Source organism: Pan paniscus, chromosome 4 (genome assembly GCF_029289425.2).
Source record: "Pan paniscus chromosome 4, NHGRI_mPanPan1-v2.0_pri, whole genome shotgun sequence".
In the NCBI taxonomy this organism is placed as follows: Eukaryota; Metazoa; Chordata; class Mammalia; order Primates; family Hominidae; genus Pan; species Pan paniscus.
Genome location: NC_073253.2, coordinates 19,397,760 through 19,529,496, shown reverse-complemented (window position 1 = coordinate 19,529,496; position 131,737 = coordinate 19,397,760). Strand labels below are relative to the sequence as shown.

The window sequence follows — 131,737 nt, the reverse complement described above, 5'->3', positions numbered from 1 at the left end:
CATCTGCCCATCCTTTTTTTTTTGTTTATTAGCTCTGGTCTTTGTTATATTTGTTGATAGGCCCAAGTAAATTAGTATGTGTAAAACTCACTTAAAACAGTGCTTAGCACATGGTAAGCATAATATGTGATAGCCCTTATGATCTAGTAACTCACCAGTATCTTGTGTGTATTAGAACAATGTGTCTCTGTAATATTTTAATTATATCTCTATAAGAGCATACATAAATGACAATATATAAATCTCAATAACAGAATGTTTCTAACCCAAGTTTTAAGTAATGATATGTGTTCAGGAATACTTCATCTGGCATCTAGGGGAATGGTTTGGGAAGATTTTGAGCTTCTCCAGTGGGAAAAGGCTGGCATATTCAGGTCTAACTTCAGAGTCAAAGTCTTTGAAGTTAATAAATAGTTTTTAATTTTGAATAAAATAAAAACTATTTTTTTTAGTTTGAAGAAAGACTGTTCATTCTCCAGCTTATGAACTTTTTTTTTTTTGAGACAGAGTCTCGCTCTGTCGCCCAGACTGGAGAAATGGCGCAATCTTGGCTCACTATAACCTCCACCTCCCGGGTTCAAGCAATTCTCCTGCCTCCACCTTCTGAGTAGCTAGGATTACAGGCACCGGCCAGCACGTCCAGCTGATTTTTGTATTTTTGTATAAACGGGGTTTCACCATGTTGGCCAGACTGGTCCTGAACTCCTGACCTCAGGTGATCCACCCACCTTGGCCTCCCAAAATGCTGAGATTACAGGCATGAGATACCATGCCCAGCCGAACTTAAGAACTTTTGAAAATTATAACTCTGAGCTTTTTAAGGACACAGGGTTAAAAGGTGGTTTGTTGGCAGATGGGCATCAGCAAAGCCTGTTTCGAAAGCTCAGCATGAGTGCACACATGCAATCAGCCTTGGCCTTGCACTGTAAATTTTTAGCAAAGTACACAAGTATGGGGTTTTGTTGCCAAGGAAATGGCTTTGTTTCTCTGAGGAAGGAGATATTGAGGACACTTCTCTGTAAGTGATCACCGAGCAAGGCCATATTGTTTCCCAGACCTGCTGTTCTGTACAACGTGAAGCTCTTCGGTCCTGTCTGTGCTTCTCTGGCCAGTCTTCATTACAGTGGCAGCAGGCAAGCCAGGCTTTTGCTGACATCTACCTTCCCTTTCTACTTGCCTAGGCAATTGTGGCTTGTGTTTGAACTGAACGATGAAGAAAGATCTCAGGCAGTTTTGAGTCAGCCTTCAGGTTCCTCAGAAACTTTAAACACAGGAATCAATGAGGTCACTGAGGTCAGGAACTCTAGGCGCCCCTGCCTCATGCTTGGAGCATCAACTTCTGGAGGTCAAGGGTAGGACTATCAGGGACTGCATGACGAAGATGATAGTAGTGAGAGGTGACAGCGTGCTGGCAGTCCTCACAGCCCTCGCTCGCTCTCAGCACCTCCTCTGCCTGGGCTCCCACTTTGGCGGCACTTGAGGAGCCCTTCAGCCCACCGCTGCACTGTGGGAGCCCCTTTCTGGGCTGACCAAGGCCGAAGCCGGCTCCCTCAGCTTGCAGGGAGGTGTGGAGGGAGAGGCGCGAGCGGGAACCGGGGCTTTGCAGGCGGCACTTGCGGGCCAGCTGGAGTTCCGGGTGGGCGTGGGCTTGGCGGGCCCTGCACTCCGAGCAGCCGAGTGGCCCTGCCGGCCCGGGCAATGAGGGGCTTAGCACCCGGGCCAGCGGCTGCGGAGAGTGTACTGGGTCCCCTAGCAGTGCCGGCCCACCGGCGCTGCGCTCGATTTCTCGCCAGGCCTTAGCTGCCTTCCCGCCGGGAAGGGCTCGGGACCTGCAGCCCGCCATGCCTGAGCCTCCCACCCCCTCCGTGGGCTCCTGTGCGGCTGAGCCTCCCCGACGAGCGCCGCCCCCTGCTCCAGGGCGCCCAGTCCCATCGACCACCCAAGGGCTGAGGAGTGCGGGTGCACGGTGTGGGACTGGCAGGCAGTTCCACCTGCAGCCCAGGTGCGGGATCCACTGGGTGAAGCCAGCTGGGCTCCTGAGTCTGGTGGGGACGTGGAGAACCTTTATGTCTAGCTCAGTGACTGTAAATACACCAATCTACACTCTGTATCTAGCTACTCTGGTGGGGCCTTGGAGAACCTTTATGTCTAGTTCAGGGACATACACCAATCAGCACTCTGTATCTAGCTCAAGGTTTGTAAACACACCAATCAGCACCCTATGTCTAGCTGAGGGTTTGTGAATGCACCAATCCACACTCTGTATCTAGCTACTCTGGTGGGGACTTGGAGAACCTTTGTGTGGACACTCTGCATCTAGCTAATCTGGTGGGGACGTGGAGAACCTTTGTGTCTAGCTCAGGGATTGTAAATGCACCAATCAGCGCCCTGTCAAAACAGACCACTGGGCTCTACCAATCAGCAGGATGTGGGTGGGGCCAGATAAGAGAATAAAAGCGGGCTGCCCCAACCATCACTGGCAACCCACTCCAGTCCCCTTCCACACTGTGGAAGCTTTGTTCTTTTGCTCTTTGCAATAAATCTTGCTACTGCTCACTCTTTGCGTCCACACTGCCTTTATGAGCTGTAACACTCACCGCGAAGGTCTGCAGCTTCACTCCTGAAGCCAGCCAGACTACGAGCCCACCGGGAGGAACGAACAACTCCAGATGCACCGCCTTAAGAGCTGTAACACTCACCGCGAAGGTCCCGCAGCTTCACTCCTGAGCCAGCAAGACCACAAACCCACCAGAAGGAAGAAACTCCGAACACATCTGAACATCAGAAGGAACAAACTCTGGACACACTGCCTTTAAGAACTGTAATACTCACTGTGAGGATCCGCGGCTTCATTCTTGAAGTCAGTGAGACCAAGAACCCACCAATTCCAGACACAGTGGGATCACAGAGAGAGCCAACAGTCCAGGCCATGACAAGCTGGGACCCAGCTCTGCTTCACAAGTAAGTTATTCCTCTTCTAATTGTCCCGCTAGGTGAAATTGATTAATCATTTATTCAGAATCTCCACTTCCTGCTAGTTGTCCAACTGGCGTGGCTGTAGCTCCTTCCTGCAAGGCAATGCTGAAGAAGCTATGGAAGCAAGAAGGAAGCATGGATTCTAAAAACTGACAACAAACCACTTACCCCTATTGCTCTTCTTCCTAAAGCTAAAGGTAAATCTTGGCTGGAGTTGCAAATGGGAATGTTAGCAAATGGGAATAGGAATGGTGGTTCTAATGCTTGGGGCTCACCACCTTCCCTCCCTTATACTCCTTTCCTGATGCAGAGTGCCAGAGTAGCCAATACCCCCTTTCAACAGGAGCTCACAGGACAGAAGAAGGTCAAAACTTAAGGAGGAAAATTACATTAAAAGAAAGATCAAAACTGTACAAGACAACAATACATACCACCCAAAGCAAAAATATTAGAGCAAACAGACCAAGGAATTTTTTTTTTTTTTTTTTTTTTTGAGACGGAATCTTGCTCTGTCATTTAGGCTGGAGTGCAGTGGTGTGATCTCGGCTCACTGCAACCCCTGCCTCCCAGGTTCAAGCGATTCTCACACCTCCCTAGTAGCTGGGACTATAGACTATGCCCAGCAGAACCCTAGGACCTTCAGGACACCATTTGAAAATTATTCATGGAGAACATGGCATCCTAGAATGAGAAATCCACATCTGGTACTGTCAGCCAGGGTTCCTAGCTTTCAGCAGAGAAAGAACTTATTAAAAATAGATAGGATAGCATAGCTCACCCCACCCCTAAGAGGGAGAGATGACAAGCTTGGAGATAGGAAGAACGGCCTGGATTCACAATGCAGTGAAGATCCTGCTGCTGCCAGGCACAGCAACTCTGGCTCATATCACTAGACGTGGGACCTGGCTGGGGGGCTCGTACCAGGAAGCCTGGACACAGGACCCTGCTGCTGGGGCTGTGGCTGCAGGGCTTCTGGAGGGTCTGTGTTGCTGAGACTCCAACTGCTGCCCCCACCCACTGGAATGGAGCTTGCCCCAGTTTCTGATTCACAGTCTGAGGCAGGAGTGTCTCACTGGAAGATCTTGCACCACGGGCCTGTACCTTAGTTTTAAAGAAGGCTGTGGAAAGGCATATATGGCATTTTTGTTTCTGTAATTTGAAGTAGCTCTACCTAATAAGACAGAAAATTCTCCAAAAGGAGAAGGAGGTTCAGATGCTAAGGGAGGAGGAAATGATGACAAATGCTTACTACAGGAAGTTTGGCAAGTTGCTTTATCTCTGAGCATTATTCCTCTAGGAAAAATAATGGCCCTTCTAAGTCATCCATCCATCCATCCACCCATCCATCTGTTTATCCATCCATAGCAAACATTTAGTAAGAGCTGTTCTAGCTATCTATTGTTTCATAATAAATGACCCCAGCTTCGTGGCTGAAACAATCATTTCAAGGTATCTCATGACTTTTGTTGGTAAGGAACTCACACAGGACTCAGCTGGGTGATTCTGCTCCCTGTAGAGTCAGCTGGAGTCCTTTGAGATATTCAAGTAGCAGCTGATCTGATCTGGACTTGTCAAAATGGCTTTGCCGACTTAGCTGATCCCTTGACCGGGATGGCTGGAAAGCTGGACTCCACTGGGCTCCACTCCCTCTCCATGTGGTCTTAGGCTTTTCCACATGGACTCATCAGCAGGGTAGCTGGGCTTCTTACATGAAAGCTCAGGGCTCCAAGAGACAAGGTTTGCCTTAAGGCTAGGCTTAGAGGTGTCATAATGTCACTTCCACCATACTCAGTTGGTCAAAGCAGTCACAGGTTAGCCCAGATTCAAAAGGGGAAATAAAATACATAGACATCACCTCTGGATGGGAGGCATCAGTGAATTTGTGGTAAGAGCCTTTAATCCACTATAAGAACCAACTATGTGCCAGACAGTGTTAAGAGGGGGAGATATGAAACCAAGACATGGCCCTGTCTTTAAGGAGCTTGCAGCCATACAAGGTTACAAATGAAGGCAGTTAATGAGATCAATGTCAAGAAGCATTGTAAATTGTAAAACAATTTTAATATGAAGGATTGCTTTATCTCTAAGCTTTATTCCTAAATAATCCTAAAACTAGGATTTAACAAATCCCTCTAATGCCCTGAAGTATCAGTTACTATTTGTTGACTGTTCACCAAGAATCAGGCACTCAGCTAAGAATTGTTTTGGTATAATTCTTCCCAATTCTCAAACCAATCTCACTGCATTAATTTCTTTTTATTCTTTTTTTGAGACGGAGTCTTGCTCTGTCAGCCAGGCTGGAGTGCAGTGGCTTGATCTCGGCTCACTGCAAGCTCCACCTCCCGGGTTCATGCCATTCTCCTGCCTCAGCCTCCCGAGTAGCTGGGGACTAAAGGCGCCCCCCACCATGCCTGGCTAATTTTTTATATTTTTAGTAGAAACGGGGTTTCACCACGTTGGCCAGGATGGTCTCGATCTCCTGACCTCAAGATCCGCCCGCCCCAGCCTCCCAAAGTGCTGGGATTACAGGCGTGAGCCACCACGCCCAGCCCATTGCAGCAATTTCTACATGCCAAAGCCTTGCCCATGCTTCTTGTTTGATGACATGATATCTTGGGTTTGGTCTTATATCAGCACCCACCACTCTACCCATTGATGCCACTTAATAGATGCTTCTTGACATGCCCACGCAGGCCTCTAGCCACTTAAGGAGAGATTTTCAATTTACAGTGACCCAACCAACCACTCGTTAGATGCTCTGATCTGTTCCTCTCACAATTATTACTTTAATTTGCTGTCCTCTCTCGGGCCGTGAGGCGACAAGCTTGTAGGCTGCAAGGCAGACAGAGTTGAAGATGTATTTAAAAGTGCTTATGCGCTATTAGCAAAACTTACTAAATTCCTGCTGTGTTTAGGGAACTAGACCACAGAGCACTGTGAGCCAACACAGTTCCTGCCTCAGAGAATAGTCACCCAGACAAGATTTTAAAACTTTTCATTAGTTTTACCTGATTGATAAAATTAGAATGCAGAAAATCAGAAAAGTAAAAAACGAAAAAGCAGCTAGTCATAGTCTCACTATCCAAAAACGGTGCTATTCATATTTTGATTTATTGCCTTCTGGTTATTTCTTTCTTTATTTTTAGTTTTAAGAAAATTAATACACTTCATTTTTTAGAACAGTTTAAAGTTTATAGTAAAATTGAGCAGCTAGGACAGCTGTTTCCCTCTGCCCTCCTTCCCTGAACATAGTTCCCCCTATTATTAACATCGTGTAACAAAGATCTTATATTAGTGCCATATATTTGTTACAATTAGTGAACCAATATTCATTTATTTATTATTAAATAAAATCTATCATTTACTTTAAGGTTTATTCTCTGTGTTGTACAGTTCTGTGGGTTTTGACGAATGCAGGTCAGTATCCATCATTTCAGTATCCTACAGAATAGTTTCAGCATTTATCTTTTGTACCATCAGCTCCTACCATCGTACACTCCTGCCTGCAGCTTTTTTTCTTGTTTCTTTATTTTTCATATGTGAGCCTAACACAAGCCTTCCTTTATGCTATTGTACCCTTCCGCCACATGTTTATAAACTCTCATAAACATCATGGGATACACCATTCTATACTTAACCATGCCCCTAATGTTGGACATTCATGTTGATGACAAGCGTTCAATTATCATATAGGATATTTTAAAATCATTTCATGGAAATAGATTTCCAGGATCTAGATAGCATTCAGGGGAAAAAAATAATTTAGAAAGAAACAGCATTGTGTGGTGTCCCCCAGCACCTCCCAGACAAAAGGCTTTTGTCTGAAGGTTGGAGGCCTGTGCTGTCTTGGCCTAGTGAGTGCCAGTTTCCGCATGGCTGCCCCTCACCCTTGGGAAGGCTATGGGGTGAGGGGGGGCGGCAGTGCTGGCCTGGGTCTTAGCTTCCCTGCTCCTGCAGGAAGGTCTGGGCGTCCTCATTCACTCCCTTCTACTCTCATCCATCAGCACCTTCAAACCGAAACCTGGAACTATGGTATTCTCTTTGGCTCTTAGGACGGGTTGGCTTAATGGGGGAAATATTAATAGCACTGGTGTCGGTGGAAGTGACCTTGAGCCATGTATGATTTTGATAAAACGTGTCACTCTTGTTACCTATCAGGATCAAACTGCATCACGGAAGCTGCACACGATGACACCCTGTCTGGAAAGTTTTTGCCAGAGGGCAAAAGACTGCAAGCAGAATATCCCTTTGCCATTTCTCATGTAAGTGCACACCAGAACTAATAAGAATAATATGAGAATAAGAGTACTTTCTTTTTTTTTTTTTTTTTTTTTTGCTGTGAAACTGATAACCATAAAATTTGGTATCTAGAGTCCTGGAGTGTAACAGCTCCTTCTCATACATTAGCTTCCATTCATTACCCCACAACAGTTCTGCATGCTAGCTGGCGTTATTGCCACGTTACAGTGAGGGGCCTTGGCGTCTTGGGTTCCTGAGAGATGACATTGCCATATGTGGCTGTTCACGACTGTCCCACAGGCCCTCAGCTGGAATGTGGCAGAACTGGGAGCTGAATCCAGGACAGTGGTTTCCTCATCTGCTCTAGCCAGGAGCAGGCCAGGCCACCCTTCTGGACACAGTCTATCCCACGTGGGGACAGATTGGCCAGCCCCAGCCCGTGGGTCTCAACGCGGCCAGAGCTGCTGTGAGAAATCTTGTTTGTTTTAGCCTTTGGAGTCCTGTCTGTTCTCTGACCTCTGACCCAGAACTGTGTGTTCCAACCACTTCCCAGTCTGTTGTCCTGGCTCAAAACAAAGTGAATGAAAGCTCTTTCCTCAAGCCCTGCTCTCATACTCCAGGGCTCTGTGAAAATGAGTGGTATGGGCACGTGGCTGGTGAGTCACTGTGGCCCTAAAACAAGCGAGAAAATAGAGGGCAGGTCCGGGCCTAGCAGGGCACTAATGGCAGGGAAGCAGGAGGGTCAGCATCAGGAGCCTGGCCTTTGGCCCGCAGAGACCTGAGTCCTCCCCTTACTCCTGAGCTGTGTAACCTTAGGCAGGGAACTTACCCCTCTGGGCCTCAGTTTCCTCATCGGGAAAGCAGGGCTGATCATAGTGCATGGCTTATAGAGCAGTTTTGAGGATTTCATGAACAAAAAAACAAAGGTAAAGCACTTAGCCTTCTGCCTGGCGTGAGTAAACCCTCAGGAAACTGTAGTTATTATTTAGTAGCCAGGAAAATACAGAACACTTAATCTGTTGGCTCCCTGGTGTTTCTAGAACTGTCAGCAAACACTTCCACATCACCAACCAGCAGGGCCATTCATCAAACACCTTTGCCTTTGTCTGTCAGGCCTCCCACTTCAACAAGTGTCCCTGGGTTTAAGTCAGTAACCTCCTAGGCACGGAAAGTTGCCTCACGCATGTGACATGCGAGCACGTCTCTAAAGGGGCAGAGGATCTGGCAAAAACATAGACTCGCAACTTGTCTGTTTCCTGAGACACCCACAATTGGCCTCGTGGAAGTGGTTGACTTCTTCCCATAGCTGCCTGTGTCTTACTTCATCGCCTCCTCCAAGCCCAGGGCCAGCCCTGCCTGGCTGGGGGATCATGACAGTCTTTGTTCCCATATGGGCAAAGTCTTTTGAAAAGAGGGAAAGATCATTAGTTAGCTGTCAGCCTCCAGCGTGGTTAGGTCATGAGTAATTCTTCTAGAGAGCCAGAGCACTGGCAATTCATTTGGTCGAGAACGTTTTATCTACTTGAACGGCGTAGCGAGGAAATAAATGGAACAAGTTATATCAAAATCTCTGTCAACTGAACAATTCCTTACCAATCCAACAAGGAGTATGACGACGATGCCACTTTTCCTACCTTTGAGAGGTCATGCACAGACACCGCACATGCACACACCACATTATACCCCCCCACCACAAATGGGTGTACCCCCTCTCCCCCCACATACTCACTGGTGCACATATACACGCCACACCACATTCTGTAGTGGGGAAAGGATCATGTGCAGCCTTAAGGGCTGGTTTGCGTAACGGGTGCATATTTCTGCTAGTGTTTTTGTTCTTGCAGTCAGGACTGGCCGTTGTCTGAAAGCAAACCTCAAGGACAGGACTTCTGGACTCCGCAGCCACTCCAGGCTGCTGCTCCATCGCATGAATTCCAGCAGGTGGCGCTGCACCCCGCGCGGACCCGGCTGCCTCTCTCGGCCCCAGGGAGGTCGGTTGATGAGCAGTCGGGAAGTGGGTCTGCGCGCACCCCGCTGCAGCTGTGGCAAACGCAAACGATGACACACAGGCTTGACGAGGGCCTTTGTCAGAAGCAATGGGGATCTGGCGTCACTGCACAATGGAAAACAAAGTGCTTCTGCCTGGCTGGCCAGAATGCACGTTTGCTCACTATTGATGCCGGGGCATTTACAGGCAGAATGAGTTCATGTGAAATTTCAGGATCTGCCATGACTCAGATTCACTTTCTGTAAACCAGAGTCAACATTACATTTCCCTTTACTCTGGGCCATTCCTTGAATTTTTAGGTCACCAGTTGTTTTTGTACTAACTGAAGGGATTTGAGTATTTCACAAGCACCTTATTTTTATTAGCATTTTTAGGGCATTACCAATTTGGGACGGATCTGTAGTGTGAGAGATTGTTGTCACTCTTAGCTCCAAACATAGGTTGACTTTATATATTATTTACATGTTCAGAATTATACTGTGTAGAAATTCAAATGAAACTTGCAAAATACTTTTCTGGCAGGAAGCCCTGGAGAGGATCGTTAATGGAAACAAGGATGACGACTGGGGTAAGAAATGCAGGTGACTCGTGAGTGGTCAGGGAGTGGAAGAGAAGACGGCTGGAAGGTTTTAGCATTCAGAAAAAAAATGGAGACAACTAGAGTTGATCTGAAGATTATGGCAGAATTCAATATTGGGGGAAAGAAACAAGATGGGGGTTAGAAATTAGAAACAGCAGAGCTCCACAGGTTGGAAAGGTTGGAAAGGATTTGAGCAAGAGAACAAGAAGGAGCCTGCTAATAGCACCCTGGGTTTACATCAAGAGAAGCACCTGGAGAGAATTAACTCGGGAGGAGGTGGGGGCATGGGAAACCTTTTCATCTCCAAGAGCGGGCAGGAACAGCAGCTGGCCTGAACTTGAAGGTACACCAGGTAGCTTGCCTGGGCCAGGAGAAGGTGATTCTCTTCTATGCCTCTCTCCAACGCCCTGCTTCTGATGCTGCTCCTCTACCTGTATTGAGGGGAAGATACATCCCTAAGAAGTTCCCTGAACCCCATTCTTTGTTGTGGCTAACTGGTCCCCTTGGAATTTTTCTACTAATTTCCAACTCCCCCTCTCACCTGGTGAAATCTTAAATCTTACTGTTCAATAAAAGTTCTTCTACCGAAATTTCTATACCACGTTGAATTTTTTGTGTTTCCTTTGTTTTTAGTTCTTTGGGAGTTTTATTTAGGAAAAAAACCTCTGGGGACTAGATAAGGAAGGAGACCTTCATGTGGACCCTCTTGAGCTCTGTTTTCTTTCTTGGCCTCACTGCTGTGGACTCTCTGGCTGCCCTGCTGATCTCTTGCTTTACTGGATTTGGGTGAGGACTGAGGAGAGGGACAGGAGTGTATTCACTGGATACTATTCAGACTAAAGGATTAGATGTCGCAGGTGAATAAGCAAGAAAGCAAACACATAAACAAAACATCTGAACGTTTTCAATCCAAGTGGAGCAGAATTTAGCTTTTCCAGCTAAACTGCCCCACCCCTGGCACCCAGAGAAAATGGTGCTTGTATTGTAATATGTTCTCCCATGGATGCATGCAATATTGTGAGTATTTTTTGCCTTGTGATGTAAATTCTCTTTCTTCCTCACTCAGAAAAACATATTGTAGTTGAAAGAAAAAAAAAGAATTCTGGCCGGGCGCGGTGGCTCATGCCTGTAATCCCAGCCCTTTGGGAGGCCCAGGCGGGTGAATCATCTGAGGTCAGGAGTTTGAGACCAGCCTGGCCAACATGGCGAAACCCCATCTCTACTAAAAATACAAAAATTAGCCGGGCATGGTGGCAGGTGCTTGTAATCCCAGCTACTCAGGAGGCTGAAACAGGAGAATCGCTTGAACCTGGGAGGCAAAAATTGCAGTGAGCCGAGATTGTACCACTGCACTCCAGCCTGGGCGAGACTCCGTCTCAAAAAAAAAAAAAAAGAAAAGAAAAAAGAATTCTGATCCTTTTTGAGTGTGTGTGAGAGGACACAAATTCAAACTGAAACTTTGCTAAGTAGTAGGTTTTAACTGATCTGGATACATCAGGGTAGTGAGAACAGTAAGTCTGGAAAAGAAAACAATAGTTATCAATACACATACACTCTCCCATACATAGAACAATGCCTAGGTCTACTGCATTTTAATATCCGCTGAATAGGTAGCATGAATTCACATCATTTCAGCGATGGGGAAATGGAAACTCTCAGAGAGCTTAACTGAATTTCCTGAGACCATGGGATGTCAGAAGGGCCACTAAATCTTTCAACTTCCAACTCATACTTTAAACTCCTGCCTCTTATCCTTTTTGAAGTGACCGGGGAAGACCAGGTACAGATCTGTAAAATGCTTCATTCCATTTTCAGAGGAGCTGAGGTCAGGTGCCTCCTACAGTCGAGGTCTCGCCAAGAAGACGGTGGCCACGTTCCTCAATTCTCAGGCGAGTGTTTTGATGCCTGGGTGCTTCTGCCCTGATGAGCCCAGCATTCATGAAGTACATGTGACAAGAGGACAGCTGGAATATTGCTCAATATTTTCAGGCCGACGGCACTGGCTGCATGTAATTTGAGAGGAGTGTAGAATGTCAGCCGGACTTTTATGACGCACCCCTCTCCTCTTCCTGAGAATTGTTTGCATGTGGAGATTTCCTGCCTATATTTTTAGCGTCAAATTTTTTTGTGGTTGCTCAAGTACCTTCGGCCATGTTTTAGTGACTTACACAGAAGCCCTGATGCCCCTGATAAAACTGATGACCATCGAATGGAAAGAAGTCAGTGTAGAAAGCCCAGGCATCGTCCCATAGCTGGCCCTGTGAGTTTGCACTGATTCCTCAGAATACGTTTGCAGATAGCTTAACTTCCAGAATTCCTGAGTTTCACTAGTCCCCCTTCTTTATGATGAATTGGGATAAAGCAAGAGGAAACCGGGTGCAGCAACGATCCCTTGACCATTTTTCCCAGTGGCCCATTGCTCCTGCTGCTTTTTTCATACCAGCTGAATCTCCCTAAACCCCACGTCTGCGGCAAAGTCTTCGTGGTGAAACAGGTGAGTCACACTTTTCTGCTTCTCTGCAATTACAAATGTTATCACCTCATCTGACACAGAGAGGGTGTTGGTTGGAAATACGCATTAGGAATAAGCTCTTTGGAAACAGCAAAACTGCCTTCATGAAATGAAGACTTTTTTTAGAAAGTCTGGAGCTAAAGTTATAAAAATAAAGAGGCGTCATCTCCCTTTCCTTCTCCTACAATAATGGAAATGAAATATCAAAGTAAACAGCACCACATCCATGTCCTCAGCACATGTGACTCGCTAACAGAACCATGCCAGCCACCCCATCCCTTCTCTCCCATATTCTCTGCAGTTCTCACTGTCTCTCAAGACCTGATTTAAAACCACCTTCACTAAGAAGTCTTCCTGTCCCCCTTCTGGTCCTTCACGGAATATTGTTTTGCTTCTGAAACTTAAAAAAACAATTTTGTTCTCAGGTCATTCTCTGTGTACATCCCATCTCATCCATCCTACAGATTAGATGTTCTTCCAGGGTAGAGGCGACCCCATCTCATGTCTTTTTATTCTCCCTCTGCTTTTTATTCCCACAGGCAGTCTTCAGTATAAGAAGCATCAATCTCAGATCTTACTCATTTCCAACCTGTACCAATCAAAGGCCCTCCCAGCCAAGATAAAAGCAAAGTCTCCCTCCTCCAGAGCACATGGGAATGGCCCCCCAGTAGCTGGGGCATGCAAGCTAATGAAGTTTCATCTTCCACCTCTACCCAAATATGACCTTGCTGATACCATCTCCTATTAGATGACAAATCCGGATGTTTCTATTGCATGGTTGTTATTTGCCACATGCTTCCTGGACAAGTTTCTAGGTAACCTTAATGTCTGTGCTTCTGGGGAAGGAGGAGTAGAAAATAACTCACCTCTTCAGTAAGTGGTTTTAAAAATATAACAGTGTTTAAAAGCTTTTAGAGAGCAGCTCTCCTTCCGGCTGCTCCAGCTCTGTTTGCTTTGTGATAGGAGCCCCCGTAACGCTTCGTGCTTGGCAACATCTGACGAGGACAGAAGGCAGGTTTAAAGCTGAGAAGATTGATTTTTCCTTTGTAGGGCTTTCCATGAGGGGCGTGGGAGAGAAGTCACTTGGGGAAGCAGTGGTCAGTGAGGTTTACTTCTCCATATGCTCTGCATTCGTGTGTAAGGCTAAACAAACGCGTTGTCTCCGCAAGCAAATGCCACACCACAGAGAGGAGCAGTTTGTCCTGCAGGTCCTAAGGAGGTGACCAGTGACCTGGAGGGTAAAAGGTTGGGGCTCCTGAGACCTTTCTTCCAACTCTCATTTCCATCCTAAACTGGCAGGGGAAATGTACCCAAATTGCCTGTGTTTCGATTTGATGTGGCCACACTGTGACCACTCAGGATCGCTCTGGTGCTGCTGAACTCCATGGTTCATATTAGGCCCGACTGTCTAGTTTTAGAAAGTGGGAGGAGATTTCCCCTCTGCCAGGGCTTGGGGTTTATGTTCCCCAGAGCATTGAGCAAGAGCCTCATGTTTACAGAAATCTCAGGCCCCATGATTTCTTCCTGTCGGGGTAGAAGGAGAAGGAGTAGGCACAGACTGTGGAGTAGATCTTGCCACTTCAGTCCCTTTGTTCTTGCCCAGCATGAGGTTACCAAGGAAAGGATACCTGGGGCGCTGGGGGTGAGGGTATGTATTGGTTGTTTGAACTCTGAAAATATAATTTTAAAATTGGCATTGTAAATCAAATCATTAGGTCTTCTGCATATAGTTTTATTTTTTCTAAAACTTCATAAAGCTGTCAAAAATACCTACACTATATTTTAAATGCTGTGGGCAATATAGTTTTTAAAATTTTATTGTGAAGTGCTGTTGTAATTCCTTTAAGAGATGTACACTGTCTACCTGGTTTATTTTTTGTGCAAATATGTATATATACACTGTATATATACATATACACATACACACAACTATATACATACATGTATATATACACACATATATATTTCAAAGTTTTTTGAAATCTAGTGCTCACACAGCATTTGGTAGTAACTAACAGCTGCTAAGTCAACCCCTAATCTTCTCAACCTCATCTGGTGTGACTTAGAGCAGAAATGGTCCAACCAGCGCAGCAACCATGTACCCACCCAAGTTGACTCCTATGGGCGTATTGTCCACAGGTGCTTCTGCCTTGGTGTGTCAACTCCATCTTACAATTTAGGAGAATTTGGTTACATAGCACCTACTAGGTCTTAAAAATAAAAATATCAATGCCCATTTTATATAGTGGGTCTATGTAGGATCTAGTGAAAATACGCACTTAAGTCTTTTAGAAGACAGGAGAGATTGGGGTCATACAATTTTTTTTTGCATATGTGAAGAGAGTAAATACTTAGTGTTCATCAACTCCATGAAAATGAAGATTCCAAACTACCACAAAACTAAGGAATAAAGCTTTATCATTTGGCTTTAAAGACTCTGAAAGTACTGGGTTCTATTATTGCCTTAATTGGGGTCATGCAAGGGTGGAACAATAGGAGCTAAATAGTTCATGTTAAGGCAGATCAAGGCTTGACAAGTTCCAGATTTCCAGCAGGATTTAACTCCTGAGTCACATCAACTTGGGGTACAAGATTCACTGGGAAGCAGGGAGGAGCAAAAATCAGTCTGTAGAACTCTAGAAAGCAGTACCTGATAAAGACCTTTAAAGTCTCCATGAATCAAAGATATTAAGATTCGTTTTCTGCTACCCCATCTTCAAAATGAAAGCTATTCAAAGCCACAACATAAATATAAAAATTTCTCCCATGGTAACCACCTGGTTGATTAAAATATGTTTAATTTTTCCTTTTCTTCTGTGAATTGCTGCTGCCCTAAGTATGTACGTGGTCTGCCTGTTAGCTTCCTAAGCACATCTGGCAAGGTGGGGTAGATGAAGAAGGGCAGCTATGGAGGTGGGCATTTGGGAGAATGTAAATGCAAGGCTGGGGACAGCTCTCACTGGAGGGTAGCATGACTGCCCAGCCAAGGGCCAAACTATAAAGGGACAGCCCCGGCAAGTGCTCCAGAATAGGTGGATTTCACAATGTATGGAACCACTCCTTTTAGGTCCGAAGTGCTACATACTTAGTTTATGATTTGCAAACATTCATCTTCTGGCTGGAAGGCTGGAGACAAACAGACAGCTCATTAGGAAAATAACCAAAGAGCTAAATAAAATGGAGGAAGTAGGCAGCAGATCCCAGGCAGACAAGTGTGGCTCACAGTCCTTCATGAGAGATCAGAGGCCAAGCCAAACCAATGCGTCCGTCCCTCAAAGGTCATTCGTCTAGGGCTTTGTCAAACCAGGAAGGGAAGGGAGTTTCAAAGGGCCTTTTGTGGAACACACACAGCTCTGGCCCCTGAGATTCAAATCAGGATCAGGAAACCTGTGTAGCAACTGGCTGCATGTACAATGCTTAGCGACCAGCCAGGGCCCTCCAGCCTCCTTTTCTTTTTATGAGCACGAAGTTTTCCCTGTAGATGGGAAAGAGATAATTAAAAAACAAAACAAAAATCTGTCCCAATTGCAATAAAAAACAACCAAGACCTGGAGTTACTTACTTATTTGTGAATAGAACCAAACATGTTAGATATTTTTTGTTGTATGTGATTCAACAAACTATATAGAAATTATATTTAAAAACCCAAGCCATTATTATTTGCATCATAGATCATACTATGTAGTGGCAGCATGAAAAATGCATCAAATATACATGCAGATATTATTTATATATTTATGTGTGTGTATATATATCAAAACAAAGCAAACGTATGAGTAGATCAGCAGTAAACTTGTTAAAAATTGAGATAGAACTTAAGGTAGATTCTCTGTTGTTTCTGATCTCCAGGTTCTTTTGCTGGATCCTACCTTTCATGTACATGATCATCTCTTTCTTTTCTTTAGAATGGCCAATGATCCTTCTCTGTCCTCTTCTCTCTTCTGTGAGTGTTATGAACATTAAGAGCTTTCCCAGAAAACTTGGGCATTGTGCCTATATTTAGTTTTTGTTGTTGTTGTTTTGAGACGGAGTTTCACTCTTGTTGCCCAGGCTGGAGTGCGATGGTGCTATCTCGGCTCACTACAACCTCTGCCTCCCGGGTTCAAGCGATTCTCCTGCCTCACCCTCCCACGTACCCGGGATTACAGGTGTGCACCACCATGTCTGGCTAATTTTTTGTATTTTTAGTAGAGATGGGATTTCACTATGTTGGCCAGGCTGGTCTTGAACTCCTGACTTCAGGTGATCCACCCGCGTCAGGCTCCCGAAGTGCTGGGATTACAGGTGTGAGCCACCATGCCCAGCCTATATTTAGTATTTTGCTACTCAATCTCATTCACTTTTCAGTCAGCACACAGTTCTTTGTTTTTGTTTATGTCATTTTATTTAGTTTCACCAAAGGGCTCTGGGTTCCTCAGATGTTGTGTTGTGAGAAGAAGACCAGGCCCAGAGAGCAGAAGAATCCCTGGCCTGGGTCAGGACTTGCTTTCCCGTCTGAGGCCTCCAGTTGGTCCTTTAGGTTCTCTGAGATTCAGCTTCTGCAACTGCTTACCTCACAGAGTTGCTATGGACATCAAACCAAATAATGACTATAAAAGCACTCATGTAAATTATGTGTTATTATTAGAAAAGTTTCCATTTTATACCAAGACAAAGGAACACTGTTATTCATTTGACATGTTTTCTTTTTATTCTTATTCATTTTACATGTTTTCCCCTTCTATTTCTGTCCATGGTTCTCTTCAAATTTTATAATTTAAAATGATATCATCATTATTGAGTCATAACTGAGTGAGCCATTGAGAATATGAATCAGCTGAAACTGAGGGAAAAATAATCTCAAGTCCAGTAGGACCTGACATTACAGAGTCAATTTCTGTTGGTGACAACCTTATTTCTTGTAAAGTTCTAAATGAAACCCTAAGTCAAAGTTACGTTAGAACTTCTAGGACAAGGAATCAGGGAACTCAATGGGCAATACATAGGGAGTCAGGGGAGTTCACAAAAGCTGCAGAGGGCAATTTTGAACCTGAAGGCCTAGTAACCTGTAATCATCCTTGAAGTCAAGAATATTGTAATCTCAACAAGCTGAATAAAGGTGGCCAACTAGTGAATCAAGCCTGTGGTTATGCAATGGTTTGCCTTGCAGTTCTGAAAGCTTGCTGATAGTAGGTTCTCTTTATCTCCACCCTTTCACTGAAGCGTCTTAGCCCAGGAGGGTTGAACCCGTATTAGAAGCCCATGCCTAAATTAAATTTCTTAAGCATTGGCCATTATCATCCACCATGTTTCTGTTGTGATTGATGTATCTATAACTGACAATTCAAGAATCCTAGTGCCGGGAGTGCCAATCTTTGATTTAAAAACATGGTGTCTTTTAGAAGTCTTGTAGAACCCTTGACTCTTTCTCACAATGCTGTTTTTAAAAGCATAAAACTAAATACATAGGATACCAAAGAAACCAATTATACTGAAGAATAGTTATCAAATACTTTTTAAAAATATGTGATATAGTTAGATGCTTCTTTATTAATACATTAAATAAGATCTACTGATGGATTTAAATAAGTATTGTATCTTCAAAATGGTGATGAACTTAAATGATGTTTCAAAGCATTAGCAACAACTGTTGGTGACTGAGTCACAGGTGTTGATTGTTGTTTGTTACTGCTACGGTTTGGATATGGTTTGTTTGGCTCCACTCAATCTCATTTTGAAATGTGACCCCCACTGTTGGGACTGGGGTCTGCTTGGGGGTATATGGGTCATGGGGGTGGATCCCTCATGAATGGCTTGGTGCCATTCTTGCAGAAGTGAGTTCTCATTCTTAGTTCTCAAGAGAACTGGTTGTTGAAAAGAGCCTCTCTGGCCAGGCGTGGTGGCTCATGCCTGTAATCCCAGCACTTTGGGAGACCGAAGCAGGTGGATCATTTGAAGTCAGGAGTTTGAGACCAGGCTGGTCAACATGGTGAAACCCTGTCTCTACTAAAAATACAGAAAAATTAGCCAGGTGTGGTGGCGGGAACCTGTAATCCCAGCTACTTGGAAGGCCGAGGCAGGACAATTGCTTGAATTCAGGAGGCGGAGATTGCAGTGAGCCGAGATCGCGCCACTGAACTCCAGCCTGGGAAACAGAGACTCAGTCTCAAAAAAAAATAGAGCCTCTCACCTCCCTCTTTCTTCCTTCTTGCTGCTTCTCTTGCCATGTGATCTCTGCACCTGTTGGTTCCCCACTGCCTTTTGCCTTCAGTGAAAGCAACCTGAGGCCCTCACAAGGAGCAGATGTTGGCACCATGCTTCTTATACAGCCCACAGAACCATGAGTCAATTAAACCTCTTTTCCTTATGAATTAGCCAGACTTAGATTTTTTTTATAGCAACACAAATGGACTAAGACAGTTACCTGCCTTCTTAATTGAAAAAATTGCTAAATTTTAGTTACAGGTTAGTGAAAACAAATAAGTGGGTCTTTCCCCATCCAAGTTTATAGAACCTTGGAATTCTATCCAAGAGCCCCTTGGGTGTCTGCAGACCTCAAAGTCAGCCCCTCTGCCAGGATGGCTTCTTTGCTACTGGCCCAAAGGACAATCACAAGAACTAAAAAGAACAGTATTACCTGTATCTTCCTGGTATATCTGCTTATAAAACCCAAATTTCGCAGCTTGTCCCCAACTGGCAGGCTTCTATAGTATAAGCTTAATGGCAAGAAATGATAAAATTCATGTGAGATCTACAGCCAATGTATATTTGCTTTGTGTTTTTGCTAAAGTGACCAGATATTTCTACAACAGATAGTCATGGCTTTAGACTATTTGTCAAAATAAACTTTTAGAGTTGTCTTGACTTTGATGCCTTCTAGGCCCCTTGAGGGAAGCTGAGAAGGCAAGTACAAAAGTGGGCTAACAGCTACATAAAAATAAGCTAAGGCCCACATCAAGATGTGGTGTGAGGCTGGGCATGGTGGCTCACGCCTGCAATCCCAACACTTTGGGAGGCTGAGGCCAGGAGTTCAAGACCAGCCTTGGCAACATAGCAAGACCTGCTCCCTCAAAAAAACAAAACAACACAAAACTGGGCATGGTGGCACACACCTGTAATTCCAGCTACTTGGGAGGCTGAGGTGGGAGGATCACCTGAGGTCAGGTGTTTGAGACCAGCCTGGCCAACATGGTGAAACCCCAGCTCTACTAAAAATACAAAAAAATTAGCCAGGCATGGTGGCATGCACCTGTAGGCAGGAGGATCGCTTGAACTCAGGAAGTGGAGGTTGCAGTGATCCGACATCATGCCACTGCACTCCAGCCTGGGTGACAGAGCAAAACTCTGTCTCCAAAAAATGAAAAAAAAAAAAAGAAAGGAAATAAAGAATGAAAAGTGGCATGAGAGTAGGAGCAGAAAGAGGCAAGAAATATTTGGGCTCAGGCACCAAAATAAGCCCAGGCTAAACCAAGTTTCACAAAACTTCATCCCCCAGCCCCAAGCCTGGGGAACCACAGTGTGGGCACAGTGAACACGTTTGCAGCCACTTCCTCAGCATGAGCTGAGATACCACATAAGAAGAAATCAAAACAAAACCTACCTCTTTTTTTTTTTTGGCTTGAGGGAGCTAGTTTTATTTTAGGGGCTAAAAAGAGGAAAAGGATGTACTGATTTCCACAGTTAGGCAGTATCTGTACAGAATGTTTTAAGAAAGCAAAGAAGTTTAATAGGTGTTAGAAATAGTATGCTTTAACCTTTTCAAGTGGCATGGGTTTTAATTTTGGCATAACTTTTAAAGGAGACATTGCTATCTTTTTTTTCTTTTAATGTGTACAACTTATGCAGTAAATTATAAGGGTGTTGGCCAACACATTTTATATATATACATATATATTTGTGTAAAATATATATGTAAATATTTTTCTGTTTTTGTTCTATTAGCTAATACATACAAAGAAGCTAGATACAAAAGCATCACTTCTAGAAAATAAAGGATACTAAACCAAAAAGATGATACAGGAGTGCTCATGCTTCCTTAGTTGTTTGTTGTTGAGTCACTTACATGGTTTTTCCAGACAAATGTCTGAGGGAACTATACCTGCTTTGATAAGGGTTGAGTCAAAAGTAGATGAAGGAACTGCTATGAATAGAAAAAAGGAAACTCAAGCTGCTGGTAAGCTTAGGAAATGTGGAAATGAGATCATATTCAGAGAACAAATTTACTTTTAGTTTTGAAATAACCCCTTCTCTGAATGGGTAAGTTCTATGTAGTCCAGCCTGTGGAAAATACTCAGTGATTAAGGGGCTGCCAGTGGCTATGGGAAATGGACTTGGTTGGCTTCTACTGGAGGTGGGGGTTTGCTGCTCCTCCTGAGAAATGGGGCTGCTAAGGAAAGGAGTCAGCTCTGCAGGTCAGGCCCACGGATTCTCAGTGTTCAATGCCATGTGCTTCACAACAGTCTGAGTGTGACATTCTCAGTGTTGCTTTTGATTTCTATGTTTCTGAGAAGCAGTTAGTCTCACATTGATCTCAGTTTGGTGGTCCCTGGGTTTAGTGGGAACTCCCCAGCCATGGTTAATACCATCCTCTGCGTCCGTGGTGACACTGGTTCATGGACTTGCCTCTTTCTTCATTCCCTTTTACAGAAGGCTGATGGTTAAAGTCCCAGCCATAATCCTACCCAGGAATATAGTTCCAAAATTTAACTATGGGAAAAACATGACCATAAGTTTCCCTAGAACTCATCTTTGCAGTGTTTTAAATGGAATTCTGGAACATTTGTGGTCTCTTGCTCCTGTGAAGAGGTTGTTTCCTGCTTTGCTTTATAGATGCCATTTCCTCCCTGGCGCATTTTAAAAACCACTGCATACAGCATTCTGGGAGCTATAGAAGGATTAAGAATGACCTTTAGCTGAGGAACGAGACAGCACAGCTACAGGAGGTTCTGATCTCTTTTCTTTTTACATGTACAGTGTTGCACCTCTATGGAAAGCACGGGCCAAGTTCCAAGCCAGCCTCAAGCAGACCCTAAATATTCCAAAGAAATAGCCTGCAGTCACTACAAAACTTGCCTAAAGACACGCCAGGGTAAAAACCCAGTTCAAATCTGCTAAAGGTGTCTCCCACTCAAAGGGTAGAGGGCAGGGATTTCTTTCTAAATGAGGGAACATAAGATAAGGTACACATTATGATAATACCATTTCCTACACTTGATAGTTTGAAAACCACTTTCACAATGGTTCTCTTATTTGTTTTTTGTGGGGTTTTTTTTGGCCAGGAAAGTACAGTGTACATCATTTGCTTTTTAGACATAAGGTTAATAGAACAAAAGCAATGATACAGCTAAAAGTTATACAATCAATTACATAACAGATATACTTAACAAGAGGTAAGAACTTTTTTTTTTTTTTTTTGACATTGAGCCTCATGCTATCACTCAGGCTGGAGCACACTGGCGCGATCTCAGCTCACCGCACTCCACCTCCCAGGTTCAAGCGATTCTCATGTCTCAGCCTCTCGAGTAGCTGGGATTACAGGCTTGAGCCAACACACCTAGCTAATGTTTGTATCTTTAGTAGAGATGGGGTTTCACTGCGTTGCCCAGGCTGGTCGTGAACTCCTGACCTCAAGTGATCTGCCTGCCTCGGCCTCCCAAAGTGCTGGAATTACAAGTGTGAGCCACCGCTCCCAGTCAGAACATTTGTTTTTTAAAAAGTCTTTATATATGTTAGATAGTTAATACAACAGATAATGGCAATTAAGGAATGAAGCATGTTACGCAAGTAGACTTAATTTGGAAGGAAAATAAACATTTACAAAACAGCTACTATGAGCCAGGCATTGTGCAGGGAACTTGACATGCATTATTCCACTTGATCCTTACAGTAGGTTAGTAGTATTCACTAATTTTCCAAAGAAAAAGAAAAAAACTCTAAAGTTCAAAGAACTCAGTGGTTACACTGAGGCACATAGAAATTGTACGATCTGAGAGGTGAGCCCATGTCTTGCCATTACACCACCCTATCTCATTACTTAGGATAAATGTTGCCCATGATTTCTTCTTTTTCCTTTTGATTTTACCATCCCTTCATCTGAATGTGATTACACTCATTTCACTCTTTATAGCTCCTTTCACCATCATCATCACTCTCATAATAACGGTGATCGTTCATTGACCTCATTTAATGCATCTTATTATAGTTATAGATTTCTCTTCTTACCAATGTTAGTTATACCATATGTTTCTTGAAAGTAGGTCTCAAGTCTTATTCATTTTTATATATTAAGCAGCATCTTACATGCCATTTTACATCTATTCTCTTCCCAATAAGTGTTTTTTGAATGAACTAAGTGAAGCAAAATGGCATGCCTGCAGTCCTAGCTACTTGGGAGGATCCCCTGAGCCTAGGAGTTTGAAGCTGCAGTTAGCTATTATCATGTCCAGCCTGGGTGACAGAGCAAGACCTTGTCTCTAAACAAAAAGAAAAGAAAAAAACCAGAGCAGAAATGACTTTTTACAACAGATTGAGAAAAAGATGACACATTTTTGTTTGTTACTGGATCATCATAACAGTCATGGTCAGTGAGTTAGGATGATAATCTGATGAAACTGATTTGCTCACGAGTGTCCTTTAGATTCTATTCCCATCCTGGCAGCACTTCTTGGGTACCATCCAGGACCTGCTATCCACAGCCTCCAGCCTGAACCTCTTGCCTTGACCTGTTCATCCTGCTTCATCCTGTCATGCTCCGGACCAGATGGGCCTCCAATGTCATTGCTTGGTTTCTGGTTTCCATCTCTACCTCATCATTTGGACTTGATGCCTGACAGAGCTTTGGATTCTCCTCTCCTGTTGGTTGTCTCAGGACACGCTTGGAATGCTCTTCTGGGGACACTGATTTCCCATGCAGTGAAAAGACACAGGCTACATGAAACTTTTCTCCTTCCTTCTTCCTTTCTTCTTTCTTTCTCCTTTCCTTTCCTTCCCTTTCCTTTCCTCCCTTTCCCCTTCCCCTTCCTTTCCTTTTTTTTTTTTTTTTTGGACAGTCTTGCTCTGTCGCCAGGCTAGAGTGCAGTGGTGTGATCTCAGTTCACTGCAACCTCCACCTCCCAGGTTCAAGCGATTTTCATGCCTCAGCCTCCTGAATATCTGGGATTAGGGGCACGCACCACCACATCCAGCTTATTTTTGTATTTTTAATAGAGATGGGGTTTTGCCATGTTGGCCAGGCTGATCTCAAACTCCTGACTTCAAGTGATCTGCCCTTCTTGGCCTCCCAAAGTGCTGGGATTATAGGCATGAGCCACCGTGCCCGGCTAGCCACCACGCCCAGCTGATTTCTGAAAAAAGGAACTTATAACCTTAGGTCACTGGTCAATTTCCACACCAGTACTTAGTGATCAAAATTTACTATTTGTGGATTAATTTACAACTGGCACCAGTGATTACTCAAAAATCAGAGAACAACACTTTTAGCCTAGGGTGGTGAAGAACATGGACTCTGTAGCCAGACTGCCTGGGTTCAAAGTCCAGCTCTGTGACTTACTAGCTATTAATAGCTGTGTGGCCCTAAGAAAGTACTCAACCTTTCTGTGGCCCAGCCATACAATGGGGATAACATTTGTAGGTTATTATGAGGAGTAGCTGACTTAATTATTTTCAAAGTGCTTGCAGCAGTGCCAGACGTACAGCGAGAACTATATAAGTGTTTGTTAAAGAAAATGTTTGCTTTCTCTGTATTCTTCTCCTGGGAATGCTTGGCTCTGACATTCACAAACTGTTAGCCCCTTGAGGGCAGGACTTTGTTTTGTTTACTGTGTTATCCTCAGTACCTAGAATGGTGTCACATGGGAAATGTGCCATAACTATTGGTTTTAATGAATGAATGGGGATTCTGGAGGCAAACCATCACAATCATAAGAGTTGATTATTTATTAGTCCTGTCTTCTCTCACATTTTTTTCTCTCCTTTATGTTTTTACATCAGATGCTTCTGCCTGGGACAGGCTGGCAGAGGCAAAACCTTGACTAATAGCATCATAGACTCTATATCTCATTCAGCTGGAAATCAGCTAACACTCAACAGCTGATAAATAGAAAACTTCTCAGAAATAAGAAGAATCCCAATGCTAGTTTTTACAAAAACTCATAAGTTTAGGGCTGTGGCCCTATCCTAAAGGAAGTATTGCTAAAGGGAAGCTGTGAAGAGAAATGTTACTTAACAGCAGAATCTGCACTTCTGAAATTAGGTTGTAAAAGATGGTGGCTTCCATCTTAAGTGCGATCACTTGTGTTCTCTCTCTTTCAACGCTCACTTTGGGAGAAGCCAGCTGCCATGTGTCAGGACATTCAGGCAGCCTGTGGAAAGCTGCACATGGTGAGGAACAGAGGGCTTCAGTCAAACGACCAGTGCCAACAACCATGTAAGTGAGCTTGGAAGTGGATTCCCCAGCCCCTGTCAAGCCTTGAGACAACTGCCATCCCAGTCAATAGCTTGGTTGCAACCTTGTATGAGATCCTGAACTCAAACCATCCAACTAAGCTGCTCCTAGAAACTGTGTGAGATAATAAATGCTTGTTGTTTTAAGCTGCTAAATTCTGGGGGAGATTTTTTTAGACAGTAATAGATGCACATTTGAAAAGTATTGTTTAGGACATTCAGTTCACTCTTGCAGAATTTCTGGGATGATTAGGTATTTATGAAGAATACTCATGAGACTAAATAGGTAAAATAGTCACATTTCCAGAAATACTATATAATCTTTTAAAATATATGGCCATTACAAATTTCAGATTTTTATCTTAGATTTTACAGGAGGTAACAGTTGGAACAATGGCAGTTTTGGAGTTTTTCTTTGCACTTGCATAACTCTTCTGTGTACAGATAGTGCAAGGAGTTTTTAGAAAGAGATTTGCAGTAGTACCAACCTATTTTTTCATTTTAAAGATTATACCAAAGCTATCTATCTCTAATCTTCTAAAAGGGATTAAAAATAGATGGTGATAAATATTGCTAAGTCATGAAACTATTAAAAGAGATGAAATGACACCACTGACTACAGTTGTGGGGAGGTAAAAATATACTCAAACTAATCAATTGTAATCGGGAACAAAACTCAATATTTAGTTTCTGACACAAGACAACACAGCGGGCACCAAAGTTCTCATTATCTAATTTAAGGAGGTACACTGGTTCACCCAGAGAGATATACATTTTCCCCAGCATAAACTCTAAGAAAACTTTATTATATAATTTTATAAAGGATGCTGGATAACAGAGTTGTTGAGAGCAACTGTACAATCAAACAGGGATGTTCCTCATATCACCATTACTTACAGGGGCCTTAGCTCTGATAAAGAGATGGCTTAAGAGGTAGGGAACTAGGCTGGGTGCGGTGGCTCACACCTGTAATCCCAGCACTTTGGGAGGCTGAGGTGGGTGGATCAGTTGAGGTCAGGAGTTTAAGACCAGCCTGGCCAACATGGTGAAACCCCATATCTACTAAAAATACAAAAATTAGCTGGGCTTGGTGGGGGGCACCTGTAGTCCCAGCTACTCAGGAGGCTGAGGGAGGAGACTTGCTTGAACCCGGGAGATGGAGGTTGCAGTGAGCCGAGATATTGTGCCACTGCACTCCAGCCTGGGCAAAAGGGAGACTCTGTCTCAAACAAACAAAAAAACCACCAACAACAAAAACAAAAGAGGCAGTGAAGTAGAGCACAGGTGCATGGCATTCTGGGGACCTGACTTGCTGGAGAAATAGCTTTTAGCATAAAACCTTAAGTAGCACTTCCAAAATCTGTGTTCCTTGGAAAATTGATTCTAAGAGACTCTGATAAAAATGGGCACACTGTGGTCTCTATGCCCTCTTGGAGAACATTTCAGCATATTAAAGGTGTATAAAAGTCCTTCATAAAAATAAAAGTGTTGGCTGGGCACGGTGGCTCACGCCTGTAATCGCAGCACTTTGGGAGGCAGAGGCAGGCGGATCATGAGGTCAGGAGATCGAGACCATCCTGGCTAACATGGTGAAACCCCGTCTCTACAAAAAAATACAAAAAATTAGCTGGGCGTGGTGATGGGCACCTGTATCCCAGCTAGTTGGGAGGCTGAGGCAGCAGAATGGTATGAACCTGGGAGGCAGAGGTTGCAGTGAGCCAATATTACGCCACTGCACTCCAGCCTGGGCGACTGAGTGAGACTCTGTCTCTGAATAAATAAATAAAGTGTTAACTATTAAATCTAGCATTTTTCAAATGCTACAAAGGCTACAGAACTCTTTTTGGGTAATGCTTACATTCCCCTGCAGTTATTTGGGAGATGCCAGTCTTACCTAGGAAGCTGATCCTCACTTTTCACCATTCATTTGAATCACCTGGTGAATTTTACAAACACCCTCTGCCTAGGCCTCACCGCAACAGATTCTGGTTCACTTGGTCTAGGTTGGGGCCTGGGCAATGGTGTGGTTAAAAAAAACTCCCCAGGTGATTCTAATGAACTAGATGGTGGAGCACACAAACAGCCTCAAGTAAGAATCACCTAGACCACTCCTTAAAGCACTGATTGCTGGGTCCTACCCCATGAGTTTTCAATTAAGCAGGTTTTGGGCAGAGCCTGACAATTTATATTTCTAACAGGTTCCCAGGTGCTGCTGTTGCTGCCGGAGGTCAGAGGATACCCTCTGAGAACTGGTGCTCTGACAAACAATGGGTAAGCATGGCTGTTGTTAGGCTATCCTTATCAGTGTCAGTACAGATCAGAACAAGGGTATAGAACAGATTTCCTTTTGTTCTGAGCTGAATGCAAACAGCAATTACCATATGTTGCACCAATAGGTGGAAACTGAGTCTGGCCATGATGCATTGCATCCCACCTCCAGGCAGAATACAGGAGGAGGGGTGGTTACAATAGTGGGTGGGGGCCCTGAGGGCTGTCAAGTTATCTGTGGAATGGTCTCAACTCAAGGGTAATGTTAGCAGGAAGGGAGGCATTTTCATAGCAGATTGAGGTGTTTACCTGGTTGAAGAAGCCGAGGCAGTGAGGAATGCCTGGCCCAGAGCAGAGCAGGGCAATGGAAATGTTACCTCCTGTAAAAAGGGGTTTACATCAGTACTCTTGGGAGAAAAACTTTCAAGGAGGCAGAACATGACTGGGCTGTGAGGAGACCTTACTGGGTCCCTCCAGTTACCAGGCCAATTTTGGGGCTCAGCACCAAGCCTGAGAGGATGAGCTCTTAAGGCAGGCTGACAGGAGGTGGGTACAGTGGGGGAGATAAGACCTGTGTTTTTTTTTTTTTTTTTTTTTTTTTTTGAGACACCGTCTCACTCTGTCACCAGGCTGGAGTGCAATGGCGTGATCTTGGCTCACTGCATCCTCTGCCTCCCGAGATGAAGTGATTCTCCTGCCCTAGCCTCCTGAGTAGCTAAGATCACAAGCGCCCACTACCACGCCCGGCTCATTTTTGTATTTTTAGTAGAGAGAGGGTTTCACCAGCTTGGCCAGGCTGGTCTCGAACTCCTGACCTCAGGCAATCCGCCCGCCTTGGCCTCCCAAACTGCTGGGATTACAGGCCTAAGCTTCCACGCCCGGCCACGACCTGCATTCTTGTCTAGCGCCGATACCGATGGACCTTTCCTGGCCTGTTCTTGGTGGTTTATCCCACCTCATGCTAAAAATAGTTTAAAAGAAGGACCCATTGAGAACGCCTGGAAACATTTGTAAAAGGCATAAAGAGGCCGGGCGCGGTGGCTCACGCCTGTAATCCCAGTACTGTGGGAGGCCGAGGTGGGCGGATCACAAGGTCAGGAAATCGAGACCATCCTGGCTAACACGGTGAAACCCCGTCTCTACTAAAAATACAAAAAATTAGCCGAGCGTGGTTGTGGGCGCCTGTAGTCCCAGCTACTCGGGAGGCTGAGGCAGGAGAACGGCCTGAACCCCGAAGGCGGAGCTTGCAGTGAGCGGAGATCGCGCCACTGCACTCCAGCCTGGGGAGAGACAGAGCGAGACTCCGTCTCAAAAAAAAAAAAAAAAAAAAAAAAAAGGCATAAAGCATTGATTGTCAAGTGGTCTGGTAAGAAAATACTTACTGCGCTTCCTTACTTTTGCTCATTTTTCATTCCCAAAAGGGCTTCTTTTCAGTTTCTCTGACCCTCGGGCATCTTTCTCCCAGCCCCTTTGTTTCAGTTTCCTGCTTGCCCACCAATAACCTCGTTAGAGTCACGCCACACACATGGTTTGCCTGCTGCTGACAACAGACAGAGCTCATGGGCAATTTTAACAGTACAGATGTTATTTCTCCTCTTCTCAGAGAAACTGCCTCTGAGAGCCCCACAGTGATGGGGCTATAACCCCAGAAACCTCCACAAGGGAGGGGCCAGCCAGTGTCGGCCCTCTGCACTCACTGTGCACCAGCCTCTGGCCTCCAGGAAGACGGAGGGCGCTGGGGAAGGCAGTCATGGTTCCTCCCCAGCTCAAACTTTCCCATGTGAAATCCCGTGGGCTGGTTTGAGGTCCACTGGCCACTAAAATGCAATCTCTCTGTTTTGGAAACTCTCCTCAGAACTAATTAGCAACAAGAGACGCTCACAGATAAGAACCTCAAATACCAAAACACCACTGATAAGGCACTAACCTGACATGCCTAGACCTGAGGAGGGAATCATGTCTGGGCTTCATCTCCCCAGCAATGGGTAGTAAAGGCAAACAAGCCATTGAAAGAACAAGTTCAGCAACAAAAAAGCAAGGCCCTAAATAGCTTTTGTTAATGAGAAGTGATTTGGATACACGTACATTCAGTGAGCCTAAAGTCCGTCTTACCTTGGGGCCTGTCTACCATGCTCTTTATGGAGCTCTCCCCTCAACAAATATTAGCTTTAGCCACCTCTTGGGGAAGCCTGACCCCACTGCCTCACTGTGCCACGTCCCCTTATTATTAATTCTCACAGCCAACCTTTTATTTTGGAGCATTTACCACAACTGGAATCAAGTTGTGTCATTTGCATTTCTCTTGTTCAATGGTGTATTCCCACCACCTAGCACAAAGTCTATGTAAATATTTGCGGAACAAATATGCACGGCTTCTATGACTGAGGAACTCACAAATATATATAAGAGGGTTTCATGCAGGACTTGCTGACAGCTTTGGTTGAAGTCACAAGATGTGCCATCTACATCCACAACTTCCACACTGTAGTGTAACTCAGATTCTGAACCCTATATTGCAGGACTCACAGAGAGGAGTAGTAAAAAAAAAAAGCCAGTTTTTCTCCCTTCACTTCTGGCTCCTCACTGGTGTAAGGGGTGGAGGTAGAAAAGTCAGCCCATGTTAGAAATCAGGGTTTCTATAGAGGGTTGACAGTGAGCTTCCCTCTTGCCACAAGGCTAAAGAGAACAGCTTCATAAAGAGTACTTAGAAAAAGTAATTTGTGACACCTCAAGCTTGGGGGACACACAGGGCTGGTATGTGACTTGTGCCTGAAAATAAAGGTCTAGCAGAGTCAAGGATGCATTTGGAAGTCACTACACTCACGGATACCAGCCCAAAAGTGCTGATTGGTCTATGACTGGGGTGGGAGTGTGGGTGAGCGACCAGATGGGACACCTCGAGTTGGCATGTTGGTATGATCATTTTTAAATGGGCAGTAAGCTTACTAGCTTCTTGCCTGAAGTGACGGCAGTATGCTATTGGAGGCAGATGCTGAAGGCCACTGCAAGGGCCAGCCATAGGAGAGGTCAGAGGAGCCCGAGGCAACCAGGGTGGGCTTTGACAATGCCCAAAGGAAACCAAGGCCAAGGACTTCAAAGCTGTCATTCAATCAGCCCTCTCATGCTCCTTGTCTCTCCTCCCTACCTTCCCACCCTTTCATCCTGGGAAATGCTGGGTGGTGGGAGGAGTGGGGAGGATGGCAAAAAGCACTTGGCTTCCAGACTAAAGCAGGCCTAAGCTGGACGAGGGGAGAATATTCAATTCTAAATGTATTTCAGAACTGTGGCTGTTACATGACTGGACTTGTGAGTTACTGAAATGAGGCCCTTGCTAAAAGTGAATACAGGACTTATTTAAAAGTAGCTGTCTCTGAGGAATTCTGGGAACCGCCAGAAATTTCATCTCTGAAGGCAAACAGCCCCCAAAAAGTGGATTTGTAGGGACACACATGACAATCGCTGTTGCTTTATGATTGTCCCTCATGGTCAATGTGACAGTGTTTAACTTCACAGGCATTATCCTACATTACCAGGGATGAAAGAAAGAAGATCTAGGGGTTTAGGCAAATTGCCCTGGGTCAAAGGTAGGTGAATGTCACAACTGGAACTCAGGCCCAGGGTAGAGAACTCCATGTTCCGTTTTTTTCCCCCAATACCACAAAGCATTTTCTATCTTCCCCAATTTTTCATGCTTTTAGGTCCCTATTTCTGACCTGGCCTTGTCACCATCTATATGTCAGGTCATTTTTAACCAAAGACAAGGGGAAAATGGTAAGATGTGCATGCTAACAGAAGAGGGGAGCCAGGGTCATTCACTCAGTCAAGAGGAGGGAGTGAAGAGAAGGGAGGAGCAGGTGGGGAGGGTGAGTTAAGGAAGGGAGGGGTGGATGATAATTGGCTACCACAGCAATAAAGATTTGTCAACAGGGGCAGAGAAAGAGGAGGGAAGGAGGAGGGTGGAGAAAAAGGTGGCTTTGCTGACGGTCCCTAGTGTCCCCTTACAGCTGTTCTCAGCTGCAGAGTTCTGAAGCTCAGGTGGCCACGAGACCCCTAGAGACCCTCCTGGCACTCCTTTGACAAGGCTGATTTAAATGAACTCTATCCTTGGGAGGAGAAGGAAAAACTTACAGGTGTAAGAAAGAGTGATTTTCACAGCAGCCTTTTATCCAAAGCATCTTACCTGTAACGAACAACCCCCTCTAGTAACTAGGTGGCAAGAAGCACTTAGGCTTCCAGACAAAAATGCTCTTTTAAAAACTGTCCTCTATAAAGACAACTGGAAAAGAGAATAGAGAGAATATTCAGAGTTCAGCTCAAGTTGAGAACAAATGCATCAGCACTGTGTCTAAGTTACTGGTAGCCAAGATGCCAAGAGAAGCTAATGTAGGACTTGAAAAGATTCACAGAGGGCCGGGCGTGGTGGCTCATGCCAGTGCTGCTAATCCCAGCACTTTGGGAGGCCAAGGTGGGCAGATCACGAGGTCAGGAGTTCAAGACCAGTGTGACCAACATAGTGAAACCCCCGTCTCTCCTAAAAACACAAAAAATTAGCCGGGTATGGTGATGTGTGCCTGTAATCCCAGCTACTCAGGAGGCTGAAGCAGGAGAATCGCATGAACCCGGGAGGCGGAGGTTGCAGGGAGCTGAGATCGTGCCACCGCACTCCAGCCTGGGCAACAGAACGAGACTCCCTCTTAAAAAAAAAAAAAAAAAGATTCACAGGAAAAAAAAAAAGTATTTCATAGAGAAATCTGATTTTTGATAGAGAAATCAATAGCAGAGCTTTTAAAATGTTCTGGGCTGTGTCCATTTACCGGGGAGCTCAATCAATCACTTATGCAAAAATCTAAATTAACCTAATAGGGTTGTTCAGCTCTGACTGGTTGCTTTGCTACATATATTGCTACAGAACTTTCCACCTCTGAATAAAAGATGGAAAGAAATAATTTTAAAGTATCCAATAAAAATACATATAGTAAACTTATGAGGTGCCAGACACCTCTCTACGTATGTGTCAGCCCAGCAACCTCCAAGGCAGGTACTATCCTGTTCATAATGGGAAACAGAGGATCTGGGGCTTTATAAACATGCCCACAGTCTGTGGCTTGTGAGTGGCACAACAGGACTCTAAGCCAGGCTGTCTGGCAAGACTCCTTGCTCTGAAGCCCTGTGCCCGCTGCTTGTGAGTGGCACAACAGGACTCTAAGCCAGGCTGTCTGGCAAGACTCCTTGCTCTGAAGCCCTGTGCCCGCTGCTTGTGCTCTGGCACAGCTTGCCTGGCACTTTACCACTCCTTGTCTTCGTATCATTTTTTGGAAGTGGCTGCTGGGCTGTTCTCGGCACCACCTAGGAAGAGTGTGTAAGCTCCTGGGGTCCCATCCTGCCTTCCCATGTGCTGTCACTTAGACGTCTTCATTTCACCATCTACAATGTGAAGGGTTGGGATTCCTGTAACTGGAGAACTAGCAGAGCCCATCAACAGCATTGGGCTCTGCTAGTTCTTGGAAGCACTTGGAAAATTACACAAACGCTAGGCATAAAATAAATGTCAATAAAAACATGTGGCAAAAGGACTCGCAAAGTCAAGTCAGTGTCTTAGTCCATTTGCATTGCTATAAAGGAATACCTGAGGCTGGGTAATTTATAAAGACAAGAGGTTGATTTGGCTTATGTTTCTGGAGGCTGCACAATAAGCATGGTGCTAGCATCCACTTCTGGGAAGGGCTTCTGGGAGCTTTTACTTATGGTGGAAGGCAAAGGGGGAGCAGGTATGACACATGGTGAGAGAGAGGAGATGCCAGGCTCTTTTTAACAACCAGATATCCCATGAACTTATTACCGAGGTGGGGTGGGGGGGTGGGGGGGGTGGATGGGGACACCAAGCCATTCATGAGGGATCTGTCTCCATAACCCAAACACCTCCCACCAAGCCCCACCTCCAACACTGGTAATCACATTTCAACATTAGATTTGGAGGGGACAAATATCCAAACTTTATCAGTCGGTTTGTCATGGGCACCAGTCTGCCATCATTAACTGATTCCTAATCATGACTTTGGGAAGATAAAGTGGCAAGGAACACAAACTTGAATGAGATAGCAGATTCTTGCAGTAATCCAAATCCTTGGGCCACATGAATTTTAAATATGACCGATAGAAATAGTTTGCCTCATTCATTCTCTCAATAAATTATTACTGAGCACATTTTATATGGCAGACACTAGTCTAGAGGCTGGGGATACCATGGTGAACAGGACAGTTTCTACTCCCACAGAACTTACTAATGCAATTAGTATCCAGTTATAATTATGATAAATGCCACAAAGGAGAAGTATAGAATGAAAGAGAGCATATACCCAGAGGACCTGGGTAGTATGGGGTGGGGGCAGGGGGGCGGTTAGGAAAGGCTTCCTGAAGGAAGTGATGCCTAAGTGGAGATCTTAAGGATATGGAAGACTTAGCTAAGTGAGGAAGGGGTGGAGGGTGGTATTGGTGGTACAGAGTCTACTTAGCACATGAGGCCTTTGGGATAGGAGAAGCAAGGAGTACTGGAGAGCCTGAAGGAAGGTGTGTGTGACTGGTGTGTGGAGAGTGGGAGGAACAGGCAGCGAGACTGGTAAGGTAGATCATGCTATCCATGTACTCCACAATGGGATTCTGTAAGCCTATTTGGAATTCAGGAAGTATGGAAGGGCAGTCAGCATGCTTCTAGAAGCCCCAGCTGTAGAACTCAAACATGCTGGCCAATTATGTGGGCTCATCTGCAGGAAGCACACTTCTACATTTATAGTCCTAGACAGACGTGAAGTTCTTATTGTCCATCTACAAATGCTCACATTGTACCAACCATTTAATTACAGTAAGAAAAACCAGCCAGGTTGGTCAGTTGAATGAGGCAAGCGGGAGTTGAAATGACACATCTCCACCATTGCACCTGGCAGAATCATCTGATCCCCAACTTGAGAATTAAGCAATCATATCAGAGCCTCCTACTGCCACTACCACTGTCAGCTTTCTGTCCCAGTCTCAGAAAGGTAAAACCAGTAGAGCAGGTACATGTACACCCAGCATTCAATAAAACGAACCCCAAACACCTCACCTTGAAACCTCTAGCTACTGCCTTTGTCCCCTTTGCAATCAGTCAAAATGGGTTCATTCTCATATGGAAAGTAATGCTTCAAGAAACACTCCTTCTTGCATTCAGCCGATAATCTGTAAAGAACGATTTTTTTCACAGAATTCCCATGTGCTTTGATAAACAATACTGAAACCCCTCCACGCCTCAGTAAGAAAAGCATATTTTCATTTTACAGCTGAGGACAGGAGCCTGTTAAAGGTCCAGTGGGAGAAGGGACTGGGGAGGGCTCCCGACCGTCATGTTGTGAAACTCACTCATCCTTGAGGCTTCTTGTAAATATGACCAGAGGAACCGCCCACATTACTTACTCTGGGTTTTTAATACCAATGTTTGTTTGAGGCTTTCTTCCCTTCCTCCTCCATTATTCCTTCAGAAGATTTTTAGAAACTGGAGGTTAAGGATTCAGCTGGGAGAATGCCCTTATGTCTTCTCAGACTGGATACCCCTAAGCTGGAGTCTGTTTCTGAGATAGGCTTTTGGTATGAAGAGAAAATGATATGATTACGAGACTGTACCCTTTCCTCCTACCTCCACCGCCCACTTTCAAATACCCCATTGTTAACACTGTACACTTCCAAAAGTAAAGCGAACATAGGGGAAACAACCTTTTCTCAAAAAGTGTGCTAGTCTCCCTTCAAATGTACTCTGTGATATCCAATAAATCAACTCCCCCAAAATAATCCACTAGAAATCACTCCGACCCCCACATTCTAGCCTTTGGAACCAAAAGGACTTATCTAGCATATGTGGTATTACTGGAATTGTCACTTTGAAAAGATTAGTCTTATCCTATATAAACATATGAGGCCCAGGATGGAGAAGTGGTTAGGAACACAGATGCTGCGGTCAGACTTCCCAGGCTCTGCCATTTACTAGCTGTGTGATAGGCAAGTTTCTTAACTTCTTTATGACTTAGTCTGCCCACCTGTAAAATGGAGATAACAGGTGGTGAGGAGAAATGGGATAATGCAGCAAAAATGTGTAACAAAAAGGAAACCTTCCATAAATGGTAACTATGATTATTGTTCCCCTAGTAGAAGTTGTCCCTGGAGGGCGTGTCCTACACTTAGAAAAAGATCCCTGGAGCAAATTCCCTGCTCCCACTTCCTAGAGCCCTAACAAGTAATATCTCTGCGAATACTTTGTCATAGGCTCTTTCTGTTTGTTTTTAAGACAAAGAGGCTTGAAATGAGACAAAGGAAAAACAAGTACCAGAATTGCAAAGTTAACATTTTTATTGAACTGAAATTGGTGTAGAACAGGGGCAACCACAGCTGCTGAGCTCTGTAACAACTGAAAAGCCCCTGTGACATTTTACCTTCGAGAGTCCTAACACGGTTTGAGTGGAACAGCTGAGAAACAGCATATATATATTTTAACACCTCAAAATAGTTTGAAATGAGCCTCACAGCCTTGTTCAATCTTCAGATTACAAATAACATTGATAGCATCTCCTGTGGCCTTCAGTTAGTAGTGCCAGTTAATATTGTTTCTGAAAACTTTCCTCTCAAAGTGCTGGCTATAATTTTTTCTCCATCCAGTACACATAAGAAAAGGATTTAGTAACACTTGGGCAAGTAATAAACTGTAGAACTTTAAAAGTAGTAAAGGCATATACCAAGCATACGTGACTCCACACAGTCAGAAAGGCAGTGGACTGGCTAACGAGTTTCTGCCAAGTTTCAGAAGCAAAGAATGCACTAATGAAAAGGGTAAGGCATCCAAGCAGAGTGTCTGAATTGATGGACCATTTTTGTCTAAAACTAATTTCAACATCTTCCAATATGCAAGCAGGCATTTGTTTTACATAAGGTGAAACACTTTATAAGAGAAAAGAAAACTCCTATAAAGCTTATAAGATCAGAAAAAATTAATACTGAATTTTTATAATCAATGCATGGAGCAATGATATAAACTGACCATAACAATTTTGTGAGAACAAGTATAAAACTATCCATTACTACCTTAAAGAGTTGAAAGTTAACCCCTCTAAAGTATTCAAAGTGGAATAAATAACAAGGTAGGAAATGCAATACCTATATATTTTAAAAAGCCCACATCTAGTTAATGTTCTCTTAGTTTGTTTTAAATCAGTTGTTCATCCAACCTGGAGTTGATTTAAGGATGTTGGTAAAAATCTTCAAAAGTCCTTCAAATCATTTTAGATGAAATGTGATAGAAAAAACTATACAACTCATTCTCTAATCTTGCTATTTTTCACACCATCCTACCAAAAAAGAAAAGAAAAAAAACTAGATAAATTCTTCCACCGGAGTAACTGACATTAAGTGGCCACTATTCCTGTAGTAATCATTTGTAAGAATCTAAAAGTCTTGCAGTAGGGGACGAAAAATGATTATAAATATTTTAATAGGCTCATGCCTCATCTTCAAAAGGGATGAAACTTGGATAGTAGCAGATTCAGAGATTTATAATTTTCAAATTTACAACTAATAGACAGACACACTTTTGCAAGGATCTGTCCAACACATACAACTAACATCTAAATTAAGGCTTTTACGGGTATGTGATCAGGTCTAAGGGTATGCAATGCTGGATTTCCATTTAGCATCTCCAGCTTTCATTGTTACCCAACTTGTAAACCAGAAGATGTGCTGATGTACAGGGTAGGAGCTCCAATGGCTAACCATTCACCAACTGGAAGGCTTGTTTGTAAACAGGTTCTGAAATAAGAGTTGGCAGTGAAACAACTGAGGAGGTGCCTCAGATCATGCAAAGGGGAAAAGTGATTTGCACCTGCTGACATGATGGACATTAAAAAAAAAAACAAAAACCAATAGTTGACCTTCAGTTCAAGATTTCAAGATTTACAGACCTAAAAGTTTAGAACTACATCCAAGCCAATGGTTCTCATACTTTAGCTTGCAAAAAGTCACCTACAAGAAACCTGTGAAAATGCAGATACTTGGGCCCTATACCTAGAGATTCTAACTCAGGTGATCCAAGTGGTCCAAGCACCTTTTGCTTTTGAGAAACCTTGCTCATAGCAAATAGCAGCACACAGTCTTTGATTAAAAGGCCAAGATGTCCAAGAAATAACACCAATGAGTTCATTACCTATAGACAAACCACTCAGGAGACTCTATCATAATAATATGATGCCTGAATTTATCCCCAATTAAGTTTCCCTTTCCTTTTTTCAATTAAAAAGTTTGAAATAAATTAACGTTTAATAATGATTGTACCAATTCTGAGGTAAAAAAAGAGCACCAGGGATCTCAATGCTAAAAGAAACAGAATTCCTTAGGAGGTCCATGCTACATAGAACCAAAATTTCTGCGGTAATGTTATAGAGTTGTAGTGCAAAAGGGTCTTGTTTCAGTCTTTGTATAGTCTGTATACTTCTGTATACATTTAGTATATTATCTAATCTTTCCAGTTAATGTTTTAGAACTCCAAAGAGAAAAGTTAATCTACATGCTCTCTCAAGTTTTCTAGATAACCAACATTTTTCTGGTTTACAGTGATACACAACAAAGTTATTCATTTATTTTTCTGGATGCTGGAGACAAACATCTTTATTAAAGACACTACCAAAATTTTGGCAAACATTTCAAAACAGATTTGTAAACATAATGCTTCCCTTTTCAACTGGCAGCACTTTGAAAAGACAATACAATAAGACAATACAACTTGAATCAACATTAGTTCAAAATCCTTATATTTTTGACCACATAACTTATGTTCCCACATGATAAAACAAGTGACAGTTTAAATCAATGTCAACAGATAAACTCCATGAAATGAAAGTTTGTGCTGTTTGATGAATCACAGTATGTTATGGTTAAATATATCCACTCTTTTTTATATTCCTGGCACCAGGATGAAAAAAAAAATCTTTAAATATACATCTTATGTAGGTAATAGCTTCTTTGCATATCTCTCTTCAAAAAATACTTTATAGCAGTATATAAATAGGTTACCTACACATTTCATTTTATAATTTTGTCCCAAAACTATAGATCTGTTTCATTTTCATGACATATCAATTTTTGCCCAACATTAATAAAGCTGACAAACTCGTTGAAATGGAAATGCTTTTGTCTTCCACAACAAAAGTAGCAATTTGATAGAAAAAAAAAAACAAAAAAAACAAAAAAACACCCTACAGTAACACTCGTCAGTTGTTTAACCTGAGCGTTTGGCCTACTAGGAGTAGCAGCTTTTTTTCCTTCATGCACGCTCACATCCACACCACCTCTGCACACATACAGATCGAGCACACACTTCCAGATGCTGGTAGGCCACAGTATGCTTCCCATTGCTCTAATCAAGTGGGAAGCAGTGTAGCTAATGATTAACCACACTATGTACACAACTAGCAAACACCTTAAGGCAACCATTGCAATGGGGGGTTAACTTGCAGGGCGGATTTAATGTTCTAGATCAAGTCAGCCTGTATATACATATGTGTATGTGAATCTATACACATACACCTTTCTATTTTTTAACCCTCCAAGACAATGTTTATTTTTTTAATTTTGTGCAAATTTCTAAATATTCTACCATTTAAGGCAAAGAGTTTGCATTAAGAAAGGTCAGAAAATAGGCTTACGTTTATCCAAAAGCATTTCACCTTGCACATTACTGTTGTTGTTGTTTTTTAAACACATACAACTTTTAAGTGTGGACACTGGATCCCCAATATCTAAAAAATCATTTCTAATAACAAACACAAGTTTTTGAGGAAAAAAAAACTGATTTGAAATATAGACAATGGATCCCCAATACCTAAAAAAATTATTTCTATTAACAAACACAAGTCTTGGGGGTGGGGTGGTGGGGAGGACCAGAAAGAGCAGCTTCGAAATGCAGGGAAGCAAAGTAAAATGGAAAAGAAAAAGTAACTCAAGTTTACTAATACTGAAACTTTCAACAGCCAAAGTTTCACCTTTTTAGAATCTAGAGCAACTCATTTGGAATTTTAAATAAATAAGCTTAAGTTTATTCACATCTTCTGGTCCAAGCAGAGTTCTAGGACCATGACTCTGCTTGCTGTTGGTCAAATTCACCTATTAGCCTTTTGATGTGAGCCAGCTTGTTATGAAGATATTCACATCTGTATTTTTCTTCATGGTAATTGGGACTAGACTGCAGATGGAAAAAAAAAAAAAAAAGAGGAATGAGATTGCAGAATTTACAACATTTTTCAACCACAGGTCAGAAAAATCAACAGTGATGATACCTACCTGCTTTATCTTCTGATATTCTTGTAAGACTTCTTCATGAACATTCTACAAAATTAAATATTAGAAATCAGAAGAGAACAACTTCTTTTGTGTGTGGCAATACAAATAGATAACATGCATTCAGCAAGAGTATAGGAAATATTGACTGTGGGAATGTAACTTGAAACAATCTTTATGGAAGGCAATGTGGCATCAGCTATCAAAATAGTAAATGCAAAATTGACTCAGCAATTCTACTTATCCTATGGACACACTTGCTCCCCAGTGAATGACACATACACAAGATTATTCACTGTAGTGCTGTTTGTAAAGCAAAAGACAGTAAACAAAATTGAAATGTCCATCAATCTATACAAAGGATACTAAGAGGCCATTAAAACATGCCAAAGTGTTTTATTTACCAATATAAAAAAATTCTCTAAGATGCATTGTTTAGCGAAAAAAGCAAAGTGCTGAACAATATGGACAGCTTGATACCATTAGTTTAAAAGAGAAAAACACAATAGTATTCTAAGAATTCCATTACTTGTAAGATGCTCATTTCTCCCCATTTCAATGAAACCAGTACAAATAATAATGTATCATAATTTAAGTTATTGGGCATAAAACAATGGTGTAGCTTACAAATGAAGAAACCTTAGATTCAATTAAATATGGTACATATGTTGAAATTACTTGTGTAGATATGTACATACATTTTATACCATGTGTACATACATGCACATATCACACACATAAACACACTTCGAAAGAATACACTGGAAACCAGTAACAGTGATTTTCTGTGGGGATTGGTGAGGGGGGGAGTCAGGTGCCTGGGGGGGATAATAGCCTAATGTATGTACCAAGTACCAGGCATGGATCCAGGCACTTTACTGTGCTTACTTATGTTTATTCCTCATAACTCAATGATTATCCCATTTTATGGATGGGGAATTCAAGGCAAAGAGGCATTAAGTAACTTGCCCAAGGCCACACAAATATTAACCGCTCCTAACCAAGTAATCCTTGGAATTATATTCTAGTTTCAGTATAATTATATACATTGATAAATGACTATATAGAAAAAAAAATAAACCCCAAACCACCATGTCACCAACCTCTCGCACCTCTGAACACCGATTCTTCTGGCAGTCTCCTATAACTCTCGCCAGCTTGTTGAAAAAGATTAAGGCCCTCTAGTAGAAGACATAATGAATCTTGAGGACACAAATGCTCTCAGGCTGTTTACTGTTGTGGGAAAACTCATCCATTGTCTCACGTAGGTTCCAGCCTGAACACTGGTAGTGGGCTGGGACAGAGGCACCACTATACCACCTGTGTCCGTGAAGTGTGACAAAGTTATCTAGCCCACACGGGAGGGAAATACTCATTTCTATCAATCCCTTTGCTAAGAACTACAAAAATAATCAGGAGACAGGTCAGGCAGGCATCTCCTGCTCTTTGTCAGCTGTAGTAATATTACCACTTCAAGTAGGAAAGTGAAAACAGAGTAAGACTGGTTAACAAAGATCCGTCTTTGTAGCTAGAAGCAGCAAACTTCTTTACTTAAACCCCAAATCTCTGTGTATTAAGCCCTCTTTATTTCCTATGTTTGTATCTTGCCTATTCTATCTCAGATTGAGGTTTAGAGAAAAATACTTGAAACAGCACTGTTTTGGGATAGCACCAGACCTATGAGCTGTAGTCTAAGTTGGCAGTGTAATTAATCAAATATTTAGCTGAATCTCAAGATCCAACTTTTTTTCCTATTTAGTTGTGTTTGGTATTTTTCTCAATATGTGATACATTATAGTGGCACAAGGTTTTTTTCCACTGGTAGAAATACAGGTTTACTATGTTAATTTATTTTCAAGAACTATTTCAAATATTTAGTTTCTTAAAGCAGCAGCGAGGCTGGTCTGCAAGAGTACTTACTCTAAAGGCCACTGTGATGGCTGAGGTTGAGCAGGGCAGGGAAAGAAAGAAGGTAAAATATGAAAGTCAGCCCATCTAGTTACAAATCCATTTACCTGATACTCTTTTGAGCCTGGAGAAAGGCGCTTTCTTTGTGCATCTAGTTTGATAAATCTTCTAGCTACAGTCTCCATCCTGGCATGCAAAGCTCTGTACTCATCATACTCTGCATTGAAGTCATCCTTATAATTCTGGCGTTGCTCATAGGAGACGATAGCGATATATTTTCTAATAAGAAAAAAGATAAATGGAGAGTAGCTACCCAATAAACATGATTGCACAAGTCTGAGATTTAAACCAAATATTTAGAGATTAGATCCATGCATGTGTCACTAATGTTTAATGCCACTCTGCCACTGGTTGGCTGCCAGGTCACTCCTCCAAACATCTTCCAGGTAAAATTATTACACAGAGTTTGAGAGCTTCAACGAAGGAGAGTAAATGTGGTAAAGACGTGGTGGCAATGGAACTAAAATGCAACTAAGTAAAAAGAAAACAGTATTTACACAGATCTAGTTTCCTGAACCTTTCTCTATCCAAGATAATTCACTACCACACTAATGGTGAATGCTAACCCATCTGTTACAAGTCACAGAGAGACAGAAGGACTCAATGGGTAATGTGAAACCAGGAGAATGTCACACAGTCAGTGAGTGCTGAAAGTCAAAGCTCTCTCTGGACCTACTGCTTTATGAGAGGCAGTTTGTTGCTCGGCCTTTCAGACATGCTGCTAGCAGACATCTTCAACAAAGTGCCTCAGGCTTGCTTCCTCTATCCCTTTCCTCATATTTCTGACCAAGCAAATATATGAAACACAAAAGGGAAATTACCAACCATTCTGTAAAATGAGGGTTAGACCAAAAAAAGGCATATTTCTCTAGTTCTTTTCAAACATTTAAATGTCATACTATGTTGAACAAAAGCCAGTGTTGTACTATTAGTCCAACTTACTTTCTTAATAAAATGCCATAAATCTGTTTTACTTTGGGATGTAAATTACTCTTAACTGGTAAGAGAAGACCATTTTCCTAGAGCATCAGTTTATTCAATAATAAGTAAATTAAAACAGCATTTTATTATTAAACTTAGAATTACAGTATTACTTTTTTTTTTTTTTTGAGACGGAGTCTTGCTCTGTCACCCAGGCCAGAGGGCAGTGGCGCGATCTCAGCTCACTGCAACCTCTACCTCCTGGGCTCAACCGATTCTCGTGCCTCAGCCTCCTGAGTAGCTGAGATTACAGGTACATGCCACCATGCCCGGCTAATTTTTGTATTTTTAGTAGAGACAGGGTTTCGTCATGTTGCCCAGTCTGGTCTCGAACCCCTGGCCCCAAGTGATCCACCCGCCTTGGCCTCCCAAAGTGCTAGGATTATAGGCGTGAGCCACTGCGCCTGGCCTATTACATATTACAGTATTACTTATTTGTAGATCTGGGAACTGGGATCACATAAGGAACTGGCCTGGTTCTTTGCACTCTGTGTTCCTATCATTAATACAAACTTCCCTTGAATTTTTGAAATAAAAATTGAGATTTCAAAGCAATTTCAGGCAGGTGGCAGGAGATTCAGGATGCCTCTTGGGGGTACACATATATTCTTCACTGCCATAAAATCTTGGAGTTCAGTCCTCTCCAAATGGTCTTATATAAGCCCATCAGTTTGTTTAAATTACTAATATCACAGATGCCTAGCAGAAAATGTGAGAAAAGTGATGCAGTGAGCAAACTTAGTGTCCTCATTAATATTTTTATTCATGCTGAGTTAGACAGTGTAGAGGTTTAATTTTCTAAGTATAATTGAGACAGTGATAGTCTGCTGATGTAAAGCTGCCCTCCTGGTGTCTTAGCTATAAAAGGTACACTGCCAGCCAAGCAGTGAAGCAGTCCTTCCTAGGCATGGGCTGTATTGACTGTACACCAGAGGGAGCCCCGGGGTAAAAAGAGGTTCCTGGGGATAAGCATATATTAGCAACACAGCTAAACCGATCTTGAAACTTAGACTTAATTTGTTATATATTTATCGTGCTTTCTCAAAAGCATACCTTCAGTATTTTATTTAATAATTTCCTTAGGGAAATTATTCAATGACCACAGTTGTGTGGTCAACAACTGTGTTGCTATTATAGAAGAGATTATTTGGTTACACTGGCATTTTTAAGAAAAAAGTTGTCCTACTTTTACGAAAAATTGTTGTAGTTCTACAGTTGGCTGTTTATGTGGTGATGGAAAAAATTTTAAACAGTTTTGATAGCTTAACTACAAGTAAAAGTATTCTTATTACATAAAAATTAGAAATATTTTCGTTAAGTATGAATTATTCAAAGGTTGATAATTTAGGTTTTTTATTATTATTATTTTTTTGAGATGGAGTCTCGCTCTGTCGCCCAGGCTGGAGTGCAGTGGCACCATCTTGGCTCACTGCAAACTCCGCCTCCCGGGTTCACACCATTCTCCTGCCTCAGCCTCCTGAGTAGCTGGGAACCACAGGCACCCGCCACCACGCTCGACTAATTTTTTGTATTTTTAGTAGAGACGGGGTTTCACCATGTTAGCCAGGATGGTCTCGATCTCCTGACCTCGTGATCCGCCCACCTCGGCCTCCCAAAGTGCTGGGATTACAGGCATGAGCCACCACGCCCGGCCTCAATCATTTAGGTTTTATAGTATATCCCTTTAGTTTTCTTATGAGGCAACTTAAATTCTGTAGTTTTGGTAATTTTTCTGAAAATCCACGCTTTTTCACTATTTTTAGAAAATTTGCTATATCTATATAAGACTAGTTTTTGGTTAATATAAATTGTGTTTATTTAAATAAATTAAGCGAACAATCACATAGTACTAGAAACATGACAAACATACAGAAATGCACCAAGGCAGATCCAGGAACCATCCTTAGATAAGTAACCTGAAAAAACCTTTTAAATATGAAATCAAGGCCAGGCTCACACCTGTAATCCCAGCACTTTGTGAGGCTTGAGGTGGGTGGATCACCTGAGGTCAGGAGTTCGAGACTAGCCTGGCCAATATGGCGAAACGCCATCTCTACTAAAAATACAAAAAATTACCCAGGCGTGGTAGTGGGCGCCTGTAATCCCAGCTACTTGGGAGGCTCCGCTTGAACCCTGGAGGTGGAGGTTGCAGTGAGCCGAGGTCGCACCATCGCACTCCAGCCTGGGCAACAAGAGCGAAATTCCGTCTCAAAAACAAAAAAAGGGGGGATTAACTAATGAACTTGGCAAAACACAACAGCCTTGAATCCATGGGGAAAAGTTTAGCATTGTTTTTTAGTTTCCCCACATGATTCTGTCGTATATAATAAGTATATGTCACTATTATAAAAAAGAATTCAAAAAAGAACAAGAGCACTGCATTGGCAGTTGCTACTCAAGGGGGCTGACATTTAAAGACTTCTAAGGAGAAGTCGTTTGCAGTTAAAGAGGTGAACCCCCTCAGCAGCAGAGCCAGAGGCTGTCCTGGAAGACTGGCTGCAGACAACTGACCCTTCCTGGGCCAACTAAGTGGTAGGTGATAGCTGCCTTTCAAGGCCCTCCTAGAGAACTCTAAAACCATACACTACCTCAGATGAGAGGGTACTCAGCAAGGTTTCTCAAGTTCCTGTTAGTTAAGAGATGATAACCAGCATTATGGTTTCATACTGTATCATTCCCCAATAAGTATAGCTTTCACACTACTGTTAAGCAGAAGTAACACATTTTAAATCTAAAATGATCTTTACTCTGGAAATGAAAAGGGCTAAACAGCGTAGTTTAACATTGTCCACCATGAGATGCTACTAATAGAAAAAAAGTGTTCAGACAGCCCAGATTCCATTTTCCCTTTTACATTCTAGCTATTTTGCACATTTGTTCATTTTCAAAGCTATCCAAAGTCAGATTTGTTTGCTCTTTCCCTCTCCATTTTTCTAGGCTCTTGCAACTTAATTATTTTCTTCTTACAGAGGCCTTTTATTCTGCAAAAAAGCTAGAATTATGTGTCCAAGTTATAATTTCTGTGATAACCAGTTATAAAAATGTCCCCAGCTCAGCATTTAGCAACTTGTTGTCACAACAAGAAAACATTATAACCATTACTAAATTGAAATGATCAGATTTTACTCTTATCTCCTCTAAAAACTAATTTGAGGGCAGAACTTAAATAAAAATCAATCTATCTTTACACTTTGTATTATTATGTGCAGAGGTTCAAGCACTTTGTCAGCAATAAACCATCCCTTTGGGGGACCCAAGTGAATGACTGTGCATTGATAAGACTGTCAGCTTTGAAGAGTCAGATCCCTAAAATCTTTCATAATCAAATGCTTAGCCTGGCCCCGGAACAAAGGACAGGATTCTCTATACTTAAAGGCCAACGAATACAGCTCAGAGCGGGGGGAGGCACAACCTGCTCATGCAGACAAGGGTAGATTTGGGATGAGCAGGCTAAATGGCAGCCTTTCAATTGCAAGGGTGGCTCCAGGACTCTATTTCTGGAACTTCTTACTTTTCTGATTTGCAAATTATGGGAAAAGAATTTGCAAACTTTCTAAAATTAAGCCGCTCTCTCCATTGGCAGACATATGAACTTACATCAAATAATCTGGGAGTTCAATTGCTGAAGGTTCCATGGAGGCAGTGCAATCCTCTTTAACTCCTATGAAGAAAAAAAACAACATCAGAACATTCATCAACTACGAAGGTTATCAAATGCCTGTAATTCTAAAATAGATTAGAAACATCTGGAACACTTTTCCTCAAATTCTATTCTTCCATCTCAATAAGCAACAGTGAGCAAGGAATACAATTGAACACAAACAATAGAGGCCCTATGACCAGCGCCAGCAGAACTGACGCCAGGCATTTAAAGCACCCTGGCTACTGCAGTGTCTGCACAATAAAGGAATTCCATCTTAACCCAAGGTCAGTCTTCTATTCTTTCAACAACAGTTGTGGCATCTGCCCAGCAATTCAAAGATTGTGGTGGCAGATGCAGCCAGACAATGGGAGATACAAATTTTACATCAACATCTACTTTTCATGGGATTCAAACAAGGCGGATGAGACAATAGAGTCAGGTAGCCGACTGCTTTGGTCACTGTATTTTTATTGCCTCCCTTTTTTGTATGCAGACAGTGGAATTGGGTAGAAAGTTTTCCCATTGGTTTAAAGTAATTTAAAATAAGGTATTATTGAATGTTGATTTATATTCCTATAATCTCTAGCACTCATAACACTAAACAGATTTTTTTTTTAAGGACAAAAGAAGTGCTAAACATTGTGGCTACACAGTGAAAGTATGTAAATCCCTCAGTATGCCATTTGCTTAAATGCACCATGTCCAGAGGATATGTTTAGATTCTTTATCAGGGTAATTTTTTATCATTGAAAGTAGGGTTAAACTGATAACTCAAACCCTAATCATGCCCACTGGCAAAACATATAAAAGTGAATGTTAGGTAATTTCTCGGTTTAATATTTTAAAGGACAAAGTACCCTAAACAAATATTAATACATAGACTCTGAGTGCATGCTGCTCACCTATAAATTCATGCTTGGGTAAAAGAACATGCTTTTACGATAGTCTGAGTCTTAAAGAGAAAGGCATCAAGTGCAGGTCACCTGGCTTCCCTTCTGCCATAGACACCAGATAAATTCCAAAAAATGCAGGGGATGTGGGTCTAGAGCTTTCCTAACTTTGTAATTATCCCAACTGGTTCTGAAAGTTACTATATCCTCAGTAAAGAATTCAAAGAGACTAAGTCTGCTTCTCCAGGTCTCCAACTCTGAGAACACTTGAAACTCTGATGTAGATCTCAACATACTGAAATCCAGTTTTCCTGTCTCTAGCCTTTGACTCAGAAGCACCACCTGAGGGTGGAAAGTGTGGAGAGTGGAGTTTACCCAGTGGCTTATGAACTCTGAACATAGAGTTCTACTTCATTTCTTTTCCTGACCTGACAAATTCAACTACAAGAGTGTTGAGGGAAAAAGCTTACACCTACCTTTTGTGCCATTACATAGTATTATATTGACTGAAATATTTAAACAGAAATGCTTTGACATGCAATGTATCCAATCTAGATCAAGAAAAGCACATATCATATCATATTCTACAGCGGCTTCTTTGGAAGTAACACTAAAAGAAAATAGAGCTTCTCTCATATGGCAAAGATGGTCAATTAAATCTAAGGATTACAGACTTTCAGAATCATGAGGAAAATACAGAAAGACAACACTCCTTATAACTCTACTCATTAAAGTTTTTTCCAAAGCCATATTTTCCTATGGAATTTTGCCTTAGTTATTCTGGTTTTAAAACTGGCAGCAATGCCAAATGGTGAACTTGGATCTTCTATATGGTGGCATGCAAGGAATTAAGTTTTAGAGGACATATTTTTTAAATAAGAAAAATCTAATTTTGTCAGTTTTTAACACTCAGGACATCTTAGGCAAGCAAGCTTTTTATGAATTAGCTTTTCTTTAGAGGTAAAGCTTTAAGTTTCTTTGGATCTCTAGATATTTAGCATTTAAGCTCCTAAAGCTTGAAATGGCTAATTTTACAAATAACAATTGATGTTAGTTCACTAAAACAGGACTCTCAAAATTGGGGGAAAAACCCCTAAACCTTAAGATCTATTAAGCGAACGCAAAAGACAAAGTGTTTTCACTCTAAATAAAGATGATGTTATGAATCTGCAAATGAAATTTTATCTTGGCCTGATTTATTAAAAAGTTGACCTTTCCCTTGTGCTAATATTAATTGAAGCAAGGGTGACCCTGTTTCATTGAGAAAGAAGGAAATGAATATTCTTATTGCAAATTGTGTCTGGTTAAATCAGTTCAAGAATGGCATATAATAGGTCATGCTGAGGCTGCACAATATCATAACAGATATGGAAAAGAATGTTAAAGGTCCACCTTCCAAAAAGGAGTCTCAAGTATGACAGTCATTTTCAAATGCCATTCTTATTAATATAGAAATCATGTTTAATAGTTGGCCAAAAAGAGATGGAAAACAACTGCTGTAAAATGAAAAAAAAAAAAAAAACTGCTCAAAAGCACAACACTAAGATTAATAATTAAATGAAACGTCATTTGCTAAAGAAATTACTAATTATAAACTGTGTAATTTCAAACTCATGATAGCATGCACTTCTGGTTCATCTAAAGGTAAAATACCTCCACTGGAATTTGGACTGGAGTTATTTAGCTTGGCAATTTCCTCTTCTCTCTTAAGATCTTCCTCCTTTTCCTCAATAGTCTCAATGTCGTGCTTTTTTATTTGGTCCTTTTCCTTATGTTTTTTAGACTTCTTTTTGGACTTTTTGTGAGACATTGAATGGTTTTCTTCCATAGGCTTTGGACACTTTAGTAGAACAGAACCAGGGGGTAAGGTTTCCAGAGAAGTCCTAGAGGTATATTTGTCTTGCTGGTCCTCATAGATACTATCGTTTTGACTAAAACTGTCAACAGGTAGGTCTTGAGTCCCCCGGCCTTCTGGAGTGCTAGGGGAGTTGGAGTTAGAATTTACAATCTGAGGAGGATGTGAGATGGGCAGATAGGTTGAAGGCAGCGGTGGAGGGGTGGGGATGGCAGCAGCCGCAGGGGGCAGCGGGAGGCCTGCAGCAGATTTTTCACTGGTGGGATTCAAATGACCATTTAGTGTTGGTGGTACTCTGTTCGTCAGGTGAGATATTCGGGCTTTTTTATTCATTAAAGGATCAATAAACTCTGAATCCAAAAGCCGTTTCTAGGGGAGGGAAAAGGAGAAAAGTGAGCCAGTTTGCACTAAAATTAAATAAATTCAATACATGCATGGCTGGTTAAACAACTAAGTAACCTTACTTACTATTAATATTACCAGGGTTGTAATATTACACGCTTTCTTCATGCTTAAGCAAAAAACAAACAAACAAACAAAAAACCCAAACAAAAACTAAACCAGAACAACAACAACACAAAACCAAATGTGAAATAAATTTTCATGTTTAATGTCAAAAAGCAGAATCTGGCAAATGTTTCTTGAAGTGCTTACTGAATTCTTTGTAATCATACAGCTTTACCCTAAGTTCCAAGAGAGACTATGCTGATTTATGTGGATTATACCACTCAGGAGAGTATTAAACACAGGCAGTCACCCTCCATTGCTGGCTGTGGTTGACCTAGTTATATTAAATGAGAAGAGAAAGCAATTTGTACCGTTTGACTCTGTGAGAACTAACACAGCTAGGTAAAGGGCAATAGCCTGCACTTATTTTAATCTTTAATCGGCTAAAATGCTCCAGTTAAGAATATTTTGGCTGTCATTTATCATTCCACCTGTCCTAGAGTGGGAACAGCCAGCACTTTCAGAATAGTTTCTCTAATTATCTCTATCACTGTTGAAATGCTATTTAATTTTTTTTTTTTTACCGTTACATATCTCTTTACCAGATTGGAAGATAAGTCTTAATAATTGGTCCATTAAAATTAGGTGGAAGTACTTTAAAAAAAATCATGGTAATAGTAGCCTAATCTGTCAACAACAATAATAGTATTTAAGTTAAAAAGGAAATTTAGATAGTTGAAAACTATAAAATATAAATTCACATTTATGCTTAAATGTAATGCTGTAGCTTGTATTCTGGCTTGAAAGAAAATAATGGTTAATCAACTCATTACTTAAACACCATTTATTTGGCACCTAGTATATAATTTGATCAGAGTAGAAGTAGTTTCATAATAGCTGGCATTAAAAGTGAGACTTCCACAGACATTGTATATATGCAAGGACAGACCTGCTTTTTTTCCTTTTTCTTTTTTGTTCCCCCTCTGTTCCTCACAATAAGTTTCTAATATTTTCTGATGTGCGAATGGCCGTTTGCCCAGGGTATGCTTAGTGTTCTCCACACATCTGTGGGCTTCTCACTAATTCTTGGGAGTAAGGTCCAGAGAGAGAGAGGGAAGACACTGTGTCAGCAGTACTGGGGTGGGGAGGTCCGTCCCACTGTCTGTCAAAAGCACCCAGAACACCGACAGAGTTCTGAGTTTGGCCAATCAGCTGAGAATCAGGCAGGCTTCACTCTAGTACTGCCTAGGACTTTCTCACCTTTTTCTTGGATGAGCTGAATCTCTTGGGGAAAACTCTAAACTGGAGAAGAATCTGATTGGGAGTACTCTGATAAGGATCCAATTAAAAAGAAAACATGGAAACATGCCATCATTTTTGTTTATTTGTTGATTGTAAATCCATTTTCCCCCAAAAATATTCTTCTGGAACATGTTGACAGACAAAATTAAATATCTTCAATTTTCCATATAATCTGATAATTGTTTGGGACTGGGTAAGTCTTCTAGTTAGTGACCAAATTGGAAAGTAGATAATCTTACAACAAAATGTAAACTTTAAAAATGGAAAGCAAGGTAGACATTAAGTACTCTGACAAGCAGTGCTGTGTAGTGGAGAAAGTTCTGGGCTGGAAGCCAAGACCTAAATTCTAGGCTAAGCTCAGCCATAACCAGATGGCTTTGGGCAGGCAAGCTGTCCAGCTTCTCCGGGTCTCATTTCCTTCACTTATACATCAGAGGACCTGATTAGAGGCCCCTAATATCTATGTCAGGTCTATAATTCTATGTTTATGACATACCTGAGGAGAAGATACAGCGTCTCTACTAGAACATACAGGAGATTCTGAACGGCTGGTGCCTGCAGCATTCTGAGACGGATTTAGTTTTCTGTAAAGGACACACATGTTATGTGTTAAGGAGATGATTTAAAAATGTTCATGATAGAAAGCTTGCCTTGCTTCCCTTCCCACCTTAACACTAAAATAACAATGACTAAAATAATGACTTATTTCCATACTTTTTAAAGAAACATTTTTTTAAAAGCAAGAAAAAAAGAATTCACCTAGAGAGCACTGACTCCAATGACCGTCTGTCTATTTCACTGTATCCAGGCCAGTCTCTTTGAAGCTCTTTAAAAACATAATCCTTTAAGGTATATGAGAGGTCCTTAGAATTCAGATTGGCTACCTAGTATGAGGTATAAAAACAGAGCATTAGGTATTTTTACTATCATCTCCTAACCTAAAACAGGCAACCTTTAGGATTTACACTGAAAATAATTACATCAATTGGCCCCAAAGGGACTGCTAGTTTTGTATTATATGCCAGATCTCAATAAATGCCATTAACTTCATTTTGGGAATTAAAGCTTTATATACACAGCTAAATGTTTTTTTCCCTGAATGGCCATTGCATTTTTAATATTTCTAATCAGATAATAAGCCCATATTAGGAAAAAAGTGAAGATTTTAAAAAAATCAATTATTTTAGTCAAAGGAATCCAAAACAGTTGTACAGTAGTCCCCTCCTTATCTTCAAAGGATACACTCAAACACCCCCAGTCGATGCCTAAAAACTCCGATGGTAACGAACCCTATATATACTGTTTTTTTCTTATACATACATACCTGATAGTTTAATTTATAAATTAGGCATGGTAAGAGATTAACAACAATAACTACTAATAAAATAGAGCAATTATGCCAACATGCTGGCAACACTACTCTTGCGCTTTGGGGCCATTACTAAGTAAAATAAGGATTACTTGAACAAAAGTACTGTGATATTACAACAGTCGATTTGAAAACGGGGATGGCTAGTGACTAATGGGGGACATACAGAGGGTTATCCGATCCACTGCTGTGGTATCGCAGTGCATGTGTCCAGGTAACCCTTACTGCACTTAATAATGGCCCAAGATGGCTACTAAGTGACTAATGAGTGGGTAGCATCTACAATGTAAAGCTGAACAAAGGGATGATTCACATCCTGGGCGGGACAGAGCAGGACAATGTGAGGTCTCATCACGTTTCTCAGAACAGCGTGCTACTTAAAACTAACAAAATGTTTACTTCTGAAATTTTCCTTTTAATATTTTTGGATCATGGTTGACCATAGGTAACTGAAACCCCAGAAAGTGAAACCACGGATAAGGACTACTGTATTACCAACATCCTTATTTACTTCTGGGCAATTGAGTCCATTACTTTTGAGTCACAATAAAAATCCTTGATCACTTGTATTAAGTAGAAACCAAACAGTGCCCAAATGTTGGGTTACAAACTTTCCTTTCAGTCATCAACCAAACACTGTCTTCATAAATAGTATCAATTCTGATAACCTTGTCTGTCTTTCTTTGGATAACCACGCTTGCTCCTTATATCTGCCAGTTCTCCTGAAGAACCACTTACTCAAAGTCCTTGAAATTCCCCAAACCAATAAATGAAAACATATGCCTAGAGAACCCCCAAATTACTGTTATTAGTCAGCCAGTTTATTCCGAAGTGTTATCTTTTCTTATCCCTTAACTGCAATTCCTAGAGTTTCGCGGCTTAGCCATTAACTAACTACACAAACATATGGGTTCACGTGCCAAACCAAAAGTAATTAATTTTTAAGGCTAGGAGAAAATTACTCTTGCTTATGACTTCCTACTGGAATAGATCATTCTTTCTGTGTCTTTTAAAAGTACTATCAAATATGATAGTTTATGCTTCTCACAACTTAGCTGAACACTATTCTAACAGTAATGTTTCTATTAAGGAGAAAATAGGTTTATCTTAAAACTCAAATTTGCAAAATTCAAATTTGCAAATAAGTTAATATAGTATACACCCAGATTTCTTGAGGTGGAATAAACACAATCCATCAATTTTCTTTTCTTTTTCTTTCTTCTTACTCTTTTTCATTTTTTGAGACAAGGTCTCACTCTGTCACCCAGGCTGGAGTCCAGTGGCAGGAACATGGCTCACTGCAGCCTTGACTCCTTGGGCTCAGGTGGTACTCCCACCTCAGCCTCCTGAGTAGCTGGGACTACAGGTGGACACCACTATGCCCGGCTAGTTTTTGTATTTTGTATTTTTTGTAGAGATGGGGTTTCACCATATTGTGTAGACTGGTCTCAAACTCCCGGGCTCAAGCAATCTTCCCTTGGCCTCCTAAAGTGCTGGGATTATAGGTGTGAGCCACTACGCCCCACTGGCAATGCTTCCATTTTCTTTTACCCCCAGCACTACACACATTGACACCCCCACCCCCACAGCAATCCATTTTCTAGGCTTTTGTAATAGGACATTCTCCTGGTTTCCGCCTCTCTTAGGACCTTTTTTTTTTTCCGAGACAGAGTCTTGCTCTGTCGCCCAGGCTGGAGTGCAGTGGCATGATCTCAGCTCACTGCAACCTCTGCCTCCCAGATACAGGCAATTCTCCTGCCTCAGCCTCCTGAGTAGCTGGGATTACAGGCGCCTGTCACCATGCCCAGCTAATTTTTGTATTTTTAGTAGAGACAGAGTTTCACCATGTGTTTCACCATGTTGGCCAGGCTAGTCTCGAATTCCTGACCTCGTGATCCCCCCACCTCGGCCTCCTAAAGCGCTGGGATTACAGGGGTGAGCCACGGCGCCTGGCCTAGGACCTTTGTTTTTTAAGTCTCTGTTTCTCAATCCTCTATATGTTGAAATGCTAAAGTACTCAGTGCCTGTTTTCTGCTCTGTTTTCCTCATTCTGTTCATTTCCTCCTAAGATGATTTCATTAAGTTTGAAGACTTTCAATACCCAATATATATGCTGCTAATTCCTAAATTTATAACTCTAGCCCCAACTATCCTCTGACAACCACACCCTTACATATAACTATCTACTGACATCTATCTCCACTTGGATATGTCTAATAGACATCTTCCAAATGGAGTCTATATAAGACAGAATTCCTGATCCTCTTCTCCCCCTTAATCCTACTTCTTTTCCATCCCTCCGCATCTCAGTCAATGGCTCAATATCCATTCAATTGCTCAGCCAAAAACCTAGCTATAATCACAGATTCCGTTCTTCCCCTCATTGTCTCCCTACACCTAACCGTTAGCAAGTCTTATCACAAAATATTAGGCTCTTTAAGTAGTCTCTCTCCTCTACTCCTGCCCCTCCAAGCCATTCTTGCCGTAGAAGTCTGAGTGATCTTATTAAACTTATAAATCAGATTACATCATATCTTTGTTTAAAACTATAATGAGTTCCCATCTCACTCAAAATAAAACCTAAGCTTCTTGACCATGGCCTAAAAAGATTCTCTGGGATTTAACCTCTGCCTCCTTCTTCTGTCTGCTCTGGCCTTCTCTGTCTTGAGCCCACCTACAAGTGCTGGCTCATCTTCTTGTCTTTCACTCAGCATTTCAGTTAAAATGCAGCCATCTGAGAAAAGGTTCCCTGATCTCTCCACTTAAAGCAGAGGATTCCTTCCCCAGCTCCTTTCAACTCCTCACTGGTCCTGAAATTGTCTCATGAATAAGCTCCATGAGGGCAGGGTTTCTATTGGGGTTACTTTGGGATTCCAGCATTTAAAACAGTGTCTGGTACACTGTAGGTACTTAATAAGTTGAATTGAATGAATGAATGTTGAGCTTGAGCCAAATATCCAAATGTTCAGCTGGATACATTATTCAACTTTATCTAGTTTCTGACTGTTAAAATTTAGTTTTTCCATAAAAGGTCATTCTAAGAAAAAAAGGTTTTATTAATACATACCAGTTTAATAATAAACAGCAATACACAAATTTCCTGGTGGATGTTAAGCACTTTTAAATTTAGGTACAAATTTTACCGGGAGCCAACATCTTAGTTTATTTTAAAAACCTATTACTTTGATGAATTAATAATGTCCACAGGGTTCTGAAAACTACTGTGTAAGTAACAAATAAGCAAATTATCTCTACTGGCACAGGCAAAGCCTGATTAATTATTTTAGGTAACTTGTTTCCCAACTAGTTTGTCTGGGACAGAATAACCAATTTTGGGATGATTTGTATGTATCTTGCTGCTCTTCTTTTCTCTGGTGCCTACTTTTGGTCAGTTTTATTAGAGCAAAGTCACTTTATTTTTTTTTGTTAGCTGCTAGCAATGTTCAGGAAAGGGAATTTAGGTATAATTGGTTTATGTCAAAGTTATGAATATGCCTGATATCTTTCTTGGGAGGATAAATGAGATCGTGCACGTGAAATGCCTAGCACTGTGCCTGGCACATAGTATATGCTCAAAAAATGGTCGATGTTGTTAGCCTTTCTGTGTTTTCACTAGGCCAGTGGTTTCAGCTCGTATATTAGAATCATTAGGGCCATATAGAATATGAGTGCCTAGGCCCCACCTTCAGATACTTGGCTTTTGTTGGTCTCAGGTGGAGTTCAGGCACTGGCATGTTTTAAAGGCTACCCAAGGGATTCTAATATGTTACCAGGATGAGATGATGCTCTAGATTCTATCAAATGATCAACACTAATAACTCTCATGCCTCGCTTGGGGGTAAAGTTTATCTACACTTTGAGATACACACACACACACACGTATATATATATATATATTTAGATATCTATATGTATATACACAATCACATAATTACTGCCATATATCAATAGTAGTCTATGTGTGAATTGCCTCTGCAGTCATTTTGCCTTCTCCATTATCAAACTGAGAAGCTAATTCACAACTTTTCTGGAGATGCAGTTACCAAATGTTTTGTGATTTGTAACCTGACTCTCACTGCTTCTCCAAATATCAAACTGAACACACACACCCTCATTCTCATTTATTCTCTCCTTTCTTTTGAGCTCTTAAAACTGCTATGTGACATATGGATTTAAATTATTTCCAAAAAGTGCTAAAGGACTTAATAAAGATCCTTAAGATTGATTGAGATACCTTGGGGACTGGCTAACCTGAATTGGAGACAATGGTCTTACCCTTTCATAACATTTAGTATTATGTTGTGAATGTAAGAGATAATGGATAAAAAAATAGACTTGAAATGTTACTCTTTGAATAACAGATCAAAACCTGTAGGGTTTTTTTTTTTTTTTTTAAGTGATGAAATTCAGAATAACTTCTTTGGAAATGTTATTTCTTTAGAAAAAATAAAAAAGATGGACCACCATTTATGGTGGATCTGAATGCTCATAAAGATTTATGACAGATGGACAGAAGGAAGGAAGAAAAAAATATATAGGAGGTTATAGTCTAACAAACCACTGACTTTAAAAAACAATGGCCTACTTTTTTACATGTAAGCTTGTGACAAGGTATGGGATCACTGCTAATACATTACAATTTCATATGCTTTTATGCAGACAAATGACTGATCTTGGCACACTTAGTGGCAGAAAAAGATAGAGTAATAAGGGCAGCACAAAGTATGTGGGGCAAGATACATTTTAAACTATTTAGTAGGCAAAAAATGTTCTGGCTTATACCAATCAAAGGCCAACAGAATACATTGCACAATTTGACCGACAATAATCAATACAAATTAAGGCAATACTTTAGTGTATTCAACACTAAAAACAGATAACAAACACTTCTTACTTTCTTTTTAATGGAATTTGAGAACAAAATTTGTTGGTCCCAAATAAAGACAATGCTCACATTTCAACTAGTTTTTAATTAAGTGCTTAAAATGAGATGATTTAACTTAATATTCAGGAGTTGTATTTCACATACCACTGGTCAAAATAATCCTAAAATTTCTCTATCTCAATAATAATGATAATAATGACAACAAGCTTTTTTAAATGAACATTTTAACAAGAAGGTAAGCAGGAAGGACCTCTCTCCAGCTGTCCTCACCTGTTGCAGAATTGCTCCCAGGGAGTTCTTGTCTTTTTGATTGACACCATCTTTCTGGAGTCTAGCAAGTAGCTCCGGTTTCTTGTAGGCCTTCAGGGCCAGTAAGTGAATCACCCTGTCCCTGTATGGCCTCTGAGAGACGGTGCTGCTGCTATGTGTCTTTCGAATTGTATTTGCAGGGTTCATGGGGGTTGACCTTTTCCTCTCAGGAACTGTATCTGAAACAGCTTGAGGTGCTTTCCGAATTTGCACTCTTTTCCCTAAAGTCCAGTGGAAATGACATTGTTACACATTTGTGGGTTACAATATGAGCACCTCAGTTTCCACAATTCTGATTTAGATACCTCTTCATTTCTAGAGGAAATAATAATAAAGGCCACTTTATTTCAATCTTTAAGAAGGCATGCAAACAGAAAGCATTTTAAATAAATGGTCTAAAATTTGAATTAGAAATTATTTTAATAAAATCATTTCTTGGAAATAATATGTATAATGCATGTATTTTGGTCATTTTGCTACAGAAAGATAATAACTAGTAACACAAACTGTAACAACAGACTTGATAACTTATATCTTAAATAAATATATGCCATTTCTGAAAAGCAAACTATAATACAGTGAACATGGTGAAATGTCAGAAATACCTGTCAGACCTCTCTAAGAACACACTCTTGGCTGAGCATTACGTTAGTAATTTCACACGTTCAGAAGCCACAAAGAGGGGGGAGGTCAACATCATGAGGCATCCGTTAGTGATATATATATATATATATATATATATATATATATATATATTTTTTTTTTTTTTTTTTTTTTTACAGGCCAAGACAAATTTTAGGATTCATAAAACAAAACTAACCAACCAACCAACCAGTCTCAGAGGGCACAAACAAATCTGTCCTCTGCAGTGCTGAGACTACACATGTGAGTTAGAGAAATGGAAAATGGTACAAAGGAGGCCTTCACACCATTCTCACATGGGCCAGTGCTGTTCATGTGGTTAACCCATTTGCTGTTTAGACTGAACACTGACACTTGGCAAGTGGCTACTTCTAGAACATGTGTGGGCTGAGGTGAACCGGGTATTATGTGTATGTGTGAAGCTATCCAGACATGCCTGGTCACTGACAATCCCAGCAACCGTTCCTTGCTGAAGAGACAAAAAGTAGCATGAAACTGTGTGAGACTCTCATTTTATGATTCTACAGGTGGAATCTTTTAGCTTGTTTAGGACACACTAAGCCCCATTTCTATGCCCTCTGGTTAAAGAAGGGGAAGAACTTGTAATGACATACGATGTGGACAAGTGCATTAGGAACAAGACTAACAACTAGAAATAATGGGTGGGTAAAAGCAGCTCCTATAAGCTGTGGTCTGGGGTGAAAACAGCTCACTGGGGCAGGAGCTTTACTGAATAGTAATTCTGTCCATGCTGGGCTCCCCAGGCCTGGTCAGAAGGCCTGTGTGTTTTGATTCCATCCTACCTCCAGTAAGGGAAAAAAGATGAATGCTCTCAAACTGAAACCTCTACTGGCTGGTATGTTTCTTTACTATCTGTACAAAACCAATTGCAAATATCAAACTATTACACAACAAAGGAACTCAACATTAAGGGGACACTGCCTAATGATAACAAAAACTTAAGTTATAATTAGAGTTTCAGAGATAGATTTAGATTGGGGTTTCTGTATTTTTCTTACATCAGCTGGAAACTTATGCACCAATTATGTGGGGGACACTGTGCTAAGAGCTGCATACACATTATCTCACTAGGTTTCACCTGAAAAGGCAGGTACTGTCCCCTTTCACAGATGAGAAAACTGAGGCTTTTAATGGGATATGCTCAAAGGGTAAAATCCTCACTTAGCATTTGGGAGGTTCTGTGATTTGATTAATACCTAATTTTCCTGCCTGTAAGTCTTTGTGGGAAAGGTTTTATGAACAAATGCCTAATGTTTGCTGTTGCTTTGTGTTAGGCCATAAGCTCTATGAGGGCAGGGCAGTGGCTGCTTTGTCCACTAGCATGCCTTAAATCAGTATTTGATGACTAAATGAATGACAGCAAGAGAGCAAGTAAGCAGAGGAGCAGGAATCAACACAGTCCATATTTCCCCACGTTGCCAGGCTGCCAGAGTGTGAATACACACTGAAATTTCTAATGTGGCAAGGGGAAACCATTTAATCCACCATTTCCCAGTTGCAACAGCGTTAACAAATATTAGCATTCCTTAAAATTTTAATAGGAAATATTTTTTAAAAATAGAGTCAAGTTCACAAGTTTAGAAAATGCTATAAATTCCACACTCCCTCCCCCTTAACAAGTCTTGCAAAAAAGAAATTTGTTTAACTCTTTTCCAAACCAAGCTAACAGTGAAGCCCTTCTTTCTTTCTGGGAAGGGGGATGGGCAGAGAATGTTTGTTAGCTAAGCTACACACACTAGGACTGGTCATTTAGGATGAATTCAAGCAGCAAGGCAAATAAAAATAAAAAGAGAAACTAACAGTACTGCCACTGTTTTCAGGTGCCCTACCTCCTCTGTACCTCTGATTCACCTCTGATCCTTGTCTCAGGAGGTCTCCAAGGTCTACTGGGTTTATCCCCATGCTTCCCCAAAGCAGGTATGGAGAAGACAAATAAGGGAGGCTAACTTTGCCCTTAAAAGGGATATAAGTATGATGTTTGGCAAGAAAGTAAGAGCCTGATCGAGTGAAGACAGAACTAGAGTTTTACTTGGGGCCCATTGCTAGACTGTCATCTCCCCATGAATCCCCTACCCCCAAAACACTCACTTTGTCCTTTACCTCATTTTTCTTTTAGACAGCAAGTTAGGGGTTAACTCATATTTCATTCAAATGCTTGAAAGAACAACTCAGCCACACTGGACCACTGAATTATACTCAAAGATCACTTGTTCACTACCTCCCCATCCCTTTTGTGCCTATTCGACAAGGAAGGAATCCTCTGGTTTAAGGAAAGACAGGCTACAGATGAAGAAAACATCAGTGATAAAGGTACTTACAGAATTGAGATGCTGAAAGAAAAAATGAAAAAGTAAAGCAAGAAAATGTCAGGTTCAAAGTGGGCAGAAGAAATGATTTATTTTTTATATTTGCCTCAGAAAAAAGCCATTTTAATAAAACCTATGGGAGAACCTAATTCTCTTCCCAGACCCAAATGCTAATCAATTCCCTGGGCTCTTTATATAAACAGCAGCAGTGGGTCCTACAGGGTTGGGTAGTCTGGGACAACAACTAAATCGCTGTTTCATAACAAGGAGTCCAATTCTAGCTTCTTCATTTAATAAAGATAGCAAAAGTATTTACCCCTCAGTCTAATGGCTTTGAGTAAACAGTCTGAAAGGAAGGTGTTAAAACATCCATCACAAAGACAGAAGGGACTGCAGCCATCTTCTGCAGTTGTTTTTCCATTCTGTGGAACCTGACCAGAAGCCCTGGCAACACAGACCCAAGGCTTTAAAAACATCTGCAGGCTCATGACAATGACATGACTCTGTCATGGTTAACTACATAATCCATTGCAAGGGAAATCTCCACCACTTGGCATTTGTGACTACTTTTTCAAAAAGTTTACTACCAAAATATATATACTGAACATTCACAAAATGTTAGCACTACAAAGGACCTTAGATCTTGTCTAGTTCAAATACCCACCTTTTTTTTTAATATTTGAGAAAAGTAAGATGTTAAATGATTTGTCTGTCATCAAAAATAAGGAGGTTTGTTCACAAAGAGTAGAAATTGAAAAAAATAATGAGGGTGGGCTGGAAGTTGGAAAAATTGGAAACAGAATCCTAGAAATTAGATTGGTTATTTTGTACACCTAAACAAATATTAGTACATATAAAAATTCATAATTTAATACACTTCCAAAATTTAGGTAGAAGTCAGTGAGCAGACTTAAAATATCGGTGAATTAGAAGCAGTGGTGACGAGTGATTTTTTTTTTATATCAGTGTTTACCACTGATATAAATGTCATGACTACAAGTAAAAATATTACTGGAAGATAATGTTTTCTAGGTTAAAGCCTTTCCTGCTCCTCTCTAGGCAAATAGATTTTGGTTTCTTCTGCCCACGAGAGGGTTGCAGAAACTCATATTCCTGGGCAATGAGGCCAGGTGACCCCTAGGAACACAGTCTTCATTGCCTCAAACTGGTCTTCCTCCCTAGTCTAGCTGTCAGCCGGCATCACGCTACCACCATGCCACAGTGGGATCAGCATTATTCTCATTGGTCTTCTACCCAGGCTGACATTGTTGAAAGAAACCTTGTCCTGCAGGTACCTCGAAGCTGGCATAGGTAAACTTCTGGCGTCATTTTATGTGATATAGTCTATTATTAATTAAAGGGGTATATCTTACTGTCTTAAGAAAAGCACAGAACTTGTTAATGAGATCACACTCATATAATTTGCTATTTGCTGATACCAACAATTTGGTATGTAAAATACAGAGAGAATAATAACATTCTTCATCGGGTGATTATGAGATTCCAATGAGTAACTACATGTGAGTGCTAACCAGTGCCTTGTGCACAGCAAGCACTCAATAAGTGCTGGGTTTTATTAGTATTGAAGGGTGATTGATATTTTAAAGAACTGGATGAATCAGACAGTTTCGAGACACCCAAAGAGGCAGGAAGATACAGACTGAGCTGCCTGGAAGGAAAACAATATATGAGAAAGAGCTGGCAATGGATAAGGTTAAAAGAAAAAGATCAAAACATGACCTAACAAAATACAGTAAAAAAAAAAATCAAAACAGAAAACAAAAAAGCCAATCAGGATACTTGAATCCATTGCTCCCCTGTATTCAGAAATGATCACACTTTTTTTTTTTTGAGACGAAGTCTCGCTCTGTCTCCAAGTTGGAGTGCAGTGGCACGATCTCGGCTCACTGCAACCTCCACCTCCCGGATTCAAGCGATACTCCTGCCTCAGCTTCCCGCTTAGCTGAGATTACAGGTGCACGCTATCATGCCCAGTTAATTTATTTTTGTATTTTTAGTAGAGACAGGGTTTCACCATGTTGGTGTTGGCCAGGATGGTCTCGATCTCTTGACCTCGTGATCTGCCCGCCTCGGCCTCCCAAAGTGCTAAGATTACAGGCGTGAGCCATCGCACCCGGCCTTGCTCAGAGTTTTAAGAATAGTGTGGCCAGTTTTGAACTCTGAGGTGAAGAATTGGAGGCAGTCCAGAGGAGAGCAATAAAATAATCAAGGGGTTGGGATACAGGCCATACTAAGAAAAGATAAAAGGAGCTGGGGTTATTTGACCTAGAGAATAAAAGGCTGAGGAGGTTAAGAAAAGATTTATGACCACAGAAGAACACTGTGCTGTGACGGTGAGTGGCTAGGACACTGAGGACAAAGCAAAGAGGAAAAGGCCTACAGAGTGCCCGGATTGGCCGAGAGCGCTGCAAGCCTCTGCAGGGAGGAAGAGGGTGTACAGAGGGAGGCCAGCTCTTCTTAGGAGAGGGGAGGTATAATTTGGTTCACATGTAAACTCTGATAACCTCAAATTTCCTGTGGTCACCTCCAAAATGTATGTAAATTATTTGTAGTACCTATAAGAAACCTTGCAAGTTCTAAAATTCCCAGTACCATTAGGAAGTGTATGGACTGTGGGATTTTGGGTGTTGAAGTCTGTTGTGTAAGCTATAAACAAACTGTACTTGACTCTTTGAAAACAAACAAAAACACATGAACACAGATGACACCCAAGGACCATTCAATGGAAAAGTGCAGTCATCATCGCTGATTTTCAAGCTTTGGAATAAATCAAGGGGAGGGTTTTTTTTTCAGCTAGTTATATCGGGAAGGAAAAATATTGTTTTGATGGTTTCAGTCTTCTATTCCTTTGTCAAACACAACAATTTGCCTCACTGTTTATAAAATGGTGGTATTGGGCAGAGGAAAACAACATTTTCCAAGCAACAGGGGTAGATCATTCATAGTTTATACTTAAATGTAAGTGTGGTAGATCTTGTGTGTTTTAAAAACAATTTGAGATTTCGTCTACTAACCCAGAAAGTTAATTAAGTTACTTCTGGGGATAAAGGAGAAAGAAAGGAGGCTGTAAGTTGCTACCTCACTCAGCAGGAAAGAGAGGTGAAAAGTCCCATTGCTAGTAACATACTGAGCAGGGAACTAGGCCCCATGGGTACAAATATCTGGGGAGGGGATGAATTGTTGTTAAACCAAACTAAATGTATCTAAGCTAAGCACCAAGCCCCAGGAGCATTTGCTTTGTTCCAAAGAAGTACTTATTAAAGACACTAGTGGAGCTTCTCAAAGCTGAATGTACTGTAGCTGGATCAGCAGTGGGAAAATACAGAAGTAGAATGAAGCCAAACCCTGGAAAGATGCTAGTTAAGGGACTTGGTTCTTCAAGAGACTTTCTGTGAGCGTTTAAGTTTCCAAATTAATATCCTTTCATCATTTACTATAGAGTGACTTGTGTTATTAAATTGACCAAGGACTCAAAGAGCTCCTCCTCACTCTTGATAATTCCATTACTGTTAATAGTCACCATGAATTGACTCCTTAAAGTTGTTAAGGTCACTGCTCATAAAGGAGAGACTCATCTTGCAAGTCTGGTCTTACTTCCCTTCAATCTGACAGACACTTGAGTGAGCTAATGATAAAAATGACGGGGGTCGGATAGGGTCTTAATTAATGGATAGATGAGGATGAGGATCACAACTGAGGAACCAAAGAGACATCAGTCTAATGCTCTGTTGTAATGCTTTGCTATAAGCACATTTTATATTTTTGTAATGAAAAATCCTTGTTGTACAAAGATGCTCTGAAAATGTAAGCAAAATCTACAACAATGAGATTATCAATCCATAAATTCTACTAATAGATTTTACTATAAAAATAGCCCTACAAAAAGGCAAAACAAGAACCATAGTATCCATCACTGAAATTACATCATCTAGTGACAAAGAAAACACAACGGTACCACGATTGCAACTTCACGCAGTAATGTGACCAGATCCCAGTACTATAAAATAATAGTAAGTAGCCAACGAAGATTCAGGATTTAGGAAAGTCATAGAACTTTAAAATATGCTCTTCAATTTACTGGCAGTCTGAAGAGAACAAATAACTTTGTTTTTCTCACCATGTTATCCAAAATGTTCTGAAAACTAGTTTCTGTGTTTTCATTAAGTTAATATTACTGGTATTTACCTATGGTGATCTTGAATTACTCCAATCAATCAGCAAGAGGAAGAAAGATATCTATACAAACCTACATATGGTCCACCGGGTTTGATAACTTTTGTGCTTCGGTTGCGGGATTCCTCCTCTGCCTGGGTCATTCTTTCTCGTGTCATCTGATACGAGTCGTTTGTTGCACACACTGTAATTTTATCTTGTATAAATCCCAGGCAATTGAGCTGGGAGGCTCCAGAGCTGTCAAGTAAGTCAGTGGCTTTGTTAGACATGACCTTCATTTTGTACAATAAAGGCAAACAAGAATTATATAATCCTAAAATCAGCAGCCCAACTAAGTTTGCAATCCTAAAATAACTAATATTAATTTTTAAATGTAAATGCTATTTAAAATATCTAAGATCCTTCTCTTCACTTTTTTTCATATTCTTTATATAATGGATGAAGTGAGCTCTCAGAGACCAAATCCATAAAATTTTGAAAAAGAAAAAAAAATCAGTATTTAGAGTGAGACCAGAGTTCTGATGGGCATTGTAGTTCTTTTATTTAACTGTTAACTATTTTAAAGAATTATCTAACACTGATATGAGGAAAGTTAAAAAGTTTACTTTTAGTAAAACCACAATATACATGCTCTGGACTGACTAGTTGAAACGGACTCACCACACATTCTTTTTTATTTTAAATAATATATTAATTTTAAGGCTAACATACTGACAAAAATTAAAGCTTACTTTAATATTATTAGTCCAAAAAGTTCCTAAAAATTTGCAGAATTTGTATTTACTTTGTTAAATCTCTATATAAGATGACCTACTTATTAGCAAATGTTGAAGAAAACACAGGGCAAATGATTTTTATAGCAATTTTTTTTTTAAGGCCAGGCACGGTGGCTCATCCCTGTAATCCCAACACTTTGGGAGGCCAAGGCAGGTGGATTGCTTGAGTTCAGGAGTTTGAGACCAGCCTGGGCAACATGGAGAAACCCCATCTCTACAAAAATTAGCTGGGCATGGTGGCGTGTGCCTGAAGTTCCAGCTAGTCAGGAGACTGAAGTGGGAGGGTCTCTTGAGCCCAGGAGGTGAAGGTTGCAGTAAGCTGAGATGGCGCCACTGCACTCCAGCCTGGGCAACAGAATGAGACCCCACCTCAAAAAAACAAAACAGAACAAAACACTTTTTATTGAAATAATCATGAATATTAACATGGACCTAGAAGATGGCTCTGTTTCAAAGTAACATGTTAATATTAGGGGGATCATGGTCACAGTCATAACTGGTATTTTATAAAGAAATTGCTATGGCCTGAAAACAAACTGGAATATAAAACTAATGAAAGTGACACTACAGCTCTGATCATCTATATCCAAACTTAATTAGAAGTAACTTTGTTATAATACAAAGAAATAAAGGTTGATAATTTTTTTTTGAGATGGAGTCTCGCTCTGTTGCCAGGCTGGAGTGCAGTGGTGCAATCTTGGCTCACTGCAAGCTCCGCCTCCCGGGTTCAAGCGATTCTCCTGCCTCAGCCTCCCAAGTAGCTGGGACTACAGGCACATGCCACCATGCCCAGCTAATTTTTGTATTTTTAGTAGAGACAGGGTTTCACCATGTTGGCCAGGATGGTCTTGATCTCTTGACCTCATGAACACTCGCCTTGGCCTCCCAAAGTGCTGGGATTACAGGCGTGAGCCACCGCACCTGGCTGATAAAATCTTTATAAATTGCTAATAACTGTCTTTACAAATGCTATTTAAGAAAAACACACACAAAAAAACCAGTTAATTCATCTCATAAATATTTATTGGGCAGGGACTGCATGCCTAGCAATGTGTGAAGCAGAGAGGTTGTGACAAGAACTAACAGTTGTGGTCCCTCTTTCAAGGAACTAATGGGTGACAAGGATGGACAAACTGGAAATCATAACACAGTGTGACAAATTCCAGGGAGCAGAGGACTCCCAGAAAGGTAATCTCACCTGGACTTCCCAGAGGAGGTGATGCCTGAGGTGATCTAGAAAGATGACTGGGCAAGGGGGAAGAAGAATGAAAGTGTTCAGGGAGGACAACTAATCTGTGCAGGGCCAGGAAGAGCAAAAAGAAGGTTTTCAAATTGTCCAAAGAAAGTTGGGAAGGACAATTACAGCTGAAGCTGAAGAGGGAATGAGAAATACATCACAAAGGGCTCTGAGGGTCATGTGTTACAGGTTTTGGACCTTATCCAAAGGATAACGAGAGGCTGAAATCAGGGGAGAGAAAATAACTCATTTGTATTGCAGAAAGCTCAATCTGGATGGAGGATAGATTGAGAGGAAGGGGGACACCAGAAGGAAAGAAAAGAGGCCACTTAGGATGCTACTGAAGGATTACAGGCAAGCAGTGATGGCATGAACCAGAGTAGGGCAGTGAGAGTGTAGAATAGTACACAGCTTCCAGAGATAGTGAGGAAGTGGAACTGACAAAACGTGGTCAGTAGTTAGCCACACTCAGAGAGAGGTGGGGGAAAAAAGTTAAAGATCATGCCCAGGTCACGAGGTATATGGAAGCTGCTATGTACTGAAACACTGAACACAAGATGAAGGACAGGTTGGGAGACAGGACTGGGACAAAGAACATAAGTTCAGTGTTGGAGATGGTGACCTTGAAGGAATGAGGAGAGAAGGGGTCTCAGGAGGGAACCAACTGTGAAGAACACTAGTATTTAAGCAAAAGGAAGAAAAGAAGACCACATGAGACTGAAAAGCCACAGCTACAGAGGTAGGAAGGAAACCAGAAGAGTACTGTGTAATGTAAGCCACTGGAACAGACGCTTCAAGCAGGAGAGAGTGGTCAACAGTGTGCAACACTGGCAACAAGTCCAGAATAATAAGGAACCAATAACACATCCACTGGATTTTGGGGGCAGGGAGGTCACAGCTCCCTTGGGGAAGCAGTTTCAGTGGAATGGTGGGCACTGAAGCCAGACTTTGGGTTGAGAAGTGAATGTAAGAGAGGTTGTTTTTGTCTTTTATTTTCTTTTTTAATAAGACAGACTTGAGCATGTTTGCATGCCAAAGGAAAAAAAAAAAAACCCACTGACAGAGGAATGCTGAGAGAGGGGAAGGTAATCCTCAGAGGAAGTGGGAGAGAGGGGGGAGAGTGGGAGAAAATGACTGCAATAGAGTGAAGGTCTGGTGGCAGAAAGTTTGTATTTCAACATCTCTTCCTATTATTTACTAAGTAATTTACATAGTGAGAATAAGCTGAACATACTGCCCCTCATGCAAAGTCTGAAAACAGATCTTTATGCAAAACAAACGGAGCTAAACGCTGTAGGCAAGAAGGTACTCTCTAGAATTCTTCACTCATCCCTTCTCAACCGAGTTACCCTGAAAGTTTAAATATTTTAGACAAATGTATATAAATGCTCCCTTAGTCTTTCTCTAGCCTAGCTCACCATTTCCTTCACTTAAGTGTGCATTATTATACACTATAGGTCCTAGACTATATATTTTTCACTAAGTCTGAAAATGGGTAGATTTAAGGAATTTTTGAAAGGCAATTTTGACTGTGACATTGATTTCATTTTATATATGAGAAAAGTGAGAATCAAGGAAGTTTAAAAATATAGATAAGAAGACTAGTTAATTTGTATTTGTTGAACATTTATTTACTGAGCATCTGTTTTTACCCTTTTATCTCCAGGTTGAGTCAATAAGCATGTATTTTGAGCTCAGTCAGCACTGTGAAATTAGAAAAAGGGCATAAGAAAGCCTCTGACCTTGAAGAGCATGCACTGTGGTCAGAGAGAAAAGATCCATAAGGAAAATGGAAATTAAATTGAATGGAAAAGGTGAAGCCAGATTATGGACAGGTCAGCTTGCCAGGCTGTGAAGTGAAAGCCTGAGAACAAAAGCTAGTGCTTTTGTTTTCCTAGTGGCAGACTTCAATTTATACCCTTACTACCTCATTTTATAAGGCACCTTGGATTATACAGAGGGGATACATTTGCCCCAATATTTTCACAATAAGTGTTTCTATTCTCTTACTGCATCATATATAGTTTTGTAAGTGACCTTAAATCCTTTTCCAAACAAGGAAGGTAGAAATAACCACACAGGGTATTTATAATGTAAGAGTAAAGCCATATTACTTACAATGATATGAATGCTTTTGAAGAGAGGATTAAGCTCCTTAATAAAATTCCTAAGGGGACATTGTTCAATTTGATATCAAAATGTGCTCACTATAATAAAACAACAATCTAGAGACAAGCACCACAATTAAAAATTAGTGTACCATGTTGTGTGTAAAGAATACTGGGGTGGGAATTAGAAGAACTCAGTTCTCATTTAGCCTAGCCACTAACTAACCAGCTACATAACTCTGGATAAATCACCTGTGAAATGAAGGGATTGACTCACACAATCACTAAGGACCCTAATACTTGGTGATTCTATAATCTATCATAGTGCTGATCAATAGAACATTTTGCAAGAGTGAAAATGTTATATAACTGTGCTGTCTACTATGATAGTAACAGGTAGCTACTGAGACCATAAAATGTGGTTAGTTAGTGTGAATGTGCAATGATGTTTTAAATTTTATTTAATTTTTTATCAGTTGAAATGTAAATAGCCAATGTGGCCAGTGGCCATCACAGTGGACAGCACAGAAAAGTCTATATAATCTACAATATAGCAATTTATGCCAAAACATTTAAGTTTGAAGGTGGGTAATTTTCAGAAAGCAACATGAATATATCCTCGGGGAAAATGACAGATTAAATAACAAAAAGTTACTTAGACACCTTAAATGGGAGGATAAAGGTAAAACTCTGTCAGTGTCTTATTTTGTATCTCTGCCTCCTGTACCTGCTGGAAACACAACTTTGCTTCTTCTTTTCCCCCACATTGAGCAAGTACTTACATAGTTTCAAGTACTGCACAGATAAGTCACAGAGATACGCTGGTCTAGGGTACTTGGGGCTAATGTCAAAGCCTTACATGAGGAGGAAATGAGAGAGACCCTAACCTCCCTTGTCTATATCCAGGGGCAGAACAAACTCCTGCTCAAGGGCCTATTCTTTAATCAGAAACAACCAAAGCAATGAAGAGTGAAACAAGTGGCTTATTGTTTACAGAGGATCTAAGTAGATAAGCGTTCCATGGTACCCTAGGGTGTGGGTGTGTATATTCTTGTCTTCCTCCTCCTTTTTTTTTTTTTTCTTTTTTTTTAAGAAGAAGGAGAGACTGCTTTACTGGGTTAATTTCTAGTTTCCATGCAGCTGTAGAATAAAGATGTTTAAAAATCTACCTTCTACCTTAGAACATGGCTTGAACAGGGAAGAAGGAAGAAAGCATGCAAGATGGATATTTTTAACTTCTTTACCCTGGAGTATGAGCCTCAAATATGCTATAAGATTCTTGCTTAAATTCAATGAATTAAATATTTCTAAAAAAAATCCTCAAATTGCCTTTAGTTTTTAAAAACTGCATTTTTATAGGTTAAAAAATATCTTCTGTACCTTAAAAGCCCCATTAGACCAAAAATCTTTGAACTGTTGGGATTATATCCCCATTACAAATGAAATTTCTATTACACAGTAGGTGCTTAATATTTTTCAGATAAATAAATGAGCTCTGTAATTCAATTTAATACACGTTTATGGATGAATATTATGTATTGTATTGTTTAATTTTCTAAAACCCTCTTAAATAAAAATTTTTCCCCTTCAGTGTACCTTGAAAAGTACTTACCTGGAGAATGTTTGCTGGATGCAGTCAAAGCTGCCCTGAGGGTTGTCTTTGCCCACATTTGACAAATAAAAGTTAAAGTTATGAACTTCATTGAGGGGATCATTTTTGGGAATTTTGACAAGCTAAAATGAGGGGAAAAGAGAGAAACGCCTCAAATTATAAATTTGCCATAGAAAAGTCTTAAGACTGACTTACTGGTTTTTCTAGTGAAAATCATTTTAGACCTAAGCCCTTTTGATATATACATCCTCACAGCATTTAAATGACCAAACAATTCAAGGAATCTGGCAAACATGCCTATAACTTACCAGATTCTTATTTCCATTTTCTACCTTTAAGTGTCAGTAATCACTTCTGCTCAATAGTTTCTATTAGTTTATAAGAGGAACCCTTTTCATTTCAAAGTAGCAAATGGTTACAGTTCTTATGAAAGAGTTATTAGTGAATTTGTAAAAAGCTCTTCCTCTTTTGAGCAATACAAGTTTTGTCTTTGGCTTACATGACCCCCTTCTAAATAGCTTCTATATATTGAAGCAGTCTCTGAGATAAGAGTCCATATCCGAATCTTTGGCTCTTATAATAAAAAAACACATTTCATTTTAACTCTTGCTTCTTAGAGTAGTATTTTTGAACTTCTTAGAGTAACAGCATAAGGTTAATGCCATAATTACATTCACAGGTAAAAACTGCTGCCCTAAGATGCCATTATACATCCTCATGTTTACAGAAACAGGGTCTGCAGCCTACAGAGATGATTCTGTAGGTCACTCCTAGGCTAAGCCCCAGGAAACACTGTGGAACAGGAAGATGTATTTTCTTTGTTGTTGTTGTTATTTTTAAATTTTTAATATTTATTTATTTATTTATTTATTTATTTTTGAGACGGAGTCTCGCTCTGTTGCCCAGGCTGGACTGCAGTGGCGCGATCTTGGCTCACTGCAACCTCCACCTCCCCGGTTCAAGCAATTCTCTGCCTCAGCCTCCTGAGTAGCTGGGATTATAGGTGCCCGCCACTACGCCCAGCTAATTTTTTTGTATTTTTAGTAGAGACGGGGTTTCACCACAGGCAGATGTATTTTCTACACTCTTGTTCAAGGGCTGGCTTCCCTACTAGATGGGAAGTCCCAGGACCAAAGGGACAGAGTTGTTAAAGACCACTGAGGTCCTGCATTGGCCACATTGCCTGATATGTAGTAGGGGCTCAAAAAAGGTGTGTACAATTGGAATCTTCTGTCCTTCAACTGCTCCACTCTTCCTAGTGTCTGAAACCTTTCCTCCCTTGGGTCTGCATGGTGTTAGGTGATAATTAAAAAAAAGGATTAGTTGGCAAGAATGTAAAATATGACTTAACCAAACTTCAGCTCCCAAACATACAGTCTTAGTAATTTAGCAGACAAGTAGGGAAGGGAAAAGTGTTTTATAATCCTCATTCTCCAAAAAATCTGTCCTTTCCATTATAAGATGAAGACTCAGCACTAACTTGCTGCTTAGCGTGTATGCACTCACACTCATGAATGGGCACAGGCATGGGCAAAGGCATGTATGATTCCTGCCTTTGCTCTGCCCTGCAAGACAACCTGCAACCACTGAATTGCTCAATCTAAAAGTCTCCCAAACCTTGACCTATAGGAAAGAACTGCAGTCACCAATTCCTGCCTTCCCTTCCTCCCAACCCTGGAAAAAGGTAAAAAGAAAAAAAGGTAAGAAGGGAGACAATTGTAGTATCTGGCACATAGTAGACATATAATAAATATTTGTTGAAGGAATAAATGAACAAGAAGAAATAAGTCAAAGAAAAATGTTTTTTGAAAGGAGATTCAGACGACTTGTATAGAGCTTTAAAAGGTCAAATTTCACCAAAGATATTATAGATAGATAATACTCCATAGAGCCTCCATCATCCATGAATTTAAACTATCTTTGACTCCCTATTTGAAATTAGAGACAACTCCTGGCACAAGTTTCTGTGTTTTTATCTATTTTATAAATATCTTTTGAGGGCCCTAACGTTACTCTTTAATTCCCAAAACTTTCCCCAGTTCTAAAGTGCTGTAACTTTGTGAACAAGTCTTAATTTACTCTGTAGGTAGGTACTCATCAGGCTGTCTTACTGGGTGTGCACACTCAGCGCCTAGTTGGCATACATATATTGGCAACTTCTTAATCCTACAGCAGTAGAGGCAAACAGGAGCCAAAGGAATGCTTGCGTCAGGCACAAGAGAACATGAGGCTACCTGCATACTGGTATAACAGTACTCACTAATGTCTGCTTTTGTTTTTCTGGGAAGAGCAGGGTTCTGCTGACAGAGAAGGGATATGCCTAGATAGGTAAGAAAGGTGTGGACACCTGAATGAAATCCCCTCCCTAGGCATGACTCATTTAACTTCCATCCATCTTCTCCCCTAACCCTTCATCTAGATCTGCAGAACCTGGTTGGAGAAATTTTAAAAGTGGTTTTAAAGAGGTCTCATCTCCATATGATATTTCATCTCCCTATGAGGCTCCAGCTTCGGTTTAGATCTAAAGTTTTCCCTACTGCATAGCTCAGGTTTGGGAATATAGCAGTACTTCCATACCTATCAGAGAATGTAAGACCATCCCATCTGGTAGACTCTAAATTGCATTTTTTTTTTTTTTTGAGACGTAATCTCTCTGTCGCCCAGGCTGGAGTGCAGTGGCACGATCTCAACTCACTGCAAGCTCCGCCTCCTGGTTCACACCATTCTCCTGCCTCAGCCTCCCAAGTAGCTGGGACTACAGGCACCCGCCACCACGCCCGGCTAATTTTTTGTATTTTTAGTAGACACAGGGTTTCACTGTGCTAGCCCAGACGGTCTCGATCTCCTGACCTCGTGATCTGCTGGCCTTGGCCTCCCAAAGTGCTGGGATTACAGGCGTGAGCCACTGCGCCCAGCCTAAATTGCATTTTTAAAAGGTTGAATTGTACAGTTTTTTTCCCCCTATTTTTCAAGAGTGATTAGAGTCTGTACTCAAATTCTGCAAATGTGCAGTGTTCTTTTAGTGAAAACTTTTAACTTAATGGCTGGAGTCCTTTAGTTCAAATGTCCACTAAACAGAGTGTTACAGAAAGCTCTTAACAAACCTTTGTTACTTAAATGTAGCTTTTTCCTTTCTCATCCTCCAAACCACCCAATCCTAACTTCTTAAGTAACATTTATGCTTTTTAAGGTAAAATAATTATCTTTCTATGCATTTTTTTCTCTTAAAGCATTATAGTTTGGCCTGATGGTGGACACAGAAGACTTTCATATTCTTGTTTTTTAAAAGTCTCTTCAGTAGGAAAAAAGCTACAGATTTAAAAAATATGACCATGACTAGAATAGAATCAGCTTAAAAAGAAACAAAGTTTTTAAAAAATCATAATCCATGCTATGTACTCACCAAAGTGTTTTGAAATTTGTGTTACACATAGATTAAAACAGTGGTTCTTAACAAGGGGCAATTTTGTCCCCCAGAGGACATTTGGTCTGGGAGGGTGCTATTGGCATGTAGTGGGAGGCCAGAGATACTGCCAAACACCCTACACTGCACAGGACATTCCCTCCAATTACGCAGTACAAAATATCAGTAGGGCCAAGGCTGAGAAATTTTGGATTATAAACAGAAATAGGTCATCCCCTTAGAAAAGAAATCAGAGGCTGGGTGTGGTGACTTACACCTGTTATCCCAGCACTTTGGGAGGCTGAGGTGGGAGGATCACTTGAGCCTGGGAGTTCGAGACCAGCCCGGGCAACACAATGAGACCCTATGTCTATAAAAATAAAAAATAAAGTGAAAAAAAAAAAAAAAGAAATACAGAGTAACTTATCTGCAGAGTGCTTTCAATCCCTACCATTTTTCCTTGTTCTTATCATATGCCACACACAATGATAAGATTCTCAGACTGCTAAAGATCAGTAACAAACCACCTCTGTCCTCACCTCTGATAGCAGAACTTCTCAACAGTTTCTCCTACCTGCGTGTAACACTATGGGTATATTTGAGCAGTACGCAGACAGGGCAGGGGCAGGCATCAGGGCAAACAGTGTTCACTTTGGGACCAAAGGGTGACTCTTGATGCACGTCATGAATTTCTTTGCAGCTATGGAGCTGAAGTGGAGCTTAGAGGTTAGGGAACAAAGGGACATGGAGCCCAGGCCAATCAGAGTTCTACATTGCCTTTTCTTGGTAGTTTCAGAGCAGCATCAATGCAGATGGTATGGTCTGAGCTAAGCCCAGGCCAATCAGAGTTCTACATTGCCTTTTCTTGGTAGTTTCAGAGCAGCATCAATGCAGATGGTATGGTCTGAGCTAATCTGAAGCTTTTCAAGAGCAAGATGTTTTCAGGCAAATTTTACATCCATAAAATTTCAAAAGGGTTTGTAGACTTAGTGCATCTAATTTCTTGAAGATGTATTAATTAGACACAAAGTTAATTGTATCAATATCCAAGTATACTCTTAAGAATGAAATGGGTATATAAGGTAGCACTTATGTTTATGGCTGGTAAGGCTGTGTAACAATTTGGCCAATGGACAGGAAAGCAGGAGACTTATTGGAAAGAGCAGGTAATATATGACAATTAGGGCAGGTTGGTGAGAGGGAAGCTTTAGAACTAAACTATGGCAACTTCAGAGCAGACCAGAACCTGTGGGACTGTTGAAGGCCAGAGCTAGAGTGGGTCTGAGACCTTGTCTAATCTAGAGCCATTCAGGCAGAGTTTCAGAGGAACCTGTGGATATGCGTCAGTCCCCTCTGATATGCAGGAGCCTATTCCATTGTGTATCTACACAGTTCTTTTTTCCAAAATGGTTATAAAGCATTTTCTTAAAAACCAGCCTTCAGGTTCATGAAATACGAGGAGGAGGAAGTGAAAATGTACTGACTGCTACTGGTAGACCTAGGGTCAGCTTTGAGGACTGAGGTAACCACCACAGGAAATAAGTTTTGAGGTCTGATTTTGAAACAATATTGGAAGACCATTCCTTTGTGAGATAGAAACTTCTCCATTTTAATTTTAGTATTTTAAGCTTTTCCTACAGGTCAGTTGGGAATAACTTTTATTTAGGGACTCACAATCTTGAATTTTTAGCTAAATGCCTTAAGAATAAAATATTATTTAAAAAGTATTAAAATGCTGTGATTCCAAACAGTTTCTTGTTCAAGATGAAGAATATAAAAATATACCACCATGTCTCGGCAACTGGAAAAGCAGATTTTAATTTTCATTCCAAAAATGAGAGACTGAAAATCAAAGGCTTAGGACCACAATCCACAACCCTCCTCCCAACCTCCTGTCTGTCTTTGATAAAAAGCTACAAAGAAAAAGTTTCAGGAAACTTTCAGACATTTATAATTAGCATAAACACTGTATACCAAGATGTGTAAGTCAAAACGTCTAATTACTCTGGGATACAAGCTCAGGCATGTGGCAACAGAATACTGCCTGAAAGGTCATTTCAACATCAAGTCACGGACATCCTATTTACATAAGGATCTAGGGCAGAAGCACAATGTGCACACTGCTGCAACTTTCTCATATGTGAATGCTAACATCTGCTGAAAAGCTGTTGGTACCTTTACTGCAGGTTTCCTGTCCTTGAGTCAAATACTTTCTACTCAATATTGGATTGAGGTATACGTTAGATTAAAAATAGAACCAGCAAGGGTTTTCTTCATTTATTTAAGTGTTTTGTTCTTCTGTGGGATTACAAATCATTCAAACTTACAGAACTCTTGTTTGACAGACACCTTTTCTGATAAGGTGATTGTAAATGCTCAGTGAACCAGCAGTACCATGGTTTGACATGACAATTCCTGGTGTTAAAGTGGACTCATATAGCTGAGCGGGCCAAGATCATCTATAATTTCTTTTTTTATAGATTAGGGACAATGAGGCTTAGTGATTTGTTCAAGTTAGAGTCATACTTAGATTGACAACCCCTGTACTACAAATCCGAACCTGCTCCATGGCTGTCTGAAACACTCATTACCTTGTAATACTAACATATTATGTTTATAGTCTTTCTCCCTCCACTAGAATATAAGCTCTGCAAGGACAGAGGCTTTTGTCTGTTGTGTTCCCTGAATATATTGTCAGCACCTCAAGCGGTGCGTGGCACAAAGTAGTCACTCAATGCATATTTGTTAAATGAAAAGGTGGATTAATGCCTGAGCCAGGCCTAGAACTGAAGTGTTTGCTTTCTTTCCACCAGCATTTCTGAAGCATGCTGAAAAGTTTCCTTATGTGGAAGAGGGGTTCTTTCCTCAAATAAATTTAGGAAATGCCAAGTTAAACAAAATAACTTTCTTTGCTGTGGGTCTTTTCATACTGAATAGTTTCCCAATTTGTATGGCCTCAGAACCCACCTCCCCTCCGGCATCCCAGGAAGTCAGTCCATCTCTTAATTTTATCTAAAATCTATTATTTGACTATATATAGACTATATATTAGCTTAGATACAAACTTACTGCAAACATTTAAACATTAGAATTCTCTGTTGTTCTCAAATTATTTCTAGACTCTTGATTCTGTGACTTCCTTAAAATCTAGAAAATATACTTTAAGCTAGAGAAATATATTTGCATGTACTATTCAGGCTCCACAGTTTAGGGACAGAATAATCTAGAATCAGAACAGAAAATAGAAACCTCAACCTGAAAGCCACATGTGCTATTTTTTAAACTAGACCTGCAGTTATGACTTTAGGCCCAAACATTATGGGTTGAGGGGAGAAAAAAAAAAAAAAGCCTCTCACATCAGCCCAGATGTGCAAACCAATACTGAAGGGTGGAGGAGTAGGAAGGGGAGGGTAGCCTTCACTGGCAATAGAAAAAGTTAAGTATTAGAGAAATCAATAAGAGCTAAATATTCCTACTGACAGGGAAGGGCAGGGGGTAGAGAGGATCCAACACATATTAGAGCCGTCTGAAATTTCCATATGATAGCTATTTTACTGAAGAGAGTAGTGCAAAATGCCAAATTTTTCTAGCACAAAGAGAAATATTGGCAGTTATCCCCAAAATTCAGGTCATATAACAATAATTCAGGAATTATAATTAATAAATAATTCAGGAAAAATAAGTCCATTTATTTCCTTCCATTGTTCCTCTTTAGCAAGATGTATATTGAGCAAGGAAAAAGTAAGGTGAAATTGCTTTCCCTGTTATTTTTCACATGGTTCCCCTGGATCCAGTAATAAAATTTCTAGTTCTGGATTAAAGAGTAGAGCAGCCTAATACTGAGGTTTCCTATTTCTCTTATTTCTGTAGGATACAGTCTTATTAGAAAAATAATTCCTGAGAACTGCATTCTCATCCCTAATGTATTCTTTTAAATTTATGACCATTTTGGAGAAAATATCATCGACGGCAACATTTCAAAACCAATTTTAATTACAAATACACAATAACATCGATGGAAGTAAAGTACTAATTTTTAAAAATAAAATACACCCAATACACTCAGTTGCTATATAACTGAAATTACAAAAAACTACCTTGAGTAATTTTTGGCTCTCTTAATATGGCTTCTCTATTAATATGAAATTAGCCTTCTAAATGTTAGTGTTTCTGGTAAGATGACATGGATTAATTGATTCTTTCATTTAATTCACTTATTCCACACATATTAACTGAGTACTACTGTGCTAGGCACCGTTTAGGTTTCTATGACATAGTAGTGAATAAAACTGACAAAGATTCCTGCCATTGTGGCACATATGTATGAAAGTCCAGGAACGAGATAATGATGCCTAGGACCAGGACAGGGAGAAATGGATGGATCTGGGATGTATTTTGCAGGTACAGGCAGCAGGATTCCTAGACATACTAAATATAAGGAATGAAGGGGAGAAATCAAGGATGACTCCAGGGTATTTTGCCTGGAAGAATGGAATTGTTTCAGTATGTGTATGTGTATATATAGACATATATATATATTTTTTACTTTGAATGTGATAATGAGCACCTTAATGTAAATGAATTCATTAACTGGTTAAGTGTACTTCTTATTTTTAAATACTGTACAACTGACCAGTGTTGGTTTCGTCAGCTAAAAAGGGGCTTCAAAGGGAGTTTTCTTATGATTCATTTTTGTAGCTTCATGGCTAAAAAGTATTTAGAAGAACACAGGTGTCTGAGTGTGTGTTGTTTGGTAGTTGGGTATTTCCAGGAAAAAAGGGGTGATGACAGTTACTGGCAGGGGAAAGATGGAAATAGCAGATTAGTACTAGAGATACTGCATCAGGGAAAAGATATACAGACTATGGAGCATGAGAGAACAGAAACTTTGTTTAAAAATGAATGCAAAGTTGAACCAAGTGCCAAAGTGGTTTTGGAAGAGAAGTGAGACAGCCATCGAGAAAATCTAAATAGTTTCTTCAAAATGCAGTCATGGCTGGGCTAAGCCACAAGTTCTTCTTTGGTGGCAAAAACTAAAACCTCCCATTGGGTTCAGCAACTTATCATAAAGCTGCATTTCATTTTTGTTTTATTAACCAGTCCCTTCCAAAATTTAAATATACAAAGCTGATATAAACTAAATTATCATCTCGTTCCTAAATCTTTCCACCCTCCCACATTGCCCAGTTAATAAGCCATCATTCATTTAGTGCTGAGATTACTGGCATCCTGATGAGTGAAATTTGACTCCTCTTTCTCACACTACTCCACACCCCTCAACATCCACATAATCGTAAGACTTACTGCTTTTTCCTTCCGAAACATTTCTTAAATGTATATTCTTTCCTCTGCTTTGGCTCAGTATTACCTTTTGCTTGGACAACTTGGCTTTCGACCTCCACTTTTGAACCGTTCTCAATCCCATCATCTAATCATTCAGCTGCCATCCTCTAATCATTCAGTTTTTATCAACAACTATTCTTACAAAATGTCAATATGACTCTGTCAGTCTCAAGGGTCATTTATTTCTTCATGACTTCCTACTACTTACGAGTAGTAGATGTAAGCTTCTTAACAGTATATATGTTTCCTTGTCAGCACTCTTGCTACTAAACCAGTTTAACTGGGCCTCATCTCCACCTTGTATTTCATGTCCAGCAGCAATACCGTGCTTGCTTGCTGGGTGCCGGAACATGCTACTCTGTGTCCCCACTTCTTGCCTTAGCTCATGCTAACTTAATGTGAGTTCAGCTTAGGAGTCCTTCCCTCAGGAGCCTTTGCTTTCTCAGTGAGGTGCGTTTAGAAGCCCACTTTCTGAGTCTCCATGGTCCCCTCACCTCTAGGCGCTCATCGCTATTGCTGCCTTCACTACATTGTATATGCTAAGTACTCATTTATTTGCCTTTCTCTCCCACCAGACTGTGAGTTCTTTGGAGGCAAGGACCATGGTCTTACTCACTTTTTTTTTTTTTTTTTTTTTTTTGAGACAGAGTCTCGCTCTGTCGCCCAGGCTGGAGTGCAGCGGCTCGATCTTGGCTCACTGCAACCTCTGCCGCCTGGGTTCAAGCGATTCTCCTGCCTCAGCCTCCTGAGTAGCTGGGATTACAGGTGTGCACCACCACATCCGGCTAATTTTTGTATTTTTAGTAGAGACATGGTTTCACCATGTTGGTCAGGCTTGTCTCAAACTCCTGACCTCGTGATCTGCCCGCCTTGGCCTTCCAAAGTGCTGGGATTACAGGTGTGAGCCACTGCGCCCAGCCGGTCTTACCCACTTTTATATATATTTGAAACACAGTGGAGTAGATACCTAATAAATATTTGTTAGATTTATCTGAAGGAACTTAGATTAAATTCTCTCAGAAGGTGCCTTATGTCAGGGATACTAAAAAATTATAAATGGATTTGAAATAGATGACTTAAGAAACTGTTGAGAGCCAGGGTTCCCCAGAGAAGGCAAAAATAAATTACAAGATGAAAGGAAGGGTAAAAAAAACAACAACAACAACAAAAAACAAAAAAAACCCCACACAGCTGCCTGCTGTGTGGTACAAATGTCAGGATGAGAAAGTTTCTAACCTCTCTTATGCTATGTTTAGCCCCAAAGCCTAGGCCAAGTGGCTTCCTGGGTTTGTGGGACTTAAGTTCATATTATACATTTTTCTTTCTAAAAAGTATCTTCGTCTTTATTAAAACACTCGCCGAATACTCTGGCTTCATGAAATTCCATTTGAAAGTATGACCCAACCTCTTTAAAACCATTTTGTATTTTTAAAGAATTTAGAATGTAACCATACTAAATAATTCTAAGTTTAGTAATTCTTCTTGTCAAATAGGAAGCAGAATTTTGTTTTAAAAAATGGTTTCTCAGAAACAAAGCCCAAACCTGAATTCTACAAGGAAAAAAAATCTTAAATATGAATGGCAACTTCCAATTCATTGCCAATCTCCTCTCCTTGTACCCTGGAGCCTTGAGCAACGTTCTTTTGCATTATGCCAGGAAGAACTGCTGGCAAATGTAAGTGGGCTTAGAATCCATGACTGCAGTCAGCAGCAGTTGTGTAGATCTAGGGAGAGACTGGTATTTGACACCTGCAAGTCCTCAAGGTTAACAGAAGTCTCAAAAAGCCCAAGCCCCAGATTTTGTAAAATACATGGTTTCACCCCAACCTAATCAATGTCACCAAGAAAACTTGTAAGTCCAATAAGACAAACAATAGTTAAGTCTGCAGAATATTTCCATATAGATTTAGAAGTATATTTAACTCTTAATTCTCTGCTTTCAGTATCAATTGTTTTTGAGCCTTTTCTTGGGTAAAGTTACCGAATGCTTTTTTCAAAATAAGTCTTACGGGGAACTTATTTTATGTATTACAAACAGACTCAGAAATGCTCTAGTTAAGGAAGGAATGATGAGAGACTGGAATTGCTGAGGCAGCCACTGTGGTAAGTCCTCCCTGGGGACCAAAGGCACAAGACCACAGTCTATGCTAAAGAAGGAGAAACAGCAATAAGACATACAATATTTGGGGTATATCATTTTAATTAATTAAATTGTAGTCAAATCTTAAATGAACATTACAAAAGTGTGTGTGTAAAAATATGCACCACTTTGTGCCATTTTTTTTATGAGAATTGGTGCCAACTACTTGGAGAATACCAAAGGTAGGAAATGGTGTCCTGCTTTCTTGTTCTTTCTCCTTTTTAAAACGCTTTCTTTAGAATTCTCCCTTTGCACTTCCAGTTCCAAGTTGTTTCTCAATGGTTTGAGAAGAAAGTGAAAACTTCTCTTTTACAAACGGATGAAAAGAGAGAGCCCTAATGGACCATACCTAGGATGCTAGATCATTGGGTCTGGAGCAAACTACCCAGTTTCCAACTCTGGCTCCAGAATCTACTATCTGTGTTACCTTGGGCAAATAACCTCAGTAATCCCCAGTTTCCATACTTGTAAAATGTAGATAATGATATTACCCACCTCATATGACTGATGTGAAGTTCAGAGATAACCCATCTAAGGTGTTTGGCACAAGGCCCGGTACACAGTAAGTGCCAAAAAATGTTTGCTTTGATAATACAAAGACAATATTGGGGAGCTCCCACTCCAATTCTGACCTGTTTGATTCTAACACACACATGCCTTCCTTACTATAATGAGATGTTTTATTTTTGAAGTAATTTCTGGTAACAAGCTCTTCGGATAATCAAAAGTTAACTATACTCATTCTGAATCTTCATAATTTAGAGAAAAATAAGGGGCTACAAGTCTTCTGGGTCAAAGCTTAAGTGTTAGTGTAAATGGAAGCCAAATAAGGTATCTGGAAAAATAAACAAATAATGAAAACAACTAGCAATATTTCCAACTGTCTCAAACTCAAAATACAGAAAGATAAGGTATGAGAATGAATCAGCTAAAACAGGTGTCCATGGAAGGCTGAAAAATTACAGATGCCTGCTGTTCCTCTAGAAGGGTAGCAAACACTGCTTCCCAAGTGCCCTAGCCATAAAAAAAAAAAAAAAAAAATACTGCTTTCAGATTCCCAGAGTCCCAGATACTAGCTACAGCACAACAAAGAAACAAAGAAAATAGAATTAAGGGTTCTCATGGGAATCACAACTTTATGACTCTAAAGCATTCAATCTTCATAAATACAAACAGTATTTTAAAGTCTGTGGGGGTGTTTTTTTTTTTTTGTATCAAGCTATAGGTAGCCCTAAAAATGAACCAAACATATAGTATTTTAATTTTTATAAATCTGTTTCCGAACATCTACTCTGAAAATGCATTCCTGAGGCAGAGTCTGGTTTACTCCATAAAATTTATTTCTATTCAGTTTTCATAAGTCAAATTTGTTTGTTAATTTTCTTCAAGCCTATAAAGAAAATAAAACTATTTCTAATTTCACATGTATAAAGCTATTGATATGCACAACACATCAAGAGCTAAATTAGAGACTACAGTTCTGATTTCTAAGAGATTGGCATGTCTGATGTAAATAAGAGGGCCTGTCAAGTTTCTTAGATAGACTGATTTATAATTGCAAGAAATATAGGACCAAAAAGATTTCTAAGGATGGTTAGGCTATTGGCAAAGCCATCAAATCTATGCCTTCACATAGAGAAAGAGACACTTTGGCAAAAAAGGGCAAAGGTTTACATATGGGTAATTAAGGTAATTACTATATTTGAATAACTGATATTACAAAACTTTTGCGTATCTTTTAGATAGTTATTTAATTCTGCTAGGAGGTAGAACCACATACCACAGAGTCCCTCTAAAATAATGAAACTATATAAAGTAGTAAAACATTTTATCCCCTGGCCAATAACTCACAGCATTGCTCCATGAAAAAAAGAGATCCATACCGCTAGGCTTTGTGAGACGTTTGCAATGTTCTTTTAAAGAAGACAGGCATCTAAAGATGAAGGTAGAAATTCAAAAGCACTAAATGATTATGACCACAAACAATGGTAAAGAAAAATGTCAAAATAGCAAAATACAGTATGTAAAAAGTTATATAAATAGAATAATTATTTTTAAAAGTTAGAGAAATAGAGTAATTTTGTCAAAGGGAGTCCATGAACTTCTAAAATAAAAACTCTCCCCACCATATTGGGAGAAAGCATGAATAGTATAAAGGAATGAAAAACTCAAAACCACTCCTTCTAGCAATACCAGATGGAGACGACAAGGCACTGGATGTTACTTTACGCTATCTTAAAACATTGCAGTATTTTACTCATGTCAGATTATAATCAAACAAATCACACTGTCAAACAGTTTTTAGACATTATCAAATGATTAATTTTGAAATTCAAAAAACACGTATCCAATATTGGCTGGGGAAAACCCCTTGTGACTGGCACTTTCGAACAGCTGTGGGAATATAAGGCAGCAGCAGCTTTCTGGGGGTGGGGGATTCAGATGGGATAAATGATTTAGTGACAGTTATTGAAAACTTTAAAAGTATTCTGACCTAATAAATGCCATATCTAGGAATCTATCCTGAGGAAATAAAGATAGCAATAATAATTTATGCACACGGATTTTAATCATACCATTATTGTTATACAGAAACCATACATGTAATAGGAGAATGGCTAAATGATAGTGCATCCATAAAATGAAATGTTAGGTAGCTATTTAAAAGCAACTTTTATTATTTAATAACATAGGAAAATGCTCATGATACATGCTAAATGAAAAAAGAATATAAAAAAGCAATAAACACACTAAGCCTGCAATTTTAAAAATGTATGTGTGAGCAAGAAGAAAAGACTAGAAAGAAATTGAATAAAACTGTTTTTCACTATTAGGGACCCTTTTATTACTCATCTTTATTCTTATGTGTATTTTATACACTTTACAAATGTTTATTCACTTTGTTTTTCAATCAGAAAAACAATAAAGGCTGCATAAAAATAATAACTAGATTTTAGGTTATCACTGACACTTGCCCTTTGACTCAATTACCTTAAATATTCTTGAAAGAGGTTAGAGATTTTTTTTTTTTTTTTTTTTACAGAATCAGAATTTATGAAGTAAAAGACTTTATCCCAAATTAATCCTGGACTCATTATTCTATTCTACAAGTTTTCTAAAGAAGGAACAAAACACTGTCTTCCTTTAGAAACAAAACACAAAACATCAAGCATCCCTAACAAAGTTTTCCGTTATAGCCAAATACAGAGCTTTCAAACAGCTGTGGAAATCTAAGTAAGCATCATCTTACTATTCAGTGGAAATGGAACACCCTCAAATACCCTCTTTCCTAATCTGAAAACTGACTTATAAATTACCAACATGACTAGATTAAGGAAAAACTAAAAAGCATTCAGATTAGTCATAACAAAAACTTCTAAGTATTGATTAGTAGAGTATTACTACCTTCATAAATATGGCTATGCCTTATATTCTTACTCTAAAATAAGATATCCATAACATACCTTACTAAGTGGTTATTAAACCCTAGGCTTTTCATGTATTATAAAGAACTGCCCTTTTCCTATGGCTGCTTAGGTACCAACCCTCTACTGATGTGGGCCCAATTTAGTTCTTTAATCACTTGGCTATTGCATTCTGAGTTTTATTACCCTAAGCCCCCTAAGAACCTCATCTTTTAAAATTCAACCAACTGCTGCTTTTCATTCCCCTAATCTGTCCTTTCTAGACTGGACTTTTTCCTAGGACACTTTACAATGCCACTGCTCCAAAACATCAAGTGTTAACTCAGAAAGGAAAGTAACCTCTACTCCCATACCCTTGATAACACCAGCAACTCTGCCTGCACCTTCTTTCCACTGGAGAGAGAGATCACAGACAGAGAGAAAACTTTCTTTCTCCACTGATAGATGACAAAGCAACTCTATCAAGTAGTTGACTACCAAGATATTAGCTGGTGTCTAGCTCTAGATAACAAGACCTGCCTTCTCTGTTCTCCTTGTCAACTTGTTTTTTTAAACCTTTAATATCCAGTTTTTCTCCTTAGAGTCTTGGCATATTTGAACTTGGCATCTCCAAAAATTTCTTTTATGTTTCTCGAACAATTAGGAAATACAGATTTAAAATGCCTTTTTGGCATCTATTGAAACATGTTCTGGTTTTTCTTATTTAACCCATAAAGATGACAAATTATCTTTAATGATAATGAGAACAACTTTAACATATTTGTTTCTGCAAAATAAGTATAGCTTGATAGTTTTGAAGTTCAATGTCATAATAAGAACCTGTAAACTCAAGAACTAGAATGTGAGCAATAACACATCCATCCCTACTCCTCTCCTTTTCCCTCTGCCTGCCTTTCCCTTCATGGGTAACCACTGTTCTCATTTTCATAACTGTCACCCCTTTTTTGGTTTTTAATAATTTTATCATATACGTAAACCTACAAATAGATTGTCTGATTATTCCTGTTATTAAACTTTATAAAAACGGCATCATACCGTATGTATTCTTCTGCCTGCTTAGAGTTATAAGTTACTGCTTTTCACTGTTGTATATTCTTCCACTAAATGAATATACCACACTTAATCTCTATTAGCCTGTCATTGTTCTTAATTAATATGGGCAAAATTCAACAAAAGGAGCTTCAAATTACCTAAATATTAGTAATTAAAAGTAACAATAGTCATGCTTTCAGTATTCATATGTAAACCAGTATTCTTTAACAGCTAGAAAAAAAATTACTCTTTAAATAGGGCTTCACATCAGAATTTCATCTGTAAATCTACCTTTTCTTTCTTCTTACGACTAAAGTTCCAGGTATAATTAAACCCAATAAAATGTCCTTTGGAGTTGCTTTTTGAAAATCCTTTTGTTCCAATTCTCCAATGGGAATACCCCCTGGGCAGCTCCATTCTGATAGAATGAGGATTGGAGTGTAACCTGAACACCTCATGGATAACATGTTCTAAACCAAACACACCCATGTCTCCTGTCTCAACCTGCTCTTTTCGTCTATTTCAGATTTGAATAATGGCCTCACCACCTAACCAAACGCTCAAGTAATAAATACAGAGCCATCCTTATCTCTTCTTCTTCTTCTCCTCCCATATGTAAGGAATCCCATGTATAAGGAATGACTAACTCAAGGCAGCCATTGGAGAAGCATGTTAAAATGCAAATCTGACCACATGACTCCCTGGCTAAAATTTTTTAAATAGTTGATAATCTCCTACCATGTTTGGTAAGCTATAATAGATTGTGACCCATTGGAAGGTCATGGCATTAATTTAGTGAATTGTGACTAGGATTCTTTTTAAATGAAAGAGAATGGAATAGAACATATCAGGGTACATTGATGAAGTAAGGGTAAAGACTATGTTGTGGAACTTTTGTTTCAGTTGTGTGAATGTCTACATCTATATGTGTAAAGCTATGCGATGTAAAACAGTTTTGCCTGTGAATTATTTGTAAATGTATTTGAAGGCCATTCATTTACTGATGTAGTTTTCTCATATTAGAGAGGTCAGAGGTTACCCAGAAATTGATGGAAGTCATGAAGCTTCTTCCGAGAAGAGAATGTATACGTACCTATATATATGTATAGTCTCCAAACATTGTTATGACAGTGAATCGAGCTATCCTAAGAATATCTGGGGGAAAAAAATTGTTTTAAGTCCAGGTTTCCAAACCTCATCATAGCTCTCCAGGGAAATTTTATAGATAAGAAGCACTGATCTCCAAGGTGAAACCTAACTCCTCAAGAAGGTGGGGCTGGGTGGTAGATCACCCCTGTAATCCCAGCACTTTGAGAGGCGGAGGTGGGAGGATCGCTTGAGTCCAGGAGTTGGAGACCAGGCTGGGCAATATAGGGAGACCGTGTCTCTTCAAAAAGTTAAAAAATTAGCAGAGTGTGGTAATGCGTGCTTATAGTCCCAGCTACCCAGGAGGCTGCAGTGAGCTATGATTGAGCCACTTCACTCCAACATAGGTGACAGAGTAAGGGATGGTTAAATTTAAGGGACCACAAAGTATCAAAGAATTGGTACAATATTATTTTCCAAGCTTAAATAAGCGTTGAGTACTATTAAAGTGATACTGCCTGCAACATAAATAACTCAATTCTACAAGTTCAGTTTTTGGTGGGAAACAAAAAAGCAAAGCCAATTAGTGACAAATTTTATTGACAAACAAATAATGTCAGGAATACAAATGGGCTATTTTACCTTGTCTACATAGTGTCTACCTGTCTATCATGGTGCCTGGTACACATCGCGTACTGACAAATATTTGCTAAGTGAAGGCAGTAAGCTTAACTCATTGCTAAGAATACAATTTAAGGCAATTGTGGTAGCTTCAGATATTAGTTATAGCTCCAGCTGCTGCATTCCAAAGTGATGCAGTTTGGTGAAGGACAGAGCAGGGTGAGCACCCCTGTTTGTGCTCATGCTTTGGGGGGCTTGTCTTGCTGTAGCTCACAGTGGGGCCTGTGTAAGGGTATGATCCGTGAGTACTTTGAGATACTTTCCTCAGGCACCACAAACATACAATCAAAGTTATCCTCCCACACTCTGCTATTCTGAGCTCTTCAAGGGCAAGGGGTGGCCTAGACCGGGTACTCTAGTCAATTTACAATAGTTTCAAAGTATGATTCAATTATTGTGTGAGAAAATATGCAGTTTCCAGAGTTCCCAGGGGCAGCCCATCTCCTGGGTAAAATGAGATTTTAAAAAATGTGCACTCTAGCCTGGGCGACAGAGCAAGACTCCGTCTCAAAAAAAAAAAAAAGTGTGTGTGTACGTGTTGTGTGTGTGTATATATAAAAACTAAAATTTTTTTAACATTAGGTAATTTACTATTTTATTAACACCTTAGTAAATTAACATGTGGCTAAAGAGGTGTAATTCAGCAAAAATATTAGATGATATCTATGCATGTTAACCACTGTAATATTAAAAAAATTAAAACAGAACTACCATTATAAATAAATATAATTTTAACATTCTTCTAGTATTAATTACACTCAGAGACACTCAGAGCCAAGAGTATCAAGGTAGCTGTTAGTTGGCAACATTCAGAGCTGACTGACTAAACACAACCCTTGGCAAAACCAGTGGGCTAGCCAAACCAAAACATCAAGGGAAAGAAGTCGGAGGGAAGGCATATTATCTAAGAAGGTATGGCAGTGCAGGGGATTTATTTTTATCTTTGCTGTGTATTGCAAGCTGATAGTTATCTTTGCTTCCCCAGGAACCAAGTAGGGTAGGGAAGGACAATCTGCAGGAAGCATTTTCAAGGGGGCTGAAATTGCCTACTAACTTCAAATACTGTATAATTTTGTTTTTCAAACCCAATCTTCTCCACACCCCCCACAAAGTAAAATAAATAATTAACAAAATATCTCTGAAGGCTTTGCTAAGTTTGGGGATAAAAAAACGAGAAGAAAAATCCAACCCTCTGTTTAATGACTCTACTGAAAGAGTTTTATAGCACTATTCAAGCCTTTAAAGTTACCAGTTAAATGCCAATTTCATCTTCGGAAGGTCATTGTGCCTTTTTAGAAGGCATACATTTAGAACTTGTTTGGCTGGCTATTCCTTGTTCATTCTGGGAAAAGTGTGTGTGACTCAGTGTTTCACAGGAGATACTGCATGGTACTTATAGAAAATATTTTCTATTTTCAGTCCTCTTCTTAAATTCTTAAACATGATTTCTAAAAATTAGGCCCGGTATGGTGCTTTAAACCTGTAATCCCAGGTCTTTGGGAAGCCCAGTCAGGAGGATTGCTTGAAGCCAGGAATTTGAGGCCAGCCTGGGCAACACAGTGAGACCCATCTCTACAACAACAACAAAAAATTAGCCAGTCATGGCTGTGTATCTATAATCCTAGCTACTTGGGAGGCTGAGGAGGGAGGATTGCTTGAGCCCAGGAGTTCAAGGCTGCAGTAACCTATGATTGTGCCTCTTCACTCCAGCCTGGAGAGCAAGACCTTGTCTCAAAAAATAATTATTATTTTATTATTTCTAAAAATTATGTTATGTAAAACTATTTTCTAAAGCCTCTGGGATTGCTGAGTCTGAAAGTAAGCAACTAAATTAGAAAGAATTTAAGAATAATATTCTCATAACAAATACTGAGTTAATACCGAGGTCTAGAATCTCATATACTGTGACAAAGTTAGCATTATTTCTCACTGCCCTGGGGAAATCACTCCCTGGACATGAGTCCCTGAGGCCTGAGGCAAGTCCACTCTGTAAGGCTACCACATGCCAGCAGATGTGGGCATTATTCACTATTGAAAACTTTGCCATTTCAGATTTTATCTCAATTATAACATACCACACACTTACCTTTGTGTGTGTGCACATGCATACACACAGTTCTTAAATAGGTCTTCTGGAATTTTACACACCTATTGCCAAGATGTGACATTTTGTATCTACTAAAACCCTTGTTTAAAAGGCTATTTCATACCAATGAAAAATACACATATAAGCCTTGTTCCTGATAGTCCCCCATTTCCATAGAAGTTCTGAGTGGAGGGTTCTGGATGAATCCTACATTATGAATTTTCTAAGTATTAGTCTGTATGTGTTTGTTAAGACTGTGCGTTCTCTGAGGGTGGAGCCCATGCCATGCCCATCCCTGCATCTCTTCACACAAAGTACATAACAAGCACTTGGCACCACTAAAGGCTGAAAGAATGTTTGCACAGTGAATAAGAAAAAAGCAGAACAACAAACTAACCTATTAACACATTCATTGATTAGGCTACCTGTTTATAGTTTATTGCTTAGAACAATTATGTTGGTTGATAACTGCATCAGTAGCAACTGCTATTACAGTATGGCAGGAAGAACTTCTCCCTAGCAGTGTGAAGACCAAGACTGTAGTTACAGCTCTGCCTCTATTAACTGTGTGTCTTTAGACAAGAAACTTTCAACAAGCATGCAAATACAGAGTTTAGTTTTTAAAAATGTACTGAAACACATCTGTGGAAAATTATCACCTGTCACATTTTCAGTACCAGATCAGTAGATAGAACTATCCTGATTTTTATAAAGCTTACTTCACAATAAAAATGTTGCTTTTGGAAATTGGGTGCATTATACCATTATACCCCTCTGAATGTTGTAACTTGAAGATCACAATGCAGTAGCCCATGTGAACGTACCGGCTACCATTTCTGTCTAAATATGCTGTTCTAGAGAGATTTATAATCCTAGTAAACCTTTAGTTGTAAGTATCTTAGGTACAGATTAGAACTGTGAGAATTGGTTGATTCACTCTCTTCAGAATCAGCAAAGCAATTTTGGATGATTTATTCACCTCCTGATATTCATGAGTTTAGAAATGAGAATCAACTGCTACCATAGATATTTCCTCACCTTTCTGAATCCAGAAAATGCCTTCAATGACCATCTAATTTTCTGAGCACCTTTTTCCATTAAGGAACAGGGGTAGAATGAACAGTGAAGTCACAATTTATATTTTTAATACTACAAAGGCTGCTGCCCAACTGTGATAATAAAAATCCAGGTAATCAATGACTTTCAGAATTTCTACTCTTTAGCAGCATATTGGTATACTTTAATATTTCAGTCTGCATTTATTTAGAAGAAAACTTCAACCTAAGAGAACATGTTCAGGCACAAAAGCAAATATGCTTAAAAGCTAACCAGCCAAGACCCAAATTCTGGCCTTCTAAAGACATCACTGAGGGAAAAAAATCTTATAATTAGTAACAAGGAAGAGCATAACCATGCAGTGCTTAGTGTGAGTCTCATCAGGGAAACAGAAAATGATTTTAACATTATATGTTCAGTTTTAAAACGATATTTTAACAATGCTTAGTTATACGTCAAATATGCCTATATATGACAGTATCATGACAGTTAAGGTACATTTTCAGTCATATTTGATGTAAAAAGACAAATAAAATTTCTCATTAAGGAAAAGTATCCTTTGTGGAAAATTTAAATTTAAATCTATTAATTTAAAGCCCTAAACATATTTCACATAGGAAAAAAATCTGTAAGCATACTTCTTCAGAGAGGATTTAAAGCAATCAGCAAGGCAACATTAAATTATCATGGCTCTCGAGAAAAACAGAGGAGCAGTGTACAGAAGACCCTCACATCGGTGGCCCTGCGTCTTCCCTGTGGGCTGTGCCAACCCACTCTCTCCCCAGTAATGACTCTTTGTTTTTACTAAGTCCCAAAGAGCTGGGGAGAGCTCTGCAAAAAGAAGGGGGAGGGGTGGATGGAATGCAGCTGCAGGCTCTAAAACAATGCTGAGTCCATATATTTTGTTCCCAGTTAGAATAATGAAAAGAGTGGGGGGTTGAGACAGAATAAGCAAGGTAGGATCAACCATCCTATAGCTCTCAGTCTATAGTACCTCCACTCCTCATCTACTCTACCAAATCCAATCACCATTTGCTTGGGTTAAAAAGCTTATCTGTTAAAATTCAAACACCCATTAAGATTTAAACCCATCAGTCATTTATATCTAAATTGCTTCCATCAGTGAACTATACCAAGGCAAGGAATAAAGTAGGAAGAGAAAGTAGAGCAGGCAAAGATAAACTGAGGGCACTTGGACACATGGAACAGGAAAGCTACAGGGGGACATAGGTAGGAAAATTTAGAAAAGGTGGTCTAAGGTTTCAAATATAAACTGCCTGCTTTGCAATGCTGCTTAGGGCCCAGGGGCAACTAGTATGCTAGAGAAAACCATACTCCCTTCCTAGACTGCTAAAAACTGCAAGGGTCAGAATGGAGAGTTTGGAAGCCTGCACATATTGGTGCCCCATAATTTAGGGTTTCGGCATAACTTGATGCCTCGTTAGAAAATATCCTTTACTTGCATTTCCCAGGAGAAAGAATTAAGGGAAACATCAGCCCTAGAACCCTACTGCTCCTAGTAAGAGAAATGCAGCTCAAACCTTATACTCCTCCTCTAGCCCTCTTCTCCCAAGATAATCCTTTAGTGAAAATCCATGGAGCCCTCCAGGGCTGGTAGAATTAGGCCTGACCCTGGCACATCTCTTCAGATATTATTGCTGCCATTAAAATTTGCAGGAAAACTCAAGAAGCCTTAAATAAACACCTGAACTAAGCCCTCAAATAGAAAATCAGCATGTGCTAATGACTACCTACTAAAAAGCTATACAACAAAATTCAGAAGAATACTTATTCCAGTTAGGATCCCATTCATGAACACTTAGTCACTGAAGAGGAAAAACAGGACTTAATTGTAAAGCTGTCATGTAGAAGCAAAACTCTGACATCCACACAAACATCTCCTTCAAGTAAGCATTACAAAACACATTTAGAAGTACTCTTGGTCTGTGTTGAATGATGTAATTAATCTGACTCTTGAACTGTTTTCCAGTTATAAAGGTTAGAAAGACTATTTATTTAAATTGACACTTTTGCATTTTGTGACATAACAAAAATTCAGAAGTCTGTAGATTTACAATAATCAAGAATCTTCCTCCCTCAGCTTATGTTTTCTCTATAGCTCTAAAAATCCATTTACGGATATTACAAATTTCCATTTTATAGCTAATATATAGAGGCAAATATAGAATACATATTAATTTAAATGAAGCAAAAAGAATAATTGAGTCTACTATTTATTTTATTACTATGAAATATTAATAGTAATAATTTTAAAGTACTGATTCTACTCCTGTAAACTTTATCATCTATCATAAAGACAAAATTCATAAGTCCATTTTATTAGGCATTATCATTTATTGTGCTTTTAAATGCAGTAATAAAATACACAGAAAACTTTGTTTATTCTGTATATATGAAAAACTCAATTTCTACTTGCATATTTCATTTCCTGGTATATACAACTTAAAAAAGTGCACACACAGCAAAATTTTGTTAATAGTAAAAGCAATCACAATCATAACTTGCCTGAAATAAATAATCCCGTACGGATGTTAAGCTGTGATAAAACATACTCACATAATACCTTGATGTACGTTATACTTCAATAAAAAGGTTCAAACATGCAATTATCCATGTTATGGATAAAAAAACACTGTCAATATCAATAACCATATATGAATTTTTTAAAAGTAAGTTAAGAAAATAAGATAATTCAAGCATCTTAAAGATGTCAGAAATTTTCATTTAGTCACAAAGCTCACAGAATGAGTGGCTGATTATAATAAAAGGGTCAACTGAAAATGGATTTTAAAAGTTGAATAGCGTGCAAGAACATTAGATTTGTTTGTTAAATTAATAAGAGTACTCACCCCGTGGAGTCCTTGGAACTGAATTGAAGGTCGAAAAGGAATTAAATTCTATTAAAAGAAACAAAAGAAACAAACAGGTAAACCTTGGTTACTGTGACATAGAACTAAATGTTTAAACTTTAAATCTATGTTATTTGGGCCAGGCACAGTGACTCATGACTCTAATCCCAGCACTTTGGGAGGCTGAAGCAGGAGGATCACTTGAGGCCAGGAGTTCAAGACCAGCCTGGGCAATACAGTGAGACCTCCCCCTCCATCTCTATTAAAAAAAAAAAAAAAAAGAAAGAAAGAAAGAAAGAAAGAAAGAAATATATGTATTTGGTCAGTGTCATAATGTGTGAAAATCTCTTTTCATTATATACTTTCTTTTGCATGTTACTATATTAAGATGCCTTGGATGAACAATATCACACTATTTACATTTCTCTCTGAACCACACAAACAAAATATATTTTTTGGCAGTGCAGCTAATCATGTTTTTGAAACTGACCAACATGATTCGGCAAAAAATGGTTAGTATGCCAATTCAATTTTACATTAAAAAAAACTGTATTGTTGCATAGTTTCCTGGTATATTTTTAATAGGGGTGGGAGGAGGGAAGAGATAATTGGAGGAACTTTGCAATACTGTAACAGGATGCTAGAAATATAAAATTAAATATTTGAGAATAAACCTGTTTGCTATTTTCTCACATTTTATCAGAGATTTGTTTTTAATTGAGAGCCAAACAGGTTACCAGTTCTCTCACATGATTCTCACCAGGAGAATGTAATTTCTAGATCAGTGTTTTTTATTATGAGCTTTTTCTTCTTGATAACTTCAATATTTTATCATAGAGTTGTGCATTTAGAAGAAAAGCTATTATCGTAAGTGTCAGCCATAGTCTTTTGCATGATTTCCTGTATTCAAAGTCACCAGCATATTTTTCTATGGGAAAGTTTTTCCAAATTGCCAACAGAAACCCATGAAGAAATCAGATTTGGGTAATGTTTAATGGTAGTACATCAGCCTATAAACTATTCACACCTTCATATTCAAATCCAATGTACAAAAACAGTGGTTTCTGGTCTCATCTCTACCCCAAATAAAAATATAGAGGCACTAATATGTTCCTCACCTCAGCTACAGCACATCACCTACTACTTCCAAATGCTTCCCAAAACTTCTCTGCAGACTTAAAAGTTTACTAATAGGGATTATAATAAATGAAAGAGAAAGAGAAATAAAGATAAGAACTTCTTTAAAAGACAGACCACCTGAATGTAAAATCAAGTGTAACATTAGCTATCTTATTATTATTGATAAAAATGAATAAACAAATATCTTCTTGGAGAAAACATTATAATGGATACTGTTATTGTTCTACTACCATAAAAGATCATTTAACTTTAGACTTATCAGCAGAATCTAAGTACTACTGGGTAACAAATTCATTTACTGGTGTGGGAGAAGTGAGCTTTTTAAAAAGGAAAAATAAAAAGGTAGTACCTGAATTTTTAAAATCCAATTTTTAAGTAGATTTTCATTCTAATTCATGGTCTTTTATGAAAATATAAATATAGATTAACTTTCTTAAGGTGAAAAATGCCACCCCCAAACTACTTTCCACAGCTAAACTCACTCTTCCTGAAGTAATGAAAGCATGCCCATAGGGGCCTAGGTAGCCCCTCTTCATGTGGAAGAGTAAGGTGGCCCTACAATTGAGATTATACAGGTTCATGTTCCAGCTTTCACAATATTTCCATCAGTCCTGTTTTCTGAATGTCTCTCCAAATCAGAAGCACTGAACATAACCTCACTACACTTCCCTCATTACACTTCCCTCCTTGAATCCTGGCAACTCAGAGGTTGTCTTCAGCTCACCAATGAAATTTGAAATTCTCTCTCCAACAAGTTCATTGATTCTTCTTGGTCAGATAAATGCAAACTTCTCAGCTTTCAAATTGCTGATATCCCCACTGGATATCCATCAGTCCTCCCAGCTCTCTGATCACACCTTTCATTTCGAAAGGCTAGTGCCTTTCCTTTCCTCTTTCTAGATCCACTTCATCCTGGAGGCTCACTGAACCTGTTGGGTGATAACTCTGAATCTCTTCTCCATTCCTCAGCTGGCACCTCTGCATAGCCTGCTACTTACTACTGCTGATAGGACATTTTGCATTAGAAACTCACAATGGCAGCAAATCTCAATGACTGGCAAATATGAAACTAATTCCCCCATCCCCAGCCTTCCCAACCAAACTGTCACCTCTTTCTTACTTTTCTGGCAAAGGCACTTTTATCCTCTTGGTTCTCCAGGCTCGCCACCTTAAAATTAACTTACAGTCTCTTCTCTCCCCGACTTCATATTCTATTAGTCGTTTACATACTACATGCCACTAGAATCACAGGATTCCAAATCCAGATGAGGCCTTAGAGATAATACAGTTGGTGACTATGCCCCACAGGATCAGAACCCAAGACTCAATCTCCCTATTTTGCCATGCTGCTTTTCTTCTACTACCTTATGTTCCACACACATCTGTTAATGGGGTATTCAAGAGTGTGGGGGCATAATCCCTCATACCACAGAGTTCATCTTTTAGTTGGGGAAAATTTGAGAATGATTAAGTACTAGGCTAAGTAGCACTGGGAAGTGTAGTAAGAATTCTCAAAAAGGACAGTACGGGTTAGAACAGATAAATGTTTATCGAAAAGGTGGCTCTTGAATAGCAGTTTAGAAAAGGTAAGTTCCAAGGAGAGAGAATACCCTGAGGAAAAAAGCAAGAAGACAGGAATGGACACTGTATGGTCAGAGGGCAGGTCTGTATGTGTACGCTTCTTTCCCACTTGAAATACAACAGCAAGGATGAGATCTGACCTGTAAATTCCTGCCTAATTTTTCCTTATCCTCAAAATGTGTCTTCATTTTTAGTTTCTATTTGCTACAGAATAGGGCAATAATTTAAGTTTCAGACCTCAGGATGACTCTGTCCAAAAAGTTTATCACTCTGAAATAATCCTGCCCTAATCCCCTCCCTAACCCCTCACTGATGGGTTTTACTCTTGCCTTTAACTTGATAAACTATTGGAGGCTCTCTCAATTTTTTGTATAAGAGAGTTGCTCAAAGAAGTGTTTTGGGGGAAGGCAGCTCTTTCAGTTATGTGTAAAATAGATGGAGAGAGATGGATCAGGGCAGGGCAGGGGTGGAGAAGTGAGCTAGTGCAGTCCGGGCGGATGCTTTAGAAATACCCTGGAAGTGATAATAAAGGCCTAAGTTAGTATGACTGCATCTGCAGCTAACAGGGGATAGTGGACAGAGCAGATATTCCCCAGGAAAAATGATAAGATGTGCTGAAAGCTTGAATATCAGACACCAAAGAAAGATGATGCCAGCGTGGCTCCAGGGCTCCCAGTCACCAACTCTGGCCACTCTGCCCCAAACTCCCTCAAATTAAGTTCTTAGTCTCCATTTCAAAAGCAAGACCCTTATCACCTCACAACTAGACAATGGCTTTTTCCCTTCCTTGAAGTCCTTCCAAATTGTTCAAATAGCCAGCAGAACCTCTCTCATATACCACTGTTGGCTCACAGTAGTTCTTACCACTGTCTGTCAAAACAAAGCCAACTACTAAATAGAAAACACATCTGCTATCAACCAAGATCAACCAGAATCAACCAAGTTCATCTTCCACTTCCTCCCAACAATAGCTCAGCTATGTTAACCTTTGTTTGTTTTGCAAAGACTTTCCTCTCTAACTCTTTCCTGTTCTTCCAACCTGGCATAAATTCCCAAGCTCTACTTTGCCAATCCATAGTTATTGCTTACTTAACATTCAAGCTCAACATTAATTTCCTCAGTGAGACCTTCCTTTGGATAAACCAGAAGTCAAACACTCAATGTTTCAATGTCTTCAAAGACCCAAAGGTCTTTGGATCAGATGGATGTAAGGCAACAAGGAGTGGTGAGTACCTGGAAAATGAATGCCCAAAGGAAAAAAATCCAAATTTAAAAATGTTAAACCTGTTTCTAGCCAAACAAAACTCTGGTGCCACCATTTTGCTAACTTGGAACTATGTAACTATGAGTTAAATCTCATTAGCTGTTTGTTCAGATCCCAGCATCTACTGTTCCACTACATAAGGTATATTTTTTCATAGGTTGTCTTATTCCTGATTGTTATGATACAGGAGTCTTAGGCATATGTAACTTACAAGTATTACGTGCTCAGCTAAAAAAAAAAGTATTGTAAAATCATTTTGTATATGTTCTCTTTATATATGAAGTATACCACTATACACACTGTACACATATGCAGATTACTATTCAGGGTTGTACAGACAAGACAATATGTACTATTCTTCACAACAATTTAGAAACTTGAAATTTTGACTATATACAATTTTTTTTTACCTCACGCCCTGAATTTAGAACTTGACTTCTTGACATGCTTATAGTTCTACCTATACAGCTTGACTCCTCAACAAGAATAATTTTTATTTAGTTTTCTAATGTATGGCACAGAGCATTTTTATATCTATCGTCTCAAGTGAGCCTCCTAAAACCAGCCCTGGGTGGTAGGAAAGCATCATTATCCCCCATTTCAGAGACAGAATAAATAATGAGTCTCTAAGAGGTAGAGTACATCGCTTAGGATCACAGACCTGGTGATTAGCAGAGTTGGGCCTTAAATCCAGTCCTCTGAATTCCAAATACAGTACTCTTTCCTTCTCTCTTGCCTCTGAAATGTGTTACCCCCTAGTGCTAAATATTTAAAAGACCTTAAATGTTCACTCAGTTCTTTTGGCATTTTGTTTCCAAGGAAAATGAATTTCATAAAGTAATTATAATTTCCAAAAAAACTAAAGTATAATTTAGTTCAGTTTCTGATTAAAAACTGAAAAAAATAGTTTTTTTTTCCTTTAAGGATGATGTATAGTGAAAGAACATAAATATTTGTTACCATTTTATTTAATACATAATAAAAGCCTCATTTATGGAATAGTTGTATGTACTTATCCAAACAGGGCAAACTAAGCTCACTGTTACTCAGAAATTCTTTTAAGATATCTAGCAATCTAGAAAAATACTTAAAAGAACCTCAAAGGCTTTACTGATTTTAATCCCAATTTTAGAAAAGAACATGTTAACTAGGCTGCAGCTCTTGAATGTTTTTAAAAATGCCATAAGGCCAGGCGTGGTTGCTCACGCCTGTAATCCCAGCACTTTGGGAGGCTGGGCGGATCAAGAGGTCAGGAGATAGAGACCATCCTAGCTAACATGGTGAAACCCCGTCTCTACTAAAAAAACGAAAAATTAGCCGGGCGTGGTGTGGGCACCTGTAATCGCAGCTACTCGGGAGGCTGAGGCAGGAGAATGCCGTGAACCCGGGAGGCGGAGCTTGCAGTGAGCCGAGATGGCGCCACAGCACTCCAGCCTGAGCAACAGAGCGAGACTCCGCCTCAAAAAAAAAAAAAAAGCCACAGGAAGAAACAGAACTCTACACCACTTATTTTGTATCTGATCACTCACTGTGTTATTAAGAGAGCCACCAGGAAAAAGTTTAGAAGTCAATACCATTATAAGCAAATGTCTAAAGCATGTTAGTTTTTTATCCAAAATTTTTTAGCCTAAGTTTAATTGTATAAACATGACCTCAACTCATTGTATCTTTAAACATTTGCTGAATACATTCCCATTAGAAATGAGTTTCAGGTAAGGCTTCAACTTTTGCTTTTAGCTTTAAGTAAATATTTTCACCAAGTAGCTCTTCTGAAAATCAAGTTACTCTAGGGCTTAAGGGAATAGTATTTGAGCTATAAGTAAGAGAGTTATCTTGTATCTATTTCCAACCAAGAACACAAAGGCAGATTGTAATTGGCTAGGGAAACTCCTTCAACAACCTGATAAAAGTGATGGTTTGCAGTCAAAAGATTCTGTCAAATTTTAGTACTTTCACTGCTGTTAGAAGCTCCTTGAATTTACCCTTTATACCTCTTATGAAATGTTGGGCATTCCTAAGCACAGAATAGTAGTATAGGCAATGCTAAAATGCTCTTAAGTTTGGTTATACTCTTGACATCTGCATTTACAAGCCAATGCTACTGCAACAAGAATTGCTCTATGACCAAAGAGATCTATGTACACTTATTTCCAGGGACTATTCCTCACAATATATCAGAACTATAAAAGTAATATATAATTTACTGAGTCATTTTCCTAAGAAATATTCATTTTCCTAAGGAATATTAATTCTGACATGATTCCTTTGGGGTAGGAGAAGAGCACAGCTGCTTTTTTGGAGTTGAATAAAAAAGTTATCCTATAAAGGTAGTTTATAACCATCTCTTGATTATTTACATATTGCTTACCCATGTAAACAAATTAAATGTGTGGTTACCTTTCCCTTATCAACAACTGTCAGTTTTACAAATATACAAGCAAGAAATAGCATTCTGGGCCTAGAAAATAACAATATTTCTAAAAGATATTATAGAGATCTTTCCAACTTTATTCTTTAAGGTTAGAGATGTTTTTGAGACACCTTTAGCTTCCCTTTTGAACCCATTATGGAACTTTGAGTTAACTAAAGGTTAACTCTTGAATTATTCCTTACTTAATTCAAGAATTCTTAAATTATTTGAAATCAATCAGCAAGTATTTATTAAATACTTGGTATCTACCTTTGTATCTAAGCTGCATTATAAGTCATGATAAAGATACTGCAAAAAAAAAAAAAAATTCCAATGTCAAATATAATTTTGGAACTTTGCCCAAAACAAAAAAACTTTCTATAAGTGGTGATGGTTCAAGTGAGTACTTAAAGTGGATTGTTTAAAGAAACAGTTATAGCTAACCAGTTACTATTTGAGCGTTTACAATGTGTCAGGCACTATCCATTTTTACTACCACCTCTGGGAATTCTCAGAAGCACCCTTGTGGGGTAGATACTATTATTCTCATTTCTCAGGTAAGTTCTGTGAATTACTGAAGGCTACATGGCTAATAAGTGACCTGGGGCTCAGAACTGTGCTCTTATTCAGCATTTTATATAGTTAGTCTTTCCTGCCCCTCTTCAACAATAGTAATATGAAATTTGAAACTGAAAGCCAGAGAATTAAGAATCACTTTTTTGGTTTTGCACTATGGCAGAAGGAAAATACCAGACAATTTGAGAACTTGTTTTTACTTGCACTAGTAAAAAGTAAATAAGTAGACATGCTTTTCCCTGGGATGCAACTTGGATAAAATAGATCATCTTTCTTTCCCCCTATGCTATTTAAGAACTGGTAGTAATGATTCTTTTGTTCAAGAGTCACTTTTTTCTTTGTTCTTTAGGACATCATCTGATAGAGAACCCAAAGAAGACTATTTAATAATTATATTTTAACCACTGTAATAAAAAATATCTAGGCAAGGAGAGAGGAGGAAGAAAGAAAATTGGAGTTAAAAGCAGAAAATAGCACAAGAAATCAGACAGTTGATCCTGAAGAAATAAATACACTCAGCTCTTGCTAAAAGCCAAGAATATGCTTAGAATAATACATGATATGAAATTTAGAAATAATCCAAAACTACTTTAAAAAATGGTATCTCCTTCTTTGCCTCAAACCTTTTATTAGATGCCAAAAAGAAAGTCATTAAGCTTCACAAAACCAATCTAGTATTTTTCCCTGTGAGTCAATGTAACCTTAGATTCAAAAGAAATTCCTTTTCTGCAGATTTGGAAGAACCAGATTAAAGAACATATGAAGTAAAGAATAATTTCTTTCTAGCCACTACAGCATGGAAAGAGTGAAATATAAGGGATTATCAAAACCAACATCTATTTAGCACAATCCTTGTTTTGAAAGATAGCTTCTAGAAAACGGTGGCTATCTGATACATGCCAAGTTTTATTTATATATATATATATATATATATATATCAAATCTTCATATATATGTTTGTCTTAAATCTTACGATTTCAAATAGCTCTTGAACATGGAAGGCAAAAATCTAAACCAAACAACCAGCCAAAAAGTTAGTTACTGTGAACCAGCCTTTAAATCAACAACACTTGGCCAGGCATGGTGGCTCACACCTGTAATCCCAGCACTTTGGGAGGCCGACGTGGGTGGATCACAAGGTCAGGATATCGAGACCATCGTGGCTAACATGGTGAAACCCTGTTTCTACTAAAAATACAAAAAATTAGCCAGGCGTGGTGGTGGGCGCCTGTAGCCCCAGCTACTTGGGAGGCTGAGGCAGGAGAATGATGTGAACCCAGGAGGTGGAGCTTGCAGTAAGCCGAGATTGTGCCACTGCACTCCAGCCTGGGGGACAGAGCGAGACTCCGTCTCAAAAATAAAATAAATAAATAAATAAATAAATAAATAAATAAATAAATCAACAACACTTGAAGCATAGTATTCCACCATTTTTCCCCCCAGATTTAATGTGGGCCTTATAATTGTATAATTAGCTTATATGTCAAATCTGACTGTAAATGCAAATAAAGATTTGTTTCCTGGGATCATGAACTCTAAAGCAGAAGTATAAGGAGAAGTGGTAAAATAAGCTTAGATTGGAAGATGAAGTTTTTTTTTTAAAACTAGAAATTAATAAAATGTGGCATCTAAAACATTTTTTACAAAGGGAGCCATTGGGGACTTGAAACTGGGAGACTACTTGATCATATTTAATGTTCTGAAAAGATCACTCTAGCTGCTGTGGATTATGGGGGAAGGGTAGAAACTTGAAGGCCACCTCGAAGTTTATGGCAGTGATCCTGAGGAGAGATGATGGTAACTGGGACTGGAATAGCAGTAATGGGTGGGGTTAGATTCAGGATATTTTGAAGGTTGACAGTACTTGCTGATAGATCAAATATGTCAAGAAAACAGGAGACAAATCAAGGGTTGCTAGTCAATTTCTAGGCAATTTGATAGAGAGTTCTGCCACTTACTGAGATAGGGAACACTTACGTAGATAGAGATTTGAGGAGTAAAATCATGAGTTATTTTTAGAAACAGCGAAGATATGGAATCAACCTAAATGCCCATCAAAGGTAGACAGGATTAAGAAAAGGTGGTACATATATACCATGGAATACAACACAGCAACGAAAAAGAATGAGATCATGTCCTTTGCAGTAACATAGATGGAGCTGGAGGCCATTACCCTGTGCAAACTAACACAGGAACAAAAAAACAAATACTGTATGTTTGCATTTATAAGTGAGAGCTAAACATTGAGTACACATGGACATAAAGAGGGGAATAACAGACACTAGGGCCTACTTTGAGGGTGGAGGGTGGAAGGAGGGTGAGGATCAAAAAACCACCTATTGGGTACTATGCTTATTACCTGGGTGATGAAATAATCTGTGCACCAAACCCCCATGACATGCAATTTACCTACATAACAAATCTGTACACATACCCCGAACCTAAAATAAAAGTTAAAAAAAAAATCTTACTTGATCCCTCATGGAATCTCTTATCAACAAAGGAGAGGATCTTTTATAATAACAAAATCAGGTAACACTTTTATAATTTCCTTTATGTCTGTACTTATTGAAATAGTTGATTGTCAGAAGATAGTTTTCTCCTTGCAATGATTAGCCATACCCTTGAGAAAAACTCCTAAAAGGGTATAAAACACAGTTTGGATATGTAAGGTTTGAGATATCTATTAAACTTTGATGAGGAAGTATATTGGAAATCAGTACTTGGAGCTAGAGAAAAGGATAGATCTGTAGATAAATATTTGGGAGTCATTAATGTATAGATGACATTTAAATTCAAAGGACTAAATGAACTCACCTAGGGAGACTGAACAGATAAAGAGAAGAGATAGAGACCTCCAACATTCAGAGGCCAGTCAAACAGAGGAAAGTAGGCAAAGGAGAATGAGAAAGAATAGGCAGAGAGGTAGGAGGAAAATCAGGAAAGTGTTTCTAATAGGAAGAAGTGGTCAAGAGAATGGAATACCACTGAGGTCTGGTAAGATGGAAACAAAGAGATGACCACTGGATTTTAACAGGGACCTTGGCAGGTATAACCTCACGGGTGTGGTGGAAACAACGGGCTGAGCAGAGGATGGCAGGTAAAGAAGACATCTCTTTGAACACAGACTTTATAGTGTTCATTTTTTTTCACATTTGCCTGCTTCTACTAAAATGACAAGCACTTTCTTGGCAGGGACCATTCATGACTTATTCAGCTTTCTATCTCCAATGCCTAGTTCTATCCCTGGCAAATGTCAGAAGATAAATACATGTTTGCTGAGTGAACAAACGAATATTTGGTAGTTTAACTCTACCTCTTAACTTTTTATTAAAGAAAAAACATCTTAAGATACTCAGCTGACTTTTTATTACATGGACACTTTTTCTGGTTCTTGAGGTATCATGGTTTCTAATAATGGAGCCAAAAGCAATGATATTAAATGTTATCTTAAAATATGCTAATACTTGTTTCTAGCTAAGCATATTTAAGTCTTAAAGTATCTCTGTGAATCTTATAAGAAAGTTCAAGCCTGGCTACACCCTTGAATAAGCTCACAGTTGAGTGAAAAAGTCTTCCAGACTAGGTTATCTCCCTGGATCAAGAACCAAGCGCTCATAGTAGTCCATTACAATGTGTATGTATAGCAAAAGTTTTATGCACTCATGATTCTTTTGTTTTGTTTTTCATAAGGAACTGCCAATAAAAAAGAAATAAAGGAATCAAAACACCAAAACAGAAATAGAGGTAATGTGAGGTAATTGAAAGCACTCCTTCAAGGACTTTAGGAATTATACTATTTCAAAATAAAACTTGAAATGTAAATCCAGGAACATTATATAGAGTTACTTACGTTTCATTAATCAATAGGACAGAAACCACAGAAGGTCTGATTTCCATGTTAAAATAAAATTAGATTTCATATTATCAGTGCTTTATGATGGCCTTAAGTACAATTTATAGACGTTATTCAATAAAGAAAGTCTATAAAAATACAAACAAAATTTAAAATGCCCTGCTGAAAACCAAATTTTTTTCCCAAAGAATTTCAACTTTCCTCAAAACATCAACAATCTACAAAATTTCCATCCAAATAAAACAGTTTATATAAGACATGTTAAGTAATACAGCACTGTTTTATATATCTGTCTGCCTCAAACTCCTGAATATACTTCACAAATATAAAACATCTAATCAAACCCAAGTCTTTTCATTATCAACTAAAAGACTGAGTGAATGTTCACCAAAATATCACTCACATCTTTATCTCTCCTACCCCCAACTCCACTCTCCCAACTGCTTCCAATTTCCCTTTTTCTATTAGGGGTACTCCTCCTAGTGCCAATGGCTAGAAATCTCAATTCAATCCTGCTTCTTTAAAATATCTTGTTAAATTATTCTTTTTTTTTTTTTTTTTTTTAAAGACAGAGTCTTGCTCTGTCGCCCAGGCTGGAGTGCAGTGGTGCGATGTTGGCTCACTGCAAGCTCTGCCTCCCGGGTTCACACCATTCTCCTGCCTCAGCCTCCTGAGTAGCTGGGACTACAGGCGCCTGCCACCACGCCTGGCTAATTTTCTTTTCTTTTTCTTTTTTCTTTTTTCTTTTTTTTTGTATTTTAGTAGAGACAGGGTTTCACCGTGTTAGCCAGGATGGTCTCGATTTCCTGACCTCGTGATGCGCCCGCCTCGGCCTCCCAAAGTGCTGGGATTACAGGCGTGAGCCACTGCGCCCGGCCAATATCTTGTTAAATTCTATAGACTCTATTCATCTCCTGCCTCTCCCACCAACACCCTAGGGTGGACTCCAGTTATCTCTGGCCTGGACCACAAACTTCTTCCTAACTTGTCTATCTCCTTCCAGAGTCACATTATAGTCATCCTGCACACCAGGGCCAGAATAATCCTAGAACGTAGATCAAATTACCTTATATTTCTACTCTGTTTACAGAATAAAATCCAAACTTCTTAGTAAGGTAATGAATCTGCTCTGACCTACTTTTTCTCTCTTAAACTCAACTACATTTTTCTCTTGCCCTTCATGTTAAGCAGAACAGGGTCTTTATGGCAATTCTTGGAGCTTGCCCTAGCTACCACTCTTCTTTGCTTACCTATGCCATTGTTTCTGCTGGAGATGTGGTCCCCATCCAGTTTCTGTCTGCTAAAATCTTGCTAAAATCCTTTAAGACCCAAGGATTTTAGACCAATAACATATAGGATCCCTGTGAAGGAAAGAAACTCATGCCATTTGTTTAACAATCTAGTTACTATGAAACCAGCAGCCAAATGCCCTTTCTGTAGAGGTCAATTCAAGGTGATAATTTTATTCATGAATCTTCAAGGAGCTTATAGCTTAATTAATAAAATTCCCTTTTCTTATATCCTGAATTAAACCATGCAAATGCCAGTTTTGGTCTTTGCTGGCAAAGTATTAGTGGCAACTCTTAAACCAGTTCTTCCTGAAGATTTAACATTGGCTCTCAAGAGCCATAGTACTGCCACAGAAAAAAATAGGAAGGAAGGAAAGAAGGAAGGAGATAAAAAAAGACAGAGATAGCAATCCTCGCTGGTAACCTGACCCGAGTTATGCTGTGTTTTCCAGCTTTAATTTGCTCTAAAGACATGGACATTAATTTATTATATTCTACTCCAGAACTGTGGTAAATTTGTGCATAAGTTATAGGAAATTCTGTATGGAGCTGAGGTATGCAGGACAGTCAGATGTTGGGTTATATACATGTTGTTTTCTTTATTGTAAGACTTAGTTCATCTTCAATGTAGGAATGTCCATAATATCACATTTTAGGGACATTTTCTCAAACAATCCAAAATACATTTGGCCCAATCTAGCAAATGGTGGGCTGGATCTAGTGCCGGGCTCCTAAGCTTCTCTGTTGCAGAGAAAAGGGTCATCACAAATTGTTAAAAGTGACCTAGCCTTAGTTCAGCTGAAATTCTCATTTTCCTCTCTCTGCTGGCTTTATCACCAATTACCTAATAAGCCTTATGAACACAGCTTCTGTAATTTTTCACAAGTGCAAATGGAGCAAATGGAAAGGCTGAATCTGGTGATTGTCCTTGGTAAGCTTTTCTGTAAGTCATTCCAAGAATTCTACGCCCCTTTCCTTTTAAATTCTTTTCTTGAACATGTTCCAATCCTTCACATATGTTCTTTCTTTCTCTTCCCAATTCTGGTGCCAAGCTTCCCTGTCTATCTTTTTAGGCAATCTGGCTACTACTTTTCTCAGGGAGGAACACCCTCCTTTGCATTGAGCAACTGGGCATCTGAATAAACTTTCCAAACACTGAAGGATGGGGCACAAACTTGACTTTACTTGATAAAAAGCATTTTAAAATCAAGCACAGACTGAAAATGGGTCTAAGTTAAAAGTCAGTAGGATTAATTTATTTAAATTAAACTTGGCTACATTTTAAAAGTGGAGCAAATAGAATCTGCTAAAGCAAACCTCACTGTTTTACTTAATAAACATGTCCAACAGTGGTGGCAGTGCTGTGCTGGCAGGTCTGGATGCTCAAGTGGTGGCTTAAGAACAGTCTTCTGTATTTATAAGGCAGATTATTGAAAACACATACAAAATATGGGCAGGCAAAAAAAGAAAGAGAAAAAAGCAGAGTATGAGTCTTTTCTGTGTCTTAAACTATAATGAATCAAATGCTAAAAAGTTCACCTGGTAGAAAAAAAGGATAAGGCAAGGAAGTCACTTACCCTCTGACCTATGGACTCAGTGATTTAACAAAAGGTCAAGTAACACATTGAAGGGAGCTACTATGAAGGACAATAATTTTGGAGGCTTAAATAAGAACTTATGCTCTGTAAATAGCATCTAAAATTATGAAAAATTCAATGGCAATATATATGTACAAATTTTAAAAACATTATCACTTTCCTAGAAGACACTAACAAAGGCAGAAAAATGTATTTCAATCCAATGGAGTTGACAAGAGAAAGTGTTAGCAGAATCCCACTTAAAGGCATCTGCTTTCTGATCTTCAGGGATAGAGCAGGAGTAGCCCCTGCCCCCAAACACAACTCTGCAAGACTGTTTATGTAATAGTCAGCAAACATGGTAGTATTATTTGAGCCACCACCTTTGAAACTTTGAGTAAACATTTTTTAAAAACTAAACTGACAGGCTCAGCAACAAAATCTGAAAATAATGCTTTGATATAGTTTTTGTTATAAAAGTAAGTTACTCAAACATCAAAATAAAGCCAGCAGCATTACTGAGGAACCTAGCTAAAATGTATTTTTAAATGTTGGATTTTAATTTTAAATATAGTTTTCCATTTGGGGGAAATATGTAATTACAGTAATATATGCTCATTTAAAATATGTAGAGCTTATGTAGACCACACAATCACAGATAACAATTTAAAATGACTATAAAGTTGTAATTTGTGATTTTATTTATTTAGCAACTTTTCTCCTCATTCAAAATAATCTACATTTTAAAAGGTTAATATTGTAGATATCTGTATTATCATGTCTAAATTTTTCTGCCAATCATGAAAATAACTTTCCAGTTAACATGATATACAATCAACTTGAAACCATTTCTGTATTCAAAGTGAGTAGGAAAACAACTTTTAGAAGATATTTACTCCAACTATAACTCTCATTGCTGGACTCACAATGCCCCTCTGCCTGTTTAGAAAGGCTCCCAAGATCACTTCTCTAAAAATAGGAAACCTGAATAACGAAGGTCAAGTAGGATTATGTGTCTTTTGAAACAGTGAGGAATTTTAATTTGAAAAAAAAACAAGATTTCAGAATTTTCATCAAATATTCTGTTTCCACGAACCCTTAGAACGCTGTAAATTTGCTCAATTACATCTAAAGAAGTTCTCTGTTCTGCCTAAATCATAGCTTCCTAAAATTTTTAAATTCACTTCTCTGAAGCCTTACGTCAAAGTGGGTTAATTTAGAAGAGTAACTCCAATAGACAAAATAATTTGGACAAAAAAAGAATTCTCTGATGCTTAATTTAGCAAATTAACCTGTTGAAATTTCTGGCTCTTAGTCATTAGAAGAGAAGGAGTAATAGTCATCACTTTACATAGGCCAGAGCTGCTTAGAGGCTACCTGCCATCAAGTACCCTCCTATATGAGTACAGGAATGGTGGCGGACAGTTTTATATGAGAAATTAAAACCATCTTCCCCCCAGAGAGAACAGGTTTGACCACTAGAAACCTCTTCCCAATTAGCCAATCCATGTGAACATGTTCCCAAACAGCAGCTTCAATTTAAAGTCATGAGCCCTATTTCTAATAACGATGGAAGACAAGAAAGACCAAATTAATATCCTTCCACTGGAGGATAAAAGCTCAGCCAGATGCCTACTGCTAGCAACTGTTACTGTGCCCATAGAGGTACACTGGTCTGGCTGAGTCAGGAGGAGGGGCACTGAGGACACACAGGTGGGTGAAGCCTGCAGTAAGTACCAACGGTACATTCAGTCACCAGAAAGGTATCTATCTCATTTTTTTGGTTTCTTCCCAGTTTTCATCCAACTGAGGTTGACAGTTTCACTCCAATTCCTGCTTGCTTGTCCACACCCCTTAAAAAGTGTTTCCATGGCTGAGCTGACAGTGAGTCCTGATAGGAGCTGGTTAAGGATGGTCAGCTTATGTACCATCCCCCACATGCCACTGTTTCTACCACCAGTTTTGCAGGAGAAAAGGAATCCTAGGACTAATACAAGCTACCTGGCTCCATGCTTTAAGGTAGAGAGATCTGGGAAAAAGTCTTCCTCCTTTCCCTTTGCTGCCTCTGTAGAGACCAACCAGACCCATAAATGGGCATGTACAGAAATGGAAAAAGTACTAGAAGCAGTCAGAAGCAAACAAAGACATTGACGACTTTGGTACCTCTTAAAAAGTAATTTTTTTTTTTTTAATTAAGAACTAAGTGGTGGGTTGGCAGAGAAAGAATTTTTGATCTTCTGTCTCCTGAAAGCTACTGGTATATAAATGCAGGGGCTTTTAGAGCACTGTAAACTTAATCCCAAATATGAAAACACTAGGGTATAGGAAGCAGAAATGAAGGCCATACAAAGGTAGGAAAACAAAGCACTCCCTTCTGGGGCCTCCAGTGGTCATGCAGATCATGACCAATTACTGTCACTTCACTTTCCCTTCCCCAAGTGGACCTCCTCATCTGCCCGCTTTCCCCACAAGTGTACACTGTCAATCTTGCTGTAATCAACTGTACAGTTGCCTGTTGTTTTCCCAAGGTAGCTGGCTGACCTACTGCCCCCAGAGATGCCTCTTCCCACCCACTGTGTGTCAAGTCTTTCTCTGCTCCTCGGGTCTGCTCCTGAATAGGGGCTGGCCGCCTCCTGCTGACTTCTTTTTCTCTGGGCCTCTGGGTTTTCTCTTCACATCCCCAGACCTACCTTCTTCCCACTGCCATTCCTTCCCACGCCCTTCCTTTGGAACAGGCAAGCTTATCTTTCCATCTTGCAAGGCTGAGTTTCTCTCCAGAGTTTCTCTCCACTGTCTGCTTCTGTCCCTCTGCCTGTGTTTCTGGCTTCCCCCATATGGGCCTCCCACTCCGTCTGATGCTGGTCTCTTCACTGCAGGTGCACCTATCTAGGAGTAGCTATTGGCACATGCAGTTTTCTATTTCTTGTATCTCTCCCAGCCATTCTTGAGATTTTCTCTCGAGATTTCACTGTATGTAGGACGGTACCTTTCTCCCTGTGCATGCACTCCTCCCTGACGCCCCCTCACCCCACCACACAAAGTCTGTGAGTCCTTTTCACCATATGCTTCTCTGGTTAGTAACACAAGTGTCCTAGCACGTACATTCATGTGTCCACCCAATTCTGTGAGTACCTTCCTTACACTCACCTCTGAGCCTCCACTGCTGTTTACAAATACCCTATCATGTGAGTTCATTTTCTATCCAAAGTGTGCACAACTAATGCCTTCCTCTGTGTGCACACTTATGGGGTGGGGGGGGGGCTCTCTGAATACACTCCCAGTAAACCAGGGTTCACACCTCTCCTGCCGCTCTGCCTCAGACTCTGCCTTCGCTCTATGTATTTAAAGTGCCTGGCACTAGTGGGAGCTCAACAGATGTCAATTCTTTCCCCCACTTTTAGCTGAATAACTATGTGAATCTGTGTCTCGGTGTCCTTCTGCCCCTCTGTCTGTTTTACGAGACCGGTTGGAGTGTGTTCCTCAGTACAGAACGGGCTATTTGTAAGATGCCCCGTGGGTTCTATCTCCCTTCCGACTCTCTCCTCTCCTGTAAAACGTTACAGGTTCCCCCATATGGCATATCCCTCCCTCACGCGATGTATCCACTCCGGTCTCCCACATAGGCACACAGTACTGCATGTCCATAAACTGTTTCCCCATGCACCCTGGTTACCGCGTCCCTTCTCGGTGCTTCCCTCTCTCTCCCATTTTTTTTCCAACATGAAAGCGTCTGGATTTGTAGTCCAATTACAGTGTATGTGCGCCTATCTGAGCCTCTCTCTGTACTGGAGGGGTGTGTGTGTATATGTGTGTGTGTGTGTCCATGGGCTTCTCTCGAAAACGAGGGGTGAGAGGCCCGAGTCTCTGCCCGGGATGCATTGTATCCTCCCCACACCTTCTGGCTCGTTCCCCGTTTACACTTCCCAGAGTCAGCCCAAGACGCCGGGAGCTTTTTCGGGTACGTTGAGCGTCCGTGAACCTCTCTCTCCAGAACCCGATGTCTTGCTCCCGGGGAGCGCTAAGTGTGCGTGAGTCCTCAGGTCTCTCCCCAGGGCACTGTGTTGGTTTGTGTCCGTCCCGGACGCGGCGCGTCTCCAGTAACGCGATGCGCCGGTGTCCCGGAGTCCCTGGGAATGCAGGTGGGTCCCCTCCCCCCCGCGTACGCGAAGCGCCAGTGTCCCCGCCGTTCCAGTGTGCGCCGCCCCCTTACACGGACTGCCTAAGTCCCTATCTCTATAAGTACACCGTGTGCCCCTCACCATGCGCCCGAGTCCCCATCCCTTCGAGCACACAGTGTGTCCCCTGATACGTGGAGCGCCTGTGTCCCCAAGTCCCTGGGAATACAAGGTGTGTCCCACCCCCACACGCGGAGCGCCTGTGTCCTGTCTCTGAGGATCCACCGTGCCTATGTAACTGGAAAACGCGGACAGCTGGTGCCCGCGAGTCGTCCCTGGTTCCTTGCCCATACGCTGCTCGCTACCCTCCTTCCCCGCCGAGGGTAGCGTGGTCATCTCACTTCTCTTATCGGGGCCTCTCTCCCTCCTTGGGACCCAACAAGCCAGGAAATCCTCGGGGGCCGTCGGAAAGTCCCGCAGCGGCAGCGCAGCCGACCCAGGGCTGCGGCTGCCTCGGCCCCGCCGCCAGGGGCCGCCCGACTGCCCGCTTCCCCAACGCCCAGGCTAGCCCGGGACCGCGGCGTCAGCCACCCTGCCCGGCCCTGCCCTGCCTGGCCGCTGCGGGCGCTGACGGTAGCAGCTGCCAGCCACGGCTCCGCCGGCCCCGCACCCGGCGCCCGGGCAGGGGGAGGCGCGGCCAGGCCGTGAGGGGTGCGCTCTGCCTCTCTGAGCCCAGCCTGCCGGCCGGCCCGCTCACCTTGTGGCTCTGGTAAGTCTCGAGCGCCCGGATCGCCGTCTCGGTGAGCTTCACATGGAGTACGGTGATGTTGTCCTGCCCCAGCCGTCCGCACGACAGCCCATAGCGCTGCTCCTCCCGCAGGCCCCCTGTCCCCCCCGCCGCCATCTTAAACTCCCCGGGGTGCCGCCGCCGCCGCCGCTCCGGCTCTAGCCTCCACTGCGGCCGCGGCTGCTTGGGCTTCTGCAGCCGCCGCCACTGCTAGGGCCATCCCGCTGCTGACGTACTGTCATATACTGCGCGGAGCCAGACCTCGGACTGCCACCGCCGCCACCCGCCCCACCCTCCGGCCCCGCGCCCCGCCCCGGGCTCGTCTCATTGGTCTCGTTCCCTTCAGAACCGCCCTCATCGGCCGCCCTCCACTCTCACGGGGGCGGGCCCAAAGTCACTAGAGTTTTGCTCCTGGGACGGGACGTCCGAGAGGTAAGAGGCTGACGTCTAGGTGACGCGCCAACTTAATCATGTCTGACGTCACGTCTGGTCGTCTTGGCTAGCCGGCCGAGATTGGCCAGGCTGGCTTGGGGACTCCCCTGCTAATTGGAAGTCCAGGTTGCCTGGTCTGGTTACCTGGAGTTGGAGCCCCGCCCCTGTGGGGGATAGTAGTGAAAAGTCAGAATTGGGGAATCTCGCCCTACGCGGGTGGTCCTTGGAGAGGAGGATCTCCACCTCCACTATGTAAGGGGATGGCCGTGACCAAATAAGGACTTTGTTCCCCGACGGCTGCGGAAGCTGTGGAACTTGGTGCGTGCGTGTGGGGGAGGACGCAGCAGGAGGACTCGCTAGAGAGCTGCTCCTCAAAACTCCTAGTACTGTAGTTGAGCAGACGGCATTGGGAGGAAACTGCTCACTCTAAACTTGAAGTTATCGGGTGCCACACGCAGAGCTTATAAAAACAAAAACAAAAACCCTTGAAATTAGTGAGTCGACTCTTAGATGTAGGAGTTGTGTTAGATCTTGTGGAGCATCTTAAGGACAAAATCACGCGGGAGGTTAAATGCCTTTCGTATGGTGGGCATGGTATAATAGAGAATTGAGCTTCGAGGTCTTTCCTACGCCATGCCCTGTTGTGATTCTCTGGGATCACAACTGGTTGGGATGATATCTCCTTAAAAAGGACTCTAGAAGAAGAGTAAAACTGGCATTGATCTAAATTAAAAGAAACCTCGACAATTCTCATTCTCTAATTCAGTTTGAGTATTGTCCTTTTTATTTGATAGGGCTGTGTGAAAACCTAGCTAGGGTTTAAAGGTAAGAGGCTGTCGAGGTTAAGCGGAGGAGATGGGGGCGTGAGGGGCGTGCAAAGGCCTGGCATACTTTCCATTCCATCCACAGGATGCTTCCTGTGTAGGCGTGGCTAAAAGAGGGAGCCTAATCTGGAGTCCCTTTCAGATTGTGTGTGGATAGACTGACAGTTCCTGTCAGAGGATGGATTAATTGGTTGATCAGAAACACCAGATAAAACAAACCATTGAAAGCTTTCAAACTGTTGAAAGGCAGTTTAAAAAAGTTCTTTTAATAAAAAAACTGAGACGCTTGTTTTTACCCTCAGCTTATAAAACCATGTTCTGTTCCACTGGGATTCCCCGGGAAAGTTTATAGATATTTAATCAGTATTTTTCATTATTTTAAATGGATTAGGGCCATGATTCCATGTCCTCCCCTCCCAATAAATGCCTTCCCCACCGTACGGGTACACTCCTTTTTGATTCAGACCCTCAAACATAGTAGGTGTATAATGTGAATTACAGAATGAATTGGATTAAGTGGAAACACCTGTATTAAGTGTTGCTCCATCACAGGAAAACAGTTTGTAAATTGACTTAATTTCAATCCACTAAGATTGGCTAGTTGTTAAGACGTGATTAACGCTTGCTAATTTCATTTACTTTAGTGATACAGTGTTATCTTAAATTCATGTAGTAGAGAAATTAAGGTAATCATCAAATTGGATTAAAAAGTTTACTCTTAGAAGGGAAATAGAGGCTTTACTACCTAGTTTTCTCCGCTTTCCAAAAGTAGAAACCTTATTCAAATAGTTCATCTCTAAGCGGACTATAATCTAAAAATAATTCTGTACTTGAACTTTTCTTTTCTCTCTCTCTCTCTTTTTTTTTTTTTTTGATAGTAAAGGACTGAGCACATAGCTAAAGCCTTAATTATTTGGGAGGTGAGGGGGAAGGGATGTTTGACCGGAACAAGTAAAACCTGTATCCCACTGCTTTTCCGGTGAATGTGGGTAAATCCCCACCCACATGATATCCTAACTTGGCCTACTCTTACTCAGAATTTCTGATGACATCCAAGGGGGTGGGGGAGGAGTAAGGATGGTTTTCGTTGTAGTTTTCAAATATCTGACCTGTAGCTTCTTACTAGTAATTGATTTTTTTTTAAAATTATAATAGGAAAATTTTTCTCATGCCCTATTTTAGTGGGTAACAAATCTTTCACGGATTAATATATTATTGTAGTGAGTTAATGTTTGTTTGTATTTTTCCCCTTTTGAGCTTTTCAACTGTGGAAGGAGGAAATGATCAAGTACAAAGTAATATGGTAATCTAGCAGTGTCTTTTCATTGATGTCTCACAGGCATAGTACACATTATGCCTGCCTGAATCAGATGGTCAAGTTATGATGCTGGTTAGAATAATTTATTTTGAGGAGGCTGATGAAAGGTGCTTTTTGGGAAGGTTGCCATTTTATACATATTTTCTGTATCTTTATCTGGTTTAAATAATTAAATAATCATTGAATACCAGTTAAGTATAACATGCTGTAAAGGATTTAAAAATTAAACTGTAAAGTCTCTAGAGGAATTTTCTGTTTCAGTGTGGCAAGTGAACCAGTATAGTCAAAGCAAAGCAATTAGAAAATTAGTAAATGCTAATTTGGACGGTATTGGTGATAAGCTCAAAAATTCAAAGAAAGGAGAAGTCTGAAGAGGTTTAATGGAGGTGATAGAACTTGAACAGCTCTTGAGGGTTGAATAGATTCTAGATAAGTTGGAGGTGGTATAGATGGAGACAGCCCAACTAAAAATGATCTTCATGATGATTCCAGGTGGACACATTAGTTTTATGAAAGGAGGAACTGAGACCCCCATTTATTTAAAAGCAACCTGCCTAACATAACCAGGAGAGGCAGGGTCGGAATCAGCTCTTTAAATGTCCTTCCAGTCCTTATATACACTGAGTAGCTATGGATTAGATTTAATAACTGAGAAGAAATCTGTCATATAAGACAGTTCAGTGCAGGAAAAAGGCTAAAAGGAATTTGATGCAGGGCCTGCTCCATCTCTCATGTCTAGTATACAGTGTTGGCAAAGGATATGTGAATATCAAGGCCTTCTCTGGCCTTCAAATGCTGGGCCACCCCTCATTCCAGGTTGCTGCATATTTAATGACTGTTTCTCACATCTTTGGTACAGAGGTCACCAATTCAGATGCCTTCAGGGACCACTGGATATCCAAATGAGTGAAAAAGGGCAGATACAATGTCATAGGGACTGAAGATGCTGGACGGTAGTGAGCTGGGAGGTTTAAAGGGCTCAGTGATTTCTTGGTTCAGCTGATTGTTGCCAGGTGAACATAAGGTGGCCCAATGTTGCCAGATCTTCTGTTTTTTTTTAAAGCTGAGAAACAAAGATTTTTATGTAAATCTCCTAATATTTATTCTGTAACACTTAAGTTAAAAATTTTAATAAGCATTTTCTGGACACTAAAAAAGTTTTAGGCCAAAGTTAGCCCACAGGTTTCTAGTTTTCCAAATCTGCTGTAGTGACTGCCAATGCAGAAGGGCATTCTGTCTTATACCTGTATTAGCAGTTTTGTAGGTTATTTCTTAAACTCATCTATACAAAAAGTTAATTCTTATTAATGTCTTAATACAAGGCAATGGCTTCTGTTACAAAAAGAGAACATAGAACCTTATAGAGTTATAGCACAGAAGCTCTCTCAATGTAGAATTTCCAGAGAGAAAATCTTTCCCTTTTAAATTCTCTTCCCCAGTGCTGCTTGCTCCCTTGTGCAATGGTTGTGTTTGACCCAACCATTACACTGCTCTCCCTTCAAGACTTTGCCCAGCCATGTACTAAAATCTAAAATGTACTAAATTTCCTTGCCTTGGGCACAATTGAAGTAGAAGCTTGATAGTTTTAAAAGTACTTCAGCAGACATTCATAGAGAATAAAAGTAAGATACCTATAGTTAGGGCATAGATTTTGTTATGTATATACAGGTTTTAAGTTGAATAATTTTTATTGTATTGTGTGAATATTTACTCTAAGTACAAGAAATGTTACATTGCATTATTATTATTATTATCATCATCATCATTATTGCTAAATTTGGCTCTGAGTTCCCCATCTGAGTAGTAGGACAGTTAATTTACAAGTCATACAAAGGCTCCAGAATATATGGGGAGGGCTCTCTTATCTAGGTCCATCTCTGCTGGTATAATCCTTTAGAGGCTCAAGAGTTTCTTTTTAGGAAGGGTTTGGGATGGAGCGCAACCTAGATAGAAGGAAATAGAGGACCTGAATTGAAAGTGTGTTTGTAGAGCAAACATACTGTGTTTACTTATGTTGTGTATTTTTATGGGGGTAGGGTTAAGTGGCACTGATGGGGATTATGAGAAGGGAGGCTGAAACCCTCCCTAGCCTTGTAATATGATGATGGACCATGTCCATATGATTTTCTGAAAGGAATCGCTTATCTGAGAACTTTGCTGAAACTGGCAGCCCTGGGGTACTAGCCTCAGCAAAGTCCAGCCTCCCTCCCCAGGTGTATACTTATTGAGGTACTGAAAGGACACTGGACTTGGGCTGTATCCTTCCTGGGGCTGGCAGCCTCTGCTTCTTCCCAGGATTAGGAGGTGTTATCCCATCTCTGGACATCTACCTATACACTTTCTTAGTCTCCAAAGTTCCCTTCTCTTTCTAGAACAGTCTGGTTATTTAAAAAAAAAAAAAATCTGATTTGGAAGTAAGGAAAGTCCCTCCTCCCTTCCAGTTCAAAGCCCTTCTTCACTCTTAATGGGGCTGAGTAGAAGGCTAGGTGGCCAGGGCTATCTCTCCTTTCACATGTATTGAATACACATGCACGTTAGCTTCCTAAGATGGAGATACTCAGTCTTCATTAATACCTTTTTAGCTTTTTTCCCCTCTCTCTATTCCTTGCCTTTCTCCACATTAAGAGCAGTCTCTAGAAAGTTGTATGTCCTTTGGAGGCAAAAGGACTCAGATTTGATTCCTCTAAACACCAAGAAAATTCTCCCCTTCTTCCCTGATTGAAGAAAATGTCCTGTCCACAGAACTGAACTGTGTCCAGCATAGTGACCAAAGTGGCCATTCTCCCAGATGATAATTGTTTTATGGCTATTCCGTGTAGTGCAGAGTGCCCTGAAAGATATCATATAGGCTCTGAAAAAGGAGAAGAGTGGTAAAGAGTGACCTAACAACTCTTACCATTTCCATGCTGTTTTGTACTAAAAAGGAGCAAATGTATTTCTGAATAAACTGAGGAGTTAGGAAGACATGGGGTGGGGAGGGAATGTTTGTTTAGCCTTTCACTTTTAAACATGCTAATAGTGGACCAAATGCCATCAGCCTCAAGAATGATTTTGATAATTAATAATAGCTTATTCTTGTCAGGTGCAGTTGTGTGATACTGTAGTCCCAGCTACTCAGGAGGCTGAGGCAGAAGGATTCTTTGAGTCCAGCAGTTTGGGGCTGCAGTCCACTATGATCCTTCCTATGAATAGACACTGCATTCCAGCCCAGACAATGTAGTGAGACCCTATCTTTAAAATAAATAAATAAATAAATAAATAAATTGATGTGGTTTGGCTGTGTCCACACCCAAATCTCATCCTGAATTGTAGTTCCCATAATCCCCACATGTTGTGGGAGGGACCCAATGGGAGGTAATTGAATCATGGGGACAGTTACCGCCATGCTACTGTTCTTCTAACAGTGAGTGAGTTCTCACAAGATCTGATGGTTTTATAAGGAGTTTTCCCTCTTTGCTTGGCACTTCTCGTTGCTGTCGCCATGTGAAGAAGGACGTGTTTGCTTCCCCTTCCACCATGATTGTTAGTTTCCTGAGGCTTCCCCAGCCACGCTGAACTATGAGTCAGTTAAACCTCTTACCTTTATAAATTACCCAGTCTTGTTTGTGTCTTCATTAGCAGCATGAGAACGGACTAATACATAAATAAAAAAGCTTATTCTTGATGGGGCTTTGAAGTTTAAAAGCAATTTAGTTACATTATCTCTGAATTTTCTGTGTAACTCTGAGGTAGCCATTGTTTTATACTATAGTTACCTTTTAGGTAACTGAGGCGCAGAAAGGGTATGTATCACTCACTTGATAAGTGACAGAGCCAGGCTAGAACCTGAGATTTCCTTTTCCAAATCTCGCATATCTACCTTTGAACATGGCTCTAAGGTCTGAGGAATTATAATGAATGTGTCAGGTTATCACAGTGAAATTAATAAAGAGAAAATGGTTGGTTCTACTTCCATGGGCAGGTTGGGGGCTGGTTTTTTTGTTGGTCTTGAAAGCAAGACTTAAGTCATTTGAATCACTCTTTCCACACAAACACCCAATATCCTTCTAAATAGCAACAAGGCAAATAAAATGATCCATTCAGCTTTGGTTTATTATAGCTAGCATATTGACTTTAATGAGATTTATGAAAGTTACTTCTATTTTTATGTGTGGTATATATAATTTGTGATATATTAAAACCCTTGGTATAACAAATATGCACAGCACGTAGGTGCCCATTTGAAAAAGCTCAGATTATGATTTTAAATTATTGGAAAGATTTACAGTTGTTGTATCTTTGTTTTTATTGCATGTTGTTCATATCTGTCGCTTATTTAATAAGGAATCTTTGGTCAAAAACACATCCCCTATAATATCACTTTTCCCGCGGGACTGTATCTCTCACTTTATAGCATGGTTTCCAGAACATGTCATGACAAAAAGCAGAGAAGAAATATATCAACACATACGGACACAGAAGACTTCTTTGTTTTGACTTAGAATTGTAGCCCTAGCTGATTTCATTGTATTCTCATTCAGCTGTTTATTCAAGTATCATATTTATCATCTTTGACCTTTGCATCTGTTATGGCCTCCAATATTGGGAACGTTTGCTTTTGCCTTGGGTTTTGGAAAATTAAAAACCAATATGACCCTTATAGGTTAGAATATTTACAGAATTAGAAACAAGCAGTATAGTCTAATAGAGGATGTAAGAGGTGAAGATAAGACCTACTAGGTGAGAAGCACTATGCAGGGACTAATTCAGTGATGGAGGAGTTATGGATTGTGAGAACATATTCAGCTCAGGGTGTTGGGAAAAGCTCCATGGAAGAGTTAGCACTGGAATGTCAAAGTTTTCTAGCTGCGATAACGGGAGTATTAAAATATTCTAAGTTTAAGGATCTTATGAGCTATCATACGGTGTTTTGGGGGAAAGACAGTAATCTGTTTTCACAGGAATATGTGGTGCTCGAAGGTGATTGTGACAGATGGAGCCAATAAAGATGGATTGGGGACAGATTGTGAGGAGCGCTTTTAGTATTGGGTTAAGGAATATGGACTTTGATCTGTGAGCAATGGGGAACTGTTGGAGGCTTCTGAACAGGAAGTAGCATGATCTAATCTATATGTTAGGACTGTTCAGGTGACAAAAGTATAAGTAATGGATTGGAATGGATTCACTGTTGTAGGCAGTTATTGGGAAGCCTGAAGGCACTTTGATTTGGGAAAGTAAAGGGAACAAAAGAAAAAGAACTATGGGGAAAGTAAGCGGGGAGACCAATGACCAGAGGAGGCTCTGTATCATTTGGGAATTTGAAATAAGGTACTACAAGTGGAGGGGGAGTGATTATGACAAAAAAGAGCAGAGTTAGGAGGCAAAAAGTAATGAGGCCTTGTACTAGGGTATTAATGATGGGAATGGAGAAAAGGAGAAGAATATCATGGCTCTGTGAAGGTAGAGTTGGCTGTTTTGGCAGCTTTATTTGAGTATGAGAGGTGAGTGAGCATGAGGAATTAAAAGTAACTACTAGCTTCAAGTTTGGTTTACTAGAAGATAATATTATATGAAAAGAAACAAGGGAATCAGGAGAAAGACCTTGTTTAGGTTAGCGGTATCAGTGGATTAAATGTCTGGCAGGCATTTGAAAATGTGAGTCTTAGGCCTCAGAGTCAACCTATTGAGTAATAGTAGAGATTGTGAAATTGAGCAAGTTTTCTGAGGGAGGTTATGAGGAAAGAGGATGAGAAAAAGAATTGGGGAATATTCCTAAATTTCATGCCCACTCTAATGGCGACACACTTCCTTCTTATTTAGAATTATGACTACGGTGGGCCACTCTTACTGACACAGGTATCTTATGCTTGAGGGATGTTTGCATGTATCCCTGTGTATATTTCCAAGATTTTCCTAGTGATAACATCACTCTAAGTCACTTGCTTCACGCATGTTTTTTGAGTGAAGGAAAAAGCTTTGGAATTAATAACCACTCCTTAGGCATTGCACTTATTCGGTGCACACCCATCGTGATGTGTTGACCTTGCTTACCTTACTCATTGGGAATGGCAGAAAAGGCCATTCACTGTTGTAGGCAGTTATTGGGAAGCCTGAAGGCACTTTGATCTGGAAAGTAAAGAGAACAAAAGAGATTACTAGGGAGAAAGTAAGCAGAGAGATGAATGATCAGAGGAGGCTCTGTGTCATTTGGGAATTGGAAATAGGGTACTGCCAGTGTAAATAATGAACAATGTGAAGCTTAAATGATAATTTGCAACAAGCATTTAATGAAAGACCATTGCTTTTGGTAGTAGCCACATATTGAATAAAGTTTGCTGAGTGTGCACTGAATATTATCTGTCCTAAATGACTCAACATTTCAGTTTGATCCTAGGGAATGTTATACATCTGGAAAAGGAAAGGAATACATTTATCTCTGAGAGCCGATATTATTGCATAGTACTAACAGAGATAAGGCCACTTTCAAATTGTAATAGCAAATGAACTTTAATGATGACTAATGAATAGAAATGTGTTTAATAACCTGTGATCTGATTTTAGAAGCTGGGCTTTTAACTGAGAATAAGGAGAACTGCTCTCTGTTTCTGATTCTGTCCCTCTAATCTTTGCCTTGAATAAATCACTCATGTATAAAATGATTCTGGATAATTTAAAAGCATCAAGTATTTGAATTGTGACTTTTCTCTCCAATATTTCTCAACTAAACCAGCACAAAAAAATATAATAAGTATAAGGTATAATTTGATTTACCTGCAAAAAGAGTATTAGCCTCTAATGGGGATTATCCACATTTCTCAAAAACAACAGTTCATAATGTTGATGATCTATTATGACTGTGACCCCTGATGAGTATACTGAGACTGGAGTCAACAGATTGTATTAAACTTCAATAGCATAGAAAGCCAAGCATCATGATTTAGCTTTGTCAAGTGTTGAAAAATTTTGTTTTTACATAGAGGAAGAAGTCTTTCCTAAATAGATTCTGACTTGGTGTATTGACTAAGTATATTTGCCTCATTTTTAGGTTCCTGAATCTCTTTTTTAAAGTTTGTATCTTGTGTTTTTAAAATTACCCTATATTTTACATACTCATTGTAAGCATATAGGCTTGCACAGATTAATTAAATGTAATTTTTGAATATTTGCCAAAACAGAAGCATGGCATTGGAAATGTACTTTAAAAATAGAAAATTTGAAGGCACTTTTGAGTTTGCAATGACAATTATCCCAGAAAATTTACTATAAAATATTTAAGTGTTAGCTCAGGTAACCTTTTTAAAATGTATTTTTAATTTACATACAGTAAAATTTACTCTTTTTGGTATATATTTTATATCAAAAATTCGACAAACAGAACAATTCTATTACCTCCTCGAAGGAACTCCTTGAAAATACATTGTCCCTTTGTAGTCAGATCTTCCTGCCACCCACCCTTAACCCCTAACAACTACTGATCTATTTTCCATCACTATAGTTTGGCCTTTTCTAGGATGTCATACACATGGAATCATACATTATGTAGGCTTTTGAGTCTGGCTTCTTTCACTTAGCATAATGCATTTGAGATTCATCCGTGTTGTTGCAGGTACCCGTAGTTTGTTCCTTTTTATTGCTCAATACTATTCCATTTATGGGTCCTTCACGGTTTAGCTGCCAGCTGAAGGATATTTACATTATACCCAATTTTGGGTGATTGTAAATAAAGCTGTTACAAACATTCACAAATGGTTTTTATGTAAATATGTCTTCTTTGTTTATTTCTTTTCTTTCTTTTTTTTTTTTTTGAAACAGGGTCCCCCCGCTGTTACCCAGGCTGGAGTGGAGTGGCTCAGTCATAGCTCACTGCAGCCTGAAAGTCCTGGCTTCAAGCCATTCTCACATCTCAGTCTCCCTAATGGCTGGGACTACAGGGCATGCCACCAAACACAGCTAATTATTTTCTTTTTATTTTGTAGATATAAGGTCTCACTGTGTTGCCCAGGCTGGTCTCAAACAGCCTCCCAAAGTGTTGGGTTTGCAGGTGTGAGCCACTATGTTCAGCCAAGTCTTATTTCCCTTGGGTGAATACTTAAGAGTGGGATTATTATGTATAGTAAGTGTATATTTAACATTATAATAAGCTGCCCAACTATTGCTCATAGTGACTGTACCATTTTGCATTTGAGAATTCAAGTTTTTCTGTGTACTTGTCAGCACTTGGCATTGTCAGGTTTTTTTTTTAAGTCATTCTAGAGCATACATAGTAGTATCTCATTGTGGTTTTGGTTTCCATTTCCCTAATGACTAGTAATATAGACCATATATCCATGTGTTTGTTTGCCATTAGTATATATTTTTTCTTGAAGTGTCTTTTCAGATCTTTTGTCCTTTTAAAAAAAAGAGTTGCTTTCATATTAAGGTTTGATGATTTTTGTATAATCTAGATACATGATTCAAAAACATTTTCCCCCAGTCCCTGCCTTGTTTTTTCTTTCTCTTAAAGTATCTTTTGCAGAGCAAAAAAAGTTTTTGATTTTGATGAAGTCCAGTTTATCAATTTTTTTCCTTGTTCTGATAGTGCTTTTGGTGTTATATCTAAGAACTCTTTGCCTAGCTCAAGGTCACAAATATTTTCCTATACATTTTCTTCTAAGTGTTTTACAGTTTTACATTTACATTTAAGTTTATGGCCCATTTCAAGCTGATTTTTTATTAGCACAAGTACATTTCTTTACGAACCAAAGGGATGATCCTAATTAAACCAGCACTTTAAATTAATTGCACATAAGATACTTATGGAGGTTTGCTTGTTGAACTGAGCTTGTTCATTCTCTCAGCTAATTACTTTCCAAAGTGATGAAAGAATTTTTATTCTTCTTTTTTGTAGACCTGAGTACAGGTGACATTGTTCAGGATGCGGTCCACCATTAATTTTCCATTTTTTAACTTTCTTGTTATTGTGCTTTCCTTTCCTTTCCATTCCTGATGTTGAACCAATGTGCCATGTATGAAGTTGTGGACAGTCTGTGGTTTTCTGCTATTAGCTGTAGTTTCTTCAAACTTCTCCACCAGGGTACAAGAGAACTGTGTTGGTTTCAGAGTGCTCTCAGTGTTTATGATGGTTTTTGCTGTTACAAGAGATGTTACAATCTGGTCGGGCCATTGCATGTATTTTTCACAGAACTATTCCCACTCCTAGTTCCATCGTGTATTCATCAAAGCATTTGCTGTCCACTCGATGCTATTGTCCTTCCAGCTGCTGAATGGTGGCCAGCATGGGTGTGTGAGCAGAGTAGGGTCTGGCTCAGTGGTGGGGGTAGGATATTGAGCCAGGTTTTTTGTATAAGGTGTGAGATACGTGTCTGGAGTGATTTTTTGGCATTTGGGTTAGTACCATTTGTTAAAAAGACGATCGTTTTTTTCCATTGAACTGTATTTGCACCTAAGTAAAAAAATCAGTTGACTACAGTATTTGTATGGATGTATTTCTGCACTCTATGCTACATTGATCTACGTGTCTCTGCTTTCATCAGTACCCACTGTCATGATTATTTTAGCTTTATAGTATAATTAACTTTAGAACATCTCTGCGAGAAAGAAACAAATTCTCTCAAGCATCCTAATCAGTTTCCTTTTCAGTCTTCTTATCCAAGCAAATGGATTATTTCTCAACAATTTCAATGTTCATTCAGTTTATATAGTGACTCAGAAAGGTTGTAGCTATACTTCTTGTAGCCTTTCCCTGTGTAGAAAAAAGACCCGTGTACACTACAGCATTTAAGTTGAGTTTCTCTGCATCAAAGTCAAAATGCAAAAATTTGCACGCACACACACACACACACACACCCACTCACCCACCCAAACCAAAAACCATCTACTGAGCCTATCATCTGCAGACATTCCCTTAAGGGGCTTTCCAGGGAGCTACCAACTCTTACAGGCCCCATCACTCTGACCAAGCTGCCTGGACAGTGGCAGCTTACCACCCATTGATAACCAGCTTCCTGTCTGGTGGAGTGTCAGTTGGTGGGAACCAGCTGTTATGATTCATCCCACTTAAGATTTCTGCCTTTTGACAAGTGACGCTAATAGACCTAGGCTGAATGGTGTCTGATTGGGAGAATTTTCTTTTTGAAAGCAGTTTGATTTCTAGTGCCTCAGCAACTGAACTTTTTATTTTAACAGGTACGCTCCAATTTCCAGTTTCTGTGGAAATTCAATAGAGAGATAAATGTTGTTTTCATCAAGTGTTTGTACCAGCTATTATTTCTTCCTGAAAAACAAACAAGCAAGGTAACTTCTCTTAAAAAAGATACTTGTGTTATGAATTCTTTAATAGTTTTCGAAGCTTTCTGGCTTCTGATATTCTGCAAAAGGCAAAACATTTCCAGCCTAAGATATGACTTGTTACATTTGGATTTGGTGAAAGAATTATTAAGTGCTTGAGGGGATAGCTTCACATATCTTGAGGGGATGGCCTTTCTCTTGTGCTACTGAAGCCAGTTTCATCCTTTGCTTTGTTTTTGTCATTTCCTTACTCTGATAAGCTTATGAATATTATTTTAAAAAGTTTGTTAAGGGTCAGCCCCTTATGGTTTACAACCATAAGGACAAGCTGTTGTAAATATAATGAAAGAACAATATAAGAAATATACATTTTAAAATATTGATAAGGGAAAGTTGTACTGGTTTTTATGAGTTATGCAAAATTAACATTGTCCTTACTTTTTTAAAAACAATTTTCAGCAGTTGCACATGGAATAACAATTGTCCTTACTTTAGAGATGAGGAGAGAGCAGAGCATGCCATGAAGGAGGAGGACTGTGATTACATTAGGGACATACCAATCATGGTACCAGTGGCATGCATGGGCAGAAGGGGAGCCTATTACCAGCAGCCTTCACAGGATGGGCCAGATTTCTTCAGCATCACTGCATATAAAGTCACACCCCTAAGTATGAGAAAGTCAAATTGTGATGGAAATTTTTCTAATGCTAAGAAGTGCTGGTTTCCTATAGCCAATTAGGTAGTGCTAGCAGTGCAACATTTTATAACATTTGGTAGTAACAAGTGATTTTATCTTTGGGTTGGCGATACCCTAGGGCAGACATTCTCAAACTTTAGTGTACATAAGAATCACCTGAGGAGCTTGTTAAACTTTAGGTCCCTGGGCCCCAGCCCTCAGAGGTTTTGATTTATTAGGTCTGGGGAGTGGACAAGAATCTGCATTTTAAAAACAAACCCACTCTGTTTGGCACCCTGACTCGTTTCTCAAAAGGTTGCAAAATTCTCCTAACAAAAACTATTACCCTTCAACTGAATTTTTAAATTACCGTTCAACTGAATTTTTAAAATACTCTTTCACATAGTACAAGTAAGTGTTGTGAAATTCAATGATGGTTGAGCTTTGGGGTTCCAGAGAGGTTGGCAATAACTAGTTTAGATTCCCTAGGTGTGAACTAAGATATAACATGCAGTGAGCAGTATAAATAGACTTAAGTTAAATTTCTTTCAATTAGAAGTTATTAGTTACACAATTTCCATTTCCAGGTCATCTATGCATCCACAGATGGTATTAGATAAGGGAGCTAGACCAGGCATGGTCTACCTAGGGAATTTCACAAGGTTCTTTTATAATCATTTATTGCCTACTGTGCCCTTAATGATGTTACTCAGGATCCCATTAAGTTAGCCATGAATATAGTAATTGGTCCCCTGACGATAGCCAGGGGGAGTCAAATCTTGTGGCTCCACCCTATTCTGGTCATGTTGGAGGCAAGATAGAAATTGTTGCTTGTAATCTTCAAGGGCACTTTTCCTTTCTGGGGATAAGGTGCACTGTGCTCCCAAGCAAATTTCTCAAAACACAGCAGGAGTCCCTAGAGAGTCCTCCCCCTCTAATTCAGGCTGGCACTTATGACTTACTTTTAAAAGTAATTTGAAAATCCCATCAAATACAAACAATCAAAATCCAGATTCTCCACCAGATATTTTGTAGATCTAGTATTCCGTTGTTTCCATCTGCCCACATCAACCACTTAAAAATATTTTTGGACAAGGTTTTTCCTGCCTTTGTTGATACTTAGGTAAGATGGAGCATTTCTAGAGACTGGACCCAAAGCAACTACACACATGAATATGATATAAACTAGTTCTGTGTTAGCAACGGGGAGTCAGATTTTGCTGATTTGGTGTTCATATTCAGACAAAGTTCTGCAGTTTGCGGAATTATAATACCAAACCAGAGGTTATTCCTGATTCATTTGAATGAATCCCTGTGCTTGTGGTTCATGTATATAGCTGGCTTTTGAAATTTTTCTAACTTTTCATGGCAAAACTTAAAGCAAAGAGAGTTATAGAATCTTCCAGATATGGAAAGTACTTTAAAGAGCATACACTCCTATCTCTTGCTTATTATTTATTTATTGGTTTTGACATCCAGGATACACACTGGATTACCTAATTTTTAAAACTCATCTTCTACCTTAACTGTCACTAAATTGTCAGCTTTTTAAGGGAGAAGATTCTTTCTTACTCAAGTGTGTTTTTAATCACTGTGAGATTATATTACAGTGAGATTATAGTTCAGCTTCTTGAGGAAGAAGGCTTCATTTTGCACAGCTGCCCTGAATAAATATTTTTTAATTTGATCATTCAGTTGGCAGATGTTTTTTCTCGTTCTCTGTTTTCCAGTTGGTGTATTTGGCTGCCATATTTCCTCAATTCTGACCCCTGCCCTATCATTTATTAATGTATGACTTTGGGCAAGTTATTTAACCTCTCTGTGCCTTAGTTTTCTTTTCTGTAAAATGACACTCAATAGCATGATGATGATGTTAGCTGTTGTCTTTGTGGGTATTTTTTAACATGATTAATATTTATGTGTCTAGATTAAGTAGATAACACTAATAATAGCTGCCGTATTTTGAGGACTTTCTTAGTACATTTCTGCTGCTATAACAAAATATTAATGCCACAAACTGGGCAACTTATAAACAATAGGAATGTATTTCTGACAGTTGTGGAGGCTAGGAAGCACTGGCAGATTCAGTGTTTGGTGAGGGCTTGTCCTACAGATGACATTTTCTTGCAGTGTCTGTGCAAAAGGGCAGAAGAAAACAAACCCACTACCTCAAGCCATTTTGTAAGGTCTCTAATCCCATCCATGAGGGCTCTGCCCTCCTAACTTAATCACCTTCTAAAGGCTCTACCTCTTAATACCTTCACATTGTCAATCAAGTTGCGCCGCATGTATTTTCGGGGAAATTCACACTGTGCTTATGCTTCCTGTCCTTTCATTTAATAGCCTAAGTTCTATCTGGAAAATACTATGGGAAAACAGAAGTTATTTGAAAGCTCTTGAAAGTAGGACATGTTAACAGTTACAATTAGTAAGTATATACTGTACACATTTTATTATGATAGATTCTTCCATGATTATAAGATAAGTGATTTTTCTTTTTTTTTCACTTTTTTTTTAAGTTCAGGGGTACATGTGCAGGTTTGTTAAATAGGTAAACTCATGTCATGGGGGTTTGTTGTACAGGTTATTTCATCACCCAGGTATTAAGCCTAGTTCTCATTATCTGTTTTTCCTGATCCTCTCCAACCTCGCACCCTACACTCTCAGGAAGGACCCAGTATCTGTCGTTCCCCTCTATGTGTCCATGTGTTCTCATCATTTAGCTCCCACTTCTAAGTGAAAACAGGTGGTATTTGGTTTTCTGTTCCTGCATTAGTTTGCTGGAGTCTGCCAGCTCCATCCATGTTCCTGCAAAGGACAGGATCTTGTTTTTTTTTTTTTTTTATGGCTGCATGGTATTCCACGGTGTGTATGTACCACATTTTCTTTATCCAGTCTACCACTGATGGACATTTAGGGTGATTCCATGTCTTTACTATTGTGAATAGTGCTGGATGAACACACGTGTGCATGTGTCTCTATGACAGAATGATTTATATTTTTTTGGGTATATGCTCAGTAATGGGATTGCTGGGTTGACTGGTAGTTCTGTTTCTAGCTCTTTGAGGAATCTCCACACTGCTTTCCACAATGATTGAACTAATTTACACTTTTACCAACTGTGTATATGTGTTCCTCTTTCTCTGCAACCTCCCCAGCATCTGTTATGTTTTGACTTTTTAATTACAGCCATTCTGACTGGTGTGAGATGATATCTCATTATGGTTTTGATTTGCATCTCTCTAATGATCAGTGAAGTTGAACCTTTTTTCATATGCTTGTTGCCGACATGTATGTCTTGTTTTGAAAAGTATCTGTTCATTTCCTTTGCTCACTTTTTTATGTGGTTGTTTTTTTTTCTTGTAAATTTGTTTGTTTCTTTTAGATGCTGGATATTAGACCTTTGTCAGATGCATAGTTTGCAAACATTTTCTCCCATTCTGTTGGTTGTCTGTTTACTCTATTGATAGTGTCTTTTCCTGTGCAGAAGCTCTTTAATTTAATTAGATCCTATTTGTCAATTTTTGCTTTTGTTGCAATTGGATAAGCAATTTTTCAACTGAAACTATAACAAGGAGTTTTTAGGCTTCCTGGACCCACTGTTCTACAATATTATATGGAAAGCATTGTCCTACAACATAATATTTTTTTAAAAAAACCTTCATGGTACACTTAACAAAATCAGGATACATATGCTGATGTAGCACAGAAGAGTAAATTAATTGGGCATTTAAAGTCTGATGAGTTGCACTGACTCTTGGGTTATCAGGTGGTGACTTAATTATGCTACTAAATGAATTAACACTCCTTAAATGTGGGAAATTCACACTCAGCTTCATCACTCCTGTCAGTGAACTGGTGGCAGTATCCAAAAGAGCAAAGTACATTTCTGAAAAAAATCCAAGTGGTTCATATTAAAGAATAATGAGTATCAGATGCATTAGGGCTCTATCATGTAATGTTGCTAACGTCCCCTATAATATTCACTGCAGACAAACTGGGAAAATACAGAGAAATAGAAAAAAGAAAACTAAAATCACCTACAATTCCACACCCTAAAACAACCATTACTAAGAACTTTATGTACCAATTCACCCCAGCCACAATTATATATATGTAAATGCATGAGATTAAAATTGGGGTCATGCTACAGATAAAAATTTGCATTTATCCTATTAAACAAACTCACTGAGAACACCTTCCTAGACAAAATAACTTTTAAGCTTTTGCCTTCTCTTCAGTTACACATGACATATGCTAAGTAATATTATCAGTTCAGGATAGAGGATATAAGTAAAAGAAAGATTGACACTGCCCAGGATAGAGAAACAAGAGTATGAAGAATAAATATGTGTGTTATTTCTGAATATAATTTTTTTAGTCATCAATAAATTATTTATGGGGAAGAGTTGAAAAAGGCAGGATTTAAAAATTATTTTTGGAAAAAGTACAGGATCTCAAAAATGCTTCAGAGAGAATTAGTTTAAGTTTACTAGTGATCTTTTTGGGAGGGCTCAATGAGTACTTATTGTATGGATTAATTTAAGAAGAGCTATACATATAAAAGTATGAACATATTCCCTATAACCTAAATCCTTTCTCTCCCTCATCTAAGACTTATTCCAAAGTCCCATGTTTTTTCTATATTTAAAGCTGCATAGGAATTTTAATTTTTAAAAGTAGAAGTGTGGCAAGGCATGGTGGCTCAAGCCTGTTATCCCAGCACTTTGGGATGCTGAGATGGGTGGATCACCTTGGGTCAGGAGTTTGAGACCAGCCTGACCAACATGGTAAAGTCCTGTCTCTATTAAAAATATAAAAATTAGCCAGGCATGGTGGTGGGCACCTGTAATCCCAGCTACTTGGGAGGCTGAGGCAGGAGAATCGCTTGAACCTGGGAGGCGGAGGTTGCCGTGAGCCAAGGTCACGCCATCACACTCTAACCTGGGCAATAGAGTGAGACTCCATCTCAAAACAAACAAACAAACAAACAGCAAAAAAATAAAAATAAAAGTAGAAGTGTTACGCTGATTACTTTCTTTGTAGACATATATAGAAAATATGGAAGTATACCTAGGTACTGGCAGATATACAAAGAATTGGGAGATCTGTGCTTATAGTTCTTGGTGCTGGCTTATATTTTCTGTGATTGAAAGTCTCCTTTAATAAAAGGGGGATGAACAAACCTTTTGTTGCTGAAGGGTTCCTGGAGGCCATCTTCTAGTGAATGCTGCTTTTGGTACCCATTAGAGTTCACCACTGGGTCCATGCATCTGCCAAATACAGCCTGAAAGTTCATCTTTTGATTCCCAATGGCCTCTGTAGCACTGGCTACATCACTTGTGAGGCCCAGCGCAAAATGAAAATGTGGAGCCTCCTATTTAAAAAGCAAGAAAATTAAAATATGAAGCTTTTTCTGTTATTCCACAGTCTTTCCCTCAACCTATCATGGTGTTTTTATTTGCTATTTAATGTTGCACATTCTTAGGCATGGAAATACCTTCAGGATGAATGCAGATTCACATAGGGCCTCGCTCTGTGACTAAGCCCTCACGTCACCCACCGTTAAGTTCTCCTACTGCCATCCACTTGCCCAACCCATTCCCTGGCAGGTGGCAGAGAAGGCATGTCAGGCATCTCCCTTTCCCTGTGCCCACCACCCATGCAATCCCATGGTGGCTGGGGACCCCCAAGAGTAGTGCCACCTCTATGCCAAACGTGCTAGATCAGAGGCAGGTAAGAGACTCCCTCCTGCCCACCAATACCCATGAACATGCCATGGTGCTGCCAGTCTGAGACTGGAATAGCCGCCACCATGCCTCACCCTGAGATGTCACAGGGAGCAATACAACCTCCTTTTGAGGCTGGAGGTCAGCAAAAATTGTTGGTGAGGACAGGCTGGAAAAGGCCTACGGGACCCAAAGTACAAGGGTGCAGAGAAGTGGGGCAGCTGAGAACCCCACCCCAGCAAAGCAGGGAAGTGGGCTGGTTGGTGAGCTGAGGCTCCAAGCACCCTGTGTGTACTCTGTTGTCTCATTGGATTTCACTTATAAAACACAAACTCAAAAATAAAATTATTAAGAATTTCAAGGTAGAATATTAAACCTCATGGGGTAAAGGAGTTTTCTGACCACGTATCCTGTGTGACTGAACTGGTTGTACACCACTGAGCAGGCCCTGGGCCTCCAGAACAACTTCTGCCCCTAAAATGAAGAAACTTTTTTTGTTTTGTGGCAGGATGAGAAATACTTGAATATCACTTTTATTTCTTGTATAACAATGCTTCTAAAGTTTAATGTGCATATGAATCATCTGAGATTCTTGTTAAAATGCAGATTCTAATTTAGTAGGTCTGAGGTGGGACCTGAGGTTTTGCATTTCCAAGTTCCCAACTGATGCCAAAGCTGATCTGGAAACCACCTATCCCTTAAAAAGCATTTTGTGGCCCGGCGCAGTGGCTCACGCCTGTAATCCCAGCACTTTGGCAGGCCGAGGCGGGCGGATCACGAGGTCAAGAGATCGAGACCTTCCTGGCCAACATAGTGAAACCCCATCTCTACTAAAAATACGAAAAATTAGCTGGGCATGGTGGCATGCGCCGGTAGTCCCAG

At 40.0% G+C, this 131,737-nt stretch overlaps 1 protein-coding gene and 2 pseudogenes across 2 annotated transcripts; 1 reads left to right on the top strand and 2 right to left on the bottom strand.

Moving 5' to 3' along the window:
* The first annotated feature begins 5,063 nt into the window (after positions 1 to 5,063).
* On the top strand, positions 5,064 to 10,393 carry LOC100989858 (putative uncharacterized protein encoded by LINC01554; annotated as a pseudogene). Its single transcript, XR_008955632.1, has 2 exons — positions 5,064 to 7,238; positions 9,060 to 10,393. The product of XR_008955632.1 is annotated as a putative uncharacterized protein encoded by LINC01554 (transcript).
* Positions 10,394 to 35,358: 24,965 nt separating this feature from the next.
* Positions 35,359 to 123,336, bottom strand: ELL2 (elongation factor for RNA polymerase II 2). The gene is made up of 12 exons (XM_003822754.5): positions 111,581 to 123,336; positions 93,016 to 93,063; positions 69,894 to 70,015; positions 64,234 to 64,397; positions 56,959 to 57,218; positions 51,194 to 51,318; positions 50,931 to 51,018; positions 48,484 to 49,054; positions 45,895 to 45,958; positions 41,364 to 41,535; positions 39,352 to 39,396; positions 35,359 to 39,253 (listed from the first exon to the last, which is right to left on the bottom strand). The coding sequence occupies exons 1-12, from the start codon at positions 111,725 to 111,727 to the stop codon at positions 39,137 to 39,139; spliced, it is 1,923 nt and encodes a 640-aa protein (XP_003822802.1). The 5' UTR covers positions 111,728 to 123,336; the 3' UTR covers positions 35,359 to 39,136.
* LOC100981337 (fatty acid-binding protein 5-like) lies at positions 123,032 to 123,440 on the bottom strand (annotated as a pseudogene).
* Positions 123,441 to 131,737: the final 8,297 nt, after the last annotated feature.

Excerpts from the sequence above, each read along its gene's own strand:
- ELL2 (XM_003822754.5), bottom strand. The coding sequence starts at position 111,727 with ATGGCGGCGGGGGGGACAGGGGGCCTGCGGGAGGAGCAGCGCTATGGG. Across the intron at positions 41,536-45,894 it reads GAACTCCCAGATTATTTGAT|AAAATATATCGCTATCGTCT; the intron begins GTAAGTTCATAT and ends TTTTCTTATTAG. Across the intron at positions 39,254-39,351 it reads AATATCAGAAGATAAAGCAG|TCTAGTCCCAATTACCATGA; the intron begins GTAGGTATCATC and ends TTCCATCTGCAG.